General features: G+C 43.9%; 2 long non-coding RNA genes across 3 annotated transcripts in view; one reads left to right on the forward strand and one right to left on the reverse strand.

Moving 5' to 3' along the window:
* Positions 1 to 5,069: 5,069 nt before the first annotated feature.
* Positions 5,070 to 98,178, forward strand: LOC110255465 (uncharacterized). Its single transcript, XR_014816789.1, has 12 exons — positions 5,070 to 5,464; positions 78,265 to 78,424; positions 79,335 to 79,465; positions 80,990 to 81,263; positions 81,667 to 81,794; positions 87,421 to 87,616; positions 90,399 to 90,625; positions 91,067 to 91,355; positions 92,182 to 92,366; positions 92,882 to 93,117; positions 95,381 to 95,639; positions 96,083 to 98,178. It is a non-coding gene; the product is annotated as an uncharacterized LOC110255465 (long non-coding RNA).
* Positions 98,179 to 140,536: 42,358 nt separating this feature from the next.
* Positions 140,537 to 144,179, reverse strand: part of LOC110255466 (uncharacterized) — a 14,484-nt gene continuing 10,841 nt past the window's right edge. For both annotated transcript variants that reach the window (XR_014816791.1, XR_014816790.1), the window contains 2 exons: positions 143,296 to 143,421; positions 140,537 to 141,064 (listed from right to left, as the gene is read on the reverse strand). This is a non-coding gene — a long non-coding RNA (uncharacterized LOC110255466). The remainder of the gene's footprint in view (positions 141,065 to 143,295; positions 143,422 to 144,179) is intronic.

Raw genomic sequence — 144,179 nt, forward strand, 5'->3', positions numbered from 1 at the left:
GATGAACAGGAGGAGGGGCTACAAACAGGCATGGAAAGAATTGGAGCCAACTCCCTCAGCAAGTGCTGCAGATGACCCGTTTATTGAAAGGAGAGAATCAGCTTTTATACATTTTACTCTTATGCATGATTATACAAACAACAATATATGTTAATTTATTATTCCAAACTATTCTTTTAGTTTTAGATTTTAAATGAAGATTACATACAAACTGTACTTTTATTCTTAGAAAATAAGTAATTAGCAAGCAGAATAATAGGTATCTAATTTTTACTTTAACAATGATTTGGCATAAGGTGATAGATATTCTTGCCTAAGCTACCTATTGTGCTCCTCTAGCAGGCATGAATAACCATTGATGGGGAGTGGGGTATTCACACGTGGCTTGCTTTCGAGGTCAGGCTGACCTCAGACCATTAGCAGGTTGTGCGAACATAAACTGTCTTAAATAAACCTTATCTATTATAAAAATCTTTATTAATTATAAAATTTATATATTAAAAAAATCTTGCCAATTATAATAATAATTTCCACCTGCTGGAACAGGTAGTGTTTATAATAGAAAAAAATATGTCTTGTCTTATAATATCCACAATTGTTGGGCCATGGGCAACACCCAAACGACCCCCTAATCTGTCTCCATGGGGAAGGACCAGAGTCCAACAAAGATCTCCAGGCCTACATGGCAGTTCTGCATAATATTTACTATTTCTCCTATGAAGGGAAACTTCCCATTCTTAGGAAAGTTCTTTATGCATGGTTCAATTGTTTTCAACCTATTTAACAAGGACTTAGGTTTATAAGTAAATAATGGCCCATACTTGGGTGGAAGCTCAGGAATTTGAGAAAGTTCCCATATTATGAGCCAAGAATGACTCACAACACACATAAGCATCAGACAGAAAAGAAGCACAAGAATAGAAGAGGAAATCATATTTCAGAAATTTTTACTGAACAGGATCAGCTGGGGGATTCTTCGAAACTGCTTTGCAGCTTCAGTTTCTTCAGCCTCTGCTGTAGCTTTGCTTACAGTTAGGCCTCACACAGGATTATTCTTCTTAGCTACTTTGTGGCTCCCAGCACTTAGGCAGGGTATTCTTGAGTGAGTGAAATATTGTTTTGAAAAAGAAAGCCTGAAGTTTATTTTTTAAGACATGTGGCAGTTCTCAAAGAACATGAAGGATCTAGTCAGCTTAAGATCTGTGTTTCCACTTGGACTGAGAGGTAGAAATCTTGCTTCCAGAAAGTACTTCTTCTGGAAGGACCTTCCTACCCAAGGCTCAAGAGGGCAGGGTTTCTTTTAGAATTTTTAATTCCTAATATAAGCATATTCTTGTTATATGCTATCCTCAATGAGTGAGGGGATGTAGGAAAGGGGTGAGGGGTGTTGAGAAGGGGTGAGAGGAGGTGAGTAGGAGTGAGGGGAGGTAAGGAGTGAGACTAGGTAAGAAGAGGTGAGCAGAGGTGAGTAGGTGTGAGGGGAGGTGAGGAGGGGTGAGAGATGAGAAGGGGTGAGGGGTGGTGAGTAGGTGGTGAGGGGAGGGGTTGGGAATGAAGGGAGTGAGTAACGTGAGGGGAGGTGGGGGGCAGCATGCCTATAGGAGGAAAGCATAGGGCAAAGGCAGAGCCCATGTAACTTCCCTTGGTTTCAGTGGTGGGGAGGGCTAGGCTAAGCAGGTTGGGGCTCCTGACTTCTTTCCCTTTGACTCAGGACAGGGGTCTGCCATGTGGGACCACCCAGCCAGCTGGTGGCTTGAGAAGGAAGGGGAGCTCACAGGTAGGGGTCTCATGATTAGGCTTCTGGGTTGGGTAGAGGGGCTTTGTTTCTTTCTTCATGAGGAGGAGGGGGAGGAAGTATGGAGAAAGTGAAAAGGAAGTGGAGGATGGGGCGGAGCAGACCAAGAGAGGTGGAGAGAGAGCTGGAGGTGAATCCAGGAGGTGCAGGAGGGGTACAGGGATTGTCCTGTTTGTAGACAGGCTTCGGCCGGGCCTGGCTCCACTCCGGCCATGGAGTCAGGATGAAGGAATCACAAGACTCCAGGCATCAATGAATGCCTTTGAGAACTGGCCCAGAATTCTCCTCCCCACTCACATTCCAGCTGAGAGTTGTGGGACAGATGTGGGCCAGAGCCACTAGTAGGGAAGGTCATCATTCAACCCAGCATCCCTTTCTGGAATCAGCCTAGGCCTGGTGGCAGGCCAGGTGGCACAGCCCATCAGAGGGCAGAGGATTAGCCCAGAGCCTTCTGCTGTTACCACCACGGGACCATAGCTTGCTCACTGCCACCTCTCCCATCTGGCCAGCAGGTGAGCTCAGGTGCCCAGAAAAAGCCCAGCTTAGCTTCTTAGGGGTGGAGGAGCTGGCCAGCCTTTCCACTGCTCTGACCCTAGGACCTGTCCCAGGGGGCTTCCCTGGAGCCCAGCTTTTGTCCAATGTCTAGCAGCTCCCTGGAGTCAACTGGCATCTGGCTGGGAGGGACCATAACAGTGCCAGGCTCTGGGGAAGCTTTCTCCTCTGCTTGGCTCCTCCCCACATGTGGGCAGTAAGAGAAACCTGGACCTGCCCTGCATTCTTCCTGGTGGGGATGTTGAGCAGAAGAAATTGAGATTTCAAGGAGAACCTGGGCCAGGCAGTGATCTTACCAGAACTTCTACTCAGAGACACCTACCCCCCCCCCAGTAGCGACCACTACCTCTCATAGGATGACTTGGAGGGGTCAGCTAAAGGCTAGGCTGCCAATGGGATCTGTGCTTACAGTGGAAGTGTGTCTGTGTCTAGAGAGAGCAGGGAGGAGATGGAAAGTGATGGAGATAGTGTCCTCTTTCTTAGACGTGGGGGGCGGGGTTGGCATCAAGAAGCCACCCACACAATCAATAGCATCGGAGAACCAAACATGTACAGCAGCATCATATCATATCAGTGGAACCTGCTGGTCTCAAAAAGGAAAAATCCCCTCTCCTTCGGTGCCCCATGAACCGCTGGTGTGCAAAAAGAAAATTAGCTTATATTTTGGCTTCTGATCTTCCCAGATTCCAGATCCCAGCAACTTTCCCCATCTTTATCAGTTGAAACTTTCCCAACATACAGAATATTTGCAAACAGCACAAGATTTACCTCGTGTTAGCATTCCCATTCCCATACTTGGGGTTTCTACCTAATGACTTGTCTCTCACAGAGACTTCTCTTACCTGTCTCTTACTTAAACCCTGTAGGTTCAAGTTTCTGATGCACACACTTCACCTTTAAGGACTTCAGTGCATCTCATGAGCAGAACACTGAGAGGTGGGGAGTGGGGGGGGTGGGGGGGGTGGGGGGGTGGGCAGGCTTCTCCAACAGCTGAGGCTGACAGGCTGCTTCCTCTCCTAAGCAGCCTCCCTCAGGTCCCCCAGGAGCAGGCAGGTCCCACCACCTACCCAGAATTTCTACCTACTCAAGCCTCTCCCTGGGAACACAGTCCTAGCCAGAACAGCCCCTGGCCTCCAGGAGTCCTGGAAGTGGGGGCTGGGGTGGGCACTGGCTCTGGCCCTGGGGCCCCAGCCTTCTTGAAGATTCTACACTGATAAGCCCAAAAGCCATGAGAACATTCTGCTGACTATCCTCCTATCCCTTGGCAGAATCCCCTGCATTCACGTCAAAAAAAAAAAAAAAAAAAAAAAAAAAAAAAAGGCCTGCAAGATCCCACTCAGGCTTCATTCTTCCTATTTGAAGGATTCTTATTATTTGACTGATTGCCTCCCTTATTCATTCTTTTATTAAATTTCATGCTTGAGGCAGCAGAGGAGAGAAAGGAGCTTGTATCTTGCAGCTGCCCTAAAGGAAGTACAGGGATTTCCCTCCTGTGTGCCCTGAAATATTAGGCCCCAAACACAACTTTTTTTTTTTTTTTTTAAATCTAAGTGCTTTTAAAGACTTCTTTGAAATGTGGGACAATTATGCAAGCAGGAAAAAAAAAAGCATCCAGAACAAATATTGAACTTTGGTATGTTGAAGTCACTGGAGCATGCAAATCTCTCAGGCATGTCCTATAAAATTAACTTAAAACATCTTGGAGAGATATGGTTTGGGGTTTTGTATAATAGAAGGCTCTATTCTGGAAGCACGTCATTCCATATCACAGCCTGGATGCTAGTGTTTGCCACCACCACTCCCACCTCCCTTTAGACTGCAGATCTTGAAGGCAGAAAGCACTCTCCCTTTGCAGAATATTGGAAAAGCCAGAACTCAGAAACCTCCCAACCTCCCAATCAGGTACTCAGGTACTCAGAGAGAGGCTACTCCTACAGGTGTAGTGGCCAATGATCTTGAGAAAAGTTATTATCTGATTGCTCCTGCCCCAGGCTGGGAGGGGTAAAGCCAGCATTCCAGCTTGAGGTTGGGGGCCAGGCCTCAGCACAACTCCCTTGGGTTTTTGACAAACCCACTGATCCTGGAGTTACAGGATAATAGGATTTGCAGGCATCTTGGGTGGGTGGGGGGGGGGGTGCTTTTTTCGATTCTAGGATTCACTTGAGCAGTTGGTTTCAAACCCACTAAATCTTTTCCCCTCCAGGAGGGGCCCTAGCCAAGTCACGGATCTGCACAGAGGCGCCCAGGTTCAAGGTGGCCCAACAGGCAGACGGCAGCGCTTCGCCCAGGCAGAATTGTCATCTGCTCTGCAAACTTTGAGATATGCAATACAGTCTCTGTTTCTGAATCCTATTAGCACAAACCACTCTGGGGCAGGAGTCCAGGGGCACGGGGAAGGAACAAAATTAAGGGACTTTCTGGTCCTCTGGGTTTCATCAATTGGGGGAGGGTGCAGCTCAGAGCAGGGTGGGCCTAGGCGGCCAGGGCGCCTACCTACCCCCAGTTACTACATCAGACCCTGCACATCCCACCGAGGGCGGGAGCCTGCGGGGGAGGGGGTGCCAGGTGGGGCGGGTCCATAGACCCTCGCAGGCCGGAGGGCGCATGCGCACCTTTTGGCGGGAAGAAGACCCCTCCCCCATCCTTGCCGTCCCAACTGCCTGCCTTGGCGAAGGGGAGGGACAGCCAAGCCACTCCCGCCAGAAACCCTGAGCCCAGCTGCAGTACGGGGCGGGGCATGGCGTCCCCACACTCCACGGGAACACCTGAGTGGCACCCGCGGTGGCGGCTTCCGCCCTCCGACTGGGCTGGGTGCGGTGCTGCTCGGGCCCAGCTGCCGAGTCAGGTGCGTCCAGATGGCATTCCTTACTCTGGTGTTCCAACCCACCCTGACTCGCCGAGCTGCCACCGGAGCCAGGAAAGATGGGCTGGGGGGCGCGGGGTGCTGCGGGTGCAGGGAGGGGGTGGCGAGCGCACCGTCCACAGAGAAGGACGTCCTGCGCCCCGCCCCCCGCACTCCTAGACCCTGCTCAGTGGCCGAGCTTTAAGTGCTGGACTCTACCCTGATCGCTGGCTGCTTGTGGAGTGCCCTTGAATTCCAGGAGCACTAGCTATCTGGTAAGGGCAGTCCTGGACACGTAGAGGCTGAGGATGGGGGTTGGGGAAAGGGTTCTCAGGGTCTGGGGCGGGGGGGTCGCTTCTCGGTAGAGACACCCTTCCCCCACCCCAGCTCCCAGTCTTCCTTCTGGAGTAGGGGCCCATTTAAATGCTTTGGAGGCAGCGTGGGAGCAGAGCGCAAGAGTACATCCTTTGTCCCCCACCACCACTACCCCCACCCCTGCGCTTGAACCCCCCCTCCTCACTTCTAGTGCCTCCCCTTGGGGCAAGGAAGATGGAACTACCTCCGCTCTCTACCACAGGGGGTCTCCTAGCCCTAGGTCACCACCTCGCTGGCCTGGGTACTTGGACTTGCAGGTCCCGCCATGGAACTCACATGGGGCCTTCAGGGGGCACGCGGGGCGCTGGGGACCTGCGCGGGGTTGCAAGGTTCCCAGAGACTCTGCGTAGACTGCTGGTGTCCAGAACCCCCATTCAGGTGCGTGGGGCTGGAGTAGCGGGCTCCATGAGGCCGGAGCGGTGCACCTGGGCGCGGACCCAGGCTTCAACCCCCTGTCACCGGTCCAACCCCCAGGTCCCCAGGGTCAAGTAGTACCCCTCCCACCACCAGGCGCCAGGTCTCTGCCTTACGTGCACTCCAGCTGGGGTGGGGGCTGCTGGTTCTGGTGAACCGTCCCCTTCGCCCCAGTTGCTGCTTCTCGTGAATTATGCAGGAAGCTGGCACCCGCGAGCTCCTCAAGTTTCCTTGGCAAATTCCCTCCGCATCCCTCCTCCCAGCTGACAGGCAGCTCTGCAGGGAGGCATCTTATTAGGATTTTTGGGTAGGGGTGAACTTAGAGATAACTACTGCCGCCTGAGCTGGGGCCGCCGGAACCTGCAAGCATGAGCGACCCCAGAGGAGGGCATCGTAGCCAGGGTTGAGAGGGTGCAGGGATAGGGGTGGCTGGGGCTCAGAGGGTGAGGGCTAGCGGCGGGCCGCCTTCAGGTGAGTCTGTGCCCTCACTCTCTGCGGGGGATGGGAGGGCTGGTGTTCAGGCGAGGTCGGGTTTCTGTGGGGCTGAGGGTGCCCAAAGGGGGCAGGGCCGATTCTTGTGACTGCGGGCTTTCTGGAGAAACTTTAAAGCGACCCTGGGTGGGTGGATCTGAGATGTTTGTGCCCCACAAGTAGGGGCTCTAGGTCGCAGTACTCCAGGCCCTGGGGACCTGCAGCTGTTGGCATGTCCTGGGATTCCTCAGAGGCCTTACCAAAATAAAGTGGTTTCTGGTTGTAAGTTTGAGGTAGTAAATTAGATGGTTTCATGACATCTTTTTGTTTGAAATCCAGGTTTGTATGTTAATGAAGTCAACTGCTAGTTAAATTAAGCTCCAAGCAGCAGAGTGGTCTATTTTCCAAAGTCCTCTGTGGAGGGATGGTGGCTTGATCCCTACCTGGGACTTGCCCCTGGGCTTTGCTCACCTGGATGCCATGAAGAGTCCCTGGGCACTCTGGCTTCACCCTTCATCCAAGTGCCCTGAGGTCGTATTAAATAATAATGAGTGACCCCCTATTCCCTGCCTGACATCTGAGGGTTTGGGGATGTTCACAGATACCCCTGGAGGTGGCTGCTTTCAGAGACCTGAGTTTTTAAACCATTTGTCAGGGACACGGGGGCTGGGTTTGATAAAGGGATGGAACCTCTGTTTGCCTGGAGCTTTGTGACCAAGGAGGGGGTTCAGCAGTGGTTAAGGGGGAAGGTCGATGTGGCAGCCCTGAGTGGGATTAATGAATGGTCGTGTGGATTTTTGCCCAGGAGGAAGTCACAGTATCCTTAGGGAGACAAGTGGGAGGCCCTTCTCTTAGTAGGAATTAGGCTACTTGCAAAGTGGCTGGATGTAGAACTCTGTGGGATGCAACGTTCTAAAGGAAGCAGTTTCTATTATTATGCTGAGGAATTTCTTTTACCAGAGGAAAGAATTGGATGGGAAACTGGTGCTTCATTGGGCCCCTAATAAAGGCTTAAATTTTTCAAGTATCTTAAGGAGAACTTTATGAAGAAAGTGATTTTGCCTATAAAGGTGGTTCCCAGTAGGCACTGTTGACAGCACTTGACTGCTTTGAACAAATTAGATCCCTTTGCGGGGTGGGGGTGGGGAGGGAGTATTTCTACCTCCTGGCTCCAAGTACCATTTACATTCAGGTGAATTTCTCAAAGGTTTTCATTCATTCATTTTTATTCTTATTTTTGAAGTGCTTGGGGTTGTGGGCAAGGCCCGTGGCATCTAGGGGTTGCCATGTGCAGGTGGTTTGGTCTAAGCCTCTGGAGGCTTCTATCGGGGAGAAGCCTGGACCTATGGTCCTGCTGGGGTCAGATGTGAGGAATGCCACCAGGAGGAAGATGCAGGGCTTCCATGGTAGCACTGTATTTTATAGTTCAGTTCTTTGGTGATGGGGAAAAGGATGGAAGAGAGAGCTTGAAACTAAGACAGACATGACAGGTTAACCAATGTGCAGAAAAACACTGGCCACAACTTATTTTTACAGAAAGATAACGCTTTGCCTCCTGTGCTTTATTTCCAAATATGCCATATTTGGAATATCCCATTTAGAGGCCTAAATGATAGAGTTCTGGTGTTCTGTCACCCTGGGGGAATTAAGGGGGTTTACAAAAGCGGGGCTCGGTTTGGGAGCTGCCAAGGGGTTGTGTTCCTCTGCCCCCAAGGGAATTGTGGGGGTGAGTTCAATTTGGCCTCCAGCCCCTGACCCCTGAAATCACATCTCCAGGATTCCAGCTCCTGCTTTGTAAACTTCAAGTCCAGGTTGACCACAAGCTGTTGGACCTCGAGTCCTTATGATGTCCTTAGGATGGGGTTGGGGGTGGGGTGGACATGGCTGGAAACCTCAGTAGAGAAGTACATTTACAACATTTTCTGGGGCCTCAGTTCTCAGTCCCAGGGAGGCGTCTTTGAGATCTTCCATCATCCAAGTGACCCTGGGCAAATTTATTGACCCTCCGCTTTGACTGAGGGGGTAATTTGTGGAAGCCTGGGGAAGGAAGCACCCCAAACAAAGGCCACAAAGGCTGGTCTTTTTCATCTCCAGAGCCCCCAGTCCTCATCTAGGGCTGATTGGGTGAAGGGCTGGGAGCCAGGCCAGGTGACTCTTGTGATCTGGATGTGATACCTGCCCACCCAAAGGAGGTGTCTGCCATCCATTTTGAGGTGACCTAGATTATATTGGGTTTTCTCTGCATGTTGTAAAAATAAACCCAGCAGATAATCATCTGAGGGTCAGAAGCTGCCATAGGAGCTGCCCTGGAAAGTTCCAGGCTAGAGGGGAGAAGAGAAGGGATGGGACCATTAGTGTACAGTGGGTTGGGGCTATTGGGTGCAGTAGGGCACAGAGAGGGTCCCCAACCCAGTCTGGGCAAGGAGGGAGATGGGGAATATAAAACACCTGGGTGAGGCCTGAGGCGTCTGATTGTGCCTTGGCCAGCATTACCCCAGGACCTGGTAGGAAGGGACTGGTTCCTGTTCCAAGTCTCTGAAAACTCCAGAAAGAGAGGTGCGATTGATGATTTTTCCACTTTATGGATCAGGAACCTGAAGGGCTGAGGAGTGAAGTCACTGACCTGAAGTCACAAAGCCAGTGAGCAGAGAGCTGAGATTGCTCCCAGGCTCTAGGAGAGCCCCGTCCTTAATCCACCACCCCTACCCCATGCATCTCCCAACAGGAACTTTCATCTGCTTAGAATATTTTTCTTCTTACTATGGTATATGACAAAGAGCTATAGTCAGCAAGCAAAACAGAGAGTTTGTGATCTCACTTCTTGATGGGCTAAGGCTTTTTTTTTAAAGCAAATTTAAGAAATGCTTTGAAGAAGCTAATGTCATTGGGTCTGGTGGCTGTTCTGAGACAGGCCTTTGGGGAACAAGGATACTTCTAACCCAAGCCTTCCCACCACTCAAGTGCTTTCCAGTCTTAGAGGCTGGGAATGGTAAGCCCACCCCCAGTAATGGGGCAGATCCAGAACTCTCAGGGCTAGAGTGGGTGAGCTGGGTCAGGCTTGACAGATGTGCCTGGGAATGGGCCAACCAAGACTCCTGTCACTTCCTGGGAGGTTAAGAATAGAAGTTGCAGGGCTGCCAGGAGTTAGTGAGCAGTTGCAGTGAAGAACTGTCCTCTCCTCCGTGTGGCACTGTGATTGGCTGCCTGAAGCCTGTGCAGGGAGGGGCAGAACAGGGTTTGGAAATTGTCCTGGTGAAGTTGCCAGATTCTTCTTGACTCACAGGATTGAATGAGGCCACAAGCTCCCTGCTGCAGATTTCACATGATGGGACTCACAGGTGTGGGACTTCTCTCCCACTCGCTAGAAATTCTTTTTGAGGCACAAGAAGCAGACCTGGGAGCTTCCCCTGTTAGGGGTTCTAGGAACACACTCTGAGGAGGATGGTTGGCCAGAGTTCTGAGCTGCTGTTTAAATTAAAAGGCCTCAGAGTTCCCATCATGGTGCAGTGGTTAATGAACATGATGAGTATCTGTGAGGATGTGGGTGCAATCCCTGGCATTGCTCAGTGGGCTGAGGATCCAGTATTACTGTGAGCTGTGGTGTAGGTGGCAGATGAGGCTCAGATCTGGCATTGCTGTGGCCATGGCGTAGGCCAGCAGCTAATGCTCCGATTTGACTCCTCCTCTGGGAACCTCCATATGCTGGGTGTGAGGTCCTAAAAAGACAAAAAAATAAATAAAAATAAAAGGCCTAATCTGAGAGTTCCCTGATGGCTCACTGGGTTAAGGATCTGGTGTCACTCCTGTGGTTCAGGTCACTGTTGTGGTACAGGTTTGATCCCTGGCTCTGGAATTCCCACATGCTTCGGGTGCACACGATAAATAAAAATAAAAGGCCTGGTTTGGAAGCCTCACCTGAAGGCACCCTCAGGTGAACAGTCATTGTACACCACAGTGGCCCTGCCTTGCCTGGGCAGGTTTCTTCCAAAAAATTTTTTTGTTGTTGTTGTGTTTTTGTTTTTTTGTTTGTCAACTCCCCAATTTTTTTTTTTTAAACCTGTCTGTCCTTTCACACATTTCCTGCAACATTTTTATATGACAAGTGCAAATACTCAGAAGGGCACTGAATTGCACCCTGAACTGCTTTATTTCCATCTCAGCTTCCTCCATTAACCATTTTCTTCCCATGCATTTTCAAGCCAACCGCTAACAATGTGCTTTATGGGTTTAAAGATTTGCCAAAGATGTAGATCCTGGTCTGTGAGGTAAATTTTGACATTTGAAAAGTAACTGTTCCCTAACTTTAACCGAACTCATGGTGTCCTAGACATCCACCTTCCTTGACAGGTCCCTAGAGGGCCTTTACAGGCTGCTCATTGTTTCCTTCATGGTTTGATACTTCCCTGAGGGGTTTTATCTTGATGTGATAGATTTTTATCCTCGTGTGTCTTTTATTAATCAATAAAGCATATTTCTCTGCAAGGAAAATGTACATAAATTGACTTTAAAAATTTCCTGTGACCTCAAGTTGCTAAGTATTTTTTTAAAAAATTCCCTTCTGGATTGAGAAAGCCCTGTGATTAAACACTATGAATGCATTATGGATTTTTAGAAATGGAAAGAGGAAAATGTTCCTGGAAATGTGTCTCTCAGTGATTGGGTGGTGGGTGTTTTTGGTGTTCGAGTTAAAACCTTAGTTTCCCCTTTGGTACGTGGAATTTCTTCCTCCAGGATGCAAAGGGGACTGGAAGGTCTTTAGTAGGTAAAAGATTAGGGAGGGGTAGCTGCTGGGAAAAGGGGACCCCAGGCCTTTCTGTGACTGAGGGATTTCAGGAAAGATAACCCCTTTATCCTGTGCCCCTTTGAAAGCATCCACCCATACCCGTTTGAAGCCCCCTGCAGGGGAGGAGAGATATGTAGGGGAGATTCAGCCCCACCTCCAAGATTCTGGCAGGTGATTCCCTCTGGGGTGCTGTGGTGACACCTAGGTGACATTAGTGACATGGATGCCAGCTGCATGCTCTGCATGACCAGGCCCTGTGGATGGGGTGCCTTCCCCAGAGCGTCCTCACTCAGGGTTCCTCCCAGGGCTGTGCAGAAAAATGAGAAATGGAGCCCATAATCCTGGCTTAGGTAGGGAGTAGCCCCTAGACAGGACCCTTTCCAGGGGACTCTGATGGACCCATGGTGTAGCTTGAGCCTGAGGAAGGACAGGCTGGAAGGCATCAGTAGTCCAAGAATTGACCTCTGTGTGTATTCAGATCCTGGAATTCGCAAAGCCAGCATACAGATTTCTCAGGCCAAGGATTGAACCCATGTCACAGTGACAACCCAAGCCACTGGCCTGTTCTTTCTTCCCCTCACCTTGAGGGTTCAGACACAGGCCAGCCCAGTGCCTGCACTTAGGCCTGACAGCTCCCTGCCACCAGCCCCTGGGATGTAGGTTCCTGGCAGGGGACATGTGAATTTATATCTACCAAGATGACTGCAGGATATTTGTGCAGCTGGCACTTGGAGAGTGTGTGTGTGGGGGGGGGCAAACAAACAGATTATTTTCTTGAACTTGGAGCCCGGATGAAGCTGGGGATGGGGTTCCTGAAGCCTGTTGAAATGAGCCTGGCATGTGGGGTTAATGATTCCCCAAACACGGGGTGAATGCCACATTCTCGGTTCCCCAGAGTTCCAAGCCTTCTCTGCTTTCCTGTCACCAAAAGCTAAATGGTGGTGGTGGTGGGGGGGGGGGAGTGACAGCTGTGGACCCAGGAATTTTCCTTTGGCAACATTGTAAGGCAAGGAGGCTGTTTTCTGATACCAGGGAGGGTGTCCACATGCAGAAGGACTGGGACAGAGATGGGGTGGGAGGGCAGGGCAGCCAGTGGGAAGGCTAACCAGGAGAGAACTTTCCACACTTCTCCTTTCTAATCTGGGTGCTTCTACTTCATTATCTAATTGCCCTGGCTAGAATATCTTGTACAATTTTTTAAATCTTTTATTATTATTTTTTAAATATCTGCATGGCATATGGAAGTTCCCAGGCCAGGGATTGAATCCAAGCTGCGACTGACCTATACTACAGCTGCAGCAATGCCAGATCCATTAACCTAGTGCTCTGGGCTGGGGATCTAACCCTCACCTCCACAGTGACCTAAGTCACTGTAGTCACATTCTTAACCCACTGTGCCAACAGCTCAGTAGGAAGTCCATGTACAGTGTTGAATAGAAATGGTGAGAAAGAGCATCCATGTCTCGTTCCTGATATCTAGGGAAGCCTCCAGCCTTTCCCCATTAGGTGAGATGTTAGCTGTGGGTTTCTTATGGATACCTTTTATTAGGTTGAGGAAATTCACTCGTAATATTTGCTGACTGTTTTGTTTGTTTGGTTTTTGTTTTGTTTTGTTTTGGCCAAGCCCACAGCATGCAGGTTTCTCAGGCCAGGGATCAAACCCATGTTACAGTGGCAACTCGAGCCATAGCAGTGACAATGGTCATGTCCTTAACCTGCTGAGCCACCAGGGAACTCCTGTTGAGTCGTTTTTATTGTGAAATATCACTGGATTTTGTCAAATGCCTTTTCAGCTTCCACTGAGATGATCTGCTGCTTTTTGTCCTTTATTCTGTTAACTTGGTGTCCTACATTAAATTATTTTTCCATGTTAACCCAATTTTGCATTCTTGGGATAAATCGCACTTAGTCATGGTTTATAATCCTTTTTATGTGCTGCTGGATTATATTTTCTGGTATTTTGCTGTGTTTTTGTGTGTACGTGCATAAGAGTTACAGGTATGTAGTTTTCTTGGGATGGTGTTGCAGTAATATGGGCCTCATGAAATTAATGGGTAGTATTCTCTTCTATTTTTTGGAAAAGTTTGTGATGAATTAATATTAATTCTTTTTTTTTTTTTTTTTGGTCTTTTTGCCTTTTCTAGGGCCACTCCCGCGGCATATGGAGGTTCCCAGGCTAGGGGTCTAATTGGAGCTGTAGCCACTGGTCTATGCCACAGCCACAGCAACGCGGGGTCTGATTCACGTCTGCAAACTACACCACTGCTCATGGCAACGCCAGATCCTTAACCCACTGAGCAAGGTCAGGGATCGAACCCGAAACCTCATGGTTCCTAGTCCCATTCGTTAACCACTGCGCCATGACGGGAACTCCAATTCTTTTTTAAATTGAATTCATTTACAATGCCCTGTTGGTTGCAGGTGTACAACAAAGTGATACACATATCATATGCTTTTCCATTATGGTTTATTACAGTATATTGATAGTTCCCTGTGCTATACAGTAGGACTTTGTTGTTTATTCATCCTTTATACAATAATTTGCATCTACTAACACCAAACTCCCATTTCCTCCCATGCCCTTCCCCCTTGCCCCTGGCAACCACAAGTTTGTTCTCTATGTCTGTAAGTCTGTTTCTGTATAAAAGCTCAGATTCAGCATTGCAGTGGCTGTGGTGTAGGTCTGCAGCTGCAGCTCCCATTTGACCCCTGGCCTGGGAACTTTTTTTCTTTCTTTTTTTAAGGCAGGCGTGGACTTAAAAAAAAAAAAAAAAAAAAGATTAAAGAGAGACAGAATTTCCTTCTTCTTTGTTTTTTTTGTTTTGTTTTGTTTTGTTTCTTTTTTCTTTTGGGGGCTGCACCCATGTCATATGGAGATTCCCAGGCTAGGAGTTGAATTGGAGCTACAGCTGCCGGCTGATACTATGGCCACAACAACATCAGATCCTAGCTGCATCTGCAACCTACACCACAGCTCGTGGCAATACCCAATCCTTAACCCACTGAGCAAGGCCAGGGATCAAACCTGCAACCTCATAGTTTCTAGTTGGATTAATTTCTGCTGCTCAATGATGGGAACTCCAAGGCTTTTTAAGGCTGAATAATCTTCCCATTATACATGGATGGATCATATTGGTTTATCTGTTGCTTCTACATTTTGGCTGTTGTGACTAGTGCTGCCAAGAATGTGGGTATTCAGTCCCCTCCTGTCAGAAAGCACTTTTCTGGGCATGTTTGAAGTAAGTTTGGGTAAGATAGATTTATTTATTTATTTATGTTAAAGTAGGTATTAAGGTAGAGTTGATTTATAATGTCGTGCCAATTTTTGCTGTACAGAAAAGTGGCTCAGTTATATATATGTGTGTGTGTGTGTGTGTATAATATATATTGTTTTTTATACTCTTTTCTATAATTGTCTATCCCAGGAAATTGGATATAGTTCCTGTACTATCTAGTAGGACCTTGTTGTATGTCCATTGTAAATGTAATAGTTTTTATCTGTTCACCCCTGACTCACTGTCCATCCCTCCCCCAGCTCCTTCTTTGGCAACCACAAATCTGCTCTCTATGTCTGTGAGTGTGTTTCTGTTCTGTAGATAGGTTCATTTGTGTCATATTTTAGATTCCCCATAGAAGTGGTATCATATGTTACATGTCTTTCTCTTTCTGACTTACTTCACTGAGTATGAGAATCTCTAGTTGCATCCATGTTGCTGCAAATGGCATTATTTTGTTCTTTTTTATGGCTGAGTAGTATTCTAGAAAGCACATTTTAAAGCAGTGACTAGCCCAAGGCCCATCTGGTCTTGGGATTCCAAAGTCAAGATTGTCCTGCCCACCTGCCTCACCCAGGCTTCTTTTCTACAGAAAGAGGCCCACCTGTCTTCTTTCATATCTCCACAAATCAGGGGTGATCCCATATGTTTGAGACAGGATTCCTTCCATGCCTATTGACCCCACCCTCCAAGGAGGAAAGGCACTTTTGCTGGGTACCCTGGATCTCCCCTTTGTGGGTTTGGTCCAGGTCCAGGGCAGGACTGAGGAAGGTGCTGGGCCAGAGAGAATCATGGGGGAGGGGACACCTCCTGCAAGATGTGGATCATTAATGAACCAGTGTTATGTTTCAGGATTTCTGTTTTAAGTCATCCCTCACTTCAGTTTCATGAGACAGTCTCCTGTACTATCTTCTAATCATTTTTTAAATTAATTACTTAATTTTGCTATTATTTTTTTGGCTGTGCCCACTGCATGCAAATGTTCCTGGGCTAGGAGTCTAATCCAAACCACAGCAATGACCAGAGCCATAGCAGTGTCAATTCCAGATCACTAGGCCACTAGGGAACTCCCCTCTTCTAACAATGTTAATATTTTGCTTTTCATTCTTTTTTTCTTTTTTATTACCCATTAGGATTTAGCCCTTGTGTCTAGAACTTGGCAGGGATCTGATCTGTCTCTTGGCACAGGGGGACCTTTCCTGCCACTGCTGGCTTTGCCCTTCTATCATGGCTCCAGTCCCCAAGCTCATTTGGGGATTGGTTTTCCATGATCTGGCTCTAAGTGCATGATGTGTGCTTATAGTTCCTCTAAAAGAAGCTTTGATACTTAGCAGTATGGTTTCCTTTGGACTACAAACAGCATATTGCAGATTATTCCATTATGTGTTTGAGAAAAAGGAACCCAGCTCAGAGCTCCCTGCCAGCACATTGCAGAGCAGAGCAGGCTCAGCTATGCCAGACACTGTGTCTCAGCCTGGCCAGGGTGAGGCCAAAGCATCTTATCTTCAGTGTCTGGACAGGTGGTTCCCCAACAAGGGACCCAGGCCTGCACCAAGCACTTTTGTCAGTTCAGTATGGTGGTACCAGCCACGTGTGACTGTCGAGCCCTTGAAATGTGGCTAGTGCTACAAGTTTAAACAGCAATATTTTGCAGGTACTGGGTTCCATAAAATATATTATCAATATTAATTTCAGCTGTTGCTTTTTTTCTTTTCTTTTTTGAAATGTGGTGGCTAAGAAACTTAAAATTACATTTGTGTCTTGAATTCTTTTGCTCTCAGCACAGGTTGGTAGCATGCCTTACGAAGGGTAGGGATCGGCCTCCTTATTTCATGCTTCTTGACCCCCACCCCAGTCCCTCCTGCTCCTACCTCATCACCCCACCCTCTTGTTCTCAGATAGAGCCCTGTCTTTCAGATGTGTTTCCTGGGCTTAGCAACCAAGGCTCTTCCCTGGTGGGACAGGGAGACAGGTTAAAACCTCTGTCATCTCAGCTTCCTGCCCCCAGTGTGAGGCTCAAATCACCTCTCCCAGAGACTGGGCTTGCAGGGGACCCCAGAGCTGATTTAGGATTCATCAGGGTTCTGGGATGTTGGTGCTGGGAGCCCCAGGTCCAGCCTTTGGGAGGAGGATGTGGGGTCTCAGGAAGGAGAAGGAACCTGGCCAGGACCCCAAACCCCAAGACCAGTGTGGGTCAGTGTAGACCAAGCCCAGTGAAATAGCCTCTGGTGGTCCACTTTTCTAAAGAGCTGGATTCTTACCAAAAGTGCCCAGGAAGAGTATTATTGTTACTATTGAATAGTACTGCCCCCAGACATACAGTTTTCTGGTCCCAGCTGGCCTGTCCACACAGTCCTGAGGCCGTCAGGGTGTATAGTCACCTGAAACACCTGGCAGGTTCTTCAGCAAAATGTAACTTGTGCTTGGTGGTGGGGGTCAGTGGCCCATGGAGGGGTCAGTGCTTTTCCAAAAAATAGGAAACACCTCCAAGCTAACCGACCAGCCTGATCCATGACGCTCTGCATTCTGAGGCAAAATGATTTCTTTAGCAGGTCTAGTTACTGAATTACATCATAATAAATACTCTTTTTTTTTTTTTTTTTTTTCCTGCATCTGTGGCATGCCAAAGTTCGTGGGTCAGGGATTTAACCCATGTAATAGCACTGACAATGCTGGATCCTTAAACAGCTGAGCCACCAGGGAACTCCCAAAGACTCTTTTAAAAAAAATTTATTGAAGTATAGTTAACTTACAATGTTGTGTTCATTTCAGGTGTACAGCAGAGTGACTCAGTTTTATATATACACAACCCTCTTCTTTTTCAGATTCTTTTCCCATATAGGTTATTACAGAGTATTGAGTAGATTTCTCTGTGCTGTACACTAACTAGATCCTTGTTATGTATCTGTTTTGTATATAGTAGTATACATGTTAATCAATATTCCTGTTCAACATTTTCTATTAATAATGTCATCACATAAAATAAGAAAAATAAAATAATAATTACCTATACCTGTGGTAGTTTACTGAGTTATTATTATTATTTGCATTTTATCTACAAACTTTTTCAGAGTTTCATTTCCTACCTGTACCAGGCACTTTCATGCCTGTGATCTCGTTAAATCTTCAGAGTCCATCTTTGAGGGGGAAGTATGTTTATGGCCATTATACAGAAGGAGAAACTGAGGCCCAGAGAGCCACATTGACTGGGGTTTTGAGCTCAGCATGTGCGTTTGTGCCTTGACCAGTCTGGTCTCAGAGCTGGGATGGGAAGACTCTGTCCAGCTTCCCTCTAGTACCTCTGTTCCACTTGGTGTGCCCTGTGGCCTCTGCTAACCACTTTTGTCCATGTTTTAAGTGGATTGTCTGGTTTTTTTACCCTAAGTTTTGACAGTAATTTATATTCTAAACACTAGTCCTTTGTTGGATGTGTGGTTTGCAGATATCTTCATGCAGTCCATAATTTGCATTTTTATCTTCTTAAAAGAGTTTTTCACAGAATGAAAGCTTAATTTTGATGAGGTCTTATTTTTTTTTTAATTTTTCTTTGTGTGGACTGTGATTTTGGCATCAAGTCTAAGACTTTGTTTCCTAACCATAGATCCTGAAGATTTTCTCCTACGAGAATATTTTTTCCTAAAGTTTTATAGTTTTACATTTTACATTTAAGTCCATGAATAGTTTTGTGTTGATTTTTTAAAAGTGAAATAGGGTTGATTTACAATGTTGTGTTAGTTTCTGGTGTACAGCAAAGTGGTTCAGTTATAGATATATAGGTATTATATATATTTTTTATTTCTTTTTAATTATTATTATTTTTTAATAGTTATTTCCCCAATACAATTTTTTTCCTACTGTACAGCATGGTTACCCAGTTACACATACATATACAGATTCTATTTTTGCACATTTTCATGCTCCATCATAAGTAATTAGACATAGTTCCCAGTGCTACACAGCACTGGGATCTCAGTGCTAATCCATTCCAAAGGCAATAGTTTGCATCTGTTAACCCAAAGCTCCCCTAACCACCCCACTCCCTCCCCCTTGGCAACCACAAGTCTTCTGCAAAGCCATGATTTTCATTTCTGTACAAAGGTTCATTTGTGCCTTATAGATTCCAGGTATAAGTGATATCATATGGTATTTGTCTTTCTCTTTCTGACTTAATTCACTCAGGATGAGAGTCTCTAGTTCCATCCATATTGCTACAAATGGCATTATGTTGTTCTTTTTTATGGCTGAGTAGTATTCCATTTTGTATATATATATACCACATCTTCCTAATCCAATCATCTGTTATTGGACATTTGGGTTGTTTCCATGTCTTGGCTATTGTGAATAGAGCTGCAATGAGCATGCAGGTGCATGTGTCCTTTTTAAGGAAAGTTTTATCTGTATGTATGCCCAAGAGTGGGATTGCAGGGTCATATGATAGTTCTATGTATAGATTTCTAAGGTATCTCCATACTGACCTCCATAGTGGTTGTACCAGCTTACATTCCCACCAACAGTGCAGGAGGGTTCCCTTTTCTCCACACCCTCTCTAGCATTTGTTATTTGTGGACTTATTAATGATGGCCATTCTGACTGGCATGAAGTGGTATCTCATGGTAGTTTTGATTCGCATTTATCTAATCAGTGATGTTGAGCATTTTTTTCATGTGCTTGTTGGCCATCTGTACATCTTCCTTGGAAAAATGTCTATTCAGTTCTTTTGCCCATTTTTCCATTGGGTTGTTGGTTTTTTTGCTGTTGAGTTGTAAAAGTTGCTTGTATATTCTAGAGATTAAGCCCTTGTCTCTTGCATCATTTGAAACTATTTTCTCCCATTCTGTAAGTTGTCTTTTGTTTTCTTTTGGGTTTCCTTTGCTGTGCAAAACTTGTCAGTTCGATTATGTCTCACTGGTTTATTTTTGCTCTTATTTCTGTTGCTTTAGGAGACTAACCTGAGAAAATATTCATAAGGTTGATGTCAGAAAATGTTTTGCCTATGTTGTCTTCCAGGAGTTTGATAGTGTCTTGCCTTATATTTAAGTCTTTCAGCCATTTTGAGTTTATTTTCATGTGTGGTGTGAGGGTGTGGTGTTCCAGTTTCACTGATTTGCATGCAGCTGTCCAGGTTTCCCAGCAATACTTGCTGAAAAGACTGTCTTTTTTCTCATTTTATGTTCTTGCCCACTTTGTCAAAGATTAATTGACCATAGGCATCTGGGTTTATTTCTGGGTTCTCTATTCTGTTCTATTGGTCTGTCTGTTTTGGAACTAGTACCACACTGTCTTGATGACTGTGGCTTTGTAATATTGCCTGAAGTCTGGGAGAGTGATGCCTCCAGTTTTTTTGTTTTTTGTTTTTTGTTTTTTGTTCTTCATGGTTCCATATAAATTTTTGGCTTGTTTGTTCTAGTTCTGTGAAAAATGTCATGGGTAATTTGATAGGGATTGCATTGCATCTGTAGATTGCTTTGGGTAGTATGGCCATTTTTACAATATTAATTTTTCTAACTCAGGAGCATGGAATATCTTTCCATTTATTTGAATCCTTTTTAATTTCCTTGATTAATGTTTTATAGTTCTCAGCATGTAAGTCCTTTGCCTCCTTGGTCAGGTGTATTCCCAGGTGTTTGATTTTTTGGGGTGCAATTTTAAAAGGTATTGTGTTTTTGTATTCGTTTTCTAATATTTCATTGTTAGTATACAGAAATGCGACAGATTTCTTTCTTTCTTTCTTTCCTTTTTTTTTTTTTTTTGTATTTTGTCTTTTCTAAGGCTACTCCCATGGCATATGGAGGTTCTCAGGCTAGGGGTCTAATCAGAGTTGTAGCTGCCAGCTTACACCAGAGCCACAGCAACACGGGATCTGAGTCATATCTGCGACCTACACCACAGCTCATGGCAATGCCAGATCCTTGACCCACTGAGCAAGGCCAGGGATCAAATCTGCAACCTCATGGTTCCTAGTTGGATTCATTAACCACTGCACCATGATGGGAACTCCAAGAAATGCGACAGATTTCTGAATGCTAATCTTATATCCTGCCACTTTGCTGAATTTGTTGATCAGTTCAAGTAGTTTTGGGATTGAGTTCTTATGGTTTTCTATATAAAGTGTCATGTCATCTTCATGAAGTGACGGTTTTACCTCTCCTCTTCCTATTTGGATGCCTTTTATTTCTATTGTTTGTCTGATTGCTGTGGCTAGGACTTCCAGTACTATGTTGAATAACAGTGGTGAAAGTGGACATCCTTGTCTTGTTCCAGATGTTAGTGTGAAGGCTTTCAGATTTTTCCATTGAATATTATATGTGCTGTGGGTTTGTCATAGGTGGCTTTGATTATGTTAAGGTATGTTCCCTCTATACCCACTTTGATAAGAGTTTTAATCATGAATGTATGTTGGGATTTGTCAAATGGTTTTTCTGCATCTTTTGAGATGATCATATGGTTTTTTACTTTTGTTAATGTGGTGTATGACATTGATTGATTTGCTTATATGTTGAACCATCCTTGTGCACCTGAGATGAATCCCACCTGGTCATGGTGTATGATCTTTTTTACAGATGAATTCTACCAAACATACAAAGAGGAACCTATGCCCATCCTCCTTAAACTTTTTCAAAGTTTGAAGAAGAAACACTCCCAAAGACTCTATTCTATGATGTCACCATCACCCTAATTCCAAAACCCAACAAAGATATCACCAAAAAAGAAAACTATAGGCCAATATCTTTGATGAATATAGACGCAAAAAATTCTCAACAAAATTTTAGGCATCAGAATCCAACAACATATAAAAAAGATCATACACCATGACCAGGTGGGATATCTATTCTTTTTCAGATTATTTTCCATTTTGGTTATTATAGACTATTGAATTCAGTTCTCTGTGCTATACAGTAAATCCTTGTTGTTTATCTGTTTTAGTATTGTGTATATGTTAATCCCAAACTCCTAATTTATCCTAATTTTTTCCCTTTGGTAACCATAAGTTTGTTTTCTATAGCTGTTAGTCTCTTTCTGTTTTGTAAGTAAGTTAATTAGTGCCATATTTTAGATTCCACATGTAAGTGATATCATATGATATTTGTCTTTCTCTGACTTACTTCACTTAGTATGAAAATCTCTAGGTCCATCCATGTTGCTGCCAACAACATTATTTCACTCTCTTTTATGGCTGAGTAATATTTCATTATATATGTATCTTCCTTATCCATTTGCCTGTTGATGGACATTTAGGTTTCTTCTAAGTCTTAGCTATTATAAATAGTGCTGCCATGAACTTTGGAGTGCATGTATCTTTTTGGATTTGAGTTTTCATCTTTTCTGGCTATATGCTCAGGAGTGGAATTACTGGGTCATTGTGTAAGGCTCAGGTTGATGGCCATTATTTTAATCAGTGTCTAATCACTCCAGCACTCTTTGTTGAAGGAGCCATTCTTCATTGTTCCAAAATCAGTTGGGCATTTGTATGAGTCTATTTCTTGGCTTTCTGTTGAATTCTGTTGATCTGTGTCCCTATCCATCCACCAGAACCTTGATTACTGTACCTGTGTTAAGTCTGGAAATTGGATAGACTAAGTTCTCTCTAATGTTTTTCAAATTTGTTTTAGTTTTCTCTCTAGTTCCTTTGGCTTTCCTTATAAATTCCGGAATAATATTGTCTATATCTACAAAAGAAATCTTGCTGGAATTTCAGTTGGAATTGCCTTCCACCCCATGTCAATCTGGAAAGGATTGACATCATGATTGTGTTGAGTCTTCCAACGCATGTCTCTCCACTTTAGATGTTCTTCAATTTCTTTCACCAATGTATAGATTTCAGCACAGAGAATCTTTTACTTATTCCATTAGATTTGCACCTAAGTATTTCATTTTTTTGAGCAATTATAAGTGATATGAATTTTATATTTTATTGTTCACATGTTCATTATTAGCGTATGGGAAAACAATTGACTTTTATACATTGATCTTATATCTTGTGAACTTGTTCAACTCATTTATTACTTCTAGGAGGTGCTTTGGAGGAGATACTTGGGATTATCTACCACCTTGTCATCTGTAAATGGGGAGTTTTATTTCTATCTTCCTGATCTGTCTGCTTTTTATTTTATTTTCTTGCCTTTTGTACAAGCTAGAATGTCTACTGCTATGTTGAATAAGAATGATGAGAGCAGACATCCTTGCCTTGTTTCTAATCACAAGAGGAAAGCATTTATTCTTTTCCTCTTTGAAATAATGTTAGCTGATGAGATGAAGTTTTGCAGATGCTCTTTATCAAGCTGAACAATTCCCCCCTTCCTATTTTTGGGAGAGTTTTTGAAATAGATGGATGATGAATTTTTGTCAATTTATTTTCTGCATTGTTTATTGCAACTGTGATTTTCCTTCTTTAGCCTATTCACATAGTGTATTATATTGATTGATTTTTTAAAAATATTGAACCAGCCTAGCATTCCAGAAATAAACCCTACTTGTCATAATGTATAATTATTTTCCTATATTGCTTAATTCTACTTGATAATATTTTGTTAAGCATTTTTTTTTACATCTCTATTTAGGAGGGATATTGGTATGTGCTTTTTTTTAATACTCTTTTTGTATAGTTTTAGCATCAGGATCATATTTGTTTCATAAAATGGATTGGATTATATTTTTTGGAAGAGACCATGTAGAAGTGATATTAATTCTGTAAATATTTCATAGAATTCTCTGGTGAAACCATTTGGGTTTGGAAATTTCTCCTTTTTTAGCAAAACTGTGAGTTTTAAAATTAGGAACTCAATTTTCTTAATAATCTCAAATCACCTGTTTCATATCAAGTGAGTTATAATTGTATTTCTTGAAGTATTGGTTTCTTTCATTTATGTTGTCTAATTTAAGTGTTTGGAACTGTCATTAGTACTGTTTTACTATCCTTTTGATGCATGCAGGATCTGTAATGATATCTTCCCTTACATTCTTGGTATTTGTTATTTGAGTTTTTTCTGTCTTTTGTGGGTCAGTTTTGCTAGAGTTTTGTCAATTTTATTGGCTCTTACAAAAAGCCAGCTTATTGTTTGATTTTGTCTATGTTTTTGGTAATTATTTATCTCCACTCTTATGATTTTTATTTGCTTCCTTCCTTCCAACCCTTTCTTGGGTTTTTTTTCTCTCTTCTTTTTCTGGCTTCTTGAGATGGGAACTTAGATTTTGATTTGAGATTGTTTTTTTTGTTTTGTTTTTCTAATGTATGAATTTAGTACTATAAATATCTGTCTCAGTGGTGCTTTGACTATGTCAAAGTTTAATGGATGTTATTTTTATTTTCATTCAATTACATGTATTTAAAAATATTTTTAGTTTCAAAGTATTTGAGATTTATGTTAGCTTTGGTTATGAATTTCTAGTAAGAGAATGCAGTACAACTTCTTTGTTGAGGCTTGTTTTATGCCCTGCATATGGTCTGCTTGGTATATATTACATGAAAACTTGAGAAGAATGTGTATTTTGCTGTTGGTTGATGGTACAGTTGAGTTCTTCCATATCTTTATTTTCTCTATCTAGTTATTCCATCAGTATAAGGATGTTGATGTCTCCAACTCCTATTATGGATTTATCTCTTTTTTCCTTTCAGTTCTGTCAGTTTTTGCTTCTCATACTTTGCTTCTTTGTTTTTTGGTGTATATGCATTTAGGATTGTTATATCTTTTTAGTGCCTTGACCTTTAATCATTATATAATGTTCTTCTTTGTAGTAGTCTTCTTTGCTCTATGTCTGCTTCATCTAATATTAATATAGCCATGCCTACTTTCCCTGGTTAATGTTTGCATAATATATTTTGTCATCCTTTTGCTTTCTTCTTATGTCATTATATTTGAAGTGAATTTTTGTAGACATCATGTAATTGGCTCTTTTAATTGTTTTGTTGTTTTTTTTTTTTTTTTCTTTTTAGGGCCACATTTGTGTCTTATGGAAGTTCCCTGACTAGAATTTGAATTGAAGCCATAGCTGCTGGCCTTAGTCACAGCCACAGCAATGCAGGATCTGTGCCATGTCTGCAACCTGTACCACAACTCACAGCAGTGGTGGATCCTTAACACACTGAGTAAGGCCAGGGATTGAACCAACATCCTCATAGTTGGGCTCATTACCACTGAGCCACAATAGAAACTTCCTTAAAATATTTTTTAATCCAGTCTGCTAATCTCTCTCTCTCTCTGTCTTTTTTTTTTTTTTTTTTTTTTTTTTGCCACATCCATGGCATATGGAAGTTCCCTGGCCCAGGGTTCAAATCTGTGCCAACCCATCCCACAGCTGTAACAAGCCTGGTCCTTAACCCACTATACCAGAGTGGGAGTCCTCTTATCTGATCTATTTTGACCATTTACATTTAATGCAATTACTGATGTATTAGGGCTTAGTTCTGCCATTTTTGTTTTGTGTCTTTTTTCTCCATTTTTCATTTCTCTTTTCTTTTTCCTGTACCTTCTTAGCATTCCATTTTTACTTATCTATAATATTTGACTTTTGGTAGTTTTCTAAGTGTTTGCTCTAGGAATTATATCATATAACTTTATTACCATCCACTACAATATAGTTTGAGTAAAAATAATCAAACATTATTTCTTTACATCTTTTTATCCTCTGCCTTTTATAATATAAATGTCTACATATTTCCTCTACATAATTCAGAACCAAATAAAATTGCATTGTAATTTTTGCTTCAAGTCAAACAATTTAGAAACTTTGAGAGGAGAGGGAAAACTTATACCCATGGCATATGGAGGTTCCCAGGCTAGGGGTCTAATTGGAGCTGCTGGCCTATGCCACAGCCATAGCAACACCAGATCAGAGCCATGTCTGCAACTTACACCACAGCTCACGGTAATGCTGGATCCTTAACCCACTGAGTGAAACCAGGGATTGAACCCACAACCTCATGGTTCCTAGTTGGATTCATTTCCACTGAGCCACAAGGGGAACTCCTTGAGCCAATGTTTTAGGGTAGGTCTGCCAATGACAAATTTTCTTAGTTTCCCTTCATCTGAGGATATCTTGACTTTCCCTTCATTCTTAAAGGATATTTTTGCTGAAAATAGAATTCTAGGTCAATAGCTCTTCTGTTTCATCACTCAAAAGATATTATGACACTTCTTTTTGTCTCTGTAGGTTCTGATGAGAAATGCATTGTCACTCCAATTGTTTTCCCTGTTAAGTGTCATTTTTCTCTGCTGCCTTTAAGATTTTTCTTCATCACTAGTTTTCAGAAGTTTAATTATGATGCATCCTTGTTTGAATTTCTTGAGTTTATCCTATTTTGGATTTGTTCACCTTCTTGAATGCATAGGTTTCTGTCTCTTGCCAAATTTGGGAAATTTCAATTTTTTTTTTCAGTTCTTTTCCAGCTCTTCTCTCTTCTCTTTTCTGGGACTCTGGTGAGTCAAATGCTTGATTTTTGGTTAGAGACCTACAGGTCCAGAGGCTCTGTTTATTTATTTTCAGTCTATTTTTCCCTCCATTGTTGGAGTTATTTGATTTGGTTAGATTCAGTTCTTCTGGTTTCCAGCTCAGTGATTGTTTCTTCTATTCCCTCCATTCTGATGTTAAATCAATCCACTGAGCTTATTTTAGTTACTATATTATTCAGTTCTAACTTTACCAACTAGGTCTTCTACAGATGGTCCTCAACTTACAGTGGTTCAACTTACAATTTTTCAACTTTTTGATGGTGTGAAAGTGGTACACATTCAGTGGAAACCATACTTTGAATTTTGAATTATGATCTTTTCTGGGCTAGTGACATGTGATACCATACTCTTGTAATGCTGTGGAGGGGCTGTGAGATGCACATTCCCATCAGCCACACAATCCTGAGGGTGAACAACCAACACACTTAACAACCATGTTCACAGACACCATTCTATTCTTCACTTTCAATACATGATTCACTAATTCATGAAATAGTCAACACTTTATTATAAAAATAGGTTCTGTATTAGAGGATTTTGCCCAACTGTAGGTTAATATACATATTCTGAGAATGTTGAAGTTTCAGCAGGTTGGAACATCTAAGAAATGTTAGAACAGAATTCTGGTTGTGGTTCAGTGTATCTATGAGGACATAGGTTTGATCTCTGGCCTAGCTCAGTGGGTTAAGGAAATGGTGTTGTTGTGAGCTGCAGTGTAGGTCACTGATGAGGCTTGGATCTGATGTTGCTGTGGCATAAGCTAGTGGCTGCAGCTGAAATTTGACCCCTAACCTGTGTGAGAATTAACATATGTCTTTATATCAAAGTAAGTCTTGATTACTCCATTTCATTCCTGCTTTGCTTGAGATACACTCCTACACCCCTCCCCTTTTCCCTCTCCTCCCAGTAACAATTTGGTTCAAATTAGCCAACCAAGAAGCATGTGCACCCTGAATTGACCAATGGGAAGGGGACAGATATGCTACCTGTGTTAGGGATAAATGGGTGGTCTTCCCTCTTTCACATGTGCTTTTGAGCACTTGCACCCTTCTGCAGAAGTAAAGAGCCTTGTCAAGATCTCCCCATGTTCATGTGCCTTACTTTCTGACATTGACGATCCAAGCCAGAGTCACTTTTCCCCAACAATTTGGAGGCTTATCTGGGATTTGGGGTCCACTGGAGCATGGGTTCTTGAGGAGTTGAGATGCATCCCACAGCCCTGTTGTGGTGGTCCTGAACTGAGAGGTCAACACCCATGAACTTCAAACCTGTGGGGAGGTTCTTGACAACACAGGAGGGCAGTCTGAGAAAAATGACAACCACAGCGACCAGTTGACTCTGTCTATGGACCAAGGTAGGAAAGATTGCAGGGATAATTGAGTATATCCTTGGTGGTCAGGGAAAGGGATCTGTAAGCCTCAAAAGGTCTCAAGTGAGACCAGTAGTCTTGGGTGAAATCAGAAAGTCAGAACACAATCCTCAAAAGGTCTCAGGTGAAATGGGAGGATCAGAGCATGATCCCAGGGAAATGGGAAGTCTTCCTGACCCACGACTCCACTCAGAGGATTAAGTGGCAGGGGAAACCAAATTCCTCCAGACAGTCCTCTGGGATTAATGTTAAAGTATCAGGGGGGCAATCCATGGATGAAGAACAAAAAGAAGGGAAGATTGATTCAATATTGTTGTTTTATCTGGACACAGACACCTATTCTTGTCCCATTCATCTTCTGGTCAAAGTTTGGGTTGGATGAGGATTGGGTCTGTTAGCTGCTCATTCAGTTTGTCCAGGACAAGTCACTGGGGTCCCAGGAAGAAATTGATTATGCTGTCTGTTGGTGACAGGGACTGGTGGTCTTATTTCCCCTCAGCACAGGAACAGAAGGGAAATGAGGAGGAAACCCAAGAACATTCACATAGCAATCCCCAAATTGTTGCTGGCCCCCTCTGCCATAGCTGTGCTGCTGTCACCACCAGTGGAGTGCAGGAGGGGTAGGGGTGCAGGGCCCCCTGGACAGGTGTGAGAGCACTGGGGCCACTCACAGAGTCAAAGCCTGCCACCTCAATAAAACCAAAGGATATGACAGGGCCTTAGTCCAGACTTAGACGAGAGTTAAAACTATGTCAGGAAGGTATTCAAAGTTTTTCATTTCCCATAACTCCTGCTGGGGATGGACAAGAAGAGCCACAACTTCTATTCCCACTACAGGAGGTTCCCTTAGGTGGGTGAGGAATAGGATATGTAAATGCCCCTTTAACCAGCACTAAGGTCAAAAATTTTAAGAGGGAATTACAGCCATTGCTGGAGGACAGTACAGGGTAGAGGATCAAGTGGATCAGTTCCTTGGACCACAAGTCTATACATGGTCTGAATTAATGTCTATTTGAGCATTCTATTTTCAGGGTAAGAAAGGGGGATGATTTGAAGGGCAGCCATGGCCTCATGGGAGCAAACCAGAAACTAAATTTCCCAATGAAGACCTTGGGTGGGACAATAACAATGCTGTCTACTGGGGGGAATATGATGGACTTGAGAAATCTCATAATTCAGGGAATTAGAGGTGCCATACCTCAGACTCAAAATATATCTAAGGCATTTGAAGTATGGCAAGGTAAAGTGGAGGGGCAAACTAAATTTTTGGAAAGACTCAGCTCAGATGAAAAGCTATGGTGGAATAGATTCCACTGACCTTTCAGGAAAGGGCATGCTCAAACTTCATTTCATAACTAATAGTTGGTCAAATATTTCCCCAAAAAAAAGTTAAAAAAATAGAGGATTGAGGAGATAAACCATTAGGGAACTTACTAAAAGAGGCACAAAAGTTTTATGTGAGAAGGAATGAGGAGTGGAATTCTATTTTATAAAGGAAAATGAAGAGTAAGTCTGTCTTCTAGCTTGTTGTTTTAAATGGAAAATAGTGGACAAACTAATGGATACAGAAAATACTGGAAAGTTTGTAGGAAGTAGAAATTGGTAGAAGGGTTATGAATTGTCAGAAGTAAGTTTAGAATAAGTTTAATTGAGTAAACTAATTTTAAAAATAAGCTGGTGCAAAATGAACTTGACTTTTCTTTGTTAAGAAAACAAAGTTTCCTTGGAATGCTACTTTGATAACAGATTATATAATGTTCTTTTAAGTGCTATGCTCTATTTGCCTTTTTTTTTTTTTTTTTGTATTTTTGTCATTTTAGGGCTGCACCCATGGCATATGGAAGTTCCCAGGCTACGGGTTGAGTTGGAGCTACAGCTACTGGCCTACACCACAGCCACAGCAATGCATGCAGCATCTAAGCAGCATTTTTGACCTACACCACAGCTCACAGCAATGCTGGATCCTTGAGGCCAGGGATAGAACCTACAACCTCATGGTTCCTAGTCAGATTCACTTCTGCTGCACCACAATGGGAAATCCCTGTATTTGCTTTTGAGATCTCTCAACTTTGGTTAAGAAAAAAGTATTATCCATAGCAATCTATTATTCTGACTAAATTAAATAAAGATTTTTTTATGAACTTCCTATCAAATTCTAATTAAAGTGCTTTTAACTCAGCTAACTTTAGAATGCTTCACAGGACCTTGAGGCATTCCAAAAAAAAAAAAAAAAAAAAGTACATTTACTTGAATTATTTGTTATAGTAAAATACATAGACAACATTACCAAATGAGTGATAAACCTCAGATTATACAGATGAATAGATGTTTTTAATATAGATATTCTAGAACATTTAGTTTCTGAAATTTGGATATGTACTGATATGGTACTATGCTATAATACCTTTTTTTCTAGTTATTTCAAGACATTATGTCACCACAGTAACCAAGTTTCATTGTCAATTGCATTGTAATCAGATTTAAAATATACCTTAAATCTTTTGTCACTGTTATATCACTGGTTTTACTCTGATGCCTTTGCAAAAATGTTTCCTCTTCAAGAAGATCTATAGAAAGGACTTTTTAAAGTAGTACAAGTTTCTAACTTCCAGACCTTATTGATGAGCTGGGTAAGAAATTACAAAAATTCTAAAAGGAAATCTGATGATTTCATATACAGTTAAAAAAAAAAGCATTGGTTACATTGGACTGGTGTGAACTGGTGAACATGGTTATAATTTTATGGTTTCTTTTTTGTCTTTTTGCCTTTTCTAGGGCCACTTTCCACAGCATTTGGAGGTTCCCAGGCTAGGGGTCTAATCGGAGCTGTAGACACAGCCCTATGCCAGAGCCACAGCAATCCAGGATCCAAGCCACGTCTGTGACCTACACCACAGCTCATGGCAACACCAGATCCTTAACCCACTGAGCAAGACCAGGGATCAAACCCACAACCTCATGGTTCCTAGTCAGATTCATTAACCGCTGTGCCATGATGGGAGCTCCTAATTTTTTGGTTTCTAGTGGAAATAATACTGGCTTCTAATCTGTGTTTTCCAGGTATAAAGAAATTCTCCCCAACAAGCAATTTGGTAAATTACACCTTTGTAATCAGAATTGAAACATTTCTCTCTTATCGCTACCTGATTTCTTCAGAGAATGTAAACTCTCAGGTTCCCAGAAGCTTTATCAGATAAATTAGGAAGGCCACATTGTATGTAGCCTGTAGAAACCTCAGGGTTTTTAAAAGGGAAGAAATTCACCTAGATCTTTACAATAAAAATCTTTAAGACAAGCCCTCGGCATGACTTTTCTAGCCCTGAGATGCATTTAAAAGCTTAGTTTGAGATTCCATATAAAGTTCTAACAAAGCCAGTTTTGAAAACCCTATATTATCAATTATATTTACATAAACCATCAGGCCAAGGTTATTGACACCAGGCTTAATCGGCAAAGAAATTAGTCTTGGTTTGGCTATATTTGATAAAAAGAGTAATTTTAGAGAGGGATGTCAGGAGACATGTTTCTACAATCTTTTCTTAGCCTCTTTCCTTCTATTTTCTATGATGAAAACTCTATCTTGTCCTGCTTTACTTTACCCCATATTCCTGCTTGAAAAGCAGTCACAGTGCTGGTAAATAACTTAAGAACAAAGACTAAAAGTCATGTTATTCACATGGTCAGCTGAATGAGGACATAATGCATTGGCCTAGGCATGCCAGACCTGTGCAGATTGTTATGTTGTTTGCACAGCATGATATGTCCTATTAAAATTAGAGAAAGGAAGCTCATGGCCCCAGGGGGTTTATGAGTGGTTGTTAGCAGAATATGCATAAGCAAGGAGAATGAGGTGCAAACCTAGGCACTCAGATAGGCATGCCATTTGTGGAAGCACAATGATGATTCTCTAGATGCTATGCATGGACAGCTAACACCAAGCTTCCTCAATGCTAATGATTGTTAAATGCCTAAAGGTCAGAATAAAAGCTTAACAATCTACCAGCTATATGACTTTTAAAATAATAAAAATAAGTTTTTAAAATAATAAAAGAACTATATCCTGCACCTACAGTCCTCTCCTCACTTGACTTAATCCTAAGCAGTGTGGTTTCTTGAGGAGGTGCTCTTGGTCCCTGAGACCTTGAGTACCCCCTCATTCCCACCTTTAATTAGGATAAATGTCTCTGTGTCTTGTTTTATGTTAACTTTTTCTTAAGTTTCACAGCACCTGTTTTTCAGCCCTTACCAGCTGAGCTGCTCTCGGCAGAGGAAGAGATGTTTCAATGAACACTTGCTAAATCTGTTAATCTAATTCTTTTAATTGTAGTCAGTATCACTAGGACTTACTTCCTAGATAGTTCTTTGTTGTTATTTATATTGTTGCAAAGCTTAACCAAGCTTCTAAAAGAACATTCTAAGCTTGTTTCTAAAGTTTATCTCAGTGATCTATTTTTTGGATGAAGAGTAGATGCCCCAGAACATGTGACAAGGGAACTATACGTATTGAAAAGGACATAATATAAAAGGACTATTTCCAAGCTTATAGAGGAAGGTACTGATCCCCTATGATGGAGCCAGGAGGAGATACAACAATTTAGGGATTTAAGAGACATGCTGACAGGTGCTCCTCTTCTGGCTCTACCATCCTTTGAAAAACCTTCTCATTTATTTGTAAGTATGGACCAGGGAATGGCTCTAGGGGTCCTCACACAGGAACATGGGGGAAGTCACCAGTCAGCAGGCTTCCTTTCCTGCCTCCTGGACCCTGTCACCAGAGGATGGCCTGATTGCATAGAGTCAGTAGTTGCCACTGCCCTATTAACTGAAGAAGAAAAAAACTCACCTTTGGAGGAAGGCTGATTATGAGTATAAAAACCAGATATGGGGACACAAATGCCCAAGGCCCTACACAGACTAACAACCTTAGCAGAAGAACATTCAAAAAATTCTGGTATTAATGACCCCTTCATAGACCTTTTAGAAAATTGGCTTAGAAGATGGAAGGGACTAATAGCTTCAATCCTGCCTCTCTGATTGTTATAGTTAGTGTCCTTGTCCTAGTTGGATGTTGTATAATTCCTTGTGCCAGGGGACTTATTCAAGGATTAATAAAACTGCCCTAACAAAACAACTGAGACCCCCCCCACCAAGCCAATATGCTTCTGATGGACACAATAGAACATAAAAGTCAAATTATGCTCAAAGTGTTTGAAGAAAAGAATATTTGATGAAGAAATGAAAGGGGGAAATTGTGCAAATTAACATGTCTTTTCTATTAAAGGAAGTCTTGGTTACTCCATTTTGTTCCTGCTTTGCCTGAGACACCCTCCTCCACCCCTCCCTTGTCCCTCTCCTCCTAGTAATGATTTTTTTTTTTTTCAAATTAGCCAACCAAGAAGAATGTACAACCTGAACTGACCAATGGGAAGAGGACAGATATACCACCTGCATTAGGGATAATAGGATGGTCTTCCCTCCTTCATGTGTGCTTTTTGAGCACTTGCACCCTTCTGCAGAAGTAAAGAGCCTTGTTGAGATCTTCCTGTGTTCATGTGTCTTACTTGCTGATGCTGACAATGTGAGCCAGAGTCACTTTTCCCCAACACCTGGGAACTTCCATATGCCGTGGGTGCAGGGCTAAAAATAGGAAAAACAAAAAAGTAAATAACCAATGTGCTGTTCCCTGGGTCCCCGGCCCCTGACCCATCTACCTTCTTCTCTTTACTTCTCAGGGTCTTATATTTATTTTATGTACAATATCTTGGGATTTACTTGCATTTCTTGGGAGCAATAGGGAAAAGTGCATCTTCTCCATCTTTCTGGAAGTGTAAGTGTGGCCTCTGGTTTTCAGCTCTGGATGCACTTGAAGGTTTTTTTTCCCTTTTTAAAAAAGATATATTGTTTTCCATCATGGTCTATCTCAGGAGATCAGCTATAGCTCCCTTTGCTGTACAGTAGGACCTCATTGCTTACCCATTCTAAATGTACTAATTTGCATCTACTAACCCCAAAATCCCAGTGCATCTCCCCTCCCCTTGGCAACCACAAGTTTGTTCTCTATGTCTATGAGTCTGTTTCTGTATAAAAGGTCATTTGTCTCATATTTTAGATTCTGCATGTAAGTGATATCATATTGTATTTGTCTTTGTCTGACTTACTTCACTTAGCATGAGAATCTCTAGGTCCATTCATGTGGCTGTGAATGGCATTGTTTCATTCTTTTTTATGTATGACTAGAATTCCATTGTATATATGTACCACATCTTTTATTTTTTCAGTTTCAAGGTGTATTTGTTTTACAATGTTGATTTTACAAACTTGATTTACAATGTTGTGCCAATTTCTGTTGTATAGCAAATTGACCCAGTCATACATGTATATACATTTCCATTCTTATATTATCTTCCATCATGTTTTATCCCAAGAGACTGGATAGAGTTCCCTGTGCTATATACAGTAGGACCTCATTAATTACCCATTCTATTTTTTTATTTTTTTGTCTTTTTGCTATTTCTTTGGGCCGCTCCCGCGGCATATGGAGGTTCCCAGGCTAGGGGTCTAATCGGAGCTGTGGCTGCCAGCCTACACCAGAGCCACAGCAACGCAGGATCCGAGCCGCGTCTGCAACCTACACCACAGCTCATGGCAACGCCGGATCGTTAACCCACTGAGCAAGGGCAGGGACCGAACCCGCAACCTCATGGTTCCTAGTCGGATTCTTTAACCACTGCGCCACGACGGGAACTCCTAATTACCCATTCTAAATGTAATAAATTGCCTATACCAACCCCAAACTCCCTGCTACTTTTTCCTCCTTCCCCTTTGGCAGCCTAGTCTGTTCTATATTGTACCACATCTTCTTAATCCAATCCTCTGACAATGGACATTTAGGTTGCTTCCATGTCTTGGCTGTTGTGAATAGTACTGTAGTGACCATAGGGGAGAATGCACTTGACATTTTAACCTCTGCCTCTTGGAGCCTCTCTTGATGGTCCCCTTGTTTTTCACAGCTCTGAAACCTCTCCCATCTCCATGCCTTGGCCCACCTGAGTGTAGATAGTTCCTTTTCTAAGAAGCCTTTCTGTGGGGCCCAGCCTGCCAGTGCCTCTGGTGAGTTAGAACATTGTTTCCTTGTTGTCACCTAAAAGCCAGTTACTGCAACAGGGGTGTGGTCCACCTTGCCCCCTTGGCACTTGGCCAGAGCATGGTCAGTTCCTCCCAGTCAGGACCCAAGTGTTTATGTCAGAGTGGGGACAGGGTGGGTGGAATTGTCCTGGGTCCTGGGGAAACAAGCCTGCCCCAGCTGATATGACCTTGCGGTTCTTACTGGGACCATAGCTGAGGCTCCAACTCTGGCTCCTTGTCTCTGCTCTGAGATGTCCAGGCTGGACTCAGCCCATGTGGCTCAGGGTGGGTGCAGGTGGTGCAAGGTGGAGGAAGTAGTGCAAGTGCCCCACCTCCATCTTTGCTGGACCAGGGGATACCTGTTTGTGTCCAGTACAGAGGCCATGGAAGAAAGCCCATTGGCTATGTTTTTGCTGGGCTAAGACACATCCTGGGCTCACAGTCTAGGGCCAAGAGCTAGGTATCATTTCACCCGTGATATGTACTTAAAACTGGCATTTGCCAAATGTGCCTGGATGCTGGGCTTTACCATGACTGACCTCCTGATAAAGGGTCTGGTGATTGCCATTCTGGTGAGGAGACAGGCTCCCAGCAGTTTGACACCCTGCTTACAGCCTCATTGGCATCAAGAGGCTCAATCCAGTCCTGGCTGTGCACAGACTGGCCTCTTTTGGGTGCAACACCATCAAGCTTGGCCCCATGTGCTGAGGACTATAAAGACAGGCATGTGAAGTCCATATCCCCTTGGACACTGTATCTCAGCTTTAAAACAAAATAAATTATCACCCATCTAAGGGGGCATTTTATTTTATTTATTTATTTTTAAAAATATTTTATTTTATTTATTTATTTTTTGTCTTTTTGCCTTTTCTTGGGCTGCTCCTGCGGCATATGGAGGTTCCCAGGCTAGGGGTCTAATCAGAAGCTGTAGCCGCCGGCCTACACCAGAGCCACAGCAATGTGGGACCCGAGCCGTGTCTGCAACCTACACCAGAGCTCACGGCAACACCAGATCCTTAACCCACTGAACAAGACCAGATATTGAACCCACAACCTCATGGTTCCTAGTCAGATTCGTTAACCATTGAGCCATGACGGGAACTCCTAAGGGGGCATTTTAGATCTTTTTTCCAAATTATTCACCCTAATGAAATTCTAATACTAGGAAATGCTGTATATTTCTGTATGTCCTGCTAAATATCTGTGCCTTGTACTTGAAAACACTAAGCTCTGTTTCATCTTTCAAGATGCTATTGAGAATGCACATCCTGGGGTTTTAAGTATGGTGGGTGGAGTGTCAGAGCCCCTGTCCCCACTGGTGCTTGGTCACCATGGTCTTTGTGGGTCTCCTTTAACTGTTTTCTTACCTCTAGTCCTGTCTGAAATCCAGTTTAGACCCTCTACCTCACCCTGTTCAAGCCTTTCCATGTGGATCCTCCACATGCTCCAAGCTGCATTTCTGGGCTCTGCCCCCACTCTCCCCTATGCTCTGGGAGGCAGGTGGTGATGGGTCCCTAGAGAGGACCAGTTCTCACTGGCCAGGCTGAGTGCACACAGCTTGCAGTCCACATGACCTCTTGTCCTTGCTGATGATGGACACTGTTCCCTTGATGGGGACCACCTGGCTCTGATCCCCATGGTGCCTGCTCACCTCCTGGGACTCAGTGGATGGGTGACATATGGATCACATGAGATGCATGATGCTAGTGAAGGATGTGGCTGCCCTTCTGGAGGCTGGGTAGGCTCAGAGAAAGGAGGGCACCCAGGTTGGGCAGAAGGACCCACACTAGGCTGAATTGTCCAGCATCATCTGTAAGGCCTACTTTTCCCATCCTTGGGCTCAACACTTGGGACTTTTGCATTGTGCAGCACATCTGCATTTGGGGGGCATCTGCACCAGGGCTGGGTGGTGGCCTTGTCAGAAACTCTCTGAGCCTTGATCTGTACCAAGGCCCTTGTCCCTCCCACAGGTTTCTTCATGAGAAAAGGGCACTTGACCAGCTGATTTGCATTTTTCTTGTCACCAACACCATGCTCTGGAATCCTGTTTCATAACTGGACCCCCTAGCCTCTTCTTAGGGAACTATTTACCCTTGGCTCCAAGTGGTAGGGAGAGCAGATTTCAGAATCCAGCCCTGTTAGCATAGTTGCTGATGTACAAGGGGCAGGAAGAATGGAAAAGCTCGACCAGCGGCCCCTGTAGGCCAGGAATGGACTTGTTGTAATCTTGGTTTGTTGGTCAGGATGCTTTTTGCCTGCATACTTGGCCACCTCCAAGACAGGGACTGGGTGTTCCCCTGGGACATTAGCCCCAGGGGAACCTCCCATATCCTCTCAGCTGGAGGAGGATGGTGGCCCATGTGCTGTGCATAGAGAGGGGTTTCCATCTCTCTGGTCTTGACCTTCCATGAGCCCAGGCAGTGCTGTGTCCTTGGTGGGGGAGAGTGGAGGCATAACTCCCCATCAGGCCAAGGTTGATCTGGGCACTTCCCTCTCTCACCTGTTCCTCCTGCATCCTCAGGTGTCCTTCAGATGCACTGGAGCCCCCATTCATCATGTACTCCCCCTCTGTGGGTGCCTCTTCACCCCACTGCCCCAGCTACAGTGTCATCCTACACTGGAGATATTTATCACAGAATAAATATGGATTCTGGGTTTCAAAACCTTTTGTGAGGATCACCTCCTGCTGCACTTGGAAGAGATGGAAAATTACCCTGGAGTGGTAATTTAGTGAGTAGCCTGGATATTGCATGATGAATTGCAGAAGCGTTCCAATTTAAAATCATGAAATTAACATACAGTATTATGAATTCTCACCCAGGATTCAAGAGGTAAGACTGAATGAATTCAAAGATTTGGTTTTCCTGGAGTATTCTTTGTTATTGCCTCAAATTATTTTTTTCTACTTGGAGGAGTAATCAAAACCTCCCCTTCCCCCAGTGATTAATCAGATGGTGCTGAGTATTTCTGATGGAACAGGTGACTTTCTTTGCAGTCACCTTCAACAGACTGGGGTAACATGATACCTTCAACAGACTGGGGTAAGGACTGAGGTATTCTGTGATAAGACTCGGGTCATTCTCTACAAAATTGGGTGCCTAGTGTGTGGTCCTAAATCAGAGTTTGGCAGACTATGGCTCTTAGACCAGATCCTGCCCATCTTCTATTTTTATAAATGGCTCACTCAGTGCAGTTTTCAATGTCTTCTTTTTCTGCTTCTTTTATTTTTTCTTTTTATGGCTGTATCTGTACCATACGAAAGTTGCTGGGCTAGGGATTGAATTGAAGCTGCAGCTGCCAGCCTATGCCACAGCCATGGCAACACCAGTTCTGAGTGGCAGCTGTAACCCACACTGCAGTTTGTGACAATGCTGGATCCTCCCACTGCCTGAGGTCAGGGATTGAATCCAAATCATTGCAGGTTCTTAACCTGCTGAGCCACAATGGGAACTTGAACATTTTTTGTGTGTGGTAAAATACACATAAGTTTTTACCAGCTTTACCACTTTAAGTGCATAGCTCACCAGCAGTACGTAGATTCACATTGTTGTGCAAAGCATCACACTGGGGTAACCACCAGAACTTTCCGTCTCTCCAAACTAACCTTTTGTCCACATTAAACTTTAACTCCCTCTCCCATCCTCCAGCACCTGACCCCTTGCATCCATCTTTCTGTCTCTATGAATTTGCCTCTTCCAGTGACCTCCTCCTATGACTGGAATCAGACAGGATTTACTCTCTTGTGTCTGACTTATTTCTCTGAACTGTCCTGAAGCTTCTTACATGTTGTAGCCTGTGTCAGAATTTGCTTCTTTTTTAAGGTCAAATAATATTTCACTGTCTAGAGATCAAATTTTATACATCTGTCCCATGTAGATGGACATTTAGGTTATTTCTTTCCACCCTTCAACTCTTGGGATTAATGCTGCTAGGTGAATGGGATTGCAGACTCCAGTTCTTTGAGGGCTAGACCCAGAGGTGGTATTGCAGTAAAAATCACCTGATAATTTTAAATGTAACTTTTTATGGAACTGCCATATTGTTTTCCACAGTGGTTTCATCATTTTACATTCTCATTAGCAAGGGTTCCAATTTCTTCACATCCTCATCGGTACCTTTTTTTTTTTCTGTTTTTTGTTTGTTTGTTTTCTGCTTTGTTTAGTTTTGGTTTTGATGGTAGCCATCCTAGTGGGTGTGAAGTATCTCATTGTGGTTTTGGTTTGCATTTACCTGTTGATAAGTCATGATGAGTATCTTCAGGGGCTTATTGGCCAATCATATGTCTTCTTTGGAGAAACATCTCTTAAAGTCTTCTGCCTATTTTTGAATCATATTTTTTGGTGCTTGTTATGGAATTGTAGTTCTCTACACATTCTGGATGTTAATCCCTTGCCAGATATGCAATTTGCACATCTTTCCTCCCACTCTGTGGGTTGCCTTTGGTAAATAAAGTTTTACTGTGATATAGCCTTTCTCACTCCTTCCCTATTGTCTCTGGCTGCTTTCAGGCATAACAGCCAAGTTGGAAAGTTTGCTAACATCTGTTCTACATATCTCAGCACATCCAGTGCTGAAACCAGCCACTGTTCTCTGATCAGATGGTGAGATATGCTCTCTGGCCCCAAACCCCAGGGGCATGGGTGTCCAGGTTGCTAGCCCTTGGCATCCTCTTGGCCTGAAGCCCTCTGGATCTTGGTTAAGTTGTGTTGCTTTCTCTTGCAACATCTGTGTAGGAGGCTAGGCACCCCCCTAAACTGTGGCCCAGACAGAGGACTGGCAGTCAAGTCCAAAGGGCTCCTGCCCTGGCCTGAATGTCTGTGGTGGACATGCTCGTGTGTCCACGGACCCAGGAAATGGGAGGAATGGGCCCTGAGTTACAGGCCCTCTCATGGTGGCACCTCCATTCCCTGAGATGTTTATTCTCCATCCCAGAGGCTGCTGAGAGGTTCCTTGGAGCAGGATGAGCCTGTGTCTAGATGTGGAATGTGATTTCTCAGGCAGAGGAGGGTGCATCCTTGGACCTCTCAGCAGCAGCTTGAGTCTCCCATCCTCTGAGCTCATACCCAGAGATTGGAAGTAGCTGCATGGAGTTAAGACCCTGTCTCAATGTGTGGCTGGCTTTACTTGTAGTTATGGCTACCTGGTAAGAAAGGAATTTAGATGAGAGTGAATATAAGCAAAGTGAAGGTAACATGAATATACATATGTGTTTGTCTGTTTCAAATGGAAAAAAAAATCATAGAGCCAAACCAGGAATTTTCTAGGGTAGTGATGCTGGGCTTTAACCACATGTTCCCAGGGGATGGTTTTACCAAAGAGAGCCCCTGGGGACACCTAGGACTGAGGCTTGTGACCAAAAAGTCCCTTGGAAGTTATGGAAACCATCTGTTTCTCATATTTGGGGGTCACTGCTCCATCTGAGGATCTGGTGAGTATTTTGTGAAGGATGCACAATCTGAATGTGGGCTCATAGCCCTGCCTGCCATTTTGGCAGCATCTTTCCCCTTCCCCTGACATGGTGGGCTAGGAAGACCCATGAGCTATAATCCTGGAGTAGGTGTGCCCCCATGTATCTCCCCAAGCAGAGGAAGAAGGGGCTGTGTTGAGACAACCTGGTTAAGAGCTTGGTGTCTGGAGCTCACTGATGGTTCAGAGTTCCCAGACACACTCGGCAGAGAGGGTCTCACTGATGCTGGCCTGTTGTCCAATGGTCCTAGGCTCATTCTGCTCAAAGGCACACTGCTGTTTGTCTTTACAGCTCTGCAGGGAGTTACAACCTTGCTGCCTTTACCTCTCCTTGAACAGAACACAGGAGAAGTTAGAGAGAATGGAATTCACCAGAACAAACCTATCACCCTGCTGATGTATGAGATTTTGCCTGTCTTGGCCCCATTGGAAATAAAATTCATGGTGTTTGTTTGAATACAAATTTTCTCCTTCCTTCCTTCCTTCCTTCCTTCCTTCCTTCCTTCCTTCCTTCCTTCCTTCTTTCTTTCTTTCTTTCTTTCTTTCTTTCTTTCTTTCTTTCTTTCTATTGTTGACCTTTTTATTATATTACCAATTATCACCTGTTTGCCTAGGTAGCAAGTTGGTCTTTGGGAAGCATAGGAGACAAGGTATGTGATTTTGCTATGGTTCCATAGCTGTGGATGTGAAAATAATGCAGTTTACCCATCAAAAGCACAGACTGGGATGAGGAGCAGGGCTGCTGTTTGCCATTTTCTATATTTATGCTTCTTTTCCTCTTTTATATTCATTCCTTTCACTTGAATGGCAGTTGTACATTTGCCTTCTAAGGGCTAATTCCCCTTTGGTGTTTTTATTTTTTATTTGATTGCAGCCTGGTTGATTGACAGCATTACATTAGTTTCTGCTGTACAGAGAAGTGATTCAATTATACATATAGGTACATTCTTTTTCATCCCTGGATATTTTTAGGGGAAGAGGTTCAGGTAATAAGAGTTGTTTCACAGTCATGAAATTGATTCAAAGTAATAATTAGTGAAACATGGAGAGGAAAACAGCCAGCCACCATGAGGCTAGAATGAAGTTCAAACCATGGGGTCTTTCTTGTGAGCATGGCTGTCTGCAGCAACATATTCCAAAGTAGAAACCAGCAGTGGGGAGGAAGTTCTTCTGCAAAGAGACCCAGCAGCGTGTTAATGAAAGAAAAAGTGGAAAACTTTGCATTGATGCCCCTCCCCCACTGTGATAGCACAGACACCTGACAGTGCAGTGGCCCTCGAGCTGGCTTGCAGAATTCATTGGTTATTTTTTCCACATGCATTCATGGGTTGATCACTCTGGGAGACACTGAGGTCCCCCCAACAGGCTTGGGGGCACAAGGACAGAGGTTGGACATGGGTCCCCTAGATTTGAGGCACGAGGCTGGCAGGACCCTTGTGCTGATTGAGGCCCTTCTTCCCTGGGGGCAGCTCCCCTGGCCCTCATGTCTGCAGCAGCCTTGGTAAATGACTCTGGATGTGGCCTGTGGATACCTACCTCCCCACCCCAAGGGACCTACAGACTCAGCTGCTCCCCACCACCAACACACTAATGTGCCACACACACCTGTAATCTAAAATGCCTTAGGGTGGCTTGGTAGGTCTGTGGGGGGCATTGGCAGACCTTCCCCTTCCTAGAACTTTCTTCCTTGTGGAATTTAGAGATAATCCAGAGGCAGACTTCAGGCCAACATCACTCAGGCCACCATCATCTGCCCACCCCTAGCTTTGTCCTGAGAAGGACTGTGTCACACATCCCAACCATCCTGGCATCCATTCCCCAGCCTGGAATCTCTGTCAGCGCCCTGGACAGGCCAAAGGGGGGATGGTGTTTCTTTTTTTTTTAAATTTTTTTGTTAAAGTATCATTGATTTACAATGTTCCTTCAATTTCAGTTGTATAACAAAGTGACCCAGTCATACATATATGTTTATTCTTTTTTTTATTACGTCTTTCTGTGCTGTACTGTATGACTTCATTGCTTATCCACTCTAAATGTAACATCTACCAACCCCAAATTCCCTGTGAATCTGATCCCCCCACCCCAGCAACCATAAATCTGCTTTCCATGGCCAGATATGTTGTTTCTGTGGCATCTGCATCTGGCACCCCTCCCACAGGACTGGCTCCACGTGGCTCCCTGGTGGCTATCACCAGTGGTGTCCAGGGAGAACTAATTGGTAAGTCTCTTCTGTGACTCAGATCAGGCCAGGGCTGGAGGCATCTCAGAAGGAGTCTGTGGCCTGCAGGGCCTCAAAAATCCAGCTTCCCATGAGGATGCAAGAGCAGCTGGTGGGGACCAGGTATCCAGTGTGTGTGAGTGAAGTACACCCACCTCAGGAGTCCCAGGCAGCACCTCATCCTGCTTCTTACTTGGGGTGCCCATCACCCAAGAGATCATCCATGGGGAGCATGAGACCATGCCTGGCACTGTCTCACCTCACCTGGGGGTTGGCAGCTGTTCCGTGCAGCACAGGCTGGAAGTGCATGGGATCCCATTACCTGCCTGGGGGTTGTCCCTGCAGCACAGCCACCTGGGGCCAGGACGCATGCTCACAGCCAAGGCACTTGCCCTGGTTCTTGGTTACCAAGGGTGCAATGGTCTCCAGATTTCCTCTGTGCAGTTTTTGACTACTTTTTTTTTTTTTGGATTGACATTTTTTACTGTTACAAAGGTAAATTTTGTTCTGGTAAATTAATCCAGATGTCAGTTTCCTTCCCCTTCCTGACCCTGCCATGCACTTGACTGTCCTGTCTTCTTCCTTATGTAGTGTCACCTGTGTGGGAAGAGGGCCCTGCTGTGCCCCTGTGGTAGTCCTGCTGCCTCTGTCCTCACCCCAACTTTTCTTAAGTTTCTCCTGAGGCACTCAGGGAGAGAGAGGGGCCCCACTGGAGCCCTGCACATTACAAGGTACAGCTTTGAAAATCAAGGGAGGAAATGCTGCAGAGTAAAACCGATCCATCTACTGGGAGCCTGAGTGACAGGCCAACCCCAGAAGGGGGTTCATGGACATGAGGGTGGGGTCTGGTGGGTCTGGACTGAGCATGTGGTTAGATGCCCTTCTGCTGGCCTCTATTCAGAGGGCTGGGCTCTTTGTCAGAGAGGGTCCCACTGTCCCCATCCTCTTTCTGATTTGCTTTCTGCAGTGAAATGCTGCCTCCACCCCACTGCAGCCCCTACTGTCCTGCCAGACAGAGGGCCCTGGAGCCATGTATGACCAGTATGTCTGGGCCTGTGACTTCTGGGCTGACTGGCCATGAGGGCCAGGAGGCAGTTGGCAAGAATGGGTTTATCTGTATGGAGACACAGAGTATAATGTCAGAGGTGGCCTAGTTTGTTAAACAGCAAAGGGATTAATAGTGGTAAAGCTGCCCCACCCCCCCATGGGCCTCTGTGAGCTCGTGCCTCAGTGGGCAGGACATTCCCCTAGCACTGAGGTTAGGCCAGAATTTTCCTGTCATGCCTAGGGCCCCAGGACCCCCACAAAGGGCTGAGGTAATTCCCAGGGCTTCCCCCTGCCCAGTGTGGGGTCCCTGTGTCCGGGAGAGCCACTTGCACCCCACAAGCACACATGCAGGCCTGTGGCCACACTGTGGACCCATGTGTAAATTTGATTCTTATTCTGTCCTCATAGAAAATTGTGAAAACAGGAAAAGGGACAGTCACACAACCTGGGTTCTGCTTTCTGAGGCTGGGGCTCTGCCGCATGGGTCAGGGCTGTGTTCATTTCTGCTTTGTGTACTTTCTGTTCTAGCTGGAAAGGGGATGTTGAGTATAGTGTCAGTGCAGCCAATGAGGTGAGACAGGCTTGCCTGTGATCAGGCATCTGAACAGGGATAAGCCCAGGGGGCTGTCCTCAGTGTCCCCGAGGTGCTCTCACCCTCCTGTGCCAGGTCCCCTGCATGCGGGGCCAGCCCACATCCACCCCCTCAGATACTGTACCAGGCTATGGGGCAGAGGGGGGCCTAGAATGGGCAGGCTGGCCTGGGGGCTGTGCTGGGTATGGAGTCAGGGGACCTGGTTCTAGCTCTGCCCCTACCTGGCTGTGGCTGGGAAACCCCTGCCTCTCAGGCCTCACCTTTACTCTGAAATGGGGGCAGTAAGGCCCACCCATCCCCATGGGGATCCCTGAGGTGCCTGGATCTGGAGGGACTGAGGGTGCCCACTCTGCTGGCCTGTCCACAACCTGAGCTGTAGGTCCTCCCTTGCCTGGAGCTCCAAGGGAGTGGGGTCCCTGGCATAGAGTCCCCCACCCAGGCTGGTGTCACTTATAATGATGCCAGCTGCACTTTCAGTGCAGAAGATGGTGGTTCACCTTGACTGACCATTTATACCATACTACTGTGCTAAGTGCCTACTGTGTTCCCAGTGGGCCAGGTGGGTGCCTTTCCAGCCTTCACCCTGCAGTGGGGGTCTGACCCTCCAATATCAGTACTTGTAAAAATAATCCCCATTGCAGCCCATGTACCCAAGATCAGGGGTCCTGCCACCTTCCAAGAAGCTACTCTGAAACCTGGCTTCAGGAAGCCATGTCAGGTTCTGGAAGGTTCCTCAGCTCAAGGTGACTGGAAGGGGTTTCAGGGGCAGCCTCACCCCACCTCAAGCTCATTTCTACCCACCAGGAGATGACTCTCTCCTTCAGGCCTTTAGAGCAGGGTCCCCATCCCCCTAGAGTCTGTCTGTGGGGTGTGAATCGCCTGTCTCTGCCGTGTACCTGTGGTGGCCATGAACTTGTCAACCAGACTTCTTGAACCTTGCTTTTCTTATCTGTAAGATGGGAGTAGTCACTGGACTTAGAGTAAAGCTGTGCTCATCAGATGTGGGTGCTTGAAACTTTCCTGGGATCTAAAACACATCCGTGAGGGCAGAGGCACTGAGAGGGCCAAAGCTTCTCTCATGGTGGTGCTTGAGTTTTGTGGTTGTATCATTGAAATGCCAGATGGGGCTTCATGGGCTGGTGTGGAAAGGGGGGCATAGGAGAGCTAAGCATGATCTGCAGGCTCCCCAGGGGCTTGACCTGGTCAGTAACTTTCAGTCGCAGAGGAGACATCTAAGAAACATTAATTTCCTCAATCATTTCTTCTTTCTTATGGGTGATTTTGGGGTAGTGGGAGTCTTTATCTAGTCTTCAGATATGTCCTTGGTGTCTGGAGCAGGCCCTGCCATGTTGGGATGTTTTCTTCATTCAACATGTCATTTTTTTGGTCTTTTTGTCTTTTAGGGCAACACCCATGGTATATGGAGGTTCCCAGGCTAGGGGTCCAATCAGAGCTGTAGCGGCTAGCCTACACCAGAGCCATAGCAACATGGGATCTGAGCCGAGTATGCGATCTACACCACGGTTCATGGCAATGCCGGATCCTTAACCCACTGAACAAGGCCTGGGATGCTAGTCGGGTTTAGCAACAGCTGAGCCACAATGGAAACTCCCAACATGCCATTGTTGAATGAAGGACTGAGCAAAGTTTTGAGCCACAAATTCATTAACACGTTGGTTTCCCCTATGTCACAACCACTGAAGTAAAGATCTTCCAAAAGGGTGCAGCAGTTGAGCCATGAGAGCTTTCTGTGGTCAGATGGCTGAGGGTGAGAGAATCTGACCCCCCCATAGAGGTTCCCAGATGAACACACAGATAAAGTTCTTGAGGACAGAGTGACATCTGAGTGAAAGAGTGTGGCTGTCCTAGCCATGCCAGAGACACTGTGAAAATGTGGCTGCCTACTGTAAAGAGCAGGCCACAGTTCCTTAAGAGTTAACCAGAGAGCTTCTATATGACTCAGAAGTTCCACTTCCAAGAGAATGAACACATGTCCACCTCTTCATACCCAGGGGGCATGAACACATATGGCTGTTCACAGCAGTGTTATTGACAGTAGCCCCAACATGTAAATTACCCCATTGCTATCCTCAGATGAATGGATAAACATGCATCATCCATTCATACAGTGGAATATTATTCACCTATGAAAGGGAATGAAATACTTCACATGCTCCAACATGGATGAACCTCCAAAACCTTATGCCAAGTGAGAGAATCCAGACAAAGTCATACACGTGTGATTCCCTTTGTATGAAATGCACTGAATAGGAAAATCCACAGAGTTGGAAAGTGGATTAGTGGTGGCCAGGGGCAGGATTGGCTGGGGAAGGGGAATTTGGAGGAGGAAGGAAGGACAACTAATGGGTGGTCATATTGGGGGTTACAGAAATGATCCTGTGATGTTTGTACAAACTGCTAAGCACCACTGAATTGAACACTTTAAATGGTGAATTTTATCTCAATGTAAAAAAATTGGATAAAAATACCACCACACACCTATTAGAATGGCCAAAATCCAGAGCATTAACACCAGATACTGGGGGGGATGTGGAGCAACGGGAACACGCATAGTTGCTGGTGAGGATACAAAGACAATTTAGTGGCTCCTTACAAAACTAAATAGGCTCTCACCATATGATCAGCAGTCATGCTCCTTGTTATTTACCCAATGGAGTTTCAAACTTAAGTTTACACAAAACCTGCACATGGGTATTTATAGCAGCTGTATTTATCATCACCCCAAATTGGAGGCCTTCAGTAGGTGGATGGATATATAAACTGTGGTCCATCCAGACCATGGATGGAATATTATTCAGCACTAAAAAGAAATGAGCTGTCCCAGCCTAAAAAGACATGAAGGAACTTTAAAAGATTAAGACTGAGGGAAAGAAGCCCATTTGATAAGGTCACACACTGTGTGGCTCCAACTATGTGAAATTCTGGAAAAGGCAAAACTATGGAGACAGTAGAAACAGCAGTGGTTTCCAGGCATGGGGGTTTTGGGGAGGGATGAACAGGCAGAGCTAAGAGGTTTTTACAGCAGTGAAAATACTCACCATGGTCCTGTAATGGTGACTGAAGAAGATATATGACTGAAAACCCATAGAATGTATACCAAGAGTGACCCCTGATTTAAGCTGTGGACTCTGATGTGTGATGATGTGTCAGTGTGGGTTCACCAGCTGCAAAAAATGGACCACTCTGGTGGGGATGTTGACAGTGGGGAGTGGGGGCAGGGCTGTGCTTGTGTGGGGCCAGTAGGTATAGGGAAATCCTGTACCTTCCCTTCAATTTTGTTGTGTAAAAAAACTGCTTTAAAAAAAAAAGTCTTAAAAAGCAGTTAAGCAAAGAAGAAAACCAAACTGTCTGCCTTTGGGAAAGAATAATGTGTTTTGAAGTGAAATTCCATTCTGTTTGCCAGAGGGCTCTTCTGCCTGGACTTCTGCTGTCTTCTCATCCCTAATGCCCATGACACTGTCCCCAACAATACCAACACATGCAGCCTGCACCTGGGGTTCTGCTTGTCCTGGATAGGGTCACAGGCAATCTCTTTCAGGAGACTGGAATTCTGTGTGCCAAGGCCTTTCATTGTCCCCAGTGACCTGATTTGTGTTAGAGGCATCCATGGCGGGTAGCACTGGGGAACATCCCTGGCAGTCACACTGTCCTGTCCTTCTTGAGTCTTTGCTGCTTCTTACAGGCTACTTAAGAGAAATGGAGAGGGAGGAAGGAAAGAGGGAAGGAGGGCATTATTAAGAAAGACCACAAGAACCAGGTTACCTTGTGCTGCCTGTGGCTCTCTCCTCTATTTGGGGTATTACCATGGGGTAATAAACTGCAGTCACCATGACTGGGGGCCCTGCAAACCTGCTGCCACCTGTACTTTCTGGTCCATTCCAATCAGTCAGGAAGCTGCAGACATTGGTTGCTTTGACTCAGGGTCAACAATTTGTTGCTGATTCTTTTGTTTACTTTTTCTTTTTAATTAATTAATTAATTAATTAATTTGCTTTTTAGGGCTGCATCCACAGCATATGGAGGTTCCCAGGCTAGGGGAGCTACAGCTGATGGCTTACACCACAGCCACAGCAACGCAGGATCCAAGCTGTGTCTGCGACCTATACCACAGCTCATGGCAATGCCAGATCCTTAACCCACCAAATGAGTCCAGGGATCAAACCCACAACCTCATGGTTCCTAGTCAGATTCATTTCTGTTATGCCATGATGGGAATTCCTTCTTCTTCTTTTTAAAAATAAATTTCAGTGAAGTATAGTCGACTTAAAATGTGTTAGTTTCAGGTATACAGCAAAGTGCATCAGCCATACATATACATATATATCCACTCTTTTTTAGATTCTTTCCTCATATTAGACTATCATGGAGTACTGAATAGATTTCCCTGTGCTATACAGCAGGTCCTTGTTACCAATCAATTTTGTACATAGTAGTGTGTATATGCCAGTCCCAACCTCCCAATCCATCCCTCCTCCAGCATTTTCCCCTTTGGTAACCATAAGTTTGGTTTTGAAATCATTGAGTCTGTATCTTTTTTGTAAATAGTTCTTTTGTATCATTTTTGTTAGATTCCACATATTAGTGATTTCCTATGATGTTTGTCTTTCTCTAATTTCATTTAGTATGATCATCTCTTGGTCTGCAAAGAGTCTTTTGTATTCTGACAGGCAGATTGCTTTCAACAACTGTTTTGTATTTGTTTTGCCTGACTTGTGTTGTGGCCTTTGTGTTTTAACCAGAAACAGAGCTAGTCTCTTACTTAGTTTACAAAGTTCCTGCACAAATTATCTGATGTGATTTACTCAGGAAGATGAGAATTATAGCATTGTGTGGCAGATGAAGAGGCTAAGGTTCAGAGAAGTATAGAGACTTTGTCAAAGTCACACAGCAAGTGGCACCCCCAAGACTGGTGTGTGGTCCTAGAAGGTGACATACAGAGGCATGGGCCCCTCATACATATTTGGGAGGGGGGGGTGGCAGGTGGCCAGGGCATAAAAAATGGGATGGATTTCAGGGAAATGGTCACATGTGGAGTCACTAGTGCTGGTGGTGTCACAGACAGCTCTGAGCCCAGTGGGGTGAGCTTGCCACAGGGTATTTGGGCAACAGAGGTCCAGAACTACCTCTGAACCAGAGGTCTCTGCTTTCTCTGATGGATTTCAAATTTCACACAAGGATATTGTGGACTGTGCACCTGGAGGGTACTCAGGATTGAGAAAAGCAGAACACTGACCCCAGAGAGCTGTAGTGCCTGTCAACAGAATTATTCCTTTGAGCCCAGATTCTAGCATCTTCCCACACAGAGAAAAGTGCTAAATTCATTGACTTGAGATGTCTGGTTTTCTTAAATTAACAATAATCTTTCTAAAAAGTTCATTCCAGGAGTTCCTGTCATGGCTCAGTGGTTAACAAATCTGACTAGGAACCATGAGGTTGCAGGTTTGATCCCTGGCCTTGCTCAGTGGGTTAAGGATCCAGCGTTGCCATGAACTGTGGTGTAGGTTGCAGACACGGCTCAGATCCCACGTTGCTGTGGCTCTGGTGTAGGCCAGTGGCTACAGCTCTGATTTGACCCCTAGCCTGGGAACCTCCATTTGCCACAGTAGCAGCCCAAGAAATGTCAAAAAGACCAAAAAAAAAAAAAAAGTTCATTCCATTGAAGAATGGTTGATTTACAATATTGGGTTAATTTCTTCTGCACAGCAAATTGATTCAGTGATATATAATTAATATATATTGTTATATACATATACATTCTTTTTTATGTTCTTTTCCATTAGGGTTTATCATAGGATGTTGAATATAGCTCCCTGTGCTATACAGTAGGATGTTGCTGGTTATCCAGTCTATAGATATTAGTTTGCCTCTGCTAATCCCAAACTCCCCATCCATCCCTCCCCTGGCAACCACAAGTCTGTTCTCTATGCCAGAGTCTGTTTCTGTTTCATAGATAAGATCATTTGTGTGATATTTTAGATTCCACATTTAAGTTATATGATATTTGTCTTTCTCTTTCTGACTTATTTCACTTATTTTGTATTTTTTGTCTTTTGTCTTTTCCAGGGCTGCACCCATGGCATATGGATGTTCCCAGGCTAGGGGTTCAATTGGAGCTGTTGCTGCTGGCCTATGCCAGAGCCACAGCAATTCCAGATCTGAGCCGTATCTGTGACCTACACCACAGTTCATGGCAATGCCAGATCTTTAACCCACTAAGCAAGGCTAGGAATCTAACCTGCAACCTCATGGTTCCTAATTGGATTTGAACCGTGAAGGGAAATCCACTGACTTATTTCTTTTTTTTTTTTTTTTTTGTCTTTTGTCTTTTGTCTTTTGTTGTTGTTGTTATCTCTTGTTGTTGTTATCTCTTGGGCCGCTTCCGCGGCATATGGAGGTTCCCAGGCCAGGGGTCGAATCGGAGCTGTAGCCACCGGCCTACGCCAGAGCCACAGCAACGCGGGATCCGAGCCGCGTCTGCAACCTACACCACAGCTCACGGCAACGCCGGATCCTTAACCCACTGAGCAAGGGCAGGGACCGAACCCGCAACCTCATGGTTCCTAGTCGGATTCGTTAACCACTGCGCCACGACGAGAACTCCCTGACTTATTTCACTTAGGATGATGATCTCTAGTTCCACCCATATTGCTGCAAATAGCATTATTTCATTCTTTTTAATGGCTGAGTAGTATTCCATTCTATGTATGTATGTATATATCTATATCTATCTATATCTATATCTATATATCACATTTTCTTTATCCATTCCTCTGCCAATGGACGTGAAGGTTTTTTCCATGTCTTGGCTATTGTGAATAGTGCTGCAATGACCACTGAGGTGCATGTATCTTTTCAAATTAGAATTTTGTCCAGATACATGCCCAGGAGTGGAATTGCTGGATCATAGCTCTATTTTCAGTTCTTCGAGGAACCTCCATTCTGTTCTCCATAGTGGCTCTACCAATTTACATCCCCACCCACAGTGGAGGATTGTTCCTTTTTCTTCCTGACTCCTCCAGCATTTGTTCTTTGTAGACTTGTTAATGATGGCCATTCTGACCCATGTGAGGTGGTACCTCATTGTAATTTTGATTTGCATTTCTCTAATAATTAGTGATGTTGAACATATTTTCATGGACCTATGGGTTATCTGTCTTTGGAGGAATGTCTCTTTAGATCTTCTGCACATTTTTGGTTGTGGTGTTTGTTTTTTTTTGTTTGTTTGTTTTTGAGTTATAGGAAGTATTTGTATATTTTGGAAGTTCAGCCAATGTTGGTTGCATCATTCATAAATACTATCTCTGAGTCCATATGTTGTCTTTTCCTTTTGTTTATGGTTTCCTTTGATTAGGTCATTTAATTGACAGAAATCTTTTCATGTTCCAGCTACCTAGTCTCTGTTGCAAACCCCCCTCCATATCCTGATTCCTTCCAAACTTCTTCACTGCCATCCCTCAGAGCAACCTGAGAGGCTGCCTACTAGGCTTAAGGCCACGGGAAGTCCACTGAATAAAACAGAAGCCTCAGCTTTTAAACTGTGCTTTTTTTTTTCATTTTAGGGCCACATGCGTGGCATATGGAAGTTCCCAGGCAAGGGACCTGAGAATAAAATAGCAGCTGTAGCTTCTGGCCTACACCACAGCCAGAGCAATGCCAGATCCCAGCTGGGTCTGCGATCTGCACTGCAGCTTGTGGAAACACTGGATCCTTAATGCACTGAGTGAGGCCAGGGATCAAACTTGCAGTCTCATTGATACTAGTTGGGTTTTTAACCCACTGAGCCACAATGGGAACTCCATAGATCGTTGTTTCTGTTATTGTCCCCTGGTTTGCACATGCTCTGACATTGAGTTCACAGCAGGGGGCCAATGCCCACCTTTCCTGGCTAGTTTGGTGAATAAGTCTTGTTCCTTTAAAAGCCCTCTCATTGGGTTGGGTGTGTGTGGAGCCATGGCTCAGAGATATACTTCCAGTTAATCAATGGTTATTTATAAACTGCCTCTGGGGATGGAAGAAAATACTTCATGCAAACGGGGATCAAAAGAAAGCTGGAGTAGCAATACTCATATCAGACAAAATAGACTTTAAAATGAAGAATATCTTAAGGGACAAAGAAGGACATTACATAATGATCAAAGGATCAATCCAAGAAGAAGATATAACAATTTTAAATATCTATGCACCCAACATAGGATCAACACAATATATAAAGCAACTGCTAATGACCTTGAAAGGACAAATTGACAATAACACAATAATAGTGGGGGACTTTAACACCCCACTTACAGCAATGGACAGATCAACCAGACAGAAAATCAATAAGGAAACACAGGCCCTGAATGATGCATTAGACCAGATGGACTTAATAGATATTTATAGGACATTTCATCCAAAAGCAACAGAATACACATTCTTCTCAAGTGCACATGGAACATTCTCTAAGATTGATCATATCCTGGGCCACAAATCTAATCTTGGTAACTTTAAGAAAATTGAAATCATATCAAGCATCTTTTCTGACCACAACACTATACGACTGGAAATCAACAACAAGAAAAAATCTGCAAAAAACACAAACACGTGGAGACTCAACAACATGCTACTAAACAACCAATAGATCACTGAAGAAATCAAAGAGGAAATTAAAGAAATACCTAGCAGCAAATACCAGCGAAGATACAACACTCCAAAACCTATGGGATGCAGCAAAAGCCATTCTAAGAGGAAAGTTTATAGCAATACAAGCCCACCTCAGGAAACAAGAAAAAGCTCAAAGAAACAAGCTAATGTTACATCTAAAGCAGCTGGAGAGAGAAGAACAGACAAGACCTAAAGTTAGTAGAAGGAAAGAAATCATAACAATCAGAGCAGAAATCAATGAAATAGAAATGAAGAAAACCATAGAAAAGATCAATGAAATGAAAAGGTGGTTCTTTGGAAAGATCAACAAAATTGCTAATCCCTTAGACAAACTTATCAAGCAAAAAAGAGAGAGGACTCAAATCAATAAAATTAGAAACGAAAAAGGAGAAGTAACAACAGACATCACAGAAATACAAAGGATCATAAGAGACTACTATATGCAATTATATGCCAATGAAATGGAAAACCTAGAAGAATTGAACAAATTCTTAGAAAAGTGCAATCTTCCAAGACTAAACCAAGATGAAATAGAAGAGATGAATGGACCCATCACAAGAACTGAAATTGAAACTGTGATTAAAAAACTTCTAACAAACAAAAGTCCAGGATCAAACATTAGAGAAGGGCTAAGACCTCTCCTTCTGAAACTATTTCAAAAAATTGCAGAGGAAAGGACACTCCCAAACTTATTTTATGAGGCCACCATCACCGTGATTCCAAAACCAAAGACTCCACAAAAAAAGAAAACTACAGTCCAATTTCTCTGATGAACATCGATGCAAAAATCCTCAATGAAATACTAGCAAACCACATCCAAAAATACATTAAAAGGGCTGTACATCATGATCAAGTGGGATTTAACCCAGGGATGCAAGCGTTCTTCAATATCCACAAATCCATCCATGTGATACACCTCATTAACAAACTGAAGAATAAAAACCATATGATCCTCTCAATAAACACAGAAAAAGCCTTTGACAAAAATCCAACACCCATTTCTGATAAAAACCCTTCAGAAAGTGGGCATAGAGGGAACCTACCTCAGCATAATAAAAGTCATATATGACAAATCCACAGCTAACATCATTCTCATTGGTGAAAAGCTGACAGAATTCCCACTGAGATCAGGAACAAGACAAGGATGTCTGCTCTCGCCACTACTCTTCAACATAGTTCTGGATGTCCTAGCCACAGCGATCATAGAAGTAAAAGAAATAAAAGGAATCCAAATTGGAAAGGAAGAAGTAAAATTATCACTATTTGCACATGACATGATACTCTACCTAGAGAATTCTAAAGACTCTACCAGAAAATTATTAGAGCTCATCCACGAATTTGGCAAAGCCGTAGGATACAAAATTAATACACAGAAATTGATGGCATTTCTATACACTAACAACAAAAGATCAAAAATAGAAATTAGGAAAGCAATCCCTTTTATCATCACATCCAAAAGAGTCAAATGCTTAGGAATAAACCCACCTAAGGAGACAAAAGACTTGTACTCTGAAAAGTATAAGGCACTGATGAAAGAAACCAATGATGACACAAATAGATGTAAAGATATACCATGCTCGTGGATTTGGAAGAGTCAATATTATCAAAATGACTATACTACCCAAGGCAATCTACAGATTCAATTCAATCCCTATCAAATTACCAAGGACATTTTTCACAGAGCTTGAACAAAATATTTTAAAGTTTGTTTGGAAGCACAAAAGACCCAGAAGGGCCAAAAACATCCTGAAAAAGAAAAGTGGAGCTGGAGGCATCAGGCTCCCGGACCTCAGACTATACTACAAAGCAACAGTCATCAAAACCTTATGGCACTGGCACAAAGACATATAGATCAGTGGAACAGGATAGAAAGCCCAGAATTAAACCCATGCACCTACAGCCAACTCATCTATGACAAAGGAGGAAAAGATATATGATGGAGAAAAGACAGTTTGTTCAATAAATGGTGCTGGGAAAACTGGACAGCCACATGGAAAAGAATAAAATGAGAACACTTCCTAACACCATACACAAAAATAAACTCCAAATGGGTTAAAGACCTAGATATAAGACCAGACACTATCAAACTCTTAGAGGAAAACATAAACCAAACACTCTCTGAAATAAACAACAGAAACATCTCAGATCTACCTATTAGATTATTGACAATAAAAACAAAAATAAACAAATGGGACCTACTCAAACTTCAAAGTTTCTGCACAGCAAAGGAAACCCTAAACAAAACGAAAAGACAACCCACAGAATGGGAGATAATCTTTGCAAGTGAATCAACTGACAAGGGATTCATCTCCAAAATTTGTAAACAAATTCTGCAGCTCCATACCAAAAAAACAAACAACCCCACCAAAAAATGGGCAGAAGATCTAAACAGACAGGTCTCCGAAGAAGACATACAGATGGCCAAAAAACACATGAAAAGATGTTCAATATCACTCATTATTAGAGAAATGCAAATCAAAACCACTATGAGGTACCACCTTACACCAGCCAGAATGGCCATCCTCAAAATGTCTACAAACAATAAGTGCTGGAGAGGGTGTGGAGAAAAAGGAACACTAGTACACTGTTAGTGGGATTGTAAATTGGTGCAACCACTGTGGAAAGCAGTATGGAGATTCCTCAGAAAACTACACATAGAACTACCATTTGATCCAGCAATCCCACTCCTGGGCATCTATCCAGAGAAAACCATGACTCACAAAGACATATGTACTCCAATGTTTGTTGCAGCAGTATTTACAATAGCCAAGACATGGAAATGATGCAAATGTTCATCGACAGTGGAGTGGATCCAGAAGATGTGGTACATATACACAATGGAATATTACTCAGCCATAAAAATGAATGAAATACCAGCATTTTTAGCAACATGGATGGACCTAGAAATTATTGGGCTAAGTGAAGTCAGCCATACAATGAGACAGCAACTTGAAATGCTTTCACTGACATGCGGAATCTGAAAAAAGGACAGACTGAACTTCTTTGCAGAACAGATGCTGACTCACAGACATTGAAAAACTTATGGTCTCTGGAGGAGACAGTTTGGAGGGTGGGGGATGTGCTTGGGCTGTGGGATGGAAATCCTGTGAAATCAGATTGTTATGATCATTATACAACTACAGATGTGATAAATTCATTTGAGTAATTAAAAAAAAAAAAGAAAAAAACCTGCCTTAGGAATTCCCATTGTTGCTTAGTGGTAATGAACCCGACTAGTATCCATGTGGTTGTAGGCTCAATCCCTGGCCTGTCTCAGTGGGTTAAGGACCCAGCAACACCATAAGCTGTGGTATAGGTCAGAGACTTGGCTGGGATCCTATGTTGCTATGGCTATGTTGATAGGCCAGCAGCTGCAGCTGTGATTTGAGCCCTGGGATCTTCCATATACCACTGGTGCAGCCCTAAAGAGAAAAAAAATTTTTTTAAATTGCCTTTAGAGGATGGGGACCAGGTCTAATGTGGGCAAAGGCCCTGGCTTCAGATTTCTTGTCCAGTCAAGCAGGTGGGGTTTGCCCAAATGGGGAGACAGAGGTGGTCCATTGAACATCGAACCTCCCATATTGGGCTCCAGTGGCGTGATGAGGGCAGGTCATGGGCCTGCAGCATAGCCCTTATTTTTGGAGTCTTGTAACCTGACCCACTTGCTCTCCCTGACTTGGGCTTGTCTAGCTCTTTGCTCCAGCTGATGCAATGACTCTGAGGGTCCCATCACACATTCCTGGAGAACATGGATTCAGGTAACTGTGTGTGAAAAAATCACCTGCCACATCAGTAAACAAAAGATGCTGTGGCCATCAAGCCATCACATTATAGCCACCCTGAGGATGAGCCCTGAGTGGACCCAGGATGGAGACTAAGTGGCTTCCCATTCCCAAGCCCACAGCCACTGCAGCCACACTGACTGTGCACCCTGAGGGGACTCAGGATGGAAAAAAGCAGGACACTGGCCCCAGAGAGCAGAGATGCCCTTCAAGGGAGTGATTTCAATCAGCCCAGACCCTTGCCTCTTCCCATACAGAGAAAAACACTGAATTCATTAACTTGCAATGTCTGGTTTTTAAAAAATAACAGTAATCTTTTCATGTTCTAACCACCTGGTCTTTGTTGCAAAACCCCTATGTATCCTGGCTTCTCCCTTTGGAGCCATCCCTTAATGCCACCTGAGAGGCTGTGTCCCAGACTTGAGTTCTCAGAAATACACCCAGTAAAATATAACTCTCAACTTTCAGTTTATGCATAATTTTCAATCAACATAATTCAAAAGCTGTTCTGCCTTCAGTTCTGTTAATGTTCCCAGTGGGATTGAAGCTCTTGGGGCAGGGCTTTTTGTTGGTTTTGGTCAGTGGTCCCAAGCACCTCAGCAGAGAAATACCTGTTGGAAAGAGAGGGTGGATTCTCTGAGTGGTGGCCAGGAGAGTCCTGCTCTGCTGTGCCAGTGAGACTTTAAGACTTCTGAATGAGTAGAACCTTCCTTTTCCACAGAAAGAGCCAGTGGCAGACTGAGAGCCTGGACAGGAAGAAGTCCTGGGCTGGAGTTGGGGAACCACATCTCTTCCTGAAGCTGGCTTTCCTTGCTGGCAAGTGGTTCTCTGATGCACATCTTAGTGCTCACACATGGCAAAGAGAATTTCAGTTACTTGTGATTTTAAAATTAATAGTTATTGTATTCAGGGTACAAACCCCAAGACTTAACTTAAAAGCTCATGAATTTGATATATGGCTTATACTCTATTTGTGAACCTTGTTGATTTTTTTTTTAAACAATCCTAAGGGAAGGATTAGAGAAGTGGGGAACTTGGGTAACAGTGGGATTTCACTTAGACACAAATGCCTGTGAATTCTAACAAGAAACTCTTTCAAGGATGAAAATAATTATTTTGTTACTTTCATTAGTAATATATGACCTAATTATATGGGAAATTGGTGGGAATCTTAAGTGCTCTGAAACATTATAGGGAATTTTCAGCTTTTTAAAAATTATACATTCTGTATAAAGTCTTGTGTCTAAATCTGCCATTTGGTTCCATATTTTGGCTCAGATAATGAGTATAAACAGGTACAGGTAATAAAAGTGAAGCCTTCTTTCTGGATTTAACTTGTGATACTGTTCTTGGGTACCTGTGGGGTGAAAACACTGAACCCTAACCACTTAATGTAGATCCCAGAAGTTGTCACTTTGGAGAAAGAATTCTGCAGAGATTGAGCATAGTGAGGCAAATAGTGTCTATTAAGAGAGAAAAGAGAGAAAAGAGAGAAGATAGGCAAAGGAAAATCACCAGTAGGCTCTGGTGGAGTGGGGGTAGACAGGCAGAGAAAGAGAGATACAGAGACAGAGAAAGAGCAAGAGAGGGAGAGAGTGACATGTGCTTTGGAGGTGGTTTAAATCACTTACATGGGGCCATCCTTCTGGGCTTCCTGTGGCCAAACATCTTGTTTCATCTGGCCTTGAACACACATCTGGCCTAACTCAGGGCCTCCCCTGTGCCCAGGCACTTCTTTTAGCCAGGATGGGTTCTAGCACAGGGTTTCTGGGAAGTTAATAGGATGTACTATGGACTGCTGGCCCTCTCTTCTCTGACCCCTGAGGAATCTTTCTGTGAGTGTGTAGTTCTGGAGATCTCTTTGACCTCAAGAATGAGAAATAGGTGGTCTCTATCTTTTAACCCATTAAGAATGCAGCTGCTCCTTGCTTCTGCCTTCATCTTTAGCTTGAAGTTATCTGTCTAAAGGGAATAGATTATAGTTACTCAGCCTGAGACCCATCTATCTCCTGCTTCAATACCAGTTAAGTGCTTTTGGTTTCTTTCCTTCCTTCCTTCCTTTCCTTCACTTTCTTTTCTTTCTTTTTTCTCTTTCAGCTACACCCATGGCATATGGAAGTTCCTGGCAAGGGATTGAATCCAAGCCACAGCCATGGCATCTGTGACCTGTGCTACAGCTGTGGCAATTCCTAATTCTTAACCCACTATGCCAGGCTGGAGATCAAATTGTACACAGATCCACTTGGTCATTAACCTGCCACACCACAGGGGGAATTCCTTGGTTTCTTTATCACTTCAAGGCTTCTTGGAGTGAAGGAAACAGACCAGCACAGCAATGTGGCCTAGAGTCTCAGGCTCGGATTGACCATCCACCAAGGCCTGGGACAGTGACTTACATTTTAGCCAATGGGTGGTGCTTTCTCTGGCTAGTCCCTCCTGACTTATAAGGCTGGGTCCTGCAGCACAGCAGCCCAAGGCCCTGCTTCCTTACAGAGCCTGGGGGATTCTTAAGGCTTTGAATCTACAATTCTAGCTTGAAAGGAAGTTTATAGCCAATATCCTCCATTGTTTGGTGCTATTTTGCATTTCTTTTGCTCTACTAAGACTTTTAAATTACTTCCACCTTGGTTCTGAGGACACTTCATGGCCATTTAATCAGATCCTCCACACTTGCCTATAATTTCTTGTAACTTTATAGGGCCAGGAATTCTGTATTCTTCTGCATCTCTCTCACTGCTCCTCATCTTGAAATCTGCCTCTTGTACCTCCAGGGCCACCCTTTGGATCCAACAGTTAAGTCATGTTTACTGGCTTGATTCTGAATTTTCTTTTGAAATAAAATTTGAGTTTAAAATAGGGAAGTGATTCAAAGACTAATGAGGGAGTACACTGGGGTAAGAGATTATGTTGGCTAAGGTGGCTTGTGTATAGTTGAAGGTAGAGGTGGGGGCTGTATAAGACTTAGCTGTCCCTTCCCCCATACCCCTGCAGGGGGCCGAGTTGGGTCTTAGCACTGACCCCAGTGATAGTGCTGGAGCAGGCACAGGTAGTTGTAGAAGTCCCAATAAGGGACCATCGATAAAGATGGAAACTTAGGGGACTTTGGGAGATTACTGTCAGTTAAGAAATTGCTCAAAAAAGCCATCAGAACATGGCAGCCTTGCTTGACTAGTGGAGGTGTGAGAATTGCCTCAGGTCATTGGGTGGGGGATGGGATGAGGCCTGCATTCAGATTCAGACCAAGGACAGCCCTTCTACTGACTTTAATGTATACCTTACCTGATACCAAGGAGGAGCTACTACTCGCAGAAAGAAAGAGGTGGTCTTTTCTGACCCCCCATTTCCCTCGGATGATAAAACCATAGCCCACCTTGAGCCTCCTTGCCTGCCCGCTTGAATCTCTCACAAGCATCATATCTTAATAAATCTATTTTTTGCCTATCACTTTGTCTTTTGCCAAATTCCTTCCACATGGAGGCATGAAGAACCTGAACCTCAATGAGTCCAGACACCAGGTGAGAAATTCTAATTTAAAACTGTGGGTTAAAGTCCCAATCTGGGTTTTGTTTGAGTCCCACATGTGTATTCAAGTCCCTGTCTGTGTTTTGGCTAGGTTCAGGTCATAAGTGCTGTCAGTTTTACCAGCACTGGGCATTGTGCTGGGGCTTGGGGACCATGCTGACTCTAACAGGTGCCTGCCTGCCTCTTAGTTATACCTGAGGCTCAGCCACCTGCATGCAGACATCAGGTATAGCCTTGCTGGCTACCTGGGGAAAGCTTTTCTCTTGAGTTGTCTGGACCACCACCTTTCTGGTTTGCCCCACCCTGGAGTTGGTGTGGGTCCCTTTGGTGTTGTAAGGCTTTGGGCTTCTCTTTGTGCCATGATTTCCCTGTAGCACAAAATGACAGTGCTCTTAGCGATGATGTCATTGGCACCATGTCCCCCCAGATTCAAGTGCTGATGTCCTAACCATCAGTGCCTCAGAATGTGATTGTATTTGGATTTCAAAATTGATCTTATGGCTAATGTAGGGGAATCCGTGGAGAGGAGAGAGGAATTGGGTGGATGGGACTAACATATACACACTACTACACAGGTTATATAATTCACTAGAACCTACTGTGTGGCATAGGGGGATCTACTACTGTATAGTGTTGATGATTAACAAGAATCGACTCTATAGCACAGGGAAATCTACTCAATAGTATGTAATAGCCTATATGGGAGAATGGAATGCATATATGTATATGTATAACTGATTCACTTTGCTGTACACATGAAACTAATACAACATTCTGTCAACTATACTCCAATAAAGTTTATGAAAAAAAGATCAAATACTTTTAACATCAAAATATGAAAAATAAAAATGGCTGAACACACAGAGAAAGAATGTGACTCCATTTGGAGAGAAGGCCTTTAGAGAGGTAAATTAAGGTTGGCCCTGATCCAAAATTACCTGTGTTCTTCTAAAAATGGGAATTTGGAGACAGATGTGCACAGGGGGAGAAGGCCACATGAACATGAAGTTGACCATCCACCAGCCATGGGAGGTGCCTGCAGCAGGTCCTTCCCTGGCCAGCAGATCACACACAGAAACCACCCTCCCCATATCTCAACCCTGGACTTGCAGCCCCAAGGCTGAGAAACACCCCACATGTGGCACTTTGTTCTGGCAGCCCATGCAAACTTATACAGGCACCAAGGGCCAAAAGGGACAGAGACCTCCAGGCAGAGAGTTCACCATGGGCAGGAGGCAGGGACATGCTAACAGCCAGCAGGACAGAGACTCTGGTCTTGGTGGCTGGATGGTGCCTTTTGACCCTGGAGAAGTGGCAGGTATTACCAAGTCTCAGTTCTCCCTTGCCATGATGGTGGTCCTCGTGCTTCCTCTGCATGGGGTCAGGAGAAGTCTCGCTCTAGCTCCACAGTGGGACATGGAATAGCCCTGTAGACAGTAGGTAAACCAGAAAGTGGGTATCTCCTTCTGGCAAAAAAAAAAGTCCCATTTCAGATGCCAGCAGCTTTTGTGCATTGAGTATAACATGAGGGAGGCTCCTGGCTTTTGCACAGCCTAGGCTCCAGGTTACCTCTTGGTATCACCTGGGGACATCAGTCTCTGTGCACCTGACAAGGTGACTGTAGGAAAGATTTCCTTCCTCCCTTTTTCTTGTCCTGGTACTTCAGATAGCCAGGTTCAGGTCTCCAGACTTTTTTTAAGATAGTAAGGAAGATTAAGTGTCTGTGCTTTTGCTTGAATTGGATGTTAACCTTTGACAAGGACTGTTCCCCAACAAAGCTCTAATATTTTAGAGAAGCCATTCTGTTATTTCCTCAGGCACCCTGCACAAGACTTACCTAATTAAACAGGCTTGGAATTCCCATAATGGCTCAGTGGTTAACAAATCCGACTAAGAACCATGAGGTTGTGAGTTTGATTCCTGGCTTTGCTCTGTGGATTAAGGATCCAGTGTTGCCATGAGCTGTGGTGTAGGTTGCAGATGCGGCTCAGACCCTGTGTTGCTGTGGCTGTGGCATAGACCAGTGGCTACAGCTCCAATTTGACCCCTATCCTGGGAACCTCCATATGCCACAGAAGCGGCCCAAGAAATGGCAAAAAGACAAAAAAAACAAAAACAAGAAACAGGCTTGACTGTGTTCTCTGGGGCTCATTTTTTTCCTGTCACTTTTATGAGCTGATACCTCCTGATGTCTTGATAAATACTCTAGGAAAGAGAAAGTCTTAATGAGTATAGATTTCCATGCAATTTGCATGAGTAAGTGAACATTCTAGCAATGACTGAAAGCAGAAAGTGTACAAGTGGATTGAATAATTTTCTTGATCAAGGCAAGACTTTCCAATTTAGGCTTGTACAGGCTATTCCATTAACCCATGCCTTGAGTTTCTTTTCATTTATGGCACCATCATGAAGTTTTGAGGTCCAGGGACAGCTTGGGGGGTCAGAGTATTATCTTGTTCCATTCAGGAGGACTGGCCAGCCAGCCATCTGGGCAAGAGCTCACATAGGCAGTTCCAGGTATGTTCCCTGTAAGCATCTTTGCTGCACTTTTTCTGCATAATGAGTTGGCCATAAGGCAATTTTGCTGCAGAAGATAAAATAATGAAAGATAAAAGTGGGACATTAAAAAAAGACATAATGAAATATGAGAAATGAACAACAAAACCTAAAAGACTGTCTCAAAATTCAAAGTGTTTGAATACAATTAAGATGTGTATAGATTCTCAACAGCGCTATGAAAATGATAGTTCAGCTGTGTGGGTTGTACCTAAGCCCTCATTGTTTTTCCTGCAGGTTTTTGCTTGATGATTTGTCTCCTCATTCAGCATCACACTTTTCCTTTTTCTCTAAAATTCTTTCCTTTATTAAAAGAAGTGTCAGTTTCCAAGCTCTAGGATTTGCACCTGAGCAAAGGAGTCCAAAAGGAGGCTTGGGAGCAAGAACCTGGAACAGGGCTGTTGAGGAAGCTGTATGGTTGATGGCTTCAGGCCCAACCCAAGCATCTCATCCAGGGGCTGGGAGGACACCGTGCTTCTCTTCCCCTTGAGTCACTGGGTCCTGGCATTGGCTATCATTCCCTGTGGTCTGGCAACTTACAGGGGCTCAGCCTTCATCCAGGTAGGAGCTGTGCTCCAGGAACCCCAGGGGTTGTAGCACCTGCCTTGACTCTGTCGCCTGATGGACTGAGGTAGTGACCCCTTTCCATTAGAGAAAAGGTCAGGGTGGACATGAACACCATCTGGACACTCTCCTTTTTACCTTGATGAGACCAGTACTGGAGCACACAATAGGTGCTCAGCCAGTGGGGATGGGCACTGCTTGAGGATGGAAGAAAAGACAGGACATTGGGCACCAGCATTGTGTGTCCTGTCTGCATGGCCAGTCCATCTTGACTTTCGTGCATCATCTCCACTGCTCAACCTCGTTGCCAATTCATATAGCCACAGTCATTTCCATCCTCCTGTGATTCCCATCCCTCTGCTTCATCCTATGTCAGCTCTGACCGTGAGCTGTTTTCCTGTCTCCTTGTACATACTTTCCTCTGCCCAAAGGGAGAGAATTCTGTTTCTGGAAGGAACAGAATGGGCCCAGGTTGGGAACCCTTGGCCCGCAGTTGATGATGTATTCTAGGGGCTGGATAGCTGGGGGGCTTTTTCTGGTACATTTTGCTGATTCAGCTAGGAGAGGGTGCAGGGACCTGGCATGGGGGATGGATGCTCTCTCCTCCTGTTCTGAAGATGCTTTGACAAGCTCCCAAACTGTCAGTGGTCCTGTTGCAGCTTCTGGAGGTGGTGCAACATCCATCAAAGTCTTGCTTTGTTCTCTGAAGGCAAGGTGGTTTGAAGGCTGTACACAGTGGCCAGTGCTGCCCAGCAGTTAGCAGGGACAGACCCAACCTTGGAGTGAATTCCAGTCTAGCTGAGAAGCAGAGTTGGGATTCTTTCCTGTCATCGACACCTGCTTGAGAAAAACAACCCCAAAACTTAGGTACTTAACACAACAACTGTTTTATTTGAAGTGACATACTAAGTGAATTGTCAGACAGAAAAAGAAAAATATTATATAATATCACTTATATGCGGAATGTAAAAAAGAATGATACAAATGAGCTTATTTACAGAAAAGAAACAGACTTGCAGACATAAGAAACAAACTTATGATTATCAAAGGGGAAGGGGGGTAGATTAAGAGTTTAGGATTAGCAGGTACAAACTACCTTGTTTAAACTAGATAAACAATACTACTCAGCCATAAAAAAGAACAAAATAATGCCATTTGCAGCAACATGGATGGAACTAGAGACCCTCATGCTAAGTGAATAACCCTGAAAAAGACAAATACTATATGATACCACTTATATCTGGAATCAAATATATGGCACAAATGAACATTTCTACAGCAAAGAAAATCATGGACATGGAGAAGAGAATTGTGGTTGCCTAGGGGGAAGAGGAGGGAGTGGGATGGATTGGCAATTTGAGGTTAATAGATGCAAACTATTCCCTTTGGAATGGATTAGCAATGAGATCCTGCTGTATAGAACTGGGAACTATATCTAGTTACTTATGATGGAACATGATAATGTGAAAAAAAAAAGGATACATGTATGAGTAACTGGGTCACCTTGCAGTATCGCAGAAAATAGACAGAACACTGTAAACTAGCTATAATGGAAAAAATAAAAATCATTATTAAAAAATTAAATTAAATTAAATAGATAAACAAAGTCCTACTGTATAGCTCAGGGAACTATATTCATTATCTTGTGATAACCTGTAATGGAAAACATACTTAAAAATAATAGCCACTATACACCAGAAACTAACAAAACATTGTAAATCAACAAGAGTTCAATTTTAAAAAAAGAATAAAAGTACCTCCTAAGGAGGGAAAAAATGTGAAAAAAAAAAATCTGGAGTTCCCATCGTGGTGCAGTGGTTAACAAATCCGACTAGGAACCATGAGGTTACGGGTTCGGTCCCTGCCCTTGCTCAGTAGGTTAACGATCCGGCGTTGTCGTGAGCTGTGGTGTAGGTTGTAGACATGGCTCAGATCCCGCGTTGCTGTGGCTCTGGCGTAGGCCAGTGGCTACAGCTCCGATTGGACCCCTATGCCGTGGGAGTAGCCCAAAGAAATAGCAAAAAAAAAAAAAAAAGACAAAAAAAAAACACCAAAAAACAAACAAACAAAAAACAAACAAAAAATCTTATTTTTTCAGAACTCTTTGGGCTGGGCTTTCACGTGGGATGAGCTGGTGGTATTCAGTCCCCTCCAGAAGTGCTGGCTGTCCCCCCTGATTCTGCGTGGCTCTCTATGGCTTGGAGTGATAGACCCCTTATGTGGGAGCTGTCACTGAAGAAGTGGGCTGTCCTGCAATGAGGGTGGGAGTCACGGCTCTCCAAAGGCTCAGCCTCAGAAGTTGCCTGGCTTTATTTCTGCCATATCATGTTGGACAAAACTAGCTGCTGGCCCAGCCAAGATTCACGGAGATGGAAATGAGTTTCCACTTCTTGATTGAGGGACTTTGCAAAGTTTGTGGCCACTGTGAGTCCATTGCAATGTATCATGCCTAATGTCTACTTAATACAAACTAGTAAGTTCGAGGCTGCGTAGGGTTGCCATGTAGTGGCATCACCTCTGAGGTCAGCAAGTGTGGATTTGATGCCTGTCCTCACTGGCCAACAGCTGTATGACCATGGAAACAATTAGGTCTTGCAGTGCCTTTCCTTCCATGGGATTCCACATGGAAGTAGTACCTTACCCACTTGGTTGTTGTCCACATCAAAGAGGACCCATGTGAAGCATTTGGCCCTCGATTGGTGTTAACCCACTGCTCGGATGGGGAGAAATGCATCTACTGGGGATACAGAACAAAGGAGCTGGACTTTAGTTGTCAGTGCATTTCCCTGAGGAGTTGAAGAATGGTGTAATCAGAGCTTTGTTGGTGACTCTGTGGAAGTAGGCAGGATGGCAGGAGATGGTGCACGCAGTCCTAGAACATATATGGTGGGTGGGTTACACAGTGGAAGGGAATCACTGAGAGGGAAACCAAATCTTTTATACTGGACAGTAAGCCTGTCTGCTCTGGGCTTCTGAGAGAACACTAGGTCTTCTGTGTGCATTGAGTTGGGTCTCCCCCAAGATGTGGTGAATTCTTAGCCCCAGGATCTGTGATTACAACATTACTTTCAAGTAATGCAGATATGCAAGATGAAGACATTAGACTGGGCCCTGATTTGGCATGACTCAGAGGACTTTTAGTCACACACATAGAAGGAAGATGATATAAAGACCCAGGGAGATGACAAGCCAGGAGACCCTGAGGTCCTGCTGGGAGCTGGGAGGAGGTCTGGGGCAGGGTCTCAGCTCTCAGGGGACCTGCCCATACCTTGACTTGGACAGCTGACCTCCAGAACTGTGACAGCATACACCTCTGCTGCTTTAAGCTGCCCTCCTTGGGGTACTTTGTTACAGCAGTCCCAGGAAACTAAGACCCCTTTAATAAATAAATAACCATAGTTGGGAAAAAAGATCACTCGTTCCTCTTTTTCCATATGTGCAGAGGTGTAGAGACCTCAGTGGAACCATCTCCCGGAGAGCAGACAGAGGGTGGTACCATTTATACCATTTATACCACTATGGAGAACTGGTAATTGGTCCAAATTAGGAGAGGATGTTTCCTTTGATGAAGAGAAGATTGTGTTGTGGGAGTAAGAGACCTCAGCCCTCTAGCAGAACCCAAGTTACTCCCAGGAAACCACAAGGACTTCTTACCACATCCATAAGGGGGAGGGAGTGGCCTTGAGGGTCCACCTAGCAGGGCCACCTGGTGGGGTTGCTACATCTGGTATGAGGTTGGACTAGATCTGTGATGCTTAAACTAGATAGCATATTGGAACACTTGGGGAGAGTTTTCTTTGGAGAATACCCCCTCCTCACCCTCACCTTGCCAGACACTTATTTGTCAGCTCTCAGTCTGGTGGCCTGGGACCTGAGTCTTGTAAGCTCACAATCTGGGTCTGACAGGCCCAGGTTGGTGGCTTGCCTCCATGCAGCTGGGGCTCTTTCTTGCACCAGGTGCATTCATTTGAAAGGTGTTGGAAGTTGCCTTAATACCTAGCATCTCCATGTGTCACCTCCATGGACATCTTGTCTGGACTCTTTGTTCAATTTCCTAGGGAAGCTTCTAGCACTTTCCTCCTACATGGCCACTTTCTTGTCCCTGACACCAACAGCTCTTGTTGCCTTTTGGCAGCTGACCTGTGGTGCTATGGCCAGGGTCTCATTGTCATTGCCATGCTTGCAATGTCCCATACTGTGTCATTCCTAGAGGCCAGACACCCCTTACTAGTCTATGGCTTTTTTGCATTTGAGGGTGCCAGGTGCCAAGGCCAGAGCCCTGTCCTCTGGGAGCTCATCCCTGAGAAGACCTGGATGCATCCCCCAGATGTGAAAGAGGGAGACTTATTCTTTTGTGGAAGAGTGAGATTCCTCCAGGGGGTTCCCCTATGTCCACCCCAGCAGGCAGGAGAGGAATGAAAACTGCTTCCTCTGTAGGTGGGTCTCAAAGATAAGCCCACAGAAGTATCACCTGAGGGCTGAGTTGGGGGTAGTGTGTCCTGGAAGCTTCACTCTTATGGAGCATCCACCCTGCCCCCCCAGCCCCAGCCAGCACTCCAGGGACCACACTGAAGAATACCAACAACCATATTCAAAATAACATTCTGAATCTTTGCTGACTTCATGGTGAAAGTCCTATTTCACCATTAATGGACTTGTCCTTAGTTGCATCTGAAAAGGTGATTGATAAACCCCTCCCTCTGTTTTCTGTACTTCCTTTCTAGAGCTTATATCAGTTCCACAGCAAAGTTCCAGTCCTTGTATGGTTACATTGCTATCTCTCCTCTCCTGTTTTCCATCTCTTTCCATTTTTGTTCTGATTCCTGGAAGATGCCCTCAATTTTATTCCCACCCACCCCTGGCCTTCTGCAATCCTACTTGGAACTTGCTTGGAGTTAGTCTTTTTTACTTGAGAAGGACCACTGGCGATGTGACAGGAAGGTGGGTGGTATTAGGATTACAGAATTCTGAGCATCCTACAGGAGATCCAGGAGGTTTGTCCATTGCAATGGGAAGTGAACATTTTCTCTTGGATTCATCAATTCCTCCAAAGTGCTTGAGTCCTGGGTTGGATCCCAGGAGGGGAGGGAGCCATAGTGGGTGTAGAAATCCTGTTGTTTGGTGTTTGGACTCTTACTCAGTCCCCTGGTTACCTGTGGCCCCACTGCACCTTGGTCAGGGTCTCACTCCAAGACATCCACTTTCCATTTTTATCTGGTAGGGACAAGAACAGTCACCTGGTTGCCCTGTGGGAGGACTGGAGCTGGGGGTCTGACGGCTACCCAGACAGACTTTGCACAAGCCTTCCAGTCTTAGACCCACTGCAGGGAACCCTTTCTGGGATTCCCTGTGGCAAGTTGGCTACTGTCCACCCTGGGCAGCAGCTGTGGCCACTCATCCTTCATGATTTCTCCTTGGCTTTCCTAGCCACTCCTTTTCTGTCTGTCCTTGTGTTCATGGTAAAAATAAAATCCCTTTGCTGCATTCTTCTGTGGGATTTTACAGGGAAGCACGAATATGGCCAGTCTTCTCCTTGAAAGTGGAAGTTTGCTTCATAAGGAGAAATGATTGGGCTGCCAGGAGGGGGCTGTGCCGTTGAGCTCCCCCTGGCAAGGAGGAGCTGTGCAATCCATCCTCGCCTCAGGACTTTTTGGCTCTCTGCAGTGGTCTGCTGGAGACACTACTCCATTGGGATGTAGTTCAAGCACTTTCTAGAGGCCTGAACTCTTGGGCTGAAACAAATTTGATTCATGTTGGCTTGTGGGAAAGTACAGTGTTGTTTATGTTGGTGGAATGACAAGCTTTCTCAAACATGCCATCTTCAGGTGTTTTCTGGAAGCCTGTATCTATTTCATTAGGAACTGGATTTTTTTTTAAATTTCTGTTACTGGTTCTTGAGCTGTGGACTTTACAGAGTATTGTTAGACAGGTTTAGGTGTAAGGAACTTGGGGTTTCTTTGCCTTTCTTCTTCTCCCATTTGGGCAGGAAGTGCTATTTTAACTGGCCAAACATAAGTTAACAAATCTTGTCACCAACTTCACATTCTTGTGTGGAAAATGCTTCCTCTGTTCTCTTTAATTCTATCCTCTGCCTGTTGATCCAAAGTACCAGTAGGTAGCATTTAAATGCAAAGCACGTATAATCAGCAATGTTGAGCATTTTTTCATGTGTTTGTTTGCCATCTGTATATCTTCCTTGGAGAACAGTCTATTCAGGTCTTTTGCTCATTTTTTCCATTGCGTGATTGTCTTTTTTGCTGTTGAGTTGTATAAATTGCTTGAATATCCTAGAGATTATTCCCTTGTCCATTGCATGATTTGAAACTATTTTCTCCTATTCTGTAAGTTGTCTTTTGTTTTCTTTTGGGTTTCCTTTGCTGTGCAGAGCTTTTCAGTTTGATTAGGTATTATTTTCAGTTGGATTGCTCTTATTTCTGTTGTTTTGAAAGACTGACCTGAGGAAATATTCATGAGGTTGAAGTCAGAGAGTGTTTTGCCTAGGAGTTTGATGGTGTCTTTCTTCTATTTAAGTCTTTCAGCCATTTTGAGTTTATTTTGGTGTATGGTGTGAGGGTGTGTTCTAATTTCATTGCTTTGCATGCAGCTGTCCAGGTTTCCCAGCAATGCTTGCTGAATAGACTTTCTTTTTCCCATTTTATGTTCTTGCCTCCTTTGTCAAAGATTAATTGACCATAGGTGTCAGGGTTTATTTCTGGGTTCTCCATTCTGTTCCATTAGTGTGTCTGTTTTGGTACCAGTACCACACTGTTTTGATGACTGTGGCTTTGTAGTATTTCTTGAAGTCTGGGAGAGTTATGCCTCCTGCTTGGTTTTTGTTTCTCAGGATTGCTTTGGCGATTCTGGATCTTTTGTTGTTCCATATAAATGTTTGGATGGTTTGTTCTTGTTCTGTGAAAAATGTCATGGGTCATTTGATAGGGATTGCATTGAGTCTGTAGATTGCTTCGGGTAGTATGGCCATTTTTACAATATTGATTTTCCCAATCCAGGAACATGGAATATCTTACCATTTCTTTACATCTTCTTTAATTTCTTTGATTAAGGTTTTATAGTTTTCAGCATATAAATCCTTTACCTCCTTGGTCAGGTGTATTCCAAGGTATTTGATTTTTTGAGGTGTAATTTTAAAAGGTATTGTATTTTTGTATTCCTTTTCTAATATTTCATTGTTGGTATATAGGAATGTGACTGATTTCTGAATGTTAAAACTACCATGAGATACCACCTCCCACCCGTCAGAATGGCCATCATTAATAAGTCCACAAATAGCAAGTGCTGGAGAGATTGTGGAGAAAAAGGAACCCTCCCACACTGCTGGTGGGAATGTAAACTGGTATAGTCGCTATGGAGAACAGTTTGGAGATACCTTAGAAATCTATACATAGAACTTCCATATGACCCCACAATCCCACTCTTGGGCATCCATCCAGACAAGAGTTTCCTTGGAAGAGACACATGCACCTGCATGTTCATTGCAGCACTATTCACAATAGCCAAGACATGGAAACAACCCAAATGTCCATTAACAGACAATTGGATTAGGAAGATGTGGTATATATACACAATGGAATATTACTCAGCCATAAAAAAGAATGACATAATGCCATTTATAGCAACATGGATGGAACTAGAGACTCTCATTCTGAGTGAAATAAGTCAGAAAGCCAAAGACAAATATCATATGATATCACTTATAACTGGAACTTAATATACAGCACAAATGAACATTTTCACAGAAAAGAAAATCATGGATTTGGAGAATAGACTTGTGGCCACCTGGGAGGAGAGGGAGGGAGTGGGAGTGATTGACTGCTTGGGATTATTGGATACAACTTGGAATGGATTTACAATGAGATCCTGCTGAATAACATTGAGAACTATGTCTAGATACTTATATTGCAACAGAACAAAGGGTGTAAAAAAATATGTATACATGTAAGTGCATCTTGGCCACCATGCTGTACAGCAGAAAAATAAATAAATAAATTTAAAAATAAATAAATTGGAAAAACTTAAATTTGAATTAGCAATGAGATCCTACTTTGTAGCACTGAGGACTATGCATATCACTTATGATGGCCATGATGGAGCATGATAATGTGAGAAAAAAGAATGTATACATGTATCTGTAACTGGATCACCATGCTGTAAAGTAGGAAACATTGTATTGGGGAAATAATTAAATAAATAAATAAATAAATAAATAAATGCAAAGCACAAATCCTGTGCCCTGTGGCCTGGTAGAGCAGGGAATCCTGATCTTGGGTACATCTGGGAAGGGGATCTGAAGAACCAGTTGCTTCTGTGTAGAGTTTTTCTGCAAGTTCAAACTGGAAACAATGACATTTGTTCTCAGCAAAGTCAGCAAGTGCCCTGGCACTCACACATTGTATGGGGATCTTGGTGTGGATTGGTTTTCAGCTCTGGGGAAGCCCTGTGCTGCCAGGTCCCCAAATGGTATCAAGGTTAGCAACAGCTTGAATTTTGGGGTTCCCCTCCAGGGGCTGTATTATAAATGGTATTGTCCTTAGACTTCAGTTTCCAGTTGTTCCTTGCAATGCTGTAGAAACATAATAGGTGGTTTTATATTCATCTTGCATCCTACAATCCTGCTTGGATCATAGCTTGTTTGAAGATGCCAATGAATTTTCTGCATGGACAGACTCTGTCTGCAAATAAAGACAATTTTATTTCTTCCCTTCACAACAGGATGCATTTTATTTATTTTTCATATTATTGCATGGAAGCTGTGAAATTGGAGTCACTGTCTTGTTGCTGATCTTAGGGGAAAAATTTTCAGTCTTTCACCATTAAGTATGATGTTAGCTGTGGGCTCTGCAGAGACATCCTTTCTCAGGCTGATAAAGTTTCTTTCTAGCCCCAGTTTGCCAGGAGTTTTTGACATGAATCAATGTCAGATTCTGTTGAATGCTTTTACTGCAGCTATTGAATTGATTGTATATGTCTTTAATTTTTGTTAATATGGTGAAATACATTGATTGATTTTCAAATGTTAAATCAACTTTGCATTCCTGATATAAATCACTCTTGGTCATGAAATACTATATTTTGTTGGATTTGATTTCCCAAAATTTTGCATAGAATTTTTGCATCTATGTTCATGAAGGGTATTGATCCATCTTCTTTTTAGTATCAGGGTAATCATGTTGGCCTCAAAGAATAAATTGGGAAGTTTCCTCCTCTTCAGTTTTCTGCAAAAAGAACTTTTTTAACTCTAGCTTTCCTATGTTTAGCAATAATGTGGTTTGTTTTTTCCTATCTTCTTAGTTTTCACCTATTTTTGTTAAATTTAATGTGCTTATAGACAGCTTAGAGTTGGGTCATATTTAGAGTAAAAATGGTAATGGTTTGGTTTAAATTTGCCATCTTGTTATGTGTCTTCTGCTCATTGAATCTGTTATTTATTCTCATTTTTCTGCCTTCATTCAATTGATAGAAGAACTTTTTGTTATCTACTTTTTTGGCATATTAATTATTCCCCTTTATTTTATTATTTAGTGGTTGCACAGGGTATCTTGCATACATCTTAACCTTTTTTTTTTTGTCTTTTTTTCTCCTTTTCCAGGGCCACACACATGGCATATGGAGGTTCCCAGGCCAGGGGTCGAATCAGAGCTGTAGCCACCAGCCTAATGCCATAGCCATAGCAATCCCAAATCTGAGCCATGTCTGAGACCTACACCACAGCTCATGGCAATGCCAGATCCTTAACCTACTTCGAAAGGTCAGGGATCGATCCCACAACTTCATGGTTCATCTTAACCTTATGACGGTCTATCTTCAGTGATATAAGTGCTTGTGTATAGTGTAAGAACCTTACAATAATGTACTAACTTTCCTCACTCAACTCATGCTTTTGTTGTTATATATTTTTCTTCTACATATTTTATAAACTTCTCTCACTCTAACACTCTGTTTGTTTAAATTGTCAATTGTCTTTTAAGAGGCTGCACAAAAATAAACTTAAAATGGCTTAAGGACTTAAATATAAGACAAGGCACCACCAAACTCCTGGAAGAGAATGGCAAAACATTCTCTGACATCAAACTTATGAATATTTTCTCAGGTCAATCTCCCAAAGCAACAGAAATAAGACCAAAAATAAACCAGTGGGACCTAATCAAACTGACAAAGGAAACCAAAAAGTAAACAGAAAGACAACTTACAGAATGGGAGAATATAGTTTTAAATGATGCAACTGACAAATGCTTAATCTCTAAAATTTACAAACAACTTATACAACTCAACAGCAAAAAAGCCACCAACCCAGTGGAAAAATGGGCAAAAGACCTAAACAGACATTTCTCCAAGGAAGATGTATAGATGAAGCACATGAAACACATGAAAAAATTCTCAACATGACTAATTATTAGAGAAATGCAAATCAAAACTACCACCAGATGCCACCTCACACCAGTCAGAATGGCTGTCATTAAGTCCACAAATTACAAATGCTGAAGGGGGTGTAGAGAACAGGGAACCCTCCTGCACTGTTGGTGGGAATGCAAGCTAGTACAACCACTATGGAGAATAGCATGGAGGTACCTTGGAAAACTATACATCGAGCTACCATATGACCCATCTATATCACTCTTGGGCATATATCCAGACAAAGCTCTCCTTGAAATAGACACATGTATATTAATAGTGCATATTAATTGCAGCACTATTCACAACAGCCAAGACATGGTAACAACCCAAATGTCCATCGATAGACAATTGGATTGGGAAGATGTGGTATATATACACAATGGAATACTATTCAGCCATAAAAAAACAAAATAATGCCATTTGCAACAACATGGATGGAACTAGAGACTCTCAACCTGAGTGAAGTAAGTCCAAAAGAAAAAGATAAATACCATATGATATCACTTATATCTGGAACCTAATATATGGAGCAAATGAACCTTTCCACAGAAAAGAAAATCATGGGCTTGCAGAATAGATTTGTGGTTGCCAAGGGGGAAGGGGAGGGAGTGGGATGGATTGGGAGCTTGGGGTTAATAGATGCAAATTATTGCCTTTGGAATGGATTAGCAATGAGATCCTGTCGTGTAGCACTGAGAACTATGTCTAGTCACTTATGATGGAGCATGATAATGTTAGAAAAAAGAATGTATACATGTATAAGAAACTGGGTCACCATGCTGTACAGTAGAAAATTGACAGAACACTGGAAACCAGCTATAACGGAAAAAATAAAAATTATTACATAAAAAAAGGCTTAAATAAGAGACTTGTTTATTTACTCATGTCATTGACACTTCCAGTTGTCTCCATTCTTTTGTGTAATTTCATATTTTTTTTCAGGCATTTCCTTCTGCCTGAATGTTCTCCTTTAACTTCTTTTGCAGGAAAGGCTTTCTGGCCATTAATTCTTTCAGGTTTTATATGCCTGAAGAGTCATTTTTAAAGGACATTTTCCCTAGTTATATAATTCTAGTTTGCCCTTTTTTCAATATGTACTTTAGAGATGTTGATCCACTGTACACTCAATTGCATTGTTTCCAACTAGGAATCTGCTGTCATTCTTAAGTTTTTTTCTGGATGAAACATGTCTTTAATTTTATCTCTTTGTCTTTTCTAGGTAATTTTTATCTTTGAACATTTGGTTTAGATTTTTTAAAAAAAATCTTTCATATCTTGACTTGTATTTTTAAACATACAGAATACAGTTAATATAGTTTTTAATGCTTTTCCACTAATTCTAACATTTATATCAGTTTCCTTTAGTTTTCTTTTTTTCTTTATCTTTTTAGGACCACACCCAAAGCATAGGGAATTTCCCAGGCTAGCAGTCAAAACTGTAGCTGTAGCTGCCTGCCACTGCAACACCAGATCTGAGCCACATCTACAGTGCTGGATCCTTAGCCCACTGAGCAAGGCCATGGATTGAACCCATGTCCTCCCAGATACTAGTTAGGTTCATTATTCATGAGCCTCAGTGAAAACTCCCTGTTAATTCTGATTGACTGATTATATTCCTCATTATGGTTCATACTTTCCTACTGCTTTGCATACCTAGTCATTTTTTATAGTTTTATTAACTGATTAATATTTTTATTGCTAAACTCTTTGAATTGTGGATTTTTCTTGTTGAGTCTATATATTTTTGAATTTGGGTAGATATTGTTGAAATTTTTTCTGGGATTTGTTTAAGTTACTTAAAGATTGTGTGATCATTTCAGGGCTTGATTTTGGTACTTGTTCATGGCATCATAGCAGCATTCAGTTCAAGTCCAAATATTTCCCACTACTGGGGCAAAGCACTGTATGTTTGGTTCCCCATGAGTCATGGGGTTTTCCAGTTTGGCTGGTGGGAATGGGTACTGTTCCTGGACCTGTGTGATTGGAGTGTACCTCTAGTCCTTTGGGTGCCTCTTTCCCTGGCCCCTGTTAGGTCTGTCACAAGCATGGGCTGATCAAACTTTATGGAATACCCCAAGGACACTCTTCAGATATATAATAGCCTCTGCATTCCAATATCTCCTCTTCTGGCACCATCCTGCAAGCTGTCACTACCTTGGCCCCCCTGCATTCTCAGCCCTGTTGCGTCCATGCTTGGGAATTTTCCCAGTGTCACCTTGTCTTTTCTTGGACCATGGCCTGGACACTGTGAAGATAGGAAGCTGGGAGTAGTCATAAAACTAACCATATCTCATATATCACTAACCAGCATTTTAAAAAATTAATTAATTTATTTATATTTATTTTATTTTTGATTTTTAGGGCCAAACCCACAGCATGTGGTAGTTCCCAAGCTAAGGGTTGAATCAGAGCTGCAGCTCCCAGCACACATCATAGAGACAGCAATGCAGGATCTGAGCTACATTGGTGATCTATGCTACAGCTCATGGCAATGCCAGATCCTTAACCCACTGAGCAAGGCCAGGATTCAACCCACATCTTCATGGATATTAGTTGGGTTCATTACTGCTGAGACACAATGGGAAAAACTGACATGCACTTAAAAAATTTTTTTTAATTTTACATTTTTTAGTAAAGTATAGTGAGTTGATTTTTGTCTTAGTTTCAGGTGTACAGCAAAATGATTCATATATATATGTATCTGAATATATACATATGTATATATCTGAATATATACATATACATGTTATTTTTCATATTCATCTCCATTGTGTTATTACAAGATATTGAATGAATATAGTTTCCTGTGCTACACAGTAAATTCTTATCTGTTTTATATATGGAAGTGTGTTTCTATTAATCCCAAGCTCCTAGTTTATCCACCCCCTACCTTTTCCCCTTTGGTACCCATAAGTTTGTTTTCTAGGTGTGTGAGTCTCTTTCTGTTTCATATATAAGTTCACTTGTATCATATTTTAGATTCCACATGTAAGTGATATCATATGATATTTATCTTTCTCTGTCTTACTTTACTCAGTTGGATAATCTGTTAATCTATGTTGCTGCAAATGGCATTATTTCATTCTTTTTTATAGCTGATTAATATTCCATGGTATAGATGTACCACACCTTCTTTATCCATTCCTCTGCTGATGGACATTTTAGGTTGCTTCCATCCTCTTGCACTCCTTTGAACATCAGCTTTGCCAAGTTCTCTGTGCAGAGAATTGTCAACTTGCTCCTTTCCACAGATTTGTTCTACTCTTCAGGCTTAAGCAGGAGCACAAATGGAGGCTCATGAACCACGTTTTTCCTAATTAAAAATTTATAGTCAAGCTAGCAAACTGATAGATAGAATATGTTTTCTCTTTCTGCTTTCACAGATTAAATTTCATAATGACATAAATTTAAAAGTGTAGAAATTTACCATTTTATATGACCCAAAGCTGGTAATATACCAATATGACTGTAATTATTTCCACACAGCAAATACTGTGTCAGTCCCCAATGATATTTGGATAAGTAATGAAGATAAACATGCATTATTACACATTCCTTAAAATGTACTTCCCTTGCCTTCTATTTAGCAAAATTACTATGCATGTCATTATAATCCAGGCTTTTACATAACTCATATTCCATTGAGTGTGATGATCTAAATAATTAAGAATTTAATATGTTCAAAGTGTACAGAATCTGGATGGGTTTTCATAAAAGTGTAAATAAAAATAAATTTAAATGTTAAATCTTTTTCATAGGGTTTCAAAACAATAGCTACTAAAATATTTTAAATTATCCATTAAAAGGCAAAACATATTAAAATTAATGAACATCATGATTTCAAATTGCAATACTCTGAATGAAAGGAAAGTGTTTACATTTATTTTTCTGAAAATGTAATCTCATTGACTATTTTTATGGACATAAAACAAGTCACAGTCCTGCTACTCAGATGTCAGTGCTGGGAACTGGTACCTTGTTCCATACATGTTGTGTCTAGACTTATGTGGCTACTCATCTTGGAGTTGATCTTGTCAAATATTTCTCAGGCACCACATGCCACTGTTGTGAATATTGAGTTTCTAGAACAGGGGCTGGAAAGTAAGGAGAGTCACACCTCATGGTACCAGGGTGGTACCATGGGCCATGCTTCCACTGCATTCCTACCATCTGGAACAGCAATGTCATGACTGGTTGGCTTGTCTCTTACCCACTTCCCCTGCTCATGTTCTTTGCAAGTTTGGATGTCCAGTCCATCAGTCCATCCATCTGTGCAGCATGGAGGGTGTGGAAGAGTGGGCCTCCAGTTAAGGTCAGCAAAGGAGGAAGGGAAGGTGGCTTCCTGCCAGGGGTCGTGGAGATGCTCTGTGAACTAGACCTGGGCTGGGGCCTAGAACTGGGAGAAGTAGACTGTTGGGTTAGGCAGGGGAGGGTATTGCCCAAAGACAAGAGAAACACCAGCCCCCAGGGAGGGGTGCTGCTCAAAGACAAGAGAAACACCAGCCCCCAGGGAGGGGTGCTGCTCAAAGACAAGAGAAACACTAGCCCCCAGTGAGGCTGTGTTTAGAGATGGGCCTCTGAGGAGATCATTAGGTTGCACCCTTGGCATTTGGAGTTTCCCAGGCCAGGGATCAAATCCGAACCACAGTGCAGGCATCGCTGTATCCTTAACCCACTCTAGCAGGCCAGGGATTGAACTGGTACCTCCACAGTGACATATGATGCTGTAGTTGGATCTTTAACCCACTGCACCATAGCAAGAGCACCCAAGAGTTTTTATTTTTAAGACATTAAACCTTAGCATCTGTGGTTATGGTGGATCTCTCCATCCAAATCCATCTATTCCTACATTTCTTTCTTTTTTGGTTGTTATAAATAGTGTTCTATTATTTTTCTCCACCAGCCTAGAACAGAAATTTTAGAAATTTCTACTTAGGTGTCTTTGGTTATTGTTGGGACTACCATAGTGTTTTTAAAATGTTTTTTTTTTTTCAGTTGTTTATTGCAAATGTAACAGAATTTATCATGGTCTGTGCACATGGGTGAGAAGAAGAATTTCCAGACTCAGGAAAATGAAAAGAAAAAGGAGTTTAAGATGAGAGGTGCTGCAATTGCAGAAGGATGACTTCCTGATTATCAGGGAAAGCCAAATCTGGTGCGTGGTCATGTCTGTTTTCGTAGTCCAGGTTGAAGTCCCACAGAATTCAGTTAACTTTTCTGTTTGAATTTCTTACCTATTATTTGCCGGGCTTTTTCACTGGTTGAAATAATTTATCTTTAGATTCTTTTGGCTTTTGTATGCAGAGAAGCATAATATCTGAAAAATAATTAATTTCCCTGAAAATTAATTAATGCTCTTTTTCAGGTAAGGAAATGCTTTTTCCCCCCCATTTTCCAAGAATTTGGGTCCTGATCAGAGGTGTTTCATGTCTTCCTCCCCTGATGCCCCCCTGGGATTGTCAGAGTCTGAGCCTCCACCCTTGAGGACACGGGACTCTTGCACAGATTCGGGTTAAGAGGTGTGGGCAGGGGTAGCCCCCAGGAGAGGAATAATGACTTCCTGACCTTAATTTCATCATCCTCAGGAAGCCTTTGACTTTGGGTGGATTGATTCTTGGTTTTGCAGGAATGTTAGATGAGTGAGCCATGTCCTCCTGAAGCATCTGGGAGCTCTGTCTACATTCATTGTCCAGAATCTCTTAAATTAATGCAGGAAGAAAACTAAAAGGTAGTCCCATTTGTGGAAATAGCTCAGACAGGAGCTCCCCAGGGCCCCAGCTGGAAACCAAGCTGCTTTCTCCAGAACCAGGGAAGGCAGAGACTGAGGCCATCTTGAGTCTGGACAAGGAAGTAGGGGGGTCACTCCTGTTGCACACCCATTCCCAAGGGAATCCTGCAGCATGGAGGGGAAGAAGGTTCATCTCATGAACATCCAAACACCAGGCTTTCTGCTCATCTACCCAAAACCTGTCTCCGTATCTCACAACCCGGCACATGATTCTTCTTATAGGTAGCAATCTTCAATGGAAACTTCATTTTAATTCAGGCATCTGCTTTGTCATCAGCTCCTTTTCTGATTGGGGGACATTGACTTTGGCATCAGGAGAGGACACTGACAAGGAACTGCAAAATCCCTGGGACCTTTTTTTTGGGTAGAGGAACATTGCAGACTTCCTTCTATCAGCATCTTTACCCAGTAAGTGTGCTTGTCAGGAAGTTGGCCTCTGCAGAACACAGCTGTTGTGGGAGGTGCCATTTGTCCTCTCTGGGTAAAAGTGTTTCAGGGGCAGATGCATTTGGGAAATGCTACATTTGCCACTCTGAGAGATGACCATATAAAGCATTCTGATACATTCTGTGGTAAACTGGTGCATTTTTGTTTAATCTAGTTATGTTTCCCAAACTTCTTGGACCGGGGATGGATTGGACTGTGTGTGATGGGTTAGTTCTCCAAACATTAGCTGGTAATCATCAAGTGGGGACAACCTGATGATCAGGGAGGAATGAACAACAAGTGTTTCCAGGAAAGAGGAAAGTGGGTCCATGGAACTTTGGGAGTTGGGTCTAACCGGGGCTGGGATGAGCCTGGCTTGAAGGAGTGACTCTGGGGAAGAGGATAATACCCACAGGCAGAGGGAAAGAGAGAACAGTTCTCCTCTGAGTTTACCTGAGATGTAGGAAGGGATGAAGATAGAGATTGTATCAGAGACCATGGTTACAGAAATGCCAAGAAAGCCTGGCTAGCTGGTGATTCTGGTAGTAAATGTGGTTCATTTACCATTTAATATGCACCCTAGGAGAGTCTCTACCCCATGAAAGTTTCCTATGGCTGCCATAGCCAAGTCCACAGATGGGGTGGCTTAAACAGCAGACAGTTCTGGAGGCTGGAATCCAAGACACAGGTGTAGGCAGGGCTGTTCCCCCCTGAAGCCTATCTCCTGGATGTGTAGACAGCAGTCTCCACCCCATGTCCTCAGAGGGTTATCCCTCTGTGTGTGTCTGTGTCTTGACCTCCTCTTCTTATAAGGACACCAGTCATTTTGGACTAGGGCCCCACCCTAGTGACCCAACTTTATCTTAATCTCCCTTTTAAAGGCCCCACCTCCAAATATAGTCACATTCTGCTGTGGTGAGTGTCAGGAGTCCAACATGCGATTTTGATAGAGGGACACAGTTCAGCTCATAACAGGAGCTAACACCATGCTGGTGGCCAGGACCTGCATTTATACCACTGGCTGGCCCCGAGTGTAATGAGTGTAGATGACATGGCCAAGCACAGATGGGGTGGCCACCACATGGGGCCCTGTGTGTTGCAGCTGCAGTTACATTGCTGAGGGTGGGAGAGGGGTGGGACATGGCTTCTAGGCAAGAGTCCCAGAAGAATGGGTTCTTGTCCTATGTCTCTCCATTCCCTGAGGTGTGGTCTGATCCCAGACTTCCTCCTCCAGATATTGATTCAGTGCCTGGGGGGCTGGAGCCTTTTTCCAGGGGAACCTAAGCAGGGTAGGTCACCCTGTGGGTATTTGGGGAACTGGGACAGAAGGCCTGGTCTTTTAGAAACCTCCAGGGAACACCTACACACACACACACACACACACACACACACACACACCAGTGCCTTTTGGTTCCTTCTCAATGGATGTCATGTGTGGGTCCTGGGAAAGTAACACTGATTAAATAACACTGAGATGCAAGGTAGGCTTTTCTCTCACCTTCCCAGATCACCTCATCTTCCACCTGGCCTACTTGTCCCTGAAAGCTCCAGCCTGCGTTAACCATCATCTGTTAGCGATTTTCAAACAGCGAGACAGAACCTGGACTCCTCACAAATCCAGTTCCAGACATATCAGTTCTGGTGGAGGCAGCTGCCAGGCCTTGGCCATAACCTTGACCTGATCTCTCATGTCTTCACAAAGGCACAGCCCCTGAAGTGGGGAGGTCTCACTGCTTCGAGGACAAGCCAGTTTGTACATTTGAATATACAAAATAGATGAGTAATCACAAAGTCTTCTTCCAATGTTTTAAATGTATTGGGTGTCTATTTGTGATTCTACTTTAATAAAAGCCTTTTTTGGGCAAACAAATCATTTACATATAATAAACCATGTATGGTATATAATATACATTATAATTATATGTAATATATAATATAATTATTATACATTATTTTTGATTCAACATATAATATATTTTTATATTTATATGTTCTATAAATATATATTTATGTTATGCAATTTACTATATATATGGTTTTCCATATATATACCAGAGCCAGTGAAACATCTGCATTTTTATAGGAAATCTTTATACAGGTGATTCTTGCAAATTTAACCTTGATAAAGTCAGTCATAGTCATGAATTTTTTGGTTTGTTTCTATTATGTGTCCTTTGTCCTAGGTCAGCTTCATAATTTCATGGTGTCTGATGAAGAAGCCATGAGGAAAGTCTGTCTGCCTGCCTATCACAGGAGTTAGGGGATGCATGAGACAGATTTTTATGTTTTTTTGGAACACTTCAGCAGCAAGGTATGAAGTATTTGTTAAAATTGCTTTCACCACTCTTATTTTATTTTTCTTTATTAAGAGGTACCCAGTAGGGCCAATGAAACAAACACATTCTAAAAGGCATAGGATTTTATCAACCTATGTTTTTCAAGCTTGAAGTTTACCTGAGAGCTCAGTTATGCTAAAAATGTTCACCCATGGGTGGCGAGTTACCATCCTTCCCCTGTCCTGCTGCAGACTTTCTTGGGGAAGCTGCTTCCAGATTCAGTTTTCGTCTTTCCTCTGGTCCCTGCCCCTCATGATCCTAGGGTTAGAGGCCCCTTGTTGTCCCTTCATCCCTGGGTTCTGCCCATTGAGATGCATGATGCCCACTTCTGTGTGAATCTGTTAGATAATATAGTGGACATATGGCCTGTGCCATATTTAGAAAGTACTTAGGATGAAATGCATTCATTTTTTTATCCAAAATGCAAATGGCCCTCTGTGTCACCTGAAGTCCCACTTGGCATTAATAATTGTTTCCCTAGGTGTTTGCTCTTGCCACAGATCAGCTGATCATGTTACTCAAGCTCTGTATTAAGGTGAAGACCCACATACTGGGGCCTTTGGGCTGACCACCCAGGACATCCTGGAAAGAAGCAGACACTGGTGCTGCCTTTTCCCCTTCAGATCCATCCAATGGGTGTTGGTGGCAGACATGTCACCCCTAAGCCAATTTGATGGCCATTGTGGGTCCTCGTGGACATATGGAACTTGTGAGGGGTAGGTAGGTAGCACAGGACCCTTCTGCTTTGTCATCAGTTCTGTTCCAGAAGTCGATTTGGTTACAGCTGGGCACAAATATCCTCAAACCACGACCACTCTGCCTTTGATTTATTGGAAAGAAGACCCTAGGTTCAGGTACCCTTTACTGTTCAGACCTATGTTTCCATGATGGGTCCAGCTGTAAAAATCACCCTGGAAAAACAAGACATTCCCAACATTTGTACATTCCAGTTTTTTGTCTGTCATGTCTGTCATCTGACCTGTCACAAAACCATAATTTGAAAAGATACATGTACCCCAATGTGTGCTGCAGCAGTATTTATGATAGCCAAGATATGGAAGACTTAATGTCCACCAACAGAGGATTGGATAAAGAAGTTGTAGTGCTTATATATAATGGACTATTACTCAGCCATAAACAAAGAATGAAATCATGCCATTTGAAGCAATATGTGTGGATCTAGAGATTCTCATACTAAGTAAAGTTAGACAGTGAAAGACAAACAAACAAAAAAAAGAAATAGAATCACAGATTTTACAGTCACCAAAGGGGACCAGTCAGGATTTGGAAGGGATGGACTAGGGGTTTGGGATTGGCATATGCACACTGAGGTATGTGGAATGATTTGCCAACAGGGACCTTCTGTATAGCACAGAGAACTCTACGCAGTATTCCATGATAATCCATGTGGGAAAAGATTCTGAAAGAGAATGGATGTGTGTACATGTAAACCGAATCACTCTGTTGTACAGAAGAAATAATCACAACCTTGTAAATCAACTCTACTTCAATAAAACTTTAAGAAATGAAGAAGAACAAAAACAGGAAAACCACCTGCAAATCTGGAAATGTTTTGCTCATGCCCTGCAAAGAGCAGGGGCTCATGGTTAAAGGATGCATGCCTGCAGATTTGGGGTGTGTGGCTTGATCCCTTGTGTCCTCACATCCTGCATGCTCCTGGGGCTTCACTGACTGTCCACTGTGCTCCAGGTGCTTGAGGGATAGAGAGGATGGGCAGGCTTCCTGAAATGCTGTATTAACGAGGATGAGATGCAGAGCATAGCACATCAGAGGCTAAGGAGCACATTAGAGAAAATGGACCTGGTGGAAGTGGACAACAGGGGTGTACTTTTTTGTTTGTTTGTTTGTTTTTAATTTAAAGCCATGGGAGCTGTTTCTGGAAGCCAGGGCTGTAATGCACATGAAGGAGGCATGTCAGGGCCTGGCAGGGACAGGCCTGTGCTCTGTATGCTCTGAGCCTGGCTCTCCATGCACCCTTTTCTCAGATGTTGGCACTGAGGCCCATGCTGCCTGAAGCCCATGAGCTTTCCAGGGCCCCAGCTCATCCTATATGGGAATGATGGCTGAGCAGAGCCCCCTGCAAGCAGACTTTCCTGCTGGGGCCTGTGCCTGATACCCATTCCCACTTTTGAACATGATGGCATATCCAATTCCATCCCTCTGCCTGTTTTCCCCATGTCCCTGCTGGGTTTGGAATCAGCACAGACACAGCTTCAGGAGGGGAAAAAGCAGTTCTTACTGGAGCAGAAGCTACTGTCAGCCAACTTCCACCCATCAGGGCAAAAAGAAGCCACTGAACCCCAGACCAACCCTCTTGCCCATCCTGACTGCTGACTTGGCCCTTACCCCTTCCCCCAAAGGCTAGGCTAATCCCTCTGCACTTCTCTGCTGCCACCCAGTCCTTCACAGTTACAGCCACCAGCTCTGCTCTAGGGGATCCAGAGTTGTAACTCTCATCACAGTCATCTGGGGTGTGTCTGAAGATAATGTCCATAATGAGGTCTCATCAGACCAACTGAATGACTTTTGGCACCAGTGTTTGTTTTGTTTTGTTTTGTTTTGTTTTTTTAGAGCTCCCAGGTAACTTCCCTCCATAGCCAGGATGAAGAAACACTTTTCTAGGGAATATACTTCACTGAAACTTGGTATCTAGTTGGAAATAATTATGTACATGCAACTGTATAACACAGTTAATACATTTTACATTTATATTATGTTATACTATATCATTATTATTCCTCCTATATAATGATATGTAATATATTTTAATGCTATGTAAATATTTGCATATTATGATTGTAATTGCATTATATAGTATATGCACACCATATAGTGTATAATTACACCAGGCACTTATTTTTTTCATTCATCAGTGGTGAATGTGGAGTGCAGGAACGTGTTAGTAGAAGTTGCAGCCAGGCTAAGTGCACCCTTCCCTTGGCCACAGCCCTTTCCACACTCAGCAGATTTTGCATGTCTATGATTGGGAAAACATGAAGCTGATATGACCAAGGCATTTGGCAGTGAGCATTCCTACGTGCTCTAAAATTTTAATTCAGAATTACAGTGGGGTGAACTTTGGAATTTTAGTTTAGTAAATAAAGTCCTCCCAGCTGGTTTGGACAATCTGCTGTTGGGATGTTTAACTGGGGCCCCCTCGTGGATGGTGTCAAGCAGGGGGAGGCAGAGGCCAGCATGGGGCTTGGGTGGTGGATCAGTGGTCAGGAACTCAAACTCATGACCTGTGGACCAAGGAGAGGAAAGGAGAAGCCTGGGTGGGTGGGAGAGCTGGTAGTGTTGAGTCTCCTGGTTCTGGGAGGAGCTGACACAAGGTCGTGATGGTTGAGGAGGTCTCTGTGGCTTGCTCCTGTCCCAAGGTGCTGCATGGCATCCCCAACAACACCAGGTTTTCCTGATGGTTACCATAAACCAGAAGTCTGGGTTTCCATGTGGAGCCTCCAGTCAGCCCCCATTCAGAATCATCTGTCAGACAAATAAAACAGGACCTGTGGGCTGCACGATCTTGACCCCTTTGCCCAGGGCAGTTGAGACCCTTTTGGCAATAAGGGAGTCCCTGACCCAGTCATGGTCTTGTCTTTCCCATGAGAATGTGCATTTCTGGAGTGGCTCCTGTGCTTTCCTGGGCTTTGTGTGTCTGGTGAATCACCTTGGAAGTCCAGGGACCTAGTGGCTGCATCCCAGGACTGACATGGCAGGCCAGGAAGAGGAACATTTCTGGGGGTGTTTGTTGTCCTTACATGAACTTGGAAATAAGTGGTCAAATTGGCCTTTCCAAATTAAATGCAAAGTTGGCACTGGCTGGGTTGTATCCTACCTGGAACCTTTCCAGGGCTGCCCCCAAAATGATACAGAGCAGGGGCCATGCACCCAAGCCACTGGGGTAGATGTGCAAATGAGCATCTTCCTTCCTTCTCTCTCCTTCCTCTCTCTCACCTCCCTCCCTCCACCCTCTCTGCCTTCCTTCTACTGGGAAATATTTCCAGCACAGAGAAAGCGATGCAAAGAGAACTATAAAGCAGACATCTGGCCCCAGCTTTGTCAGAGTTTGGTGTTCTGTCCCATGTGCTGGAACTGTCTTAAGGAAACCAAACATTACAAGTGGCATCATGGACCAGTGAACCCCTTTCTGCCACTCCAGAATTTAGGTTTGTTTCCCATCTGGTCATCACTCACATCATGCCTATAGTCAGTAGGATAAGCCGTCATCTCTCCAATCTTTGTGTAAATGACACCACATTCAAATCATCCTGCAAACCCCTTTCCCTTCCCAGGATTATGTTTGGAGTCCTCCGAGCAAAGCCAAGGTTCATTCATTCTCACAGCTTTTCAGTCTGTGGGAAGAAGAGATCATGCCTTGGCTGGGCAGACCCTGAACTTACGGGGTCCAAGGACAGTCCATTTTTGCAGGAAACAATGTTGGATATCTTTTCTGTGCACATGGTCTTGACCTCCTTAATAGAGTTCATGCAGAAGTGCAGTTACTGGCTTGGCCCATCCCCACCAGCTCCTAGGGTCACACAGGTGGGCTCTTATCCTCACCTTTCTGGACCCCTACCCATAAAGCTGGGGTGTTCCAGTGGATGGCCTGCTCCCAGAATTGTGTCTTACTAATAGCAAGTGGTCTGCAGTGACAGTCAGCCCCCGACCTAGGTCCTTGCTTGGGGACTTTCACTGGATATGATGGTGAAGATGATGCATTCACTGCCACCACAGGCTCCTGGAGAGTTGGGCCTCCTCCTTTAGCCTTCCCATGACTGTGGGTTCTGCTCAGTCCTGGGCTTGGATATTATCTCATTGCCAAACTTGGCCCTGTTTGCCGGGTCTATTTTTACATTATACCTATCATTGCTCTGTGTTTGAAGCAGAGGGGTTATTACAGTAGGAGACTGGTACCCTTCTGACCTGAAGTCTGCTTTCTTCCTTTTCTGCTGCTCTGTCTTCCAAGAAAAACAAAGGGAGATTTTTCTCTTACTTTAGAACTTTTCAAACTGCCCCAGAAGCCCTTCAGTTAATCCCTGTAAGCTGTGGTCATGGCCACAACTAGTTAGGGCTCCTTTGAAATGCCAGGTTTCCAGGCATAGGGACAGAGCTCTGAACAGAGCTCACAGGGTCCCCACTGGGTCCTAGTGGCCATCTTGCTTGGGCTCAGGAGGAGGTGGGAATGCCTAAAAGGTGTGTGAGTTACATAGATTGATCCCCAGTCTGTGACCAGGCCCACAGTCACAGGCACCTGCACCCAGATGCCTGTTTCTTTACACCCTCAGTTTCTTTCTTTTCTTTTTTTAAAATTAAAGTATAGTTGATTTACAATGTTTGTGCCAATTTCTACTGTACAGAAAAGTCACTCAGTTATACACATATGTACGTTCTTTATAAAAATATTTTTTTCCCATCACAGTCTATCCCAGGAGACTGGATATATAGTTCCCTGTTGTGTAAAGTAGGACCTCATTGCTTATCCATTCTAAATGTAGTATTTTGCATTTACTATGGACTGGAGGTTACTTTCTTTATGTTTGCATTTCCTCAATGTGTGTTTTCCTTCTCCCCTCCCTTTAGACACTAGCAGCCCCACAACCAGCGAGAAGAAGATGGCCCAGAGCTTCTCCAACTCCTCAGAGGAATCCGACTTGGATACCTCCATGGAAGAAACCATACATGATACTATCTGGGCCAGAGCGGAGAAGCCCAGCAGTGCCAGGAGAGCCTGGGCAACTCACCAGTGAACTTCCTCATCAAGAAGCTGCAGCAGATGGTGAGCCATCCCCTGGTCAAGCCTGACCTGAACTCGAGGTACCTCTGGTCAACCCCTGCTCAGCCAGTCATGCTCCAGTACCTACCCTACCCACCCTTTCCTGCTAATCCCTCTTCCCTTCCAGCATCAGGTGGCAGTGCCCAGACCACTCTGTTTACCAAGCACCTACTCCCTACCAGGGGAGGCCAAGCCTTGGGGGCACAGAAATCAGTCTTACAGAGGCCACATGCGCAGAGAATGTCTTAGCAGCACATGGGCCCTCAGTCCCCAGGTGGGCCCTGCCTCTTCCCCCTGTATCTCTGTGACCCCTGCTTCCTGGGGTGTGCAAGTTCTGTCTGGTGTGCCCTTCCCTGCACTGCCTGATGGTCACCTCCTGGTTGTCCCTTGAGGCCCAGGCATGATGTCATTTGCTGCCTTGCTTTCCTGAAGCTCTTGAGGCTGCTTCTTGCCTGCAGTCCCTCGAGCCCCCCCCCCCCCCACCATGCACTTGCTTGGTTCCTGTGGATCCTTCCTGCCAGGGCCACCTCTCCCACCCACCAAGTGTTGGCTTGTGGGGCATGGGCAGGGCTGGGGTCATGACCCTGCTGTGTGTGGCACTTTTGCAGTAGGCGCTCTGAATAGCTCACTGGAGGACCCAAGTGGGGCTCCCAGGCCCTGCCATCCCTGGGCTTTATATGGTGGTAAAGGGTGAAAAAGTAATCTGGGTGGGGGGTGCTTGTGAGGAGGGTTCTTCCCGGCCATGGTTCCTTTTTGGCAGGGCCTTGGAGGACCAAGAAGCCCTTCATCCTGTGGATGGCAGGTTACAGGGACATTCTGAAGCCTGGGTGGGCAGTGCCTGGCAGTAGAAAGATAGGACCAGGTATGGGGTGCAGTGTGGTGAGTGGACCCACTGGGTTGGGCTTGGATGGACTTCACTCCCCACCTCTGCTGCATGGAGTCCCTGCACAGGGTCTGGCTGGTGGATGCAGCATCTGGGCCCAGTGGGAAGCTGGGGTGTGTTGGCCCACAGTCAGGCCAAATGGGCACCTCTGGGTGGGAATCCTTGTCTCCTGGGATCAGGTAGGTGCTTGGGGTGTCAGGGCAGCTTTCTGCCACAGGACTATGTGGAGTGGGCTCTCCTCTGGTAGGCTCAGGTTCATCTCTTGACTTCTTAGTGCCTATATCCTTCAGTCCCCATGGGTCTTGGTGTGCCCATGAGGACCCCTCATTTCAGAGTCAGGTGGAAGGAAGTGGGAGATGTATGACTGGGATATGAGTGGCCAAGATGGGTGTAGACAGACTCTCAGGTGCTCCAGATGGATCCAGGGGCTCTGTCCAGCCTGTGTACTTGAAGGCCCTGATGGGGGAGGGGCTGCCATGAAGATCAGAGGGACTGGCAGGGAGGCCTGCTGCACCACCTCCTGGCCATTTGGCACAGGTGTGGCACTTGGCCTCTGACTGGAATCCATCTCCTAGAGTCTGGGGGTCTAGAGAGTTGGCTCTGCCTGAGGTCTCTGGAAGGGGCTCAAGCAGGGAAGCCCTGCTCCTGGCCTGCTCCCAGCCCTGCTCTCTGGGTAAGGGATCTCCCTGGGCTGAAAGTGCTGTCACCTGTCATTTAAGGGCAAGGTCATATGGCCCCACCTTTTAGGGGAAGCTCAGGCCTTGGGGCCACCCTGCAGCAAAGACATGGGAAGTGTGCATTCAGCTGTTCTTTCTTCCATGTCATCGAACAGTTTTATGAAAGTTACACGATTATTATAAAGACCTCAAGCTGTATGGGAAAGCACAGATGCCAGCACCAGAAGTGGTTGTCAGTAATGTTTCATGAACATTCCAGATGTGCCTCTCCAAAGGGTTACAGGTAATGGGTGGCCATGTACAGATAGAAATACGTGGGTAAGTGTGGGCTCAATGTACACACAATGTTAATAAATCAACAATAAGATGATGTGAATTGAACATAAAAGGAGAAAAAGTCAGTGTAGGAACTGCTGCACTTTAGTGATTTTTTTTTTGCCAGAAGAGATTCTTTCTGGATAAATCTGTAAAGTTAAAAGAAACAATGAATAAATACGGGAAGGCTAAATTCTTAATTTTTTTTATTATAATCTTTCCTCTTCTCTTATTGCTGTACAAAACTTAGCATTCTCTCCATGTATGGTTTGGGGTAGATTAATCTGATTGCTGTGATAAACAGGCCTCTAAACCTCAGGTACTTAACACAGAGGTTTCCTTTCTTGGTCCACTGGGGATTTGCAGGAATGAAGAGGTGGTGGTTCTGCTCCATGCAGCCATGAAGGGACACAGGCTGCATTGGTTGGGTAGCAGGGACATTCCCTGGACCCTGGAATCCTCCACAGTATCTCCTGTGTCTACCCAGAGGATGAGGGAGGGGAAAGAGAGAAGTCATGGATCACAACTGTCCTCCTACCTTCCCTCACATCCTCTAGAGGCTATTCTTGACCTGTGTTCCTGATCTGGGCTCCTGACCCAGGCACCTGACCCATGCACCTGACTGCATGCATCTAACCTATACTAACCCACCTAACCCATACTCTTGACCCAGGCAACTGACCCATGAACCTGACCCATACTAACCTACCTAACCCATACTCTTGACCCAGGCTCTTGACCCATGCTTTTGACAGAATTCCCCTGACCCATGCTGCTGACCATATGCACCTGACCTATGCTTCTGACTTTCAGAGACTGAGGAATATAGTTTAGCTTTTGTTCCAAGAAAGAAAATGTCACTATCAGTGTGTACACAGGCATCTACTGTGTGGCCTTTATTTCTCATCAGAGAACAAAGAGAAAGACCCACATACCGTTGGCTCTTCAAATCGGTGTGGTTCATGCAATGAAATAATGCTCCAAAGAAGGGGAAAATCCTCCACAAGGAACAGAGAACCCCATTGATCCAGGAAATGTGAAGTGTCCATTTCCACTGGTGCTCTGTATCTTCTCTGTGGCTTCTGAAGGAGGTGGGCAGAGAGATGAATGGATTCATGTATAAGCATTATCACCAAGGTGAGTTTCAGTGAGTGAAACAAGAGAGGCATTAGGTATGGATTTGTTTTCATACAAAATGAGTCACCATGTGCATGTCAATGGCTTCCATTTCAAAAAAGTCATTCTTGTTGCCTCTTGTGCGAAAGAAGTGTGGAAAGGCTTGCTGTGCAATTTCCCTGGTTGATTTTTCAGAAGATTCATGAAAGAATAGCTAATAGTTTTACATTCTTGACCTTTTTCTTTTCATGGGCAATAGATCCCCACAGTTCAAAGGTCCAAAAATGGAGTTTGAAGAAAAAAGTCCTAGCTATCAGCAATTAGTTGCACTGGTACCATTTTTAGTCACATTTCCTAGATAGAGATGTCATTTTTGCCTATTGAAGGACATACATATGTCTTAAGTTTAAGGAGGTCTAGGAAGTGGTCTAATATATGCTTTCATTTCCTTTCCCAACAAAGGTCATCATGTCCTCCAAGTGGCTTGTGGTTTTGGCTTGATAACCTCTAAAGAAAAGGATTGTTCCATAACCAAATAATTACACAGCCCAGAAGCAAATACATGCTTGGGGTTTAGGCATCCTGGCGAGCCGCTTGCAGGCTGACTTGTGTGTCTATACTGATGGAGCTTGGACTCCAGGTGGCCTTGGTCAGAGGACACTCAGGGGATGAAGGGCTGTGGCTGGGTGTACCCCTCAGCTCAAAAGGCCTTGCATGCCAATGGCAAGATCCAGATGTTTCCACCTCTCAGGTATGCATACCCATCCAAGCTCCACCACCTGCTCCCTTGATGTATGACATCGCCCATGTGCACCTGGCTGATCCTCAGTATCTCTGTGTGGACAGCAGGGACAGTCACAATCTCAGCCTCACAGGGGCATGCATGAGAACATGATTACAGACAATATAACAGGACAGCAATGCCAGATCTGAGCTGTGTCCATGAACCAAGGAACAGGTCCCAGCAATGCTGGATCCTTGGCCTACTGAATGACACCAAGGAATGACCCCATGCCCTTGTGTTTACTAGTCAGCTTCCCTTCTGCGGAGCCATGATGGGAACTCCTGTGGCACAGGTTTGGAAGGCCTCTTGACTAGGATCTTCCAGATGACATGTTCGGACAAAGCACAGACAATGCCAAGGTGTGAGGTGGCGGGGAGTATCCTGCTTCTTAGGCACTGCACTTTGAGAGACTAGGTTTTGGTGTTTGGGGTTGACAGACAGGCCATCTGTCATCTCTTTCTGGCATTGCCAAACACTGGTTCTATGATCCCAGGACAGGGTAACTTCCCCCAGCCTCAGGTTCCCCATGTGACCCGTGGGAACCATTGGAATACACAGATGGCTATGGGTCCAGTAACCAAACCCATTTGGTGGGAGGAAGCAGGCCCTTCCCAGCACCACAGGCACCACAGCTCTGCCTCTGACCATGGGCCCCAACGGACCTGACGGAACTCTGCCATGCAAACACACAGGTGCCTGGCAACCAGTGCAGATGACCATTAGGGTGGAGGGAGTGGGAGGCCCACCAGGTTCTAGAAGGCCCTTCTCTCTTATTCCTGTGCTTCCTGCTCAGGGATCTCACAGAAGCACTGCCTTTGTGGAGCGCCAAGGGCTGATGGAAACCAGGAGCTGGATGTGGCAACAGGCAAACTTTGATGGTCAGGCAGTGTCCTGGCTCTTCTGGGTGTCGTTTTTCCAACTGGAAAATGATCTGACTGGTGGTAAAACCGTCAGACTTAGATGATTTCAACTTGTAAGGTGATCTTTTTTGTTTGTTTGTTTCAAGAAATTCATACCTTCATAAAATCCTTTCAAATATTAGAGAAGGGGAGGTCATCAAAGCAGAAGGCCCCTTGTGCCTCAGCAGTAATGGACCCATTAATGTCCATGAGGAAGCAGGATTGAACTCTGGCCTTGCTCAGTGGGTTAAGGATCCGTGAGCTGTGGATTAGTTGGTAGACCCATCGCGGATTGTGGGTGGCCAAGGCCATGGTGGTGGCATAGGCCAGCAGGAGAAGGTCTGATTGACCACCAGCCTAGCAACTTCTCCATGCTGTGTTTGGGGCCAGAAAATAAAGATAAAATCTACCTTTCTAAAAAATCTAAAAGATACACATTGCCTCCTGTTATTACTGAGGCACTGAAGTAACGAATCTTCGCATCTTTGCCCAGGGCATACGTTACTAAGTCGATTTTAACTGAAGCATGATATCCATAGAATTCCTATAAAGATGTACACAGGGATCTACCGTGTGACCTTTATTTCTCATCAGAGAATGAAGAGAAAGACCCATTCCCTGCTAGCTCTGGAAAGAGTTGCGGTTCATGCAATGAAATAATGATGAAAAGAAGGGGAAAATCCTCCATAAGGAAGAGAGAACACCATTGCTCCTGGAAAAGTGAGGTGTCCATCTGCACGGGGGCTCTGTATCTTCTGTGTGGCTTCTGAAGTAGGTGGTAGAGAGATGGATCGACTCATGCATAAGCATTACCACAGAGGGGAGTGACGGTGAGTGAAACAAGAGAGGCATTAAATATGCACAGGTTTTCATATAAAATGAGTGACCATGGGAATGTCAATGGATTCCATTTCAAAAAAGAACTCCCTGTTGCCTTTTGTGTGAAAGACTTGTGGATAGGCTTCCTGTGCAATTTACCTGGTTGAGTTTTCAGAAGTTTCATGAAAGAACAGCCAATAGTTTTAAAATCTTGACCTTTTTCTTTTCATGGCCAATAGATCCCCATAGTTCAAAAGTCCAAAAACGGAGTTTGAAGACAAAAGCCCTACCTGCCATCACTGAGTAGCACTGCAACCATTTTTCATCACATTTCTTGATAGAGAGGTCATTTTGGCCTATTGAAGGAAATGCATATGTCTTAAGTTTAAGGAGGTCTAGGAAGTGGTCTAATATATGCTTTCATTTCCTTTCCAACCAAAGGCAGGCTCGTCATCCAACCGGATTTTTGGTTTTTGCTTCAAAACCTCTAAAGTAAAGGACTGTTCCATAAAAAAAGAATGACGCAACACAGAACTGAAAGCATACGTGGGGTTTAGGCCACCTGGTGAACCGCTGGCAAGCCGACTTGTGTGTCTATGCCAATGGAGCTTGGACTCCAGGTGGCCTTGGTCAGAGGACACCCATAGGATGAAGGGCTGTGGGTACCCCTCAGCTCAAACTGCCTTGCATGGCAATGGCAAGATCCAGACTTTTCCACCTCTCTGGTCTGGGGACCAATCCAAGCTCCACCATCTGTTTCCTTGATGTATGACATCACACATGTTCACCTGGCTGAGCCTCAGTCTGCCGTTCTGTACAACAGGGACAGTCGCACTCTCAGCTCCCAGGGGCTTGCATGAGAACATGATTATGGACAATACAGGGACAGCGATGCCAGACCTGAGGAGTGTCCATGACCTAAATAACAAGTCCCAGCAATGCTGGATCCTCAGCCTACTGAACGAAGCCAAGGAATGACCCCATGCCCTCGAGGTTACTAGGCAGTTTCCCTTCTGCTGAGCCATGATGGGAACTCTTGTGTCAAATGTTTGGAAAACTTTTATTGGGATGTTCCAAATTACCTGTGTGTATCAAATCACAGACCACCCCAAGGTGTGAGGTGGTGGGGATTATCCTGCTTCTTAGGTTACCCACTTGGAGAAAGTGGGTTTGGAGTGTGGTGTCCAGAGACAGGCTTTTGGCGGTCTCCTTCAGGACTTGCCAACCAACAGTTCCATGATCCCAGGACAGGGTAACTTCCCCCAGCCTCAGGTTACCCATGCGACCTGTGGGAACCATTGGAATACACAGATGGCTTTGGGACTGACAGCCAAACCCATTTGGTGGGAGGAAGTAGGCCCTTCCCAGCACCACAGGCACCACAGCTCTGCCTCTGACCATAGGCCACAACAGACCCCACGAACACTGCCACCCAAACACACAGGTGCCTGGAAACCAGGGCAGATGGCCGTTAGGGCTGAGGGTGTGGGAGGCCCACCACGTTCTAGAAGGCCCTCCTCTCTGATTCCTGTGCTTCCTGCTCAGGGATCTCACCAGAGCACTGCCTTTGGGGAGTTCCAAGGGCTGATAGATGCCTGAAGCTGAATGTGGCAATGGGTGAACCTTGATGGTCAGGCAGTGCCCTGGCTCTTCTGGGTGTCATTTGTCCCATCTGGAAAATGATCTGGCTGGTGGCAAGACAGTAAAAATCAGACATTGTCAACCTGTAGGGTGCATCTTTTTTTTAAAGAAAATCATACATTCATAAAATACACTTTCAGAAATTCCAGAAAGGGAGGTCATCATAGCAGAGGGCCCCTTGTGGCTCAGCAGTAATGGACCAACTTAAAATACATGAGGAAACAGGTTTGAATACTGGCCTTGCTCAGTTTTTTAAGGATCCGTGAGCTCTGGATTAGGTGGTAGACGCATCTCATATCATGGGTGGACAAGGCCATGGCTGTGGCGAAGGCCAGCATGTGTAGTTCTGATTGACCACCCTCATAGGAAACTCTCAATGCTATGTGTGGGACCCCCAAATATCAAGATGAAATCTCCTTTATTTTTAAAAAAGATACACCAGGCCTGCTGTTATTATTTTTTATTTTATTTTATTTTATTTTTTTATTTTTTATTTTTTCCCACTGTACAGCAAGGGGGTCGTTATTATTGAGGCATTGAATGCATCTTTGAATCTTTGCCCAGGGCATACATTAGTATATTCATTGTATCCAAAGAATGATATCCATTGAAATTCTATTACCATGTACACAGGGATCTACTGTGTGGCCTATATTTCTCATCAGAGAAACAAGAGGGAGACACACTCCCCACTGGCTCTTGAAATCATTGTGGTTCATGCAATGAAATACTACTGAGAAGAAGGTGAAAATCCTCCAACAGGAACAGAGAACATCATTGCTCCTGGAAAAGTGAAGTGTCAGTCTGCACGGGTGCTCTGTATCTTCTGTGTGGCTTCTGAAGGAGGTGGGCAAAGAGATGGATGGGCTCATGCATAAGCATTATCTCTGAGGTGAGTCATGGTGAGTGAAACAAGAGAGGTGTTAGGTATGGACAGGTTTTCACATAAAATTAGTGCCCATGGGCATGTCAATGGTTACCAGTTAAAAAAAGAAATTCATGTGGCCTGTTGTTGGAAAGAATGTGGAGAGGGTTGCTGTGCCATTTACCTGGTTGAGTTTTCAGAAGATGCATGAAAGTACAGCAAATGTTTTTACATTTTTGAACTTTTTCTTTCACGAGCAATAGATCCCCATAGTTCAAATGTCAAAAAATGAAGTTTGAAGACAAAGGCCCTACCTTCCAGCCCTGAGTAGCACTGGTACCATTTTTTTGTCGCATTTCCCAAATAGAGAGTACGTTTTGGCCTATTGAAAGAAATACAATGTCATAAGCTTAAGGAGGTCAAAGCAGTGGTCTAATATATGCTTTCATTTCCCTTCCCACCAATGGCAGTCTCTTTCTCCAACCAGAATTTGAGTTTTGGCTTGATAAACTCTAACACGATGGAGGATAATGTGAGACAAAGAATGTATGTATATGGATGATGGGGTCACTTTTCTTACAGCAGAAATTGATGAACATTGTAAATCAACTATAATAAAACCTTATTTAAAAATCTACAGCAGAATTAAAAAATATCTACAGCAGAATTTTTAGGCTGATGCCCCTGTCCCCAACTACCTGGTGTGGTCTAGGAGAGGTGGCCACTGGGGGTTGTCACTCCCTCCCCGTGGTACTTGGGCATGTGTGGGACAACTTTGAGCCTCAGTGTCCCCTCCTGTTTAATGGAAGCAGCCACCCTGCATTTAATAAATGTCCCCAGGTCCCCAGGTGTCTGGGGTCTATGCTCTGTACTGGGCCTGGTTTCTTTGGAGCAGGTCTTGCCCCTTTGTTCCAATCCAGGAACACTTGTGAAAGCAACCAATCATGGACCTCACTCTCCTGCAAGTCTCAGAGCAGGCTGGACCAATGTGGGACTTCCTGTGAGCTTACAGATGGAGGGATAGAAGCCAAGGAGAGGCCACAAAGCTGGCTTTTCCCCCACCATCCCTTGCCTGGACCCCCCTTCCACCTGAGCAGCTTGGCCCAGGGAAGCCCTCGCCCTCCTGGACTGCACACGTCCTTTATTAAGGAGGCATAGCTTAAAACACGGTCATGTGAGGCAAATGGGATAACCACTACACTACAGAAACCCTGCCCACATGAACAAAAGAAAAGTCAACAACCATATGATCATCTCAATAGATGCAGACAAAGCATTTGACAAAGTCCAACATCCATTCATGATGAAAACTCACCAAAGTGGGTATAGAGGGAACATTCCTGAACATAATCAAAGCCATTTATGACAAACCCACAGTGAATATAATACTCAATGTAGAAAAACTGAAAGCCTTCTCACTCAAATCTGGAACAAGATAGGGATGCCCACTCTCACCACTGCTCTTCAACAGAGTTTTGGAAGTCCTAGCCACAGCAATTAGACAAACAAAAGAAATAAGAGGCATCCAAAGAGGAAGAGAAGAGAGAAAACTCACTGGATGCAGACGACATGATACTACACATAGAAAACCCTAAGGACTCAACCCAAAAACTACATGAACTGATTAATAAATTCAGCAAAGTAGCAGGATATAGGATTAACATTCAGAAATCAGTCCCATTTCTGTATACCAACAATGAAATGTTAGAAGAGGAGTACAAAGTTATAATACCTTTTTAAGTGGCACCTCAAAAAAATCAAATACCTTGGAATACACCTGACCAAGGAGGTAAAGGACCTATATGCTGAGAACTATAAAACTTTAATCAAACACATTAAAGAAGATATAAAGAAATGGAAAGATATTCCATGTTCATGGATTGGAAAAATCAATATTGTAAAAATGGCCATACTACCCAAAGCAATCTACAGACTCAATGCAATCCCTATCAAATGACCCATGACATTTTTCACAGAACTAGAACAAACCATCCAAAAATGTATATGGAACCACAAAAGACCCATAATCACCAAAGCAATCCTGAGAAACAAAAACCAAGCTGGGGACACAACTCTCCCAGACTTCAAGCAATATTCCAATACCACAGTCATCAAAACAGTGTGGTACTGGGATCAAAACCAAGGGAACAGAATAGAGAACTCGGAAATAAACCCTGACACCTATGGTCAATTAATCCTTGACAAGGGAGGCAAGACATAAAATGGGAAAAAGAAAGTCTATTCAGCAAGCATTGCTGAGAAACCTGGACCGCTGCATGCAAAGCAATGAAACGAGAACACACCCTCACACCATGCACAAAAATAAACTCAAAATGGGTGAAAGACTTAAATAGGACACCATCAAAGACTTAAACAGGACACCATCAAACTCCTAGAAGAGAACATAGACAAAACACTCTCTGACATCAACATTATGAATATTTTCTCAGGTCAGTCTCTCAAAGCAATAGAAATTAGAGCAAAAATTAACCCATGGGACCTCATCAAACTGAAAAGCTTTTGCACAGCAAAGGAATCCAAAAAGAAAACAAAAAGACAACTTACAGAATGGGAGAAAATCATTTCAAAAGATGCAACGGACAAGGGCTTAATCTCTAGAAGATATAATCAACTTATACAACTCAACATCAAAAAAGCCAATCACCCAATAGAAAAATGGGCAAAAGACCCGAATAGACTGTTCTCCAAGGAAGATACACAGATGGCCTACAAGCACATGAAAAAATGCTCAACATCACTGATTATAAGAGAAATGCAAACCCAAACTACCATGAGATACCACCTCCCACCTGTCAGAATGGCCATCATCAATAATTCCACAAAGAACAAATGCTGGAGGGAGTGTCGAGAAAAGGGAACCCTCCTGCACTGTTGGTGGGAATGTAAACTGGTACGGCCACTATGGAGAACAGTCTGGAGATACCTTAGAAATCCATACATAGAACTTCCATATGACCCTGCAATCCCACTCTTGGGCATATATCCAGACAAAAAGTTTCCTTGAAAAAGACACATGCACCCCCACATGTTCATTGAAACACTAGTCACAATATCCAAGACATGGAAACAACCCAAATGTACATGGACAGATGATTGGATTAGGAAGATGTGGTTTATATATGCAGAATGGAATACTACTCAGCCATAAAAAGAACGACATAATGCCATCTACAGCAACATGGATGGAAGTAGAGATTCTCATCCTGAGTGAAATAAGTCAGAAAGACAAAGACATATACCATATCACTTATAACTGGAATCTAATATACAGCACAAATGAACCTTTCCACAGAAAAGAAAATCGCAGACTTGGAGAATAGACTTGTGCCCGCCAAGGGGGGTGGGTGGGAGAGATCGGGAGCTTGGGATTATTGGATACAACTTGGGATGGACTTACAATGAGATCCTGCTGAGTAGCATTGAGGACTATGTCTAGATACTTTTACTGCAACAGAACAAAGGGTGGAAAAAAATGTATACATGTAAGTGTAACTTGGTCCCCATGTTCTACAGCGAAAAAAAAATTGAATTAGAAGAATTAATGTAAAAAAAAAAAAAACCTGCTGTCGTGGATCTTACCTGAAGTCCTCTATTCCCCGAAAAAGGTATTTTTTCTTCATTTTCCTCGGGCAGGGAGAGTCTCCATAACAGTCTGCATGATGTGGAGGACCCCAAGACAGCAGCCCAAGGAGGACAGGCACTCTCGCAAGACAGCTGGAATCTGGGTCTTCAGCTTCACTCTGGTGCCACAGGGGCTTCTGGGAGTCCTCCATCTTGCAGACAGTTAATGGCCAGGCAGCTGCTCTCTCCTGGATCTGAAGGCGTCCCTGGGAGCAGAGTGATGTTGGGTAGGAGAATCCTGTATGGGAAGCTCAAAGAAGGTAAGCAGGGTGTCAGGGAACCCCTTGCAGAAGACCACATACTCCTTGGGGTACTTGGCAGCTGCTGTGTGGCCACGGACTCAGTGCCATCCCTCAGTGTGGTGTGTGGAGCCGAGGTTGATGGCAGAAACCTGTGGCGGGAAGGATGGTCATGAGCAGGTGAGGCCAGGGGCCAAGTGACTGCTGGGCTAACACTTACACAACTCGCAGCCCCTTCTAATTTTTCAGTTTCCACGTGGAAGATTATGGGATTTGGCAGCTTTCAAAATTGTTTTTAAAATCCCCTTACCTATATCTATATTTATATATATATGTGTATCTGTATCTGGAACTTACTAGTTCTGTTTATATTGTGTATATAATAGTAGTTATCATAGACTGTTTTTTATATTCCAGAAACTATTTTTATCTTATTTATTTTTTTAATTAAAAAATTTAATATATAAAAAAATCAGTTTAAACATTTCCCTCCATCTTCCCATATGGATAATTGCAATAATTAGAAATTGGGGTATATTGTAATATTATTTTATGTGAAATCTTAGTGAAAAAGTTCCCCTTTCCTCCAGTCTTGACCTAAAACCAAGGTGGCTTTTTTTTTTGGTATAATGATCAGAGCAATCTAATTTCACAGGATTTCCATCCCACAGCCCAAGCACATCCCCCACCCCCCAAACCATCTCCTCCAGAGACCATAAGTTTTGCAATGTCTGTGAGTCAGCATCTGTTCTGCAAAGAAGTTCGGTCTGTCCTTTTTTCAGATTCCACATGTCAGTGAAAGCATTTGATGTTGGTGTTTCATTGTATGGCTGACTTCACTTAGCATGATAATTTCTAGGTCCACCCATGTTGCTAAAAATGTTGGTATTTCATTTTTTTAATGTCTGAGAAATATTCCATTGTGTATATGGAAGACATCTTCGGGATCCACTCCTCTGTTGATGGACATTTAGGTTGTTTCCATGGTTTGGCTATTGTAAAGAGTGGTGCAAGGAACATCGGAGTACATGTGTCTTTGCGAGTCGTGGTTTTATCTGGATAAATGCTGGGATTGCTGGATCAAATGGTAGTTCTAGGTTTAGTTTTCTGAGGACTCTGCGTACTGCTTTCCACAGTGGTTGCACCAGTGTAGAGTCCCACCAACAGTGTACTAGGGTTCTATTTTCTCCACAGCCTCTCCAGCACTTATTGTGTGTAGACTTTTGGATGCTGGCCATTCGGGCTGGTGTAAGGTGGCACCTCATTGTGGTTTTGATTTGCATTGCTCTAAGCATGAGTGATGTTGAACAACATTTCATGTGTTTTTTGTACGTCTTCTTTGGAGACCTGTATGTTTAGATCTTCTGCCCATTTTTGGATGGGGTTGTTTGTTTTTTTAGTATGGAGCTTCAGAAGGTGTTTATAACTTTTGGAGATGAGTCCCTTGTCTGTGGATTCACTTGCGAAGATTTTTCTCCCATCCTGTGGGTTGTCTTGTCATTTTGTTTAGGCTTTCCATTGCTGTGCAGAAACGTTTATGTTTGCTTAGGTCCCATTTGTTTATTTTTGTTTTTATTGTCAATGCTCTTTCAGATCTGGATCTGGGAAGATGTTGCTGTCGTTTATGTCATGGAGTATTTGGCCTATGTTTTCTTCTAAGTGTTTGAGAGTGTCTGGTCTTATGTCTAGGTCTTTAACCGTTTGGAGTTTATTTTTGTGTATGATGTTAGGGAGTGTTCTCATTTCATTCTTTTCCATGTGGCTGTCCAGTTTTCCCCGCACCACTTACTGAACAAGCTGTCCTTTCTCCATTGTATACTCTTGCCTCCTTTGTCATAGAGGAGTTGGCTGTAGGTGCGTGGGTTGAATTCTGGGCTTTCTATCCTGTTCCACTGATGGATATTTCCATCTTTGTGCCAGTACCGTACAGTTTTGATGATTGTTGCTTTGTAGTATCGCCTTAAGTCAGGGAGCCTGATTCCTCCAGCTCCATTTTTCTTTTTCAGGATGTCTTTGGCTATTCTGGGTCTTCTGTGCTTCCAAACAATCTTTGAAATATTTTTTTTTTTGGTTTTTGTGAAAAATGTCCTGGGTCATTTGATGGGGATTGCATGGAATCTGTAGATTGCCTTAGGTAGTATATTCATTTTGATAATATTAACTCTTCCCTTCCACAAGCATGGTATCTCTTTCCATCTGTTTGTGTCATCTTTGGTTTTCTTCTGAGTCTTATAATTTTCATAGTACAGGTCTTTTGTCTCTTGAGGTAGTTTTACTCCTAGGTATTTTTTTTCTTTTGGATCTGATGGTAAACAGGATTGCTTCCCCAAGTTCTCTTTCAGCTCTTTCAGTTCTGGTGTATAGGAATGCCATTGATTTCTGGGTATTAATTTTGTATCCTGCGACTTTGCTAAATTAATCAATGAGCTCTAACAGTTTTCTGGTTGAGTCTTTAGGATTCTCTAGGTATAGTATGATGTCATCTGCAAATAGGGATAGTTTACTTCTTCCTTTCCAATTTGGATTACTTTTTATTTATTTTACTTCTCTGACTGCCATGGCTAGGACTTCCAAAACTATGTTGAAGAGTCGTGGTGAGAGCGGACATCCTTGTCTTGTTCCTGATCTCAGAAGGACTTCTTTCAGCTTTTCACCATTGAGAATGATGTTTGCTGTGGTTTTGTCATATGTGGCCTTTATTAGGTTAAGATAGGTTCCCACCATGCCCACTTTCTGAAGAGTTTTTATCAGAAATGAGTGTTGGATTTGGACAAAGGCTTTTTCCATGTCTATTGAGAGGATCCTATGGTTTTTAGTCTTCAGCTTGTTAATGGGGTGTATCACACGGATGGATTTGTGGATATTGAAGAAACATTGGATGTCTGGGATAAATCCCACTTGATCATGATGTACAATCCTTTTAATGTATTGTTGGATGTGGTTTGCTAGTATTTTGTTGAGGATTTTTGCATTGATGTTCATCAGTGAAATTGGCCTGAAGTTTTCTTTTTTTGTGGTAACTTTGTCTGGTTTTGGTATCTGGGTGATGGTGGCCTCATAGAATGAGTTTGGGAATGTCACTTCCTCTGCAATTTTTTAAAAATAGTTTCAGAAGGAGAGGTGTTAGCTCTTCTCTAAATGTTTGATAGACTTCACCTCTGAAGCCATCTGGTCCTGGACTTTTGTTGGTTGGAAGTTTTTAATCCCAGTTTCAATTTCAGTTCTTGTGATTGGTCATTTCATCTTTTCTATTTCATCTTGGTTTAGTCTTGGAAGATTGCACTTTTCTAAGAATTTGTCCATTTCTTCTAGGTTTTCCATTTCATTGGCATATAGTTGCATATAGTAGTCCCTTATGATCCTTTGTATTTCTATGATGTCCGTTGTTGCTTCTACGTTTTCATTTCTAATTTTATTGATTTGAGTCCTCTCTCTTTTTTGCTTGATAAGTCTGGCTAGAGGTTTATCAATTTTGTTGATCTTTCCAAAGAACCAGCTTTTCATTTCATTGATCATTTCTATGGTTTTCTGTTTCTATTTCATTGATTTCTGCTCTGATCGTTATGATTTCTTTCCTTTAACTAACTTTAGGTCTTGTCTGTTCTTCTCTCTTGAGCTGCTTTGATGTAAAGTTAGCTTGTTTCTTTGAGCTTTTTCTTGTTTCCTGAGGTGGGCTTGTATTGCTACAAACTTTCCTCTTAGAATGGCCTTTGCTGCATTCCATAGGTTTGGGAGTGTCATATCTTCATTGTCATTTGCTTCTGGGTGTTTTATAATTTCCTCTGTGATATCTTCATTGGTTGTTTAGTAGCATGTTGTTGAGCCTCCATGTGTTTGTGTTTTTTGCAGATGTTTTTTTGTTGTTGATTTCCAGTCATATAGTGTCATGGTCGGAAAAGATGCTTGATATGATTTCAATTTTCTTAAAGTTACTGAGGTTGGATTTGTAGCCCAGGATGTGATCCATCTGAGAGAATGTTCCATGTGCACTTGAGAAGAATGTGTATTCTGTTGCTTTTGGATGAAAAGTACTATAAATACCTATTAAGCCCATCTGGTTTAATGCATCATTGAGGGCCTGTGTTTCCTTATGCATTTTCTGTCTGGTTGATCTGTCCATTGCTGTAAGTGAGGTGTTAAAGTCCCCCACTATGGTTGTGTTCTTGTCGATGTGTCCTTTTAAGATTGTTAGAAGTTGCCTTATATATTGTGGTGAATCGATGTTGGGTGTGTAGATATTTAAAATTGTTATACTTGGATTGGATTGATGCTTGGATCATTATGTAATGACCTTCTTTGTCCTTTAAAAATTCTTCATTTTAAAGTCTATTTTGTCTGATATGTGTATTGCTACTCCAGCTTTCTTTTGATCCCCATTTGCATGAAATAGTTTCTTCCATCCTCTCCCTTTCAACTTGTACGTGTCCCTAGAAGTGAAGTGGGTCTCTTGAAGACAGCATATATATGTGTCTTGTTTTCATATGCATTCAGGCATTCTATGACTTTTGGTTGGGGCATTTCATCTATTAACATTTAAGTAATTACTCATATGTATGTTCTTATTGCTATTTTATCAATTGCCTTGGATTTGTTTTGGTTGCCCTTTTTTCTTTCCTTCATCTATTGTTCTCTCCTCTTCTGGTTTGATGACTGTCTTTAGCATTGTATTTGAGTTGATTTTTCTCTGTGTATCCATTGTAGATTTTTGGTTTGCAGTTATTCTGAAGTTTTGATATGAGTCCATATGAATATGAGATTGTTTTCAGTTGCTGGTCTCTTAATTGCAAGTTCATCTCCAGTGTCCTGCATTTGTACCCCCACCTCTTCTCATGATTTCTGATTTTGGTGGTATACTTGTGCATGGATGATTTTGTATCTTTGCTGTATATATGCGTTTACTGGTGAGCCTTGTCATTTGAGGAATTTTTGTTTCCTGTTGCTGTCTTTTCTTTTCTGCCTAGAGAAGTTCCTTTAGGATTTGTGGTAAGGCTGGTTTAGTGTTGCTGAATTCTCTCAGCTTTTTCTTGTCTGTGAAGGTTTTGATTTCTCCATACAATCTGAAGGAGAGCCTTTCTGGGTAATGTAATCTTGGTTGGAGTTTTTTTCTATTCATCACATGAAGTATATCATGCCAATCCCTTCTGGGCTTCAGAGTTTCTGCAGAAAAATCTGCCAATATCCTTATCGGGGTTCCCTTGGATGTTACTTGTTTCTTTCCCTAGATGCTTTCAAGATTGTCTCCTTGTTTTTAATTTTGGGCATTTTGATTAATATGTGTCTCCTTGGGCTTATTTTACATGGTTCTCCTTGTGCTTCCTGGATTTGAGTGAGTGGTTCCTTTCCCATGATAGGGACGTGTTTGGTTATTATCTCTTGAAATATTTTTTCTGTCCCCTTCTCTCTCTCTTCACCTTCTGGCACCCCTGCCTTATGGATGTTGGTGCATTTAACGTTGTCCCAGAGTTCTCTGAGACTCTCTTCATTTGTTTTCCATCTTTTTTCTCTTTTCTGCTCTGCCTCTGTAATTCCCACTAATCTGTCCTCCACCTCGTTTATTCATTCTTCTGCCTCCTCTGTTCTGCTGCTAGCTACTTCTAGTGAATTTTTTATTTCAGTTATTACACTTTGCATCTCTTCTGGTTTACATTTTCTATCTTGTATCTCTTTGCTCAGTGTGTCCTGTTCGTTATCCATCTTGGCCTCCAGTTTATTTCCAATGTCTTGCATCCTCTTCTGCATCAACAATCTAAAGTCTTTCTCCTGGAGGCTGAGAATCTCCTCATGGCTTAGCTGATTTTCTGGGGTTGTCCTATCTCCCTCATCGGAGTTATAGTTCACTGTCTTTTCATTTTTATAGGTTTTTGGTGTGGTGACTTTTTACCGAGAATAGAGTTGTAGCTGCTCTTGCTTCTGGTGTCTGTACCCCTTGTGGCTGAAGTCAGTATGGGAGCTTGCTGGCGGCTTCCTGATGGGACGGGCTGATGCCTTCCCACTGGTAGGTGGAGCTGATTGTAATCCCTCTGGTGGGGGGGCTTAGTCTCTGGATAGGATTAGAGGCAACTGTGTTCCTGAGGGGTCTTTAGGGAGCCTGTTTACTGAGGGGCAGGGGTATGATCCCACCTGGATTGGTGTTTGCCCTGGGGCTTCTCAGAGCTGACTGATGGATGTGTCCAGATTTTCCCAAAATGGTGACCTCCAGAGAAAGGCATGCTGCTGAATATTCCTGAGAGCTTTGCTTTCAATGTCCTTCCCACACAACAAGGAAAACATAACACACCTTTGGTGGTATATATTTAGGTTCCAGTCCATGTGCCTCTTCTCAGCCTCTGCGGCATGATGCCCCCACAATGGCTCCTGGGGCATTCTTGCTTCCAGGTCAACCATCCACATGTAACCCTCATCTTTCCAGAGTGGATGGACTCTCGTGACTGGACTCCAACATAGAGATCTTCTCAGGACAATTGTGGGAGTTCTACTAGCTCCCCTTTCCCTGTGTTCATTCTTGCTATCCCTCGGAGCTCTTTCTCACTGCTCTTCCTCTGTCTTTCTTTCTGACTTTGTTCTTGTCTCTCGTTCTTTTCCTGTCCCTACTCTCTCTACCCACCCCGACCTCTTTCACAAATGAATGCACTAATCAGTGGAGATGTTGTTGACCTCCTTCTATGGGATGTTGTCAGTTAAGTTGCCATGAGCTTATGGGTGCCTATAACGTTTTTAAAGGTATTAGAGTTGATTTACTATTTTTGTTAGTTTCTGCTCTCACGTCATCCACCCTCCTGTTCCATTCCAAGCACTTGGATAGAGTTCCCTGTGATACGCAACAGGATCTCATCGCTTATCCACTCCAAAGGCAATAGTTTACATCTACTAACCTCCAAGGCCCATGCCATCCCACACCCACCCCCTCCTCCTTGCCAACCACAAGTCTCTTCTGTATGTCCATGAGCTTCATTTCTGTAGGTAGGTGCATTTGTGCTGTATGTTAGATTCCAGATATAAGTGATACCATATGGTATTTGTCTTTCTCTTTCTGACTTCTTCACTTGGTATGAGAGTCACTAGTTCCATGCCTGTTGCTGCAGATGGCATTGCTTAGTTCTTTTTTATGGCTGAGTAGTATTCCACTGTGTATATGTAGCCCTTCTTAATCCTTGCATGTGTCGATGGACTTCTGGGTTATTTCTGTGTCTTGGGTTATTTCTGTGTCTTGGCTACTGTGCATAGTGCTGCAGGGAACACATTGGTGCATGCATCTTTTTAATGAAAGCTCGGTCCAGATATGCCCTGGAGTGGGATTGCTGGATCCTATGGTAGTTCTAGAGTTAGTTTTCTGAAGTACATCCATACCATTTTCCATACTGGTTGTTCCAATTTACATTCCCACCATGAGTGTAGGCGGGTTCTCTTTTCTCCATACCCTCTCCAGCATTGGTGATTTGTAGACTTCTTTATAAATGGTAGCCATTCTGACTGGTGTGAGGTGGTTTCTCATTGTCATTTTTTATTTGCCTTTCTCTAATAGTAGGGATGTTGAGCAATTTTTCCTGTGTCCGTTGCCCATCCGCATGTCTTCTCTGGAGAAATGTCTGTGTAGGTCTTCTTCCTGTTTAATCATTTGGGTTGCTTGCTGTTTTGCTGTTGAGTTTGTGAGTTGTTGGTATATTTTGTAGATGAAGCCTTTTTGTGGGTTTTGCCAATTACCCATTACCCAGGTGGGTGTCTTTTGGATTTTGTCCTGGTTTCCTTTGCTGTGCCAATGCTTTTCAGGTTGCTTAGGTCCCATTGGTCTAGTTTTGTTTCCCTTTCAATTAATACCTTGAGAGACTGGCTTAAGGAAATATTTGTAAGGACATTTGTCAGAGAATGTTTACCTGTGTTCTCTTCTAGGTGTTTTAGAGTGTTTTGTCTTAGTTTTAAGTCATTGAGCCATTTCGAGGTTACTTTTGTGCCCAGTGCAAGGGTGTGTTCTGTTTTCCTTGATTTACACCTAGCTCTCCAGGTTTCCCAGCACGGCTTAATGAAGAGAGTGTCTTTTTCCAATTTTGTATTCGTGCCTCCTTGGTTGAAAGTGAATGAACTGCAGGTGTCTTTGTTAATTTCTGGGCTCTATTGTATTCCATTCATCTCCATGTCTTTTTTTTTTTTTAACCAGTACCACACTGCCTTGATTACTGTAGCTTTGTAGTATTTTTTAAAGTCTGGGAAAGCAATGCATTTGGATGTTTGTTCTTATTGTTGTTGTTGTTTTCCTTTGAACTGTTTGTAGACCATTCTCAGTCTTTTATGGTTCCACGTGAACTTTCCGATCATTTGTTCTAGTTCTGTGGAAGATGTCATGGGCAATTGGCAAGGGATTGTATTAACCCTGCAGATTGCTATGGGAACTGTGTCCATTTTAATCAAGGCATATGGAATATCTTTCCATTTCTAAGTATCCTCTTTATTTTTCTTGATGAATGTTTAATAGTTATCAGCATGAAATCTTTTACCTCCTTGGTCAGGTTTATTCCTAGGTATTCAATGTTGGTGGGCTTGATTTTAAAAGGCTTTGTAGGAGTTCCTGTCGTGGCACAGTGCTTAATGAATCCAACTAGGAATGATGAGGTTGCAGCTTCGTTCCCTGGGCTTGCACAGTGGGTAAAGGATCCGTCATTGCCGTGAGCTGTGGTGTGGGTCACAGATGTGGCTCAGATCCTGCATTGCTGCAGCTCTGGCATAGGCCAATGGCTACAACTCCGATTACACCCCTAGCCTGGGAACCTCCATATGACATGAGAGCAGCTCAAGAATAGGCAAAAAGACAAAAAGAAAGAATGAGATAAAGAAAGAAAAGGCATTGTATTTTTACATGCCTTTTCTAATATTTCATTGTTACTGTACCAAAATGCAGCCAATTTCTGAGTGATAGTTTGTGTCCTGCAACGTGGCTGAATCTGTCCTTCAGTTCAAAAAGCTTTCGTGTGGAGCCATTAGGGTTTTTGCTCTATGGTATCATGTCATCTGCATAGAGTCACAGTTTTACCTCTTGTATTCCCTTTCATTTTGCTTTGTTCGATTGCTGTTCCTCGGACTTCCAATACTAGGTTGAATAAAAGGGGTTGGAGTGGGTATGCTTGTCTGGTTCCATATTTTATTGGAAGGCTTTCAGCTTTTCTCCATTGAGGATTATATTGGATATAAAGATAATATACCTTTGTTCTGTTAAGACATATTCCCTCTTTGCTCAAATTGGTTAGAGATTTTTATCATGAGTGGAAGATGGATTTTTTCCAAATGCTTTTTCTGTAGCTGTTGAACTTCTCTTGCGGTGGTTAACTCTCCTTTTTTTTAAGGTGATGTATGACATTGAATGTTTTGTATATGTTTACCCATCCTTGTGAACTTGGGATGAATCCCACGTGGCCATGGTATATGATCTTTTTTATATGTAGATGGATTCAGTAGGCTAAAATTCTGTTGAGAATGTTTGCGTCTAGACACATCAAAGCTATTGGCCTGTAACTTTCTTTTTTGGTAATGTCATTGTCTTCTTTTTGTATGAGGGTGAAGGTGGCTTCATTGAATGTCCTTGGGAGTGTTCCTTGTTCTTGCACCGATTGGAGAAGATTAAGAAGGATGGATCTAAATTTCATCTTGTATGTTTGGTACAATTTGCTCCCGAAGCCATCACATCCTGGACTTTTGCTTGAGGCGAATGTTATGACTACATGTTTGATTTCCTTTTTGAGGATAATTGTGTTCAACTTATCAATTTCTTCTTGACCTGGGGGCTTCATGTCTCTCCAATGTTGTCCATTTCCTCTGGGTTTTCAAATTTGTTGGCCTTTTAATTGTTCATGGTATTCTCTTTGGGTTTTTTTGTTTGTTTGTTTCTGTAGTATCTGTTGAGATGTCTTCTTTTCCATTTCTCCTTTGGTTGATTGGAGTTCTTTCCTCTTCTTGGTGAGTCTGTCTGGAGTTTTGTCAGTTTTGCTTTACCCTTTCAAAGAACCATGGTTGGTTCTCTTAATTTTTGCTGTTGTTTTTTGAATCTCGATTTTCTTGATTTCCTCTCTGATCGGTATGATTTCCTTCCTTTGGAGGACTTTAGCTTTTGTTTGTTCTTCGTTTTCTGATGCCTTTAGGAGGGAGAAGATGATTTTCTTCTTCTTTGAGGAAGGCCTGTATTGTTATGAACGTCCGTCTGAGACCAGCTTTTTTGGCATCCCATAGATTTTGACAGGTTGTGTTTTCTCTGTCACTTGTCTCAAGGTATGTTTAAATTTCCCTTTGGATTTCCTCATTGACCCGTTGCATGTGTTTAGTAGCATGTTGTTTCGCCTCCAGGTAGTCTTTTTTTTTTTTTTTTTATTGTCCTGTGTTTGATTTCTAGTTTCCTGCCATTGTGGTCAGAGAAGATGCTTGGAAAAATTTCTTTAGTCTGAAATTTGTTGACTTCAGTTATATGCCCCCGTATGTGGTATGTGGTGAGTCCATGAGACTTTTCCACATGTACTTGAAAAGAAGGTATATTGTGATATTTCCGGATGTAATGTATACGTTTGGGTGTAAAGTCCTGAAAGTATCATTAAGTGTAATGTTTCTATTGTGTCATTTAGGATCTCGTTTGGCATACTGATATTAGGTCCCAAGGCCCTGTGCATTCAAGTGAGTGGGGTGTGAAAATCTCCTCTAACTTTATTGTATTCTCCTCAGTTTGTCTTTATATGTCTGTTAGTATGAATTGTATGTATTTGCGTGCTCTTATTGTAGAGGCATATCTATTGACGAATGTAATATCCTCTACTTACATTTTCCTTTTATCATTAGTGTCCTACTTTGTTTTTCTTTATGGCCTTTGTTTTAATGTGTACTTTGTCTGTAGTGAGTGTTACAAAGACCTGCTTCCTTGTCTGTTCCATTCACATGAAATACCATTTTCCATTCCCTCACTTTCAGTTCATATGTGTCTTTGCCCTCAGTTGTGTCTCTAGGAGGCAGGATATTGTAGTCTTTTTTTTTTTTTAAATCCATTGTGCCACTCTGTGTCTTTTGATTGGAGCATTTGGTCCATTGACATTTAAGGTGATTATTGAAAACTATGTATTTATTGTGTTTTAAAGCTCATCTCCCAGTTGCGTTTGTGTTTCCCTTTGTTTCATTTCTTTCTTATCTTTTTCTTTCTTTCATTCTTGGATGATTTCCTTTTATTTTAGGGTTGTTTTATCTTCTTTTTGCTTTTGCTGAATGTGGTGTTTGGTTTGGATATGTGGTGGCCATGTTTTTCAAGTATGTTAACCCCTCCTGATATCTGCTCATCAGTCCTAAACTGACATTATAAGAAATAATCAAAGGTCTTCTTGCAGTGAAAAAGAAAAAACTACAAGAAATAATGGGAGTTCCCATTGCAGCTCATTGGGAACTTACCCGACTCGTGTCCATGAGGACATGGGTTTGTTCCTTGGCCTCAATCAGTGGATTAAGGACTGTGTGTTTCCCTGAGCTATGGTGCAGGATGGCATGTACAGCTCCCTTGACCCCTACCCTGGAACTGCCATAGGCCACAGGTGTAGCTGCAAAAAAGACAAAAGAAAAATTGGAATGGATAGCAAGGGGAACAATCGCACCTTCAAACAACAAAATGGAAGTTCCCATTGTGGCTCAGCAGGTTAAGAACCCAGCTCGTATCCAGGAGGCTGCAGGGTTAATTCCTAGCCTCCCTGGGTTAAGGATCTGGTATAGGGGCAAGCTGCAGCAGAGGGCACAGATGTGTCTCAGATCTTGCATTTCTGTGTCTGTGGTGTAGGCCAGAAGCTGCAGCTGTGATTCCACCCCCAGCTCTGTGTCAAATCGTATGCTGTGTTCACAACCCTTAAAAAAAAAAAAAGAGGAAAGAAGGAAACATACCAAAGGCTGCGAATGAAACCACTTAAAGAAGTTACTATGAATGTTTGCAAACAATGATAAAATCAACTCCACCTATGACAAATAGGGGACAGATAAGAAGATGGAAAATAGGTCATTATAAACAGAAAATATGGGGGAGGGTGTATAACAGTAGATCTTTTAGAACATATTTGAACTTCAATGAGTATCAGTTTAAAACAACTGGACATTGTTATATATCAACATATATGAAACCCAAGGTAACCATAAGTCAAAATCCTCTAACGGATATGTAAAAACAAGGGAAGGGAACATCAGCTTAATACATGAGCTATGAATTTTCAGCTCAAAGATGGAGAGAGGTGGCCTGGTGTGGCTGCAGACAGGCAGGTGGAGGCACAGGTCATCCCGGCAGCCTGGGCTGGTCTGAACCTGGCTGGGGACAAACTTCAGGTCCCCAGGATTCCCAGGGCTGTTTTCAGGCTGGGCAGGCTGGGCCCCACCAGCACACAAATTATACTTTTCGAACATGCATGAGCATTAATCCGTGACAGATCCTCTTCAGCTGTGGATCCTGGTTTGCTAGTCTCATCATTGCCAGTTAATATTCTGCTGGAATCTCGGCATATCAGTGAGTGAAGGAAGTGTTCTCCACTTTCCTTATGAGCTGATATCCTGGGAAGGCTGTGGTGTCTTTGGGAGGCTGTTTTCCCCATCGTCATTGAAAATCATTGCCAGTGTTCAAAATTGGGAGAATATGGAAATCTGAGTTTGCTGGTTTGTTGGTTGTCAGGCTTGCTCCTTTACTTGCTAAGTGTTTGCACATTGGGGCATTTAATATGTTTTTGTGTAGAAGGTACTTTGAGAACAGTCTGTTGCTTTTGGAACTTGCTTGATATTTTAAAGCGTTGATTCTATTTATGTATGTCTGAATGTATGTATTTAGGTATGTATGTATGAAATCAATGGGTTTTCATATATGGTTGGTGGAATTTGTGTTAGCTTTCCTAAGGTTTTCCAATGGGATTCATTTTGATCTTGGTTGGGATGGTGTTAGCAGTTGTGTCAGGTCATAGGAAAGATGAAATTTGAGAGATGATCACACTTGATGAAATAATGGGGCAGCCAATATCTAACCTGTGTATGGAGGAAAGAGAAGCCCATCAAGGGGATTGGGAGGGATCCATTAGTCACATTCCAGGAAGAAATCAGTAGAGTCTGAGGTCCATGGAAGGAAAACAGTGAGTGGGATATCCTGGGGGAGAAAGAGTATGAAAACACAAGAACCCACACTCCTTGGATCGGCAGTTCTGTGAGATGTGAAAAATATTTCGCACCTTCTGTAAGCAACTCCTGTTTTTTTTTTTTTTTTTCTGAATGATGGGAGCAGTATCTATGTAGCTGTCTCAAGGGTGTAGTCCTATCTTGAGCAGTATCATGCATGTATGATTTTATTTCTTGGTTTCTTTATTCGTGGTAGACAGTGGTCAACTTCCTGAGGGATGGAAACATGGTTTCATTCATCTTTGAAATGTGGACTGTGTTTGGCACAAGGGGTCTGTAAAACAACACTTATGGTGAATGAATGACTGACTGATGGTTGCTGATTGAGGCCCCAAGTTCACAAATGAAAACAGAAAAACAACTTTTGCTGTAGGGCTAGAACCATTGATCAAGTGCCTTGGCTCCTTGGTTGGCTTTGACCATGGAGTAGAGTGACCCTTATAGACTCCGTTTGTTCGATGGGTATGTGGAGCGCTTGATGGTACCATAAGGTGACTGACTGCACTGTCATTGGTGATTCAGCCTTGCCCCTTTCTAGGCTTCCTTGAATGAAACCTGGTAGATGCTTGGAGGGCAAGTGTCTGAATATGTGTTTCAAATGTTGAGTTTTGTTGAACCCCAATGCTAGGGACCATTTCCAGGGATTTAGCTGTCCAGGTTGTTTTGGTGCTGAAGTTCAGGATACAGGCCCAAGGCAGCAGGAGTCTTAGACCCTGGTTCCACCCCCTGTGAGCTTTACTTTTGTGCTCTCAGACCCGCCCCCTTGCTGGCTGGCTGTGCTGCTTGTGGGTGCATGTCCTGCGGATTGAACCTAAAAATATGGCAGGTCACGGTGCTCGCTTGCTGTCTGCCTGCCCAGGAGCTGGAGCTGGAGGTGTGAGCCAGAGAGGGGTCAAGCCACACACTCCCATCTGGCAGTGGACCCCGGGCATGGCCCCAGCTGGGGATCCAGGATGCTGACCATTCCTCACCTATCTTCCCCAAGCCCACCTGGCAGCAAGGTTTGTTGATCAGTGCAGGTCACCAAGGTAAGCGGACAGCACCCTAGGTCACTCTGTGTGGCAGGCCTCTCCTCCTGTGGGTGTTGCCGTGTTGGGTTTGGGCCCACTCCCTTCTCTCCTTCTGTCTCCTCCGCCTTCCTATTGCCTCCTCTAGCCTCGGACAATCTCTGTCTCCCACTATGTTGCATGAGAACATGCTGTCCTATATGTGTCTTCCCCTTGTGACACACCCACTGAATGACTCTTCCCTCACTGTAGTCCCTACCAGAAATGAGAGCGAAGGAAAGGGGTGGAGATCCCCTTGTGGCTCAGGGGCTTAAGGAGCTGACATGGTGTCTGAGGACACAGGCTCAATCCCTGGCCTGGCTCAGTAGGTGGTGGATCCAGCATTGCCTCAAGCAGCGATGTAGGTCACAGGTGTGGCTTGGTGTGGCTGTGGCCTATGCCCCAGCTGTGGCCTGGGACCTTTCACAGGCCACAGGCATGGGTGGCCAAAGAAAGAGAAATCCATGTGGAGAGCAAAGCAGTTCACTTTTGGCCAGCAAAGTAGTCCTGGACACACCTGTCTTGCAACGAGCTTCATTCTTCCTAGAGGCAGAGGGTGACTTGGGGGAAGGGTGGCTTCAGAGTGTCCCATTGTTTTCCCCCTTGCTTCTCATATTGACCCCTCAGGCCACATTGCAGTGCCCCTTGGGGAGATGGTTGCTGGCCCTGCATGAACTGTGTTGAGCCGGGTTCATAACTGAGCATGTCCATGGCTCTGAAGCTGTAAGGTTTTTTCCCTTCAGAAATCAGTGTCTCTTAGGAAGGACTCCAGCTATGCTTCCCAAACGTGAGCATCTATCATAATCCCACAGAGGGCCTTCTCACTCCCTGAGGGCAGGAACCCACCTCCAGGGTTACTGATTTTGTGGATCTCGAATAGGACCAAAAATATTGCCTTGCAGCAGATACCAAGCCATTCCCTGATGGCTCAGCAGGTTCAGGATCTACTGTTGTCACTGCTGTGACTCTGGTTCCTAGTGTGGTGAATAGGATTTGGATTTCTTTGAATCCTCTTAAGGCCACATCCATGGCACCTGGAAAGTCCAAGCCTGTGAACTTCCTGATATGGAACAGACCTTTTCCTTATAGGTTATCAGGACAATACCAAAAATCCGGTTGGAGGATGAGACGACCATTGATGGGAAAGGAAATGAAAGCACATATTAGACCATGTCCTAGACCTCCATAAACTTAGAACATATTTCACATTTCCTTCAATAGGCCAAATGACATTTCTATCTAGGAAATGCGACTAAAAATCATACCAGTGCTACTCAGTCCTGGCAGGTGGGGCTTTTGTCATTAAACTCCGTTTCTGGACCTTTGAACTCTGTGGATCTATTGCCCTAGAAAAGAAAAATGTCAAGAATGTAAAAACAATGGCTAATCTTTCATGCATCTTCTTCTGAAAAGTCAACCAGTTAAATGGCACAGTAAGCCTCCCCAAAAGTCTTTCACACAACAGACAACAGGGTGTTCTTTTTTTAATTGAAAACAATTGACATGCCCATGGTCACTCATTTTGTATGAAAATATGTCCATACCTAACACTCTCTTGTTTCACTCACCGTGACTTGGTGATAATGCATATTTATGAGAACAACCATCATTCTGCCCACCAATTTCAGAAGCCCCAAAGAGGATACAGAGCAACCATGCAGATTGACACTTCACCATTCCAGGAGCAGTCGTGTTCTCCATTCCTGACAGAGGATTCTCCCCTTCTTTTGAGCATTCCTTCACTGCATGAACCACAAGCATTTCAAGAGCTAGTGGGGAGTGGGTCTATCTCTTCTTTCTCTGATGAGAAATAAAGGCCATTTGGTAGATCCCTGTGTACAAGGTGATAGGATTTAAATAGAGATCATTCCTTGGATAAAATTCATGTACTATTTTATTCCCTGGGCAAAGATGCAAAGATTCATTACTGCAATGCCTCAGTAATAACAGCATGACCAGTGTAACTTTTTTTAAATAAAAGATTTTATCTGGATATTGGGGGCCCACCCCATGGCATGAAGAAGTTTCTGGGCTTGTGGTCAATCAGAGCTACACATGCTGGCCTATGCCACAGCCATGGCCTTGGCCATCCAAGATCTGAGATCGGTCAACCACCTAATCCACAGTTCATGGATCCTTAACCCTCTGAGTAAGGCCAGGGATCAAACCCAATTCCTCATGGAAATTCCTTGGGTCCATTACTGCTGAGCCACTATGGGCCCTCTGCTTTGATGCCCACCCCTTCTGGAATTTTTGAAAATGGATTTTATGAATGAATGGGGTTGACAGGCTTTCCAATAGAAAAATCTTTTTCCATATGGGAAAAATGAAACCCAGAAGAGCCAGGGCACTGCCTGACCATCGAGTTTGGCCCATTGCCACATCAAGCTCAAGGCTTGCCTCAGCCGTTGGATCTCTCCAAAGGCAGTGCTCCAGTGAGATCTCTGAGCAGGAAGCACAGGAATCAGAGAGCAGGGCCTTCTAGAACCTGGTGGGCCTCCCACTCCCTCAGCCCTAACAGCCATCTGCCCTGGCTGCCAGGCACCCATGTGTTTGGGTTGCAGAGTTCCATGGGGTCCATTGGGGCCCATGGTCAGAGGCAGAGCTGTGGTGCCTGTGGTGCTGGGAAGGGCCTGCATCCTGCCACCAAATGGGTTTGGCTGCTGGCCCCAGAGCCATCTGTGTATTCCAATGCGTCCCACTGGTCACATGGGGAACCTGAGGCTGGGGGAAGGGACCCTGTCCTGGGATCATGGAACCGGTGGTTGGCAAGGCCAGAAGGAGACAACAGAAGTCCTGTCTCTGGACCCCACACTCCAAACCAAGTCTCTCTAAGTGGTATACCCGAGAAGAAGGATAATCCCACGGCATTCCAATTTGGGGTTGTCTGTGTTTTGGCCAACCCATGACATCTGGAAGATCCCAGTTCAGAGGTCTTCCAAACCTGTGCCACAGGAGTTCCCATCATGGCTCAGCTGAAGGGAAACTGTGTAGTAACCACGAAGACATGGGGTCATTCCTTAGCAACGTTGAGTAGGCTGAGGATCCAGCATTGCTGTGATGTGTTACTTGGGTCATGTACATGGCTCAGAATTGATATGGCTGTCCCTGTATTGTCTGGAGTCATGTTCTCATGAAAGCCCCTGGGATACTGAGATCGTTACTGTCCCTGTTGTGCAGACAGGGATACTGAGGCTTTGCAGAGTGAACATGCGTGATGTCATACATCAAGGAATCAGGTGGTGGAGCTTGGATGTGTTCCCAGACCTGACAGGTGGAAACGTCTGTTTCCTGCCATTGGCATGCAAGGCCGTTGGAGCTGAGGGGTACTCCCAGCCACAGCCCTTCATCCCCTGGATGTCCTCTGACCAAGGCCACCTGGAGTCCTGGCTCCATCGTCATATACACACAATTCAGCCTGCCTGCAGTCACCAGTTTGCATAAACACAAAGCAGGCTATCAATTCTGGGCTGTTGTTATGGAACGGTCTTTTTTTTAAGAGGTTATGAAGCCAAAATCCAAAAGCCATTTGAAGGATGAGAAGACCATTGTTGGGAAAGGAAATGAAAGCATATACTGAGAGAGAGGACAAGATGGCAGAGGGGTAGGGGGACACGCTCACCCTCTCCCACAAACACAACAAAAAAAGCACATCTACAGAATAAATGACTCGCACAGAACAGCAACCAATCGCTGGCAGAGGAACTAAACTCCAATAACGGCAAGAAGTTTGTGACATTACTTGGCAGAACGGGAGAAAGGAGGAGAGTGAGAGAAGGTGAATTTGAGCAGGATGGGCGCTCCCAAAAGGGAACTGCGGAGGAGAAAGGGATCCCACACCCTGGAAAGTCACCTACATGGGGGAAAGATCAAATGAACCGAGGAATCTCCAGATGCAGAGAAGAGTGTAGCACTAAGTTGGAGTACAGAAAAGCCGATCAAGAACTGAACGGACCATCTGAACTACAGGCACAGTCACCAAAAATTGAGACGCCTGGGTGGGGGCTGGGCACCGAGACCTCGCCTCTGAAGGTTAGTCCCCAAGAAAGGGCCGGGGGATGCCTGGGTGGGGGCTGGGCACCGAGACCTCGGCTCCAGAGGTTAGTCTCTGAGAACGGGCTGGGTGGGTGGGGCAGAGCGGAAACTGCTTGGGAGGTCTAGAAACCATTTGACAGGGCAGAGACTGCCTGGGAGACTAGAAAACAAAGCTGTCGCAGAGGAAGGGAGCAATACTCTAGGGGCAGGGAAGTGGAAAGCCACATCAGAGGGAACCTGGGAGAAGAGCCTGGTCTGCGCCTGTGCTGGGGAGGGGAGAGAAGAAGGGGTGGGTCCCCATAGGAAACCCCCCATGCCACAACAACCTTACAGGACTGCTAGCTAGTTGAAAGCTGTGCTTCCCAGTGCATCCCCTCCCCCCACCCCCAACACCCCCTACGCTCTCACCGAACCTGGGGCTGCCTGCCATCCAGGAGGGCTGGCCTCAACAATTGCCTGAAGCCTACCACTGCAGGGGCTGTCCCTGCACAGGCCTGCTTGCCCTTTGGAGGGGCTACACTTCCGCAGAGCAGCACCAAACACCACCAGCCCCCGAGAAAAGGCCTGCAGCCCAGAAAAGCTAGAACAAACCTAGCCAGGCCGTGCATAGATCTGCCTAATTCTCGGATGGTTTTTCTGAGTCAGGCTGCCCCAGGGAGGAGCCTCTTGGGTTTCCAATGGCCCTGCTACCCGCCCAAGCCCCAAGGCGGTGCCCCACTCCCGTGGAATAGCTGCTCAGCACCACCAGCCCCCTGGAGGATGCCCAGAGGCCAGAAAAGCTGCAACAAGCTCGGCCAGACTGTGAAAAGATCTTCCTACATTCTCAGGCTGTCCTTCTGAGTTGGGCTGCCCTAGGGAAGAGCCTCTTAAGTTCTCAGTGACCCAGATAGCTGCTCCAGGCCCCAGGGGGTGCTGCACTCCTGAGGAACAGCTGCACAACACCGCCAACCCCCTGCAAGAACCCCACAGCCTAAAAACACCAGAGCAAGCTCTGCATGGCCAAGTGAAATCTGCTACCATCGTGGTGTGGACCTCCCAGTCCTGTCTCCCTTCAGGAAGCCCTCCTTTGCTTCAAAGAAACACTGTTAGCTCCATCAACACTCCAGAAAAGCCACACTGCCTCAAAAAAGATTGACCAACAACGCCAGCCCTCAGCAAATATTCCACGGCAGTGACAAGGCAAACACTGCCCGATCACAGAGAGTACAACTCCCTCAGGAGAAAGAAAACAACAAGCAAGATGAAGAAGCTGAGAAACCACCCCCAGTCAAACCAACAGGAGAACTCACCTAAAACAGTCAACAATGAAACAGATCTCGGCAGTCTGACAGACCTGGAGTTCAAAAGAGAAATAGTGAAAATACTGAAGGAATTAAGAGAAGATATGAACAGTAATGCAGCTACCCTCAGAAAGGAACTAGACAATATAAGGAGGAGCCAAGAAAAACTAGAACATTCATTTGCAGAGATGCAAACTGAACTAGGGGCAGTAAAAACCAGAATGAATAATGCAGAAGAACGAATCAGTGATATGGAAGATAGAATAATGGAAACCACTCAATCTGGTCAACAGACAGAAAACCGAATCAAAAAACTGGAAAGCAATATGAGACCTATGGGATAATATAAAGCAGGCCAATCTATGCATAATAGGAATTCCAGAAGGAGTAGAAAAAGATAAGGGGATGGAAAATATATTTGAAGAAATTATCGCTGGAAACATCCCAAATCTAAAGGATACTGGGTTCAAGATACAAGAAGCACAGAGGGCCCCAAACAAACTGAACCCAAACAGACCCACAGCAAGACACATCATAATGAAAATGGCAAAAGTTAGTGATAAAGAGAGGAGCCTAAAGGCAGCAAGAGAAAAACAGAATGTTACCTACAAGGGAACCCCCATAAGAATATCAGCTGATTTCTCTACAGAAACACCAGGAGGGAATGGCAAGAGATATTTAAAGTGCTCAAAGGAAAAAAAAATGCAACCTAGAATACTCTATCCAGCAAGAATATCATTTAAAATAGAAGGGGAAATAAAAAGTTTTCCCAACAAACAAAAACTTAATACAGCAACACAAAACCCAGGTTAAAGGAAGTATTGAAAGGGCTTCTCTAAACCAAAAAGAAAGGAAGGAAAGGGAAGAAAAAAGAAAAGGAAAAAAAAGAAGAAGGGGAAGAACTAGGACTGAGGAAACTGCAATCAGAGAGCAGTCACTCAAATAAGCCAGCATACAGATTTAATCATGAACATGCTTCAAACAAAATAAAATTAAAAAGAAAAAAAATAAAAAAGAGTCATCAAAACCATAAAATGTGGGCAAGGGATGTTAGGAAGTAAATAACCCTTTTTGTTTGATTGTTTGTATGTTTCTCTTCTTAATTTTAATGTAGTAATGAGGTGTTTGAACTTACAGGACCATCAGGCTAAAACACACATTTATGGGAAGGGGTTAGCATACTTAAAAAACAGGGCAACCACAAGCCAAAACCAAATATTGCATTTGCAAAAAATGAAAAAAAAATACACTTAAGCAGATAATAACAGGAGACCATCCAACCAAAAAAAAAAGAAAGAAAAAAAAAGAAAGGAAGAATGGAGAACCATAGAATCAACTGGAACACGAGGTTCAAATGGCAATAAGTAATCATCTATCAATTATCACCTTAAATGTCAATGGACTGAATGCCCCAATCAAAAGACACAGAGTGGCTGAGTGGATAAAAAGGCAAAAACCTTCAATATGCTGCCTACAAGAAACTCACCTCAGGACAAAAGATACATATAGATTGAAAGTGAAAGGGTGGGGAAAAATATTTCACGCCAATAGACAAGACAGAAAAGCAGGAGTTGCAATACTCATATCAGACAAAATAGACTTTAAAGCAAAAGACATAAACAAAGACAATGAAGGACACTATTTAATGATTAAGGGATCCATCCAAGAAGAGGATGTTACAATCGTCAACATATATGCCCCAAATACAGGAGCACCCAGATACATACAACAAATATTAACAGACATAAAGGGAGATATTGATGAGAATACAATCATAGTAGGAGACCTAAATACCCCCCTCACATCAATGGACAGATCCTCTAGACAGAAAACCAATAAAGCAACAGAGATCCTAAAGGAAACAATAGAAAAGTTAGACTGAATTGATATCTTCAGGATACTACATCCAAAAAAATCAGAATACACATTCTTCTCAAATGCTCATGGAACATTCTCAAGAATCGACCACATATTGGGACACAAAGCTAATCTCAATAAATTTAGGAGCATAGAAATTATCTGAAGTATCTTCTCTGACCACAATGCCATGAAATTAAACACCAACCATGGGAAAAGGAAAGAGAAAAAACCTACTACATGGAGACTAAACAACATGCTACTAAAAAACCAATGGGTCAATGAGGAAATCAAGAAGGAAATTAAAAACTACCTGGAAACAAATGATAATGAAGACACAACCTCTCAAAATCTATGGGATGCTGCAAAAGCAGTGCTCAGAGGGGAATTTATAGCAATACAGGCCTTTCTCAAAAAAGAAGGAAGATCCCAAAATGACAACTTAACCCTCCACCTAAACGAATTAGAAAAAGAAGAACAAAAAAGGCCTAAAGTCAGCAGAAGGAAGGAAATTATAAAGATCAAAGAAGAAATCAATAAAACAGAGACTCAAAAAACAATAGAGAAAATTAATAAAACCAAGAGCTGGTTCTTTGAAAAGGTGAACAAAATTGACAAACCCCTGGCCAGACTCACTAAAAAAAGGAGAGAAAGAACCCAAATAACCAAAATTATAAATGAAAAAGGAGAAATCACAACAGATACAGCAGAAATACAAAAAACCATAAGAGAATACTATGAACAACTATACGGCAACAAGTTTGACAATCTGGAAGAAGTGGACAATTTTCTAGAATCATACAGCCTGCCAAAACTGAATCAAGTAGAGACAGACCAACTGAACAGACCAATCACTAGAACTGAAATGGAAGAGGTCATAAAATCACTCCCTACAAATAAAAGTCCAGGACCAGATGGCTTCACAGGTGAATTTTATCAAACATATAAAGAGGAATTGGTGCCCATCCTCCTTAAATTCTTTCAAAAAGTTGAAGAAGAAGGAATACTCCCAAAGACATTCTATGAGGCCACCATCACCCTCATTCCAAAACCAGGCAGAGATACCACCAAAAAAGAAAACTATCGCCCAATATCATTGATGAATATAGATGCAAAAATTCTCAACAAAATCGTAGCCAACCGAATCCAACAACATACCAAAAAAATTATACACCATGACCAGGTTGGGTTCATCCCAGGTTCACAAGGATGGTTCAACATACGCAAATCAATCAGCATCATACACCACATTAACAAAAAAAAAGTCAAAAATCATATGATCATCTCAATAGATGCAGAAAAAGCATTTGACAAAGTCTAACACCCATTCATGATCAAGACCCTCGCCAAAGTGGGTATAGAGGGAACATTCCTGAACATAATCAAAGCCACTTATGATAAACCCACAGCAAACATAATACTCAATGGGGAAAAACTGAAAGCCTTCTCTCTCAAATCTGGAACAAGGCAGGGATGCCCACTCTCACCACTGCTCTTCAACAGAGTTTTGGAAGTCCTAGCCACAGCAATTAGACAAACAAAAGAAATCAAAGGCATCCATATAGGAAGAGAAGAGATCAAACTGTCACTGTATGCAGATGACATGATACTATACCTAGAAAACCCTAAGGACTCAACCCCAAGACTACTTGAACTGATTAATAAATTCAGCAAAGTAGCAGGATAGAAGATTCACATTCAGAAGTCAGTTGCATTTCTGTATACCAGCAATGAAACATTAGAAAAGGAATACAAAAATACGATACCTTTTAAAAGTGCACCTCACAAAATCAAATACCTCGGAATACACCTGACCAAGGAGGTAAAGGACCTCTATGCCGAGAACTATAAAACCTTAATCAAAGAAATCAAAGAAGATGTAAAGGAATGGTAAGATATTCCATGTTCCTGGATTGGGAAAATCAATATTGTAAAAATGGCCATCCTACCCAAAGCAATCTACAGATTCAATGCAATCCCTATCAAATTACCCAGGACATTTTTCACAGAACTAGAACAAACCATCCAAACATTTATATGGAACCACAAAAGACCCAGAATCGCCAAAGCAATCCTGAGAAACAAAAACCAAGCAGGAGGCATAACTCTCCCAGACTTCAAGAAATACTACAAAGCCACAGTCATCAAAACAGTGTGGTACTGGTACCAAAACAGACAGACAGACCAATGGAACAGAATAGAGAACCCGGAAATAAACCCTGACACCTATGGTCAATTAATCTTTGACAAGGGAGGCAAGAACATAAAATGGGAAAAAGAAAGTCTATTCAGCAAGCATTGCTGGGAAACCTGGACAGCTGCATGCAAAGCAATGAAACGAGAACACACCCTCACACCATGCACAAACATAAACTCCAAATGGCTGAAAGACTTAAATACACGACAGGACACCATCAAACTCCTAGAAGAAAACATAGGCAAAACACTCTCTGACATCAACATCATGAATATTTTCTCAGGTCAGTCTCCCAAAGCAATAGAAACTAGAGCAAAAATAAACCCATGGGACCTCATCAAACTGAAAAGCTTTTGCACAGCAAAGGAAACCCAAAAGGAAAACAAAAAGACAACTTACAGAATGGGAGAAAATATGCAAATGATTTTGCTGACAAATGATGCAACTGACAAGGGCTTAATCTCTAGAATATATAAACAACTTATACAACCCAACTGCAAAAAGCCAATCAATCAATGGAAAAATGGGCAAAAGACCTGAATAGACATTTCTCCAAAGAAGATATACAGATGGCCAACAAACACATGAAAAAATGCTCAACATCGCTGGTTATAAGAGAAATGCAAATCAAAACTACCATGAGATACCACCTCACACCAGTCAGAATGGCCATCATTAATAAATCCACAAATAACAAGTGCTGGAGGGGCTGTGGAGAAAAGGGAACCCTCCTGCACTGTTTGTGGGAATGTAAACTGGTACAGCCACTATGGAGAACAGTCTGGAGATACCTTACAAATCTATACATAGAACTTCCATATGACCCTGCAATCCCACTCTTGGGCATCTATCCGGACAAAGCTCTACTTAAAAGAGACACGTGCATCTGCATGTTCATTGCAGCACTATTCACAATAGCCAGGACATGGAAACAACCCAAATGTCCATCAACATATGATTGGATTCGGAAGAAGTGGTATATATACACAATGGAATACTACTCAGCCATAAAAACGAATGACATAATGCCTTTTGCAGCAACATGGGTGGAACTAGAGAATCTCATCCTGAGTGAAAGGAGCCAGAAAGACAAAGACAAATACCATATGATATCACTTATAACTGGAATCTAATATCCAGCACAAATGAACATCTCCTCAGAAAAGAAAATCATGGACTTGGAGAAGAGACTTGTGGCTGCCTGATGGGAGGGGGAGGGACTGGGAGGGATCGGGAGCTTGGGCTTATCAGACACAACTTAGAATAGATTTACAAGGGGATCCTTCTGAATAGCATTGATAACTTTATCTAGATACTCATGTTGGAACAGAAGAAAGGGTGGGGAAAATATGTAATTGTAATATATACATGTAAGGATAACCTGACCCCCTTGCTGTACAGTGGGAAAATAAAAAAATATATATAAATAAATATTTAGCCTTCACTAAAATAAATATCATCATATAAAAAAAAAAGAAACCATATACTAAACCTCTTCTTAGACCACCTAAAACTTATGACATATGTATTTCCTTCAACAGGCCAAACAACATCTCTATCTAGGAAATGCGACTAAAAATGGTACCAGTGCTACTCAGTGCTGGCAAGTAGGACTTTTGTATTCAAAAGGATTTTCGACATTTGGCCTATGTTGGTCTATTGCCAGTGAAAAGAAAAACATCAAGAATGTAAAACTATTGGCTATTCTTTCATGAATCTTCTCAAAAATCAACCAGGTAAATGGCAGAGCAAGCCTCTCCACAATTCTTTCGCACCACAGGCAACAGGAATTTCTTTTTTGAAATGGAAACAATTGACATGCACATGGTCACTAATTTTGTATGAAAACCTGTCCATACTTACCGCCTCTCTAGTTTCACTCACCGTGACTCACCTCGGTGATAATGCTTATGCATGAGTCCATCCATCTCTCTGCCCACCTGTTTCATAAGCCACACAGAAGATACAGCACTTGTGCAGATTGACACTTCACCTTTCCTGAAACAATGGTGTTCTATGTTCCTCATGGAGGATTTTCCCCTTCTTTTCAGCATTATTTCATTGCATGAACCACAACTCTTTAAAGAGCTATCAGGGAGTGGGTCTTTCACTTCTTTCTCTGATGAGAAATAATGGCCACATGGTAGATCCCTGTGAACATGGTTATAGGATTTCAATGGACATAATTCTTCTGATAAAATTCATGTGCTAACATATGCCCTGGGCAAAGATGCAAAGATTCATTACAGCAATGCCTTAATAATAACAGGCAGCCAGGTGCATATATATATATTTTTTTAAAAATCAGATTTTATATTTATTTTTGGGGCCCCACACTTGGCATGGTGATGTTCCTAGGATGTTGGTCAATCAGAACTACACTTGCTAGCCTATACCACTGCCATGTCCTTGGGCAACTGAGATATGAGGTGGATCTAAAACCTAATCCAGAGCTCACGGATCCTTTACCCACTGAGCAAGGCCAGGGATCAAATCTGCTCATGGACATTCCTTGGGCCTACTTCTTCTGAGACACAAAGGGCCCTCTGCTTTGATGTCCTCCCTTTCTGGAGATTTTTAATGTGGATTTTATGAATGTATCATTTTCTTAAAAAAATAGATATACCCTACAAGTGGACAACGTCTAAGGTTGACTGTCTTGCCACCAGCCAGATCATTTTCCAGATGGGAAAAATGACACCCAGAAGAGCCAGGTCACTGCCTGACCATCGAGGTTGGCCCACTGCCACATCAAGATCAAGGCTTGCCTCAGCCGTTGGATCTCTCCAAAAGCAGTGCTCCATTGAGAACCATGAGCATGAAGCACATGTATCAGAGAGCAGGGCCTTCTAGAACCTGGTGGGCCTCCCACTCCCTCAGCCCTAACAGCCATCTGCCCTGGTTGCCAGGCACCTCTGTGTTTGGGTGGCAGAGTTCCATGGGGTCCGTTGGGGCCCATGGTCAGAGGCAGAGCTGTGGTGCCTGTGGTGCTGGGAAGGGCCTGCATCCTGCCACCAAATGGGTTTGGCTGCCAGCCCCAATGCCATCTGCATATTCCAATGGTTCCCGCAGGTCACATTGGGAAACTGAGGCTGTGGGAAATGACCCTGTCCTGGGATCATGGAACCGGTGGTTGGCAAGGCCCGAAGGAGAAGAGAGAAGACCTGTGTCTGGACCCCACTCTCCAAACCAAGTCTCTCCACGTGGGGTACCCAAAAAGCAGGATAATCCCTGCTGCCTCACAAATTGGAGTGGTCTGTATTTTGGCTGACACATGTCATCTGGACCATCCAAGTCTGGAGGTCTTCCAAACCTGTTCCACAGGACATGCCATCATAGCTCAACCGAAGGGAAACTGCCTAGTAACCACAAGGGCGTGGGGTCATTTCTTGGCATTGTTCAGTAGGCTGAGGATCCAGCATTGCAGGGACCTGTTCCTTGGTTCATGGACATGGCTCAGATCTGGCATTGCTGTCCCTGTATTGTCTGGAGTCATGTTCTCATGCAATCCCATGGGAGGCTGAGAATGTGACTGTCCGTGTTGTGCAGACAGGCAGACTGAGGCACAGCAGGATGCACATACATGATGTCATACATCAAGGATGCAGGTAGTGGTGCTTGGATAGATACACAGACCTGACAGGTGGAAACATCTGGATCTTGCCATTGCCATGCTAGGCCCTTTGACCTGAGGGGTACCCCCAGCCACAGCCCTTCATCCCATGGATGTCCTCTGACCAAGGCCACCTGGAGTCCATGCCCCATTGGCATATACACACACAATGGCCTGCCAGTGCTTCACCAGTTTGCCTAAACCAAATGCCTGCTTTCATTTCTGGGCTGCATCATTCTTTGGTTATGGAACAGTCCTTTTCTTTAGAGGTTATCAAGACATCCAAAATCCTCTGGAGTATGAGACTACCATTTGTGGGAAAGGAAATGAAAGCATATACTAAAACACTTCCTAGACCTCCTTTAACTAATGACATAGGTATTTCCTTCAATGGGCCCAAACGACATCTCTATTTTGGAAATGTAACTAAAAATGGAACCAGTGCTACTCAGTGCTGCCAGTTAGGGCTTTTGTCTTCAAAATCCATTTGTGGACCTTTGAAATATGTGGATCTATTGCCCATGAAAGAAAAAGATCAAGAATGTAAAACCATTAGCTATTCTTTCATGAATCTACTTCTGAAAACTCAACCAGATAAATGGCACAAGCATGCCTCTCCACAAGATTTTCACACTAAGCAACAGGGATTTGTTTGTGAAACAGAAAGCATTGACATGCCCATGGTCACTAATTTTGTGTGAAAACATGTCCATTCCTAATGCCTCTCTTGGTTCACTCACCGTGACTCACCTCAGGGATAATGCTGATGCATGAGTCCATCCATCACTCTGCCCACCTGTTTCATAAGCCACACAGAAGATACAGAGCACCCGTGCAGATTGACACTTCACCTTTCCAGGAGCAATGGTGTTCTCTGTTCCTGGTGGAGGATTTTTCCCTTCTTTTCAGCATTATTTCATTGCATAAACCACAAGTCTTCAACAGTCAGCGGGAGTGTGAAGAGAAATGAAGGCCATTTGGTAGATGTCTTACTACACGGTGATAGGATTTCAATGGATATCTTTCTTCTGATAAAATTCATGTACTAATGTATTTCCTGGGCAAAGATGAAAAGATTCTTTATTTCAATGACTCAATAGTAACAAATGGCAAGGTGTAACTTTTTAAAAAAAAATGTAGATTTTATATTGATTTTGGGATCTCCACGCATGGCATGGAGAAGTTCTAGGCTGGTGGTCGATCAGAGATACACAAGATCGCCTCTGCCACCATTCTGGACTTGGCCCCCCGTGATCAGAGATGGATGTACCACCTAATCCACAGCTCACTGATCCTTTGCCCACTGAGCAAGGCCAGGTATTAAACCCGCTTCCTCATGGATATTCCTCGGGTCCATTACTGCTGAGCCACAAGGGGCCCTCTGCTTTGATGGCCTTGGATTTTGATTTTATGAAAGTGGATTTTATGAATATATGATTTTCTTGAAAAACAAAATGCACACTACAGGGGGCTAAGTCTAAGGTTGACTGTCTTTCCAACAGCTAGATCGTTTTCCAGATTGGAGAATGATGCCCAGATGAGCCAAGGCACTGCCTGACCATCGAGGATGGCCCGTTGACACATCCAGATCCAGGCTTCCATCAGCCATTGCCTCTCCCCAAAGGCAGGGCTCCGGGGAGATCCCTGAGCAGGAAGCACAGGAATCAGAGAGCAGGGCCTTCTAGAACCTGGTGGGCCTCCCACTCCCTCAGCCCTAATGGCCATCTGCCCTGGTTGCCATGCACCTGTGAGTTTGGGTGGCAGAGTTCCATGGGGTCCACTGGGGCCCATGGTCAGAGGCAGAGCTGTGGTGCCTGTGGTGCTGGGAAGGTCCTGCTTCCTGCCACCAAATGGGTTTGGCTGCTGGCCCCAAAGCCACTTGTGTGTTCCAATGGTTCCCACGGGTCGCATGGGGAACCTGAGGCTGGGGGAAGGGACCCTGTCCTGGGATCATGGAACCGGTGGTTGGAAAGGCCCGAAGGAGATGACAGAAGGCCTTTCTCTGGACCTGACACTTCAAACCAAGTCTCTCAACGTGGAGTACTCGAGAAGAAGGACAATCCCCGCTTCCTTCCAAATAAGGGTGGTCTGTGCTTTGGCTGACAAATGTCATCTGGAAAATCCCAGTCCAGAGGTCTAGCAAAGCTGTGCCTACAGGCGTTCCTATCATGGCTCCGCAGAAGGGAAACTGAGTAGTAACCATGAAGGCATGTGTACATTCTGTGGCATTGTTCAGTAGGCTGAGGATCCAGCATTGCTGGGACCTGTTATTTGGGTCATGGACATGGCTCAGATCTGGCATTGCTGATCCTGTATTGTCTAGAGTCATGTTCTCATGCAAGCTGCTGGTAAGCTTAGACTGTTACTGTCCCCATTGTGCAGACAGTGATACTGAGGCTCAGCCAGGTGAATATGCATGATGGCATACATTAAGGAACCAGGTGGTGGATCATGGATGGGTACCCAGACCTGACAGATGGAAAAGTCTAGAACTTGTCATTGCAACGCAAGGCCTTTTGAGGTGAGGGGTACCACCAGCCACAATACTTCATCCTCTGGTTGTCCTTTGACCAAGGTCCCCTGGAGTCCAAGCTTCATTGGCATGTACACACAAGTCGGCCTGCCAGTAGTTCCCCAGGTTACTTAAACCCCAAGCATGAGTTCAGTTCTGGGAGGTGTCATTCTTTTATTATAGAACAGTCCTCTACATTAGAGGTTATCAAGCCAACACCAAATAGCCAGTTGGAGGAAGAGACTACCATTGGTGGGAAATGAAATGAAAGCATATATTAGACCACTTCCTAGACCTCATTAATCTTATGACATAGGTTTTTCCTTCAATAGGCCTGAACGATATCTCTATCTAGGAAATGTGACCAAAAATGGTACCAGTGATACTCAGTGCTGGCAGGTAGGGCTTTTGTCTTCAAACTCAGATTTGGACCATTGAAATATGTGGCTCTATTGCCCGTGAAAAGAAATAGGTCAAGAATGCAAAATCATTGGCTCTTCTTTCATGCATCTTCTGAAGAATCAACCAGGTAAGTGGCACAGCAAGCCTCTTTGCAAGTCTTTTGAACAACAGGCCACAGGGATTTTTTTTTTTTTGAAATGGAAAATTTGACGTGCCCATGGTGACTAATATTGTATGAAAACATGTCCATACCTAAAGCCTCTTTTCTTTCACTCACCGTGACACAACTCAGTGATAATGCTTATGCATGAATCCATCCATCTCTATGCCCACTTCCTTCAGAAGCCACACAAAAGATACAGAGCACCAGTGCAGGTTGAAACCTTGCCTTTCCAGGAGCAATGGTGTTCTCCTTTACTGGTGGAGGATTTTCCCATTCTTTTGTGCATTATTTCTTAGTATTAACCACACCTATTTAAAGAGCTGACGGGGAGTGTGTCTTTCTCTTCTTCATCTCATGAGAAATAAAGGCCACAGAGTAGATCCTTGTGTACACGGTGATAGGATTTCAATGGATATCATTCTTCTGATAAAATTCATGTACTAAAGTATACCCTGGGCAAAGATACAATGATTTGTTACTGCAATGATTCAATAATAACAGGAGGCCAGGTGTAACTTTATTTTTTAAGTAGATTTTACTTTGATTTTAGGGTCCCCACACATGTCATGGAGAAATTCCTAGGCTGGTGGTCCATCAGAGCGACACATGCTGGCCTATGCCACCACAATGGCCTTGGCCAAACGTGATCTGAGGTGGTTCAAAAATCTAATCCACAGCTCATGGAACCTTCACCCACTGAGCAAGGCCAGGTATCAAACCCGTTTCCTCATGGACATTACTTGGGTCTATTATTGCTGAGCCACAAGGGGCCCTCAGCATTGATGCCCACTAATTCTTAAATTTTTACAGTGGATGTGATGAATGTATGATTTTCCTGAAGAAAAATGATTGCTCCCTGTAGATGGACAACATATAGATTGACTGTCTGGCAACCACACATATTGATATCAAGATGGGGAGAATGACACCCAGAAGAGCCAGGGCACTGCCCGACTATAAATGTTGGCCTGTTGCCACATCCAGCTTCAGGCTTCCATCAGCCCTTGGCTCTCCCCAAAGGCAGGGCTCTGGTGAGATCCCTGAGCAGGAAGCACAGGAATCAGAGAGAAGGACCTTCTAGAACCTGGTGGGCCTCCCATTCCCTCAGCCCTAATAGCCATCTGCCCTGGTTGCCAGGCACCTGTATGTTTGGGTGGCAGAGTTCCATGGGGTCCGTTGGGGCCCATGGTCAGAGGCAGATCTGTGGTGCCTGTGGTGCTGGGAAGGTCCTGCCTCCTGCCACTAAATGGGTTTGGCTGCCGGCCCCAAAGCCGTCTGTGTATTCCAATGGTTCCCATGGGTCACAGGGACGATCCCAGTGATCCGGAAGATCCCAGTCCTGAGGTCTTCCAAACCTGTGCCACAGGAGTTCCCATCATGGCTCAGCAGAAGGGAAACTGCCTAGTCAGCACGAGAGCATGTGGTCATTCCTTGACATCATTCAGTAGACTGAGGATCCAGCATTGCCGGGACCTCTTATTTGGGTCATGATCACGGCTCAGATCTGGCATTGCTGATCCTGTACTGTCTGGAGTCATGTTGTCATGCAAGCCCCTGGGAGGCTGAGAGTGCGACTGTCCCCATTGTTCAGACAGGCAGACTGAGGCTCAGTAAGGTGAACATGCATGATGTCATACATCAATGAAGCAGGTGGTGGAGATTGGTTGGGTACCCAGACCTGACAGGTGGAAATGTCTGGATCTTGCCATTACCATGCTAGACCTTTGGAACTGAGGGGTACCCCCAGCCACAGCCCTTTGTCCCCTGGGTGTCCTCTCACCAAGGCCACCTGGAGTCCAAGCTCCTTTGGCATATACACACAAGTCAGCCTGCCAGAGTGTCAACAGGTGGCCTAAATATCAAGCCTGCTTTTGGTTCTGGTCTGCCACGTTCTTTGATTATGGAACAGTCCTTTTCTTTAGAGGTTTTGAATCCAAAACCAAAAATCTGGTTGGAGGACGAGACCATCATTGGTGGGAAAGGAAATGAAAGCATTTTTTACACCACTTCCTAGACCTCCTTAAACTAATGACATATGTATGTCCTTCAATAGGCCAAAATGACATCTCTACGTAGGAAATGCAACTAAATGTGGAACCAGTGCTACTCAGTGCTGTCTGGTAGGTCTTTGTCTTAAAACTCTGATTTTGGACCTTTGAACTCTGTGGATCTATTGCCCATGAAAAGAAAAAGTCAAGAAGTTACAACCATTGGCTATTCCTTCATGAATCTTCATTTGAAAAATCAACCAGGTAAATGGCACAGCAAGCCTCTCCACAAGTCGTTTGCACAACAGGCAACAGGGATTTCTTTTGTAAATGGAAATCATTAACATGCCCATGGTCATTAATTTTGTATGAAAACCTGTCCATACCTAATGCTTCTCTTGTTTCACTCACCATGACTCACCTCAGTGATAATGCTTATGCATTGGTCCATCCACCTCTCTGCCCACCTCCTTTAGAAGCCACAGAGAAGATACAGAGCCCCCGTGCAGATGGACACCTCACTTTTCCAGGAGCAATGGTCTTCTCTCTTCCTTATGGAGGATGTTCCCCTTCTTTTGAGCATTATTTCATTGCATGAACCACAAGTATTTAAAAAGCTGGTGGGGAGTGATTCTCTTCTTTCTCTGATGAGCTATAAAGGACACAGGGTAGATCCCTCTGTACATTGTGATAGGATTTCAATGGATATCATTCTTCTGATAAAATTCATGTACTAATGTATGCCCTGGCCAAAGATGCGATGACTAGTTACTGCAATGCCTCAATAATAACAGGAGGCCAGATGTACCTTTTTTTAAAAAAAAAAAAGTATATTTTATCTTGATTTTGATGTCCACACCCACAGCATGGAGAGTTTCCTAGGCTGGTGGTCAATCAAAATGCACATGCTGACATATGCCACAGACATCTCCTTGGCCACCGATGATCTGAGATTGGCCAACAACTTATCCACAGATCATGGATCCTTAACCCAATGAGAAAGGCCAGGGATCAAACCCAATTCCTCATGGACATTCCTTGGGTCCATTACTGCTGAGCCACAAGTGGCCCTGTGATTTGATGACCTCCCCTTCAGGAATTTTTGAAAATGGATTTTATGAATATGTGAATTTTTGAAAAAAAGGAAATCTGCACAGTTTGGTGGACAAGGTCTAAGGTTGATTGTCTTGCCACCTTCCAGATCGTTTTCCAGATATGAAAAATGACACCCAGATGAGCCAGGATACTGCCTGACCATTGAGGTTGCCTGCTGCCATATCCAACTCCAAGCTTCCATCAGCCATTGCCTCTCCCCAAAGGTAGTGTTCCAGTGAGAACCATGCAAAAGAGCACAGGAATCAGAGAGAAGGGCCTTCTAGAACCTGGTGGGCCTCCCACTCCCTCTGCCCTAACAGCCATCTCCCTGGTTGCCAGGCACCTGTGTGTTTGGGTGGCAGAGTTCCATGGGGTCTGTTGGGGCCCATGGTCAGAGGAGGAGCTGTGGTGCCTGTGGTGCTGGGAAATGAGTGCTTCCCACCACCAAATGGGTTTGGCTGCCGGCCCCAAAGCCACTTGTGTTTTCCAATGGGTCCCATGGGTCGCATGGGGAACCTGAGGCTGGGGGAGTGACCCTGTCCTGGGATCATGGAACCAGTGGTTGGCAAGGCCATAAGGAGATGACAGAAGGCCTGTCTCTGGACCCCACACTCCAAACCAAGTCCCTCAATGTGGGCTACCATTGAAGCAGGATACTCCCCACTTCGTCCCAACTTGGAGTGGTCTGTGTTTTCTCCAGCACACTTCATCTGGAAGATCACAGTCCAGAGGTCTTCCAATCCTGTGCCACAGGAGTTCCCACCATGGCTCAGCCGAAGGGAAACTGCCTAGTCAGCACAAGCGCATGGGGTCATTCCTTGGTATCATTCAGTAGGCTGAGAATCCAGCATTGCTGTGCCCTGTTATTTGGGTCATGGACATGGCTCAGATCTGGCATCACTGTCCCTGTATTGTCTGTATTCATGTTCTCATGCAAGCTGCTTGTAAGCTTAGGCTGTTACTGTCCCCATTGTGCTGACCGGGATACTGAGGCTCAGCCAGGTGAACATGTGTGATGTCATACATCAAGGAAGCAGGTGGTGGATCTTGGATGGGTCCCCAGGCCGGAGAGATGGAAAACTCTGGAAGTTGTCATTGCCATGCTTGGCCTTTTGAGGTGAGGGATACCCCCAGCCTCAGCCATTTGTCCCCTGGGTGTCCTCTGACCAAGGGCACCTGGAGCCCATGCTCCATTGTCACATACACACAAGTCAGCCTGCCAGCAATTTTCCAGCTTACCTAAACCATAGCATGGTTTTTGTTCTGGGCTGCATCATTCTTTGATTATGGAACAGTTTTTTTCCATAGAGGTTATCAAGCCAACACCCAAATGCTGGTTGGAGGACGAGAATAGCATTTTTTGGAAAGGAAATGAAAGCATATATTAGACTGATTACTAGACTTCCTTAATCTTATGACATATGTATGTTCTTCAATAGGTCAAAATGACATCTCTATCTAGGAAATGTGACTAAAAATGGTACCAGATCTACTCAGTGCTGGTAGGCAGGACTTCTGTCTTCCAACTCTGTTTTTGGACAATTGAACTATGCAGCTCTATTTTCAGAGGAAAAAAAAATGTGCAAGAATGTAAAACCATTGGCTCTTCTTTCATGCGTCTTCTTCTGAAAAACAACCAGGTAAATGGCACAGCAAGGCTCTCCAGAAGCCTTTTGCACAACAGGAAACACTGATTTCTTTTTTTAAATGGAAACCATTGACATGCCCATGATGACTAATTTTGTATGAATACATATCCATTCCTAACGCCTCTCTTGTGTCAGTCACCGTGACTCACATTGATGATAATGCTTATGCACTAGGCCATCCATCTCTCTGCCCACATCCTTCAGAACCCACACAAAGGATACAGAGACCCGTGCACACTGACACTTCACCCTTCCAGGAGCAATGGTCTTCTCTGTTCCTGGTGGAGGATTGTCCCTTTCTTTTGAACATTATTTCATTACATTAATTACATCTCTTTCAAGAGCTAGTGGGGAGTGTGTCTTTCTCTTCATTCTCTGATGAGTAATAAAGACCACATGGTAGATCCCTCTGTACACGGTGATAGGATTTCAATGGATATCATTCTTCTAATAAAAATTCATGTATTAACTTATGCCCTAGGCAAAGATGCAAATATTCGTTACTTCAATACCTCAATAATTACAGGAGTTCATGTCTATCTTTTTTTTTTTTAAAAAGTAGATTATATTTTATTTGGGGGCCCACCTATGGCATGGAGAAGTTCCTAGGCTGGTTTTCAATCAGAGCTATTCATGCTTGCCTAACCAACAGACATGGCATTAGCCATCCGTGATGCATGGTGAGTCTACCACCTAATCCAAAACTCAAAGATCCTTAACCCACTGAGCATGGCCAGGGATCAAACCCGCTTCCTTATGGACATTACTTGGATCCATTACTGCTGTGCCACAAGGGGACCTCTGCTTTGATGACCTCCCATTCTCTAATTTTTGAATGTGGATTTTAAGAATGTATGATTTTCTTGAAAGAAAAAAAAGATGACCCTCCTGGTGGCAATGTCGAATGTTGACTCTCTTGCCACAAACCAGATCATTTTCCAGATGGGAAAATTGATTCACAGATGAGCCAGGGCACTGACTGACCATCTAGGTTGGCAAATTCACAAATCCAACTCCAGGCTTCCATCAGCCCTTGGCTCTCCCCAAAGGCAGGGCTCTGGCGAGATCCCTGAGCAGGAAGCACAGGAATCAGAGAGAAGGACCTTCTAGAACCTGGTGGGCCTCCCATTCCCTCAGCCCTAATAGCCATCTGCCCTGGTTGCCAGGCACCTGTATGTTTGGGTGGCAGAGTTCCATGGGGTCCGTTGGGGCCCATGGTCAGAGGCAGATCTGTGGTGCCTGTGGTGCTGGGAAGGTCCTGCCTCCTGCCACTAAATGGGTTTGGCTGCCGGCCCCAAAGCCGTCTGTGTATTCCAATGGTTCCCATGGGTCACAGGGACGATCCCAGTGATCCGGAAGATCCCAGTCCTGAGGTCTTCCAAACCTGTGCCACAGGAGTTCCCATCATGGCTCAGCAGAAGGGAAACTGCCTAGTCAGCACGAGAGCATGTGGTCATTCCTTGACATCATTCAGTAGACTGAGGATCCAGCATTGCCGGGACCTCTTATTTGGGTCATGATCACGGCTCAGATCTGGCATTGCTGATCCTGTACTGTCTGGAGTCATGTTGTCATGCAAGCCCCTGGGAGGCTGAGAGTGCGACTGTCCCCATTGTTCAGACAGGCAGACTGAGGCTCAGTAAGGTGAACATGCATGATGTCATACATCAATGAAGCAGGTGGTGGAGATTGGATTCTCTAGTTTTATCCATGTTGCTGCAAATGACATTATGTCATTCTTTTTTATGGCTGAGTATATTCCATTGTGTATATATACCACAGCTTCAGAATCCAATCCTCTCTTGATGGACATTTGGATTGTTTCCATGTCCTGGCTATTGTGAATAGTGATGCAATGAACACGATTTTACCTTGATTTTAGTGGACCCACCCATGGCATGGAGAAGTTCCTTGGCTGGTGGTGAGTCAGTTCTTCACATGCTGGCATATGCAACAGCTATGGCATTGAGCACACACGATCCATGAAGGGCCTACAACCTAATCCACAGCTCACGAATCCTTAACCCCCTGAGCAAGGCCAGGGATCAAATTCGCATCCTCATGGACATTCCTTGAGTTCATTAATGCTGAGCGATAAGGGGCCCTCAGCTTTGATGAACACCCATTCTCTAATTTTTGAAAGAAGATATTATGAACGAATGAGATTCTTGAAAAAAAAGAGAGATGCAAATTAAAGGTGGAAAAGGTGTAAAGTTGACTGTTTTGACACCAGCCAGATCGTTTCCCAGATGGGAATAATGACACCCAGATGAGACAGGGCAATGCCTGACAACCAAGTTTGGCCTGTAGCCACATCCAGGCCAGGCTTACACCAGGCTTTGGCTCGGCCCAAAGGAAGGGGTTGGGTGAGATACCTGAGCAGGAAGGACAGGAATAAGGGAGCAGGGACTTATAGAAACTGGTGGACCTCCCACTCTATCCACCCTAACGGGAACTTTCCCTGGTTGACAGGCAACTGTGTGTTGAGTGGCAGAGTCCGTGGGGTCAACTGGGGCCCATGGTCACAGGTAGAGCTGTGGTGCCTGTGGTGCAGGGAAGGGCCTGCTTCCTGCCACCAAATGGGTTTGGTTACTAGACACATAGCCGTCTGTGTATTCCAATGGTTCCCATGGGTCGCATGGGGAACCTGAGGCTGGGGGAAGGGACCCTGTCCTGGGATCATGGAACCAGTGGTTGGCAAGGCCAGATGGAGATGACAGGAGATCTGTCTCTGGACCCCACCCTCCAAACCAAGTCTCTCCATGTGGGGTAGCAGAGAAGCAGGATCATCCCCGCTGCCTCACAACTTGGGGTGGTCTGTGTTTTGGCCAAAACATGTCATCTGGAAGATCCCAGTCCTGAGGTCTCCCAATCTTGTGCCACAGGAGTTCCCATCATGGCTCAGCAGAAGGGATACTGACTAGTCACCATGAGGGCATGGGGTCATGCCTTGGCATCGTTAAGTAGCCTGAGGATCCCACATTGGTGTGCCCTGTTACTCGGGTCATGGACACGGCTCAGATCTGGCATTGCTCTCCCTGTATTTCTGGAGTCATGTTCTCATGCAAGCCCCTGGGAGGCCGAGAGTGTGACTGTCCCGTTGTGCAGACTTGGATACTGTGGCTCAGCCAGGTGATCCTACATGATGTCATACATCAAGGGAGCAGGTGGTGGTGCTTGGATTTGTACTGAGCCCTGACAGGTGGAAATGTCTGGATCTTGCCATTGCCTTGCAAGGCCATTTGAGCTAAGGGGTACCCCCAGCCACAGCCCTTCATCCCCTGGGTGTCCTCTGACCACGGCCACCTGGAGTCCAAGCTCTCTTGGCACATACATACAAGTCAGCCTGCCAGCACTTTGCCAGGTTGCCTAAACCCCACACATGCTTTTTTTTTTTTTTTTTTTGGTTCTGTGCTGCGACGTTCTTTGATTATGGAACAGTCCTTTTCTTTAGGGGTTATCAAGCCAAAACAAATATGCCGGTTGGAGGACGAGACTACCATTGGTGGGAAAGGAAATGAAAGCATATATGAGTCCACTTCCTAGCTCTCCTTAAACTTATGACATAGGTATTTCCTACAATAGGCCCAAACGACATCTCTATCTAGGAAATGAAACTAAAAATTAATTTTTTTCATGAATCATCTTCTGAAAAATCAACCAGGTAAATGGCACAGCAAGCCTCTCCACAAGTCTTTCACACAACAGGCAACAGGGATTTCTTTTTTAAATGGAAATCATTGACATGCCCATGGTCATGAATTCTCTATGATAACCTGTCCATACCTAAAGCCTCTCTTTTTTCACTCACCACAACTCACCTTGGGGATAATGCTGATGCATGAGCCCATCCATCTCTCTGCCCACCTCTTTCAGATGCCACACAGAAGATACAGAGCACCCGTGCTAATTGACACTTCACCTTTCCAGGAGCAATGGTGTTCTCTGTTCCTGGTGGTGGATTTTCCCCATCCTTTGTGCATTATTTCATTGCATGAACCACAACAATTTCAAGAGCTAGCAGGGAGTGGGTTTTTCGCATCTTTCTCTGATGAGGAATAAAGGCCACAAGGTAGATCCCTTTGAATATGCTGATAATATTTCAATGGATACCTTTCTTCTGATAAAATACTTGCACTAACATACGCCCTGAACAAAGAGGCAAAGAGTCGTTGTTCAATACCTCTATTATAGCAGGAGTCCAGTTGCATCCTTTTTTTTTTAAAGTAGATTTTATGTTGATTTTGTGGGACACACCCAGGGTATGGAGGAGTTACTAGGCTGCTAGTCACTCACTTGGCCGTCCGTGATCCCTGATGGGTATAGAAGCTAATCCAGAGCTCAGGGATCATTCACCCACTGAGCAAGGCCAGCGATCAAACCTGCTTCCTCATGGACATTACTTGGGTCATTAATGCTGAGCCACATGGGGCCCTCTGCTTTATGACCTCTCCTTCTGGAATTTAAAAATGGATTTTATGACTGTATGATTTTCCTCAACAACAACAACAAAAAATGCACCCTACAGGTGGACAACGTCTAAGGTTGATTGTCTTGCCACCAGACAGATCATTTTCCAGATGGGAAAAATGATGCCCAGATGAGCCAAGGCACTGCCTGACCATCGAGGATGGCCCGTTGACACATCCAGATCCAGGCTTCCATCAGCCATTGCCTCTCCCCAAAGGCAGGGCTCCGGGGAGATCCCTGAGCAGGAAGCACAGGAATCAGAGAGCAGGGCCTTCTAGAACCTGGTAGGCCTCCCGCTCCCTCAGCCCTAACGGCCATCTGCCCTGCTGGCTGGGCACCTGTGTGTTTGGGTGGCAGAGTTCCGTGGGGTCCATTGGGGCCCATGGTCAGAGGCAGAGCTGTGGTGCCTGTGGTGCTGGGAAGGGCCTGCTTCCTGCCATCAAATGAGTTTGGCTGCCGGCCCCAAAGCCACTTGTGTGTTCCAATGGTTCCCACGGGTCGCATGGGGAACCTGAGGCTGGGGGAAGGGACCCTGTCCTGGGATCATGGAACCAGTGGTTGGCAAGGCCAGATGGAGATGACAGGAGGTCTGTCTCTGGACCCCACCCTCCAAACCAAGTCTCTCCATGTGGGGTAGCAGAGAAGCAGGATCATCCCCGCTGCCTCACAACTTTGGGTTGACTCTTTTTTGGCTGTAACATGTTCTGTAAGAATCCAGTCCATATGTCCACCATAACTATGCCACAGGAATTCCCATCATGGCTCAACTGAAGTGAAACTGACTCATAACCATGTGGGCATGCTGTCATAGGCATTTTTGAGTATCCTAGGATTCAGAATTGCTCTTCCCTGTTATTTCGATCATGGACATGGCTCAGATCTGGCATTGCTGTCCCTGTATTTTCTGAAGTCATGTTCTCATGCAAGCCCCTGGGAGGCTGAGACTGTGACCATCCCTGTTGTGCAGACAGGGATACGGAGGTTCAGCCAGGTGAACGTGTGTGGTTTCATACATCAGGGAATTAGGTGGTAGAGCTTGGATGTGTACCCAGTCCTGACAGGTGCAAATGTCTGGCTCTTGCCATTGCCATGCAAGTGCTTTTGAGTTGAGGGGTACCCCCAGCCACAACCCTTCGTCCCCTGGGTATCCTTTGACCAAGGCCACCTGGAGTCCATGTTCCATCATCACATACACGCAAGTTGGCCTGCCAGAGGTTCTCCAGGTTGCCTAAACCCCAAGCAAGCATTCGGTTCTGTGCTGCGATGTTCTTTGATTATGGAATGATCCTTCTCTTTAGAGCTTATCAGGCCAAAACCAAAAATCCCTTTTGAGGACAAGACTACCACTATTGGGAAATGAAATGATAGCATATATTAAACAACTTCCTTGACCTCCTTAAACTTAAGACCTATGTATGTCCTTCAGTTGACCAAAATGTTATCTCTATCTAGGAAATGCAACTAAAAATGGTACCAGTGCAACTCAGTGCTGGTATCTAGGGCTTTTTTCTTCAAATTCTGTTTTTGGACCTTTGAAATCTGTGGATCTATTGCCAATGAAAAGAAAAATGTCAAGAATCAAAACCATTGGCTGTAATTTCATGTATTTCCTTCTCAAAGCTCAACCAGGTAAAAAGCACAGTAAGCCTCACCACAAGTCTCTCAAACAAGAGGCAAAAGGGATTTCGTTTTTTACATGGAAACCATTGACATGCCCACAGTCACTAATTTTGTATGAAAACCTGTCCATACCTAACACCTCTCATGTTTCACTAACCACGAATCACCTCGGTGATAATGCTTATGCATAAGTCCATCCATCTCTCTGACCACCTCCTTCAGAAGCCACAGAGAAGATTCAGAGAACTCTTGTAGATTGATACTTCACTGTTCCTGGAGCAATGGTGTTCTCTGTTCCTGGTGGAGGATTTTCCCCTTCATTTGAGCATTATTTCATTGCATGAACCACAACTATTTCAAGAGATAGCAGGGAGTGGGTCTTTCTTTCCTTTGTCTAATGAGATATAAAGGCCACATGGTAGATCCCTGTGTTCATGGTGATAGGATTTCAATGGATATCATTCATCTGATAAAATTCATGTACTAACGCATGCCCTACACAAAGATGCAAAGATTCATTACTTCAATGCCTCAATAATAACAGGAGGACATGTGTATCTTTTTTTTTAAAGGATATGTTATCTTGATTTTGTGTGCCTCAGCCATGGCATGGAAAAGTTCCTAGGCTGCTGGTCAATCAAGCTACACATGCTGTCCTACAACACAGCCGTGGACTAGCCCAAACACAATCCGAGATGGGTCTGCCACCTAATCCACAGTTCACGGATCATTAACCCACTGAGCAAGGCCAGGGATCAAACCTGCTCCCTCATGGACATTACTTGGGTCCATTACTGCTTAGCCACATGGTGCCTTCTGTTTTTATGACTTCCACTTCTGGATATTTTGAATGTGGAATTTATGAATGTATGATTTTCTTTAAAAAAAAAAAAGAAATGTGCCCCATACAGGTGGACAACGTCTAAGGTTGATTGTCTTGCCACCAGACAGATCATTTTCCAGATGGGAAAAATGATGCCCAGATGAGCCAAGGCACTGCCTGACCATCGAGGATGGCCCGTTGACACATCCAGATCCAGGCTTCCATCAGCCATTGCCTCTCCCCAAAGGCAGGGCTCCGGGGAGATCCCTGAGCAGGAAGCACAGGAATCAGAGAGCAGGGCCTTCTAGAACCTGGTAGGCCTCCCGCTCCCTCAGCCCTAATGGCCATCTGCCCTGGTTGCCGTACACTTGTGTGTTTGGGTGGCAGAGTTCCGTGGGGTCCATTGGGGTCCATGGTCAGAGGCAGAGCTGTGGTGCCTGGGAAGGGCCTGCTTCCTGCCACCAAATGAGTTTGGCTGCCAGCCCCCAAGCCATGTGTGTATTCCAATGGGTCCCACGGGTCACATGAGGGAACCTGAGGCTGTAGGAATATACCCTGTCCTGGAATCATGGAACTGGTGGTTGGCAAGCCCCAAAGGAGATGACAGAAGTCTTGCCTCTGGACCCCACACTCCAAACCAAGTCTCTCCAAGTTGGGTAGCCAATAAACATGATAACTTCCACTGCCTCACAAGTTGGGGTGGTCTGTGTTTTGGCCTACACATGTCATCTGGAAGATCCCAGTTCAGAGGTTCTCCAAACCTGTGCCACAGGGGTTCCCATCATGGCTCAGCTGAAGTGAATTTGCCTAGTCACCATGAGGGCATGAGGTCATTCCTTGGCATCGTTCAGTATCCTGAGGATCCAGCATTACTGGGACCTGTTCCTTGGGTCATGGACACGGCCCAGATCTGGAATTGCTGTGCCTTTTTTTGTTTGTAGTCATGTTCTCATGCAAGCTGCTGAGGGTCTGAGAGTGTTACTGTCCCCGTTGTGCAGACAGGGATACTAGGGTCAGTCATGTGAACATGCATGAGGTCATACATTAAGGATGCAGGTGGTGGCGCTTTGATGGGTACCCCTACCTGACAGGTGGAAATGTCTGGATCTTGCCATTGCCATGCAAGTCCTTTTGAGCTGAGGGGTACCCCCAGCCACAGCCCTTCGTCCCCTGGGTGTCCTCTGACCAAGGCCACCTGGAGTCCAAGCTCCATTGGCATATACATAGAAGTCGGCCTGCCAGCCGTTCACCAGGTTGCATAAACAACAAGCAGGCTTTCAGTTCTGGGCTGTGTCATTCTATTTTTATGGAACAGTCCTTTACTTTAGAAGTTATCCATCCAAAACCCAAAAGCAGGTTGGTGGATGAGACCACCATTGGTGGGAAAGGAAATGAAAGCATATATTAGACCACTTCCTAGACCACCTTAAAATTATGATATATGTATTTCCTTCAACAGGCCAAAATGACATCTCTATCTAGAAAATTCAACACAAAAATGGTACCAGTGTTACCCAGTGCTGGCAGGTAGGGCTTTTATCTTCAAATTCTTTTTTGAACTTTTGATCAATATGGATCTATTGCCCGTGAAACAAAAAGGTCAACAAAGTAAAACCATTGCCTATTCTTTCATGCATCTTCTTCTGAATAATCAACCAGGTAAAAGGCACAGCAAGCCTCTCCACAATTCTTTAGCAAACAGGAAACAGGGATATCATTTTTGAAATGGAAAACTTTGGCATGCCCATGATCACTAAATTTGTATGAAAAACTGTCCATAAATAATTCCTCTTTTGTTTCACCTCGGTGATAATACTTATGTATGACTTCATCCATCTATCTGCCCACCTCATTCAGAAGCCACACAGAAGATACAGAGCACCCGTGCAGATTGACAACTCACCTTTCCAGGAGCAATGGTGTTCTCCTTTCCTGGTTGAGGATTTTCCAATTCTTTTGTGCATCATTTCATTGCATGAACCACAATAATTTCAAGAGATAGCAGGGAGTGGGTCTTTCTTTTCTTTATCTGAGGAGAAATAAAGGGCACACAGTAGATCCCTGTGTACAAGGTGATAGGATTTCAATGAATATCATTCTTCAGATAAAATTCATATAGTAACGTACATCCTGGGCAAAGATGCAAAGATTCGTTACTTCAATGCCTCAATAATAACAGGAGGCAAGGTGTAAATTTTTTCTGAAAAAGTGGATATTATCTTGATTATGGGGGCCCCATCCTTGGCATGGAGATGTTCCTAGGCTGTTGGTCAATCAGAGCTACACATGCTGGCCTACCCCACCGCATTGGCATGGCCAACCGTGATCCGAGGTTGTTCTAAGATCTAATCCACAGTTGACGGATCCTTAAACCAATGAGCAAGGCCAGGGATCAAATCTGCTTCCTCACAGACATTCCTTGGGTCCATTACTGCTAGCCACAAGGGGCACTCTGCTTTTATGACCTCCACTTCTGGAATTTCTGAAAGTAGATTTGATGAATGTATGAATTTCCTGTAGAAAAATAATTGCTCCCTATATGTGGACCACCTCTAAGTTTGACTGTCTTGCCACCAGACAGATCATATTCCAGATTGGAAAAATGAAACCCAAATTAGCAAGGGCACTGCCTGACCATCTAGGTTGCCCTGTTGCCACATCCAGCTTCAGGCTTCCATCAGCCCTTGGCTCTCCCCAAAGGCAGGGCTCCGGTGAGATCCCTGAGCAGGAAGCACAGGAATCAGAGAGAAGGGCCTTCTAGAATCTGGTGGGCCTCCCGCTCCCTCA

Source organism: Sus scrofa, chromosome 9 (genome assembly GCF_054392235.1).
Source record: "Sus scrofa isolate SSC_HxYL_T2T_F1_AM1 chromosome 9, Sscrofa_HxYL_maternal_Yorkshire_Landrace_v2.0, whole genome shotgun sequence".
In the NCBI taxonomy this organism is placed as follows: Eukaryota; Metazoa; Chordata; class Mammalia; order Artiodactyla; family Suidae; genus Sus; species Sus scrofa.